Genomic DNA, 144,179 nt, shown 5'->3' with positions numbered 1-144,179 from the left:
ATAGGCCAAGTAACACCTGTGGTGAATCCAGGACACTGCTAAAATGCACACCTTCATGCAGGAATTCAGGATTTCTCCTGGCCCAGTAATGTAGCCATCACTCTGAATGGATAAGCAGAAGCAGAGCGTGTTTGCTTGGTCTGTGGTCTGAGACAGAGGACCCATCTCAGTCTGTTCTTGACTGTGGTCTATGAGTGCAAGTGACCCTATACATCTAGGTTGGGTTCAGTCTTGAACCCAGCTCAGATCAACATACTTCATTCCCTCTTCCTACTAGAAAACAGGAAAATCATGTCTCTGAATCTCAGGGGGGGGGATGATGTGATAAAAACACATCACTTTCAACATCAGCTTCTGACAAGCACTTAATCAGATAGGGATAAGTAGATTGCAAAATCAAGCAATATAAAGGCAGCAAATGTTTTGACTCTAAATAGAAGTATTTTGATAGTCAAATAGTGAATGGCAACTGTCCATCCTTCTTTAATGCAGGCAAGAAAGGTTGTTTGACAGCACTACATCATTTGTTGCCTTTTCAAAATGCTGTCATGTAAATGCCACTTGCATTACAGTCATTCACAAGAAATGTCACTTCAGCCAAGCAAGCTTATGGCTGAAGCTCTGTTATTTCCCATCCAGCTTGCACAGTGAATCAGGTGTTGTGATAAAGGGGAGCAGAAAGCAGACAAGTGAGGTAAGTAGGGAGACGGCATGCTGAGAAAGCTTGGCAAGACAATTTTCTCTCAGCTTTAACCGAACTGACAAATGCTAAGAGAATGCCATTTACATGAAAACCGTGATCAGCTTGCAAATAAAGTTTGGTGATTCACAAGCTGCCTCTGTCCTTCTGAAACAATATTTGTAAGGCTGTGAAATACTGCATTTTCAATATAGTGACATTTAGGATACAGTAACACAGGGAGCTGCTTGTGCTAAAAAATGCCTGCAATTCGCACTAGCCCAAGGACACCCAAAAATGGTTTTGTCACCACAGTTGCATCCCTATTTGATGCTGTGACCCCCATTCATCTCCTCCAACACTGTCCACAGCCCTTCCAATGGAACTGGAGCTCCCAGAAACTGCTGCACCATTTTCTGTGAGCCTGAATTCTGCTGAATGGGATAGGGATGTGTAGACATCAGCAAGATGACTTCAGCCCTGCTTTGCAGCTACTAATAGCTAGATTGAGCCTGGTTCTGGCCTTATTGGTGAGCCCAACACATAAGAGAGATTAGAGACTGTTTGCAGCTATCCAAAAGAAGTGAGAGTTGAATGAAATAAAATGCTGGCTCAGGTCCTTTCCGCCTCCCGATAGCTTGACTGGAGTCTCCGTAAGAAATCTGAGAGAAGAGTGTGTGGACAAGTTTAGCTTGCAAGACTCACCAAGCCAGCAGATTGGTTGATTGCTTAGGCTGCCTTTGGTGTCAGGAATTTATTGCCCGCATGGGTTAAGCAGACTTTCTGAGGTCATGTCAATCACATGCTATCCAGTCAAGCTTACAGAGTTCCCCTGGTCATATAGGACATCGCTACATTGGTTCCTGTATTACTGTAATTCTATAAATAAACTCTGGCTGCTGAGTGGACTTTGGGGGCACATAAAGATCCTGCCATCAGTTTTAGCAAGAACAGAAATTAAAATATATGTGACACTAAACCCCTTCTCCCACCCCACTCCTGCCTAGTTGCAACCATCACCCTAAATGGATTGGTGTCTACATGCAGATGGCTGAATCACCCTGTAGGACTGCGTCAAGGGGCACAGTGATGCCAGAGTGATGGTATCAAAAGCCGGGATAACAGTGGTCTCATCCCTGTTTGAATCATCTCTTACATGAATAGTCTGGGGGGGCAGCATCTGACTTCCAAAAGACTCAAAAATAAAAGTTAAAACTAGCAAGTTTATTTTGGCTTTTCTTCTAACTAGTAAAACCTACAAGCTGCTGCAAGAAGTTTAGAGTGGCGAATTAGATGCTGGCTTTGCCATGAGCATTCTCTGGGGAACCAGTACAGTAGCAGCTTAATACATTTTATTCATTACCTGAGCAGAATTTATCCCAAGTGTGGGCAGGATAGTATTTCACTGAATGCAGCCAGCTTTGCTGATCAGAAAATGAGAGCCCACAGTGCTTAGGAAATAGCATCTGAGAATGAAAATTATGTAGATGTTAATGATGTAGAGATAATAAGGACCATTTGGATTTTGTAAGGACTACACAGTCTATTTATCACAGTGACTTTTAGCTTGCTCTCTTAGAGGTAAAAAACTTGTTTCACAAGTGGCTTTCATTCCGAAAACTTTGTTTTATATTTCTGTAGTAACTTTTCCCAATTTAAATTTAGAATCTAGCAATATCTACAAGCTTAATTCAGTGAACTCTCCTGATCATGATATTGCCAGGGTGGATTTAGCGTATTTGGAACATATGTAATGCAGTCTGACCTTCAGGACATAGACATTGTTACACAACATCTGTACAAATTAGCAACTCATCCAAAAATATTTTTCCTAATAAAATTATGCCATTTTAACAAACGCCATTCCCTTAAGCCAACCAACACTAAGTATGGAGTTTATTATAATGTGGTATAGTTGAATTCTACCTGAAATATTTTAAAAGTAGACAAAACATCTATTTTTAATTCCCTAGAAGAAGAGGGTGGTTGCATGTGCTTTTGCATTCTCTTTAAATTACCCTTAGTTTATTGTAAAGCCTGTGTATCTTCAAGCCATGATCCAGCAAAGCTGGTTAGTAAACACATTTTGAAAGTTTTCCTGGATGTAGATCACAAAACTACTTCATCCATGGGCAAAACAAATTATCTCAACAGCATCAGGTACTGGATTGAGTTGTATTATTCAGTATGAACAGCAAAATTAATCAAGTATGATTATAAAGAAATTTACCACTTACCATCATATGTCTGTAATGCTGCATCTTCATTGGAACTGCAGCCTGTCCCCACACAAGAGAAGCATCAACACTATTTGGTATGTGGACTTCCCTTAACAAAGAGAAACTATCTCATCACTGCAGAAAGAGAGGGAAGATTAATGGATTAGCCACACAAATCTGCATTTGCCCAAGTGTACTGTCTGCACTCCATTCACCACTGCACATCTCAATTTTACTACGATGTGAGTTGATTGACAAATTTTATTGAGAAACAGAGAGACTTGGCGCTGTTCTATTAACACAGTGCTCCCGTTTTCCTCCAGGATAACAGGCAAGGAGAAGATGAATGTCCGCAAGCAAATTAGTAAGTAAATTCCTGCCTTCTTGTAGCTGACTGAAATGCTGTTACATGATGAAAACTGTGGGTCGAAACTAACTAAAAGCATATTTCATAACTCAGTAACCTCTTTCCTTGGGAGGAATGCATGGCTGGGGTCTTCATACTGTGTGTAGGAAGGGTCGTGTTCTGGTGTTGAGTGGGAGCCACGACAATGTAAGTTATCAGCAAAGCAGCTGCTCTGTGTTGGTTTGGGTGTATTTCCATAGTGCCTGCTTCCACAGCACCTCTGTGCCCAGCTGTCAGGTTCAAGATACTGCTTTCTGTCTGGGGAAACCTTGGAGCAGATCATTGCAAAGTCAGGGAAACTGAGTTTCTAGTTCCCAATAAGAGACTGAAAAAGGGCAGAGGGAAGGGGAAAATGTCTGGAATCAACTATATCAACTATCTAGCAGCAATAGCACAAATAGCTCCCCGAGATGCACAAGTAGAGTTGGTCTGACCAGTGAGAGCATAGGGGACAAGACATCAGAAAACCACCAGGCTTACTTTGTGACCATAAATATTACACATTATCTGGCAGCCAGGAGACTCGTGAAAAGGACTTGCAGTTACTCTAGGCAAATAATGTGACGATGCGGTGCATGGAGCTGGCCTGGAAGATAGCACTTGTCAGTGTAACAAAGGCACATTTGACTCACAAATTAGCCTTCTGGTCCTCAGCACAATTGAGGCAGAACAAGCTCCTATTTGCATTATAAAATAAAGTGACAGTTTCTGTGCTCTGTAAAGCCATAAATACTGTGCTTTATTTACTCCTGTTTCTCTGTTCTCTCAAACTGCTCAAACACACTTATTTTTGTTAAGGTTTCAAATTTATACTCACCAGAGAGTAAGCAAAGCGACAAGGAATCTAGACTTGTGGAGCTTCAGATAAGTTGTGTGGTACTTTCCATGGAAGTGTAGGGTTTTGAGGTAGAATTAAATGGATGTAGAATAACCTCACAGTTCTTCAGCTATAGGTCGTCTATAAGAGCTCAGGCAAAAACAACTATGTACAAAGAGATATACAAGATTTTCTTTGGGAGGCAGATATAGAAAATACCTCTGCTGACCTCAGCTCTTTCCTGCAGTCACACATTTATCATAGTACCAATTTGCACAAGTTATAAATAAAACCAGATGTGCAGTGCTTCAGAATGTTCTGATCCTCAGAGTTCAACCTCTTCAAATGTGGTAGTAGTTTTAACACGGCCTGCAATAGTCACAAAGACTGTACGGTACACCATGGTATTTCAGTTAGCTCTGCCTCTTGTGCTGCAAGCAGGTTGAGCACAACCATCCTGGAAAAATAAATACTGGGAAGACTGAACACATCCCTAAATCCAAGTGCAAGGTCCTGCACCTGGGTCGGAGCAAACCCTGGTATCAATACAGGCTGGGTGATGAAGGGATTGAGAGCAGCCCTGCGGAGAAGGACTTGGGAGTACTGGTGGATGAAAAATGGACATGAGCTGGCAATGTGCGCTCACAGCCCAGAAAGCCAATTGCATCCTGGGCTGCATAAAAAGAAGCGTGGCCAGCAGCTGATTCTGCCCCTCTACTCCGCTCTGGTGAGACCTTACCTGGAGTACTGCATCCAGATCTGGAGTCCCCAGTACAAGGCAGACATGAACCTGTTGGAGTGGGTCCAGAGGAGGGCCACAAAAATGATCAGGGGGCTGGAGCACCTCTCCTATGAGGAAAGGCTCTCTCAAGAGTTAGAGTTGTTCAGCTTGGAGAAGAGAAGGCTCCAGGGAGACCTTATTGCAGCCTTTCAGTACTTAAAGGGGGCCTATAAGAAAGATGGGGACAGACTTTTTAGTAGGGCCTGTAGCAATAGGACAAGGGGTAATGGTTTTAAACTAAAGGAAGCCAGATTCAGACTAGATATAAGGAAGAAATTTTCTATGATGACGGTGGTGAGGCACTAGAACAGGTTGACCAGAGAGGTGGTAGATGCCCCATCCCTGGAAGCATTCAAGGTCAGGTTGGACAGGGCTCTGAGCAACCTGATCGGATTGAAGATGTCCCTGCTCATTGCAGGGGGGTTGGACTAGATGACCTTTAAAGGTCCTTTCCAACCCAAACCATTCTCTGATTCTATGATAAATCCCTGAAGACTACTTTGATCCTAAAAGCAGCTGGAAAAATTAATGAGAGAAAAGTATTTAAAGTCTGTTACACATACAGGCACCACATCTTGCTCAGGATGCCCCCACGTCTCAGGTTGTTTCAGGTGGGAAACTCTTCTGGGGAGATACCCATCTGTGTGCCTTGTTCTTCTGCTCTTGACTACCTGTGGAGTAAACATCCTGCGCTTGTTGGACTTCAGTCTGAGCCATGATGGTTCCTAATCCTTCCATATTTATGCTGTATCTTTGTTGATGTTTGTGAGCAAACCAGTTCCAGTCTCCATGCTGTCTCCTCCTCAGGACAGCACATGCTGCTGTATGTGGGCATCCATTCTGCACTCCAATTCAGTGGTTTTCTACGCCAAAACTTTGTCCTCTCCTTCAGTGTCTGCCTAAGTTCCCTCAGCACAAATCAACACCAGAAATGCCACTCACATTTGCTTTGTTTGGGCAATGTAGTGAGCAGCAAGGCAGCACATTTGGCAGATGGCTGGCCAAGCAATTAGCGTTACAACCTAAGTGGGCAGCTGTTAGGCTCCCAAGTCTCCCAGCTCTGCATCCTTTGCATAAAATACATATTCTGCCCCACTGCCTTACATGCTTACTAAGTGGCTTCAAAGCACAGTTATGTACTTGGCACACATACACACTCACCAGTTTGTCTCCTGACCATGTACTTCATATGAACATCCTTGCTATATTAGGAGCTGTTCTGGCTTATAGTGACACTGTGATTGAAATTGGGGGATATCTGAGCACCTTCAGCAATGACATGGATACATGAACTGCTACACACTTCAGCCTCTTTCTGCATTTTTGGTCCTTTTCTCCACCTGACTTCTGTAAGCCTTCTATCAGCAGAGCCACCTTCATCCTTAGCACACTGTTAGCATGCCAAAATTGTCTAAACAGGAAGCCAGGGAAAGGTAATTGAACTAAAATATAGAAGCATGAGATTTCCTCAATGTTTGGTAATAATTCATCTGATATAATTCTTCATACAACATCTTAGCAACCCCCCCTCCCTTACAGCAAGGTGCTTAACAAGTATTTTGATACTAATTCATCACACCAAGGCTGCATTTCTTGAGGGGGAATTCTTTATCACTGCTCTTCTTAATAGGGGGAAGTTTACTGGGCTTGGGGTTAGGAGGTCTTTCTTTTTGGACAAGTGCCAGGATCTCTTTGGTTCTGGAAACAGCAATGGTGGAAGCCCTTCTAAATCTCTCCCACCTAATTTCTCAGTTAATACTTTGACTCCTTCACTTACATTTATGCTACACTTAAGGGACCTCAGGCATAGACTAAAGCGCACACCCCTCCCTCTTTCTCCCACACTCGCTGACTAGAGTTGCTTGAGGTTAACTAGTCCCCCAACAGACCTGGTCATGGGTAATTGCTTGGGTTACCTGCCCCTAAACCTGGCTCTCTTTCTGCCTCGATTTTTATTTTGTGCCTTCCTGTCTCTGGCTTTCCTATAGACAGTGTGTTAAAAGCAATGGCAGAAAGTGCACCAGCTGCAACTGAGCCAAAGTGTCACCTGTCATCTCCTTACCTCTTGTGGTTCCCCACTTGTCAGTGCTCCCAGGCAGCCATGGCAGCTATGAATTCAGCAATTAATGTTTCGTGTTTCAAAAACAATTACGAGCAGCTGGTGAGTAAATTCTTTATTCTCAATCCTACCTTACAAGCTACAGCAAAACCTGTCGCAGGAGCTCAGTTGAGACTTGAAATTAGATCATGGCATGTAAGCATTTCTGGCAGGAAGGAGACACCTATGAAGATATTAAATGTTCAAGGTGCTCCTGCTTTGTGATTACTCATTAAACAATGTGTATCCTCAGTGGTCACACAGTTGCAAGCAGCGTTTTTGGAAGTTATCCTGCTGTTGTCTAATTGCCACCTGTCACATCAACGTCAGGAACTATGCCCTGTGTTCCCTATTGAGAAAGGCTGATTCAGTGAGTTAGAACAAACATGCCAAGGGACACGTTTTTAGTTGGTTCGCAAGAGGCTTTGTTACTGTGGCTTTAGGCGTTTGGGGGGAGAGGCGAGCAGAGTCTTGCATTACCTGAGAGAACTAGGTGTTTTACCAAAGGAGGTGAGTAAGGGTAGGAAAACTTGTTATCTTAATGCCAAAACAACACACAATTCTTTTGGTCATGGGTACATGACCATGCAAACATGCATACAGGGATGAGGGAGTCAATTTAAATTAATATTTTCTGAAGCTTTTTGTTTAACTATTAGCTCATTCCCTAACCCTGTTTGACGTCCTCAGACTGGCTGTCTTCAAAATAAGTTTTCTGTAAGGGCACTATAAACCTCCCATTTGGCTATAGCACCAGGAGTCAGTCTTTGTCCAGCTTTTATCTAGCTCTGCAGACATAGCCAGAGTGAGCTGGGCTTTGAGGCTAATTGCTCCACATTTCTGCCAGTAACAAGCTTGGGAGGCTCAAGCTTGTGGAGATGGCGGAGAAGGAATGGAGGAAGTTGTAGATAAAAAACAGTGAGAAAGGGTACTTCACATTGCATCTTCACTTCATAAGTGAGTGGCTGGCTCTTTGCATACTCTAATGCTACAAGTAAATTGGAACAGGTCATGGACCGATTTTGCCAGCCACAGTGAGAAATGTCAGAAAAGTGTGTTTCAGTCCAATGTGGGGAATGGAGAGACCTGGAGACTTTTCGCCTTTCACAGAAGTCAGCCAGTATGAGAATATCTGATTAATCGTACACTCTCCACAGATCTTTTGGGGAAAAAAAAAATCTGTTTCCAGATTTCCAACTGTTTCTAAACCTCACAGGAAGCCATGGTTGAACCTGGAGCATAACTGAGCAAGGAGAGGTTAGGATCACAGTTACCTGAAGAAAAAAGCACAGGGGGTGAAAACTTGCTTGAAAGGAGCTCTGCAGTGCAAACTGCTGTGCTTAGCATGTCAGTGGTCCTGTGAGCCCTCAGAGAGGCACATCCACAGTGTCCGTGCTGCCCCTCCAGCTGCTTGTGAAGCTTCCTGGTAGCACTGGCCATCAGAATAGTCTGCCCCAGGCAGTCGGCTTCTGCCAGACCTGCCACAGAAACTTCTGTGGCTCTCCATGTGCTCCAGAAACCACATAGATTTATGAAAGATTTTGTTCAGTCTTGACATGCTGTGAGGAAACCAGGAGTTAGTATAGATCTATAAACATGCTCAGAGGGAGCAATTACTTCTGGCATGTGGTTGATAGGATCAATACGTACACATTCTGAACAGGCTTTGCCCCACCTGCTCAGTGCATAGGAGAGATTATTTTTAGCAGTGCAAGTTGTCTGCCAAGGTAGATTTTTCTACCTTTGCTAAAGTTACATTAGCCTGGGAAAGGCCAGGGGAGAGACATCTGGTGGAAGAGTATGGATGGAGAGCAAGCTTGCTTCTAAAAGAGAGAAAAAGTTTGGACCAAGCTGCAAAGCCAAAAGCTAGGTTAATTAAAATATTTCATCCTGTCATTCTGATGTTCATGGAAGCAAACCAAAATACTTAATAGTGCCCTTCAGGGTCAGACTGTGCTTTGCTTCACTTCACTTCTAGCTGCCTCTCCCAGTCATTGTTAAGTGTAAGCCTCCAGCTCATAGGGACATCAAGCTTATTAATCAGATTTCAGATGAGACCACATTATACAGGTCTGGGTCCCAGGATCACCAGGTGTTTTCTGCTGAGGACTGAGTCTGATACTTTAGCTTGATCATCCATTTCTGGGCATTCAGTGGAAACCCATTCTCTACAGTAATGCTGATGAGGTATCACCAAATGAAGTACATTGCAAGCTGTAAAAGATTAGCTGGATTTCATATTAACAGAAAGCATTTTGGGCTAAAGTACAAGCACAATGAATGGGGTAGCATGGAAGAGGTATCTTGAAACAAACTCTTCCAATGTCCGCAAGTGACCATCAGGGAGGCTGCAGTATGGAGTTGTGTTAGGCTTCTGCTGACTCAATAGAATCTGCGCATTAATTTCTTCAAAGTCCTTAGAAAATCTTAAATTGAATCTCCCTGAAAAGTCATGCATCAAAATGACAGAAGTTGAAGACTACATTTGTTGCGACTCAAAGCTGAAATCAGTACCATGGTCTCAAAGGCATGAGAAAAGAGCAGAAAAGAAGCAAAAAAGAGAAGATTGATGCCAAAAAAAAGAAAAAGAAAGATCTATCAGGCTTGAGGAGAAGGCAAATATTTGAGAAAAAGGCAAAAACAATTCACAAACCATTGCACATCACAGCCACAGTGACAGACTCAGGATCCCAGGTTGCTCTTCTATGTCTTCCTCCTCAGGTTCTTCAAACTGTTCTGCCTTCACTCCACCACCATGGGATAGCCCCTTCTTGGGCCAGACAGTGCTAGCAGGAGGTGGCAGACCCCAGTATACTTGCTCAGATTTAACATGACCTCCAAGCCGTTCTTGCTCTGATATTGTTGGTAATAGGAAGTGTAGTGTAGCTGGATACTCTCAAATAACTGATAGCACTGGAGAGTGGGACATAGCCACATTGGTGAGCCGAGGTAGGCATAAAAGCCAGTGTTGCACCATTTCCAAGAAACAGCCTCTAGGCAAAATCACTGGAAATGAATGTATGCCAGACAAGGTTTATGTCTCCAGGTTAAGGTGGAGATTACCTTTTTCCTGGAGCAATTTCAGGGAACACACAGGAAAAATTGCTGACCAACAACTGTCACAGGTTAAAGAAGAGGTTAAAAATACAAGGACAGATACAATCTCAAAAGGATAGATACCATCTCCTTTGTTGCCTCACTCTATTCAGACTCAGAACTCTTGTCTCATTCATGGAGGTTGACTATAACTACATTAGTCCTGAACGAATACTCTGTCCACCCTGAAATTCAAAATCTGTCTCTCCTTAGGTCTGAAAGACATAATTTCTTGCATGTTTCCAAGTTTGTGAGGCAAGCAAAGGAAGCTAGAACCTTTGCTGGGCCGCCATCTCTCCCTGGCTCATCGGTTGTCACTGTGAGCTGTGATCCTATGGCTCAGCTCTTCTCTGAGCCTCTGGTGGTGTCAGCCTCATTTATCCACTTCTTTGCCTTCTCCTACTTCAAATTCCTGTTCTCCTGTGAGTTCCTCTCAACCACCAACAACGATAGAACAGTACTTCAACAGGTGTACTTCAACAGGGCACAAGAACAGATTTTTTTAAAGAAAGAACAAGAATCCTTGTTCCTTTTGGTCTACAGCTCCTTCTGAAATGACACAATGTTATTTCCTATTGTTCTCCTCTAATTTTTTCTTTATTCGCCCCTATCATAAATTAAACTGGAAACTAATTTCTTCCTCAGAAAGTAATGGAGAAACAAGCAACAGACGGAGGAGTTACAGCTCCATTTCTTTAGGACTTCATGTGCTTCAAAGGAATGAGACCCAGCCTCTGCCCAGCTCTGCATCACCGGGAAGAACAACTGCCAGAGGCACAACAGGCTCCTCTAAGGCTTTGCAAACACCACTAGAAACAAGAAATCCAGTGTGAGCCCTTCCTCAGGTCAGATTGAGTCCTCTAGAGTTACTGTAGCTCTTCTCTTCTTAAAGCATTTCCTTTCTTCTTTTTTGTCTCAGATGGCTGGTTAGACAGTCTCCAAAACTCAGGCCAAGGGGCGAGTGAAGTGTGGGGGAAGGTCCTGCTGTCCTGTCTGCAAGGCAAGTTATTTCCTCTGGTGGAGGGGGACTGTATTTGCCAGCTTACAAAATTCTTCAGCAACATCCATTTTACTGACTATTAGTGTATTTTACTGAGTATTTTACTGAGTATTAGTGATTTTCAGAGGCCTTCAGCAATCTATGGCATTCAATGCTGCCGACCCTCATGAGTTTATCACGTTATTTGTGGGCTTGTTTTCTGAGAAAACATTATAGACTGTGGTTTTGTTACCCTTTCTCCTTAAGAAAGCACAAGCCTTAGAGCCCTCCAGGTGCACATATAAACTCAGCTGAAGTCAGTCAGGGATATTAAGACTGATGAGAAGCTGAGGTCTGAAGCCTGGGACGAGTCCCCAGAGCTGGGAGGAGGGTCTGGGGCAGAGAAGGCCAACGGCCCAGAGCAGGAGACACGGTGTCTCAGGGTGAGGAGGTGTGAAGAGGGATGGAGACCTCACAGAAATGGAGACCGATTCAGTGATGCAGTTGCTGAACGGACTGTAGCTGCTGTAGGGATGGGGAAGAGGAGGTAGAGATTAAGAGGTCAAGTGAGTAGAGAGCAGGCTTGAGGTAAAAACATGCTGATAGTTTCAGGTTTGCGGCTGACATATGGAAGGACATGGAGAATTATATCCTCAGACTTTGAGCATTGGTCTTCTCCAGCTGTCAACATACAGCTGTCAAATGCAACCACAGAGCGTGTGCCTTACGGGGTCTGGTGGAGGTCCCTGCAGGTGGGCACACAGCACCCTTGCTGCTGTGGGGGCCTCCACCAGCTCCAGGCAAAACAACTAAAAGTGCCAACCCTGTGGATTGCCCAACCGCTTGGCAACAGGATGGTACCTAAAGGAGCCTTGGGTTTCTCTTCTATTTGTGTTTTTTAAAAAGCTATGAAGACTACATGCAAAACTACTGTAAAAAAAAATATTGAAAGAATGCTGTTTGCAGACTTAATGATCTGAGATAAGCAGTGTCAGAAGCAGGTGCAAATCAGTCTTTGGTGACATATATACTAAATGTTGCCAGTGTCATATGGAAAAGTAGTGTCTGAACATGTAAAGACTCTCTCATAAGGCATACACAGTAGATGAGAGGTGTTACATTCAAACTGCACAAGCAAATTTTGAGTTTTACCAGCTCATGGGTGCTTTTTTTGGCAACATTAGTAGTGTTATTTTAGCTTCACGAGTTCCATGTAAGCCAGTGCTAAGTTAATGAGAGGCAGTATACACTGAGCTGCATGACACTTACTTTTACTGTAAGACTTTGGAGCATTAATGCCCTTTAAACAGTTTATAGATTTTGCTTTAACTAGGTGTTTATTGCTCAGTCTTTCATATGCTTGAATTTAACCTCTACAAAGTCTATATACACAGTTTGCTGTGTATGTATGTAAGCTTATGTAGACAGGTATAATGAAACATTGTTCCATCAGCTTCCTCAAGTGAATGACAAATGGAACCCTACTTACTGGTTTGTATAGGATATATGTGAATGGTGTATGTGTACCTATGCTAAAAACATGCATATGCAGACAGAGGGCATAGAAAATTTTCTCAAAAAATCTTGCTTTTGCATTCTGCTGCTTGTGTTGTTCTATACCAAGGATGCATGAATGTGGTAACATGGTTTTTGTAGCTAGGTAATCATTTATCTATTTCCACAGCATTTTGACTTCTAGGAACCCTAATTGGTGTCCCATTAGGCACAGTGCTAACTTCACTTTGAATAAATATAGCAAACTCTTCCAGTATGCATCATTAATGACTGCATAGCACACAAAATTGTTCTCCATGAAGAAAAGACAGATGGCTTCTTTACGTTTTTAATATTGCACACAGTCAAATATTGCAATTGATTTTATTCAATAAAATCTTTTTGTCTCCTCTGCAGTAAGATGTATTCTAGCCTTTATGGCCTTACACCTTATTAGATAAATAATTACAGAATTTCCATCTATCACTGAAGGCACAGATATGCTATAGATACAGATGGGACTGGAGTGTGTTTATGAAACTGATAGATCATCTTTAATCAGTAGGTTCCTGAAGTGACCTTCAGAGATATAAATAGGTATCAGGTATCTGAGTCTGAAGAAACTCTGTTTTCTTCTTCCTATGAAGAAAAGGTAAGGCATGTCCAGAGGGCAAACAAGAGGAGAGTCACTAAGGTACTCTAAATTGTTCTTTGAGAGGAAGTCTACCTCTGCAGATTAGGTACAGTGCCTAGTAAAACAGTGTGAGCACCTAAATAACATTAGAGTCCCAACAAATACTGGTTGAACCCTGCCCTCTTCCCTCCTCTCCTCCAAGGTGAGTAGGAAGTATCAGAGGAGAGACTATCTTGGCAAGTACCTTGGTTATAAAAAGTCTTCATCCCCAAGGGGATCCTGGGCATCTCCTGCCAGCTATGGTAGCTCAGGATCACCCAAGCACATGCTCAGCCTCTGTCTTGATCTCAGAGGCAGTATATTACCTGCTGATTCTTTGATATAACTGGAAATCCATTTTTTAAAGGACTGTTGGAAATGTATTTACAGGAAGCTTCTTGTGCCCGAAGATGAGGCAGAGCTGGGCTGTTTTCTGGCCGTTTTCCCACTCTGTGTCAAGCACTGGGATGACATGAGGAAGGTGAGGTGGTCACCTCTCCAGCTAGAAGTTAGTAATCTGCTCTAAGCTATTTACCTAAGCTCCTCTGTGAGTTGATGAAGGCAGAGCAGTGATTCCTTTCCCCTGTCTCAGACACTGAGATACTTTGGTGAAGAGACAGCACGTGAACTGAAACTGAGAGGGGCACGTTACGTTTTTCAAATCTTGGGTGACCTGTTGCAGTCAAGTAGCCATTCCCCAGACTGTTGAAGGGCAAAACAAAAAATAAATAAATCACCTTCTCCTAAATCTCCTGTCAATAACAGCAATAGCACGAAAATAAAGGATGACGATCATTGGTACCCTAAGTGAGCAAGGAGAAAATGAAGTAAATCACTGCCCCACTCCACAGAGAGCAGAAGACCCTCATTAGGGAAGTCTCATGCAGCCTGTCCTTTGGGCACTGGTTTTGCTGTGGAACAAAGTTATTTATTCCAGTGGGACAAATGACTGAAAGCACAAGTGTTCTGCATTGACACTTGCACCACAGATGGCCCATCTTCAAGCCTAACCAGTCCCTAGTGACATCCTTGGATGTCACTGAGAATGAGGGCATCAAATGCTCGTCTGACTGCTCTGATCCCAAATCGGAATCATTGCTTTCTTTTGCAGCAGTATCACAAAGGCATAACACAGGTGGGCAATTTTAAAATGTTGGAAAAGAGCACAAGGAAATCACACTGCTATTTTTGCAGTCGATTCATTTTTTTCTGTAATTTTTCAAATCCATATGAAGAGGAAGCTCAGGCCATCTGTACTTTAAGGATAACCTGGACAACAGCTGTTTCTCTTACATCAGTGATGAACATTTTGTTCTCTGTGATTTGTCATTTGTTTTTTGTTTGCTGTTTTTATTTTTTACTACTATATTCTTGCCCCACTATGTCTAATTTTTCTCTCAGTTACAGGAGTGTAAATCAACAGCGAGTCCAATGAAGTCAGTGGTGCTGTGCTGACATGGAGACAGCATTTTCACAGTGGAGAAGTCTTCGGGCATTGCTTCCTAATGTTGTCACACACTCTTCTGTAACCATGCATGAGCTGTGGAAGCTAGTGATTTTCTGAACCAGCAATTTTAATATCTATTTACAAAATGTAGCCATATGGTCATTTGTCTCTTGGTCCTAAGGGTCCGTATATCTTTGCATGCTTCCTCTCCAGGGCCACCACAGATGAAGAGCACTTTGGGGACAGAAAACAACAACAGCAACAGCAACACTCACTTCAGCTGGGTGGGAGCAGATTTGTACCATTCCCATGGTATTGTTGGGATCTTTCACTCGTTGGGAGGTTTATAATTTTCACGTCATGTAAGAAAAGCATGTGTGTGAAAGGGAAAGAGACATACACAGAGAGAAAATTCTGTTCAATGCCTTTGTAAAAAATACATTAACTGAAAATGTCAAAAAAATGCTATTTTGCCTCAATGGTACAAAAATTCTTCTCCATCTTCCCCTTGATCTACAAGTAGGCATTTAGGAGTCCAAAATTTATCTGAACGTGGAGCAGTGACCACCATTTTAAGCAACATCTATCTCTTTCTGTAAAAAACCCTGTTTTTCATTATCCATTCAGTCCCCCTGCTACTGGCTCTGTTTCATTAGCACAACCTGTACTTGGGTTGGAAGCCCACTCCAAAATCATTCTCCAGGTCAGTACAGGCAGGCAGTATCTCCTGACACTGTGTGGATAGGCATGATGACTGCCTGTGACCAAGAGGACTACCTCTATCCACCTTTCTCTTCCTCCTTTTCCTCTTTTAGATTTGATTTCTCTCTAATTACAGGTTGGAGTACCTCTGGATGCCAACAGGTAAAGGCAGGAGATTTGTGACCCTCCTGCTTAAATTTGAACAGTTTTGGCTTTCCATCAAATTGAAGATGAATGTGCCTAAAGAACTTAAAATTCAGGAAGGGAGATTAATGGTAGGTGGCTTTTTGTATCATGCTTCTTAAGTAGTGCTGTGTGCACCTATGATCTTTATTTGCCTTTCAATCACAAACAAAAGCTCACTACTGTACTGTTCCTATTCCTCACATCTGTTTACAAAAAAACATCTCTGGGTGATGCCTCATGGCTCTTTTCAGATACATAATTGAAGAAAGGGAACCTCTGAGGGAAAAAAGCACTTAACCGTGTTTAACTTCTTGAATTAGATGCACAGGAGTCTTTGACCCCAAGGATGATCTCCGATATATCCCAAACAAAATAAATATTCAGGAAGGCTCTTGAAAGTGGTGTTTTTCTATTCTCCAGCCTTCTTGAATTTCCCTCCTAGCTGAGACTAGTCTGTGTCACATTTCATGCAACTTGTAATCTCCACGGGGAAAAAAGCACTTAACCATGCTGTCAGGCTCTTACTTCAGGCTCTCAACAATCTTCTGCTTCCTCTGAACACTAGTGTATATGTATGAGACTTAAGAGATATTGTCTGACTAAACAAATCAAACCACCAGCTCTCTCATGGGAACTCCTGAGGTAGCTTTACTCCCCTACTCCTCAAAATGTCAGGATGTCTTTAAATATGATTGAAAGTCTGCTAGAAATGCCATCCAAGGTGTAGCAGCTTGAAAACAATCAAATGAATGTAGGTGAACTTGTTTGATAACTTTGCCCTAAGTAGATATGTTTTAGTAATAAGACGTTAGAAAGGTGTATATATACATTTGTGAAATGATATATATACAAATACATTTTTATATTGTGTATATAGTAAGTATATACATATATAGTATAGCAATGTAACATAATAGCATACATACTTTTTTCCTATTGCTATGTAAGTGTAATTTCTTGGGACCCTGAGAAATCTGGGAACTCTAAAGGAAGGATGTATGTGTGACCAAGAATATATTAAACCTATCCTGAGTCACACTTGGAAAAATACTAGGAAGTTACTATGTCTTAAAATATTGTTAATCCTCACCTGAAGTAAAATATAATTTGGTGGATGTTCCACAGACAAGCAGATTATCTGGGAAAATGATCCACAGAAGAATAGGCTGTCTGAAAAAGTATACATTGATGGAGGGTCCACAGAATGGATGGCTTATCAAATTAACAAAAACAGGAACCATCTCTGGGAAAACCAATTAACCTTGTATATGGATCACATAAGTAATCACACGAAGAATCATCAAAGTTGACCATAACAAATACCTTAGGTTGTGTGTATCAGACTCCATCACACACAGCTGAGTTGTGCAGACACTGCTTTTCTTCAGAGCTGGGTGTGCAGAATTGTTCACTCTGATATCACCTACTGTAACACCAGGTACATCAGTATTAGTTTAGTAATATTAAAGGGAAATACATTTCTGTTGCTATTGTTTGGTGTGGTATCCCACCCTTGAGATGTGTCTGTAATTTGGATGCCACAGAGGGATTTCTTCTGCATTGCTTTCTACCGTTCCACAGTATGGAACCACATACAGCCCTACAGAAATATAAAGGAATAGTCTGGACCTATTTTTCTTCCTTTCTTTTTTCACTTTCTTTTCTTCCGTGCTCAGTTTTCTAGCCGTCACTGAGACGCAGCTCACAGTTCATGAAGAAATCTCAAACAGCCTAACAAATGGCGTGAGAACAAGCTCTTGATGCAGTACTCTTGTACTCGACATCTCTGCACTGGCAAGCACTTACAATTCCCCTTGGGTGTCTCTAATTATAATGTATGGTTCATTAAAAATGACAACAGAGTTCATCGAGCCTGCATTCTTGTGATTAATTGCAATGTTCTCCTAATCAGTTGTTGTTATTTATACCTCTGCCTTTATGCAACTGATTATACTGTACATTTGCACCATTCAGAGAGTAACAGAAGGGACATGAAGGGCATGTTTACATGATGCAATGGAGCATGGTGTAGATATGCCTGAAGTAGCAGTGACCCAAGCTGTGTGCTGGCACAGCACAGAGCTGTACGGCGCTGGAGATACTAGCCTGGGTCTCTGTCTCAGAGCCATAAGGAAGCTATGCCAAGCTCATAAGCTGTGCCTCTCAGAAGGATTTGTTAGACTCTGTGAAGAGCTGTGGAGTCATGGGTTTTCTGCTTTCAGTTTCAGAGCTCATACTGTCTCCGGTTGCTGAAAAATCACAGGCAGCTCGGTGCAGGTATTTCTCAGGAACTCCCTTTGAGTGTTCCTGCCTGTATGTGTGTGTATATATCAGACATCAGGTTTCAGAAAACAGAAGCTAAATCCTTCTTTAAGCCTCCTAAAAATATCTTTAAAATATCCTAGATCCACTGACTAAGCACTGCTGTGTATTAAAGAACCCACTGAACAAAACCTTAAAAAATATATCTGAAAATCAGCTCCTGTCCATCAGGAGGAACAGAAATTTTGAGGGTGCAAGAATCCATGTTAAGTTGCTAACAACAAGGCTGTAGTTTGATTCACCTTGAGTTTATATTTGTGTGCAAATGATTTCTGGTTGTTCTTTTACGATCTCAGCTAAGGTAGTAAGCAATTTTGGGGGCCTGTTATTGGATATCCCAACCCAAAACAGACACCAGTAATCTGATTTTTGGAGAAACTGCAGAGCAGCTATCTCTGAAAATAAGTTAGTCCCTCTTGGGTACACTGGATGCACACACAAAAATTGTGGCAGTGACGTGCTAGCTTGTTTTTCAGAGTATTTTTGCAGAGAAGCTGCAAACTTCCCATGTTGTTACAGATCTTTCTTATGTCCTCCTCTTCTTTTAGTTTTCTGCTTGCTACAAATCTGCTCTGCAATTCTCCTGTTCCTCAGTTTCAGGCTTTTAGTTGCAATCTAATGCTATTTGCACAGCATTATCGCCTGGAGGCCTAAATCAACTTTGGCAAGCCTCCTACTGGCATGTTATGTTAATAACTGATTGGTTTTGTTCTCAGCGAGAGCAATTTGTTCCAACAACTGGGATTCATCCCACTTTTTTAGTGAGTACACAGCTACACTCTAGCACAAACATTAAAGGCCGAGATCTTTAAAAATAGAAAGGGAGGGACCACCAGCATCACTGCATCCAATCCAACAGCTGCAGGCAACCATGGAGTAGCTGCCTAGTCCAAACTGCACACCCACACTCAACCCCACCGTCACAGAGCCTTTCCCAGCTCCTGAGGGCAAATTTACATTTTCAGACTTCTGACTGAAGTTCTTGAGCATCCAGGCATCCCCACCAGCTTCAAATATTTAGACTTTTTAGCCAGACAGTTGTTAAAACTTTGGCCCATGTTGGTATGTTGAGGCTGCAGGAAAAATCACGTGGATAAGGACCTGCAACTTACTGCATTAATTCATATACAGCAATGGGAATTAAGGTTGCAGAGACCATGCTTATCTGTAATGTATTTGCTCTTCAACATGTGCAAAATGTGTCCCTAATATTACAAGCATTTGTTATTTGTCAATACGAGGATGTATCTCCATAGTTTGAGCTAGGCATTTCAACTGCCTGGGAAGTTTCCAAAAAAATATCCCAGACAAACAAAAAATGCTACTCATGAGCAACAAAAAATAGCACGTGAAAATTACTTTGTCATCACATGCAATTTGCATTTTTAAAATGTGTCTGTGAAATTTTACAGTCATTTGCATTTCAAGTCAGCAATTAGATTAAAAAAGCCCACAACTGCAGCTGTGACAAGTACTCCGTTATGTGAAAAAACATAAACAATCCTCTTGTCCTCCAGTAACAGCTCTGATGAGAATGAATTTTAGCGTAGCGCTCAACTTTTGCCTCTTCAAGGTTGCCTTCATCCTTGATACAGTATAACTGGAAAACCTAAAAGAATTGGAGTCCAAACAAGATACGTATTTAATAATACAAATTGCTCTTGGTATTGCACTCGACCCTTTACAGAGCATCTTTTCAGGCGCCATTAGAATCAGTTGTAGAGCAGTCCCAGAGCCACAGAGAGGCTTTTCCCAGCACACAGGGTGGGACAGCATTCTGCTGCTCCCCTCACTGCTCCCTTTGCACCAACTCCCCGCCCTGTGCTCAGTGTCCTCCTCGGAGGGAGATGAGATGAAGGGGAGATGAAGGTCTCCGGGGATGGACATCCATCAGCTTCCCCGGAGCTCAGAGCACATCCCCCTGCAGGAAGGGGAGCCGTGGCCAGACACTTTCTTCCCCATCTTCCCCACCTGTCTTGTTGATAAAGACAGAGACTTTGAGGCTTTGTTTGGCAAAAAGAGATCCAAAAGACTGCAAATAAATATCACCTCTTTTCCCCAGCTTCCTCAGCCCTCAGTACCAGAACTGGCACCTTCCTTACAGAGGTGCCTCCAGCTCATCCTGAGCATTGGTGCACTCAAACCCAGGCGTAGCAGTCAGTGCATGACACCTTTGGGGAGTAACAGATATTCAGCACAGAGAGGACTGACACTGACAATTTACTTATTCAGCTGCTCGTGAACCAGCTCTCTATATTAAATGACCTATGTCCTGAGCTTTGTCTTCAGCTTCTTTCTGTCCCATCAAACAAAGCATCTCTCCAGTTTGCACTAGAATCAGTAGGTCACGACTGGCTGCGGGATCACAGCTTCTCTTGGGGCTTGAATGGGATCTGATTTTCGGCAGGGACATTTTGGAAATCAGGTCTCTGTGCAGCCCTGCAAGTGAAGTACCAAAAAAAGAAAAGAAAAGGGCAGGCAGTTTTAGTCATTTTAGAAAATGTCAACTAGTATTCAGTGGTGGCTTTTAAAACACATCTCTGCATCAGTGGGAAAGCTCCTTTGGCTTTCTGAAACACCCCTGTTCCGGCGGGCTGCTGGCTGTGCCCACAGGGCATGACCCACGCCGGGCAGCCAGGGACACCAGCCGTGTTACAAGCGCCGTGCACTGCTCTGCTCCCTGCTCGGTTGTTGCTGTTGCTGCCGAATTACCCTGGGTGGTTATCGAGAACAACATTTGTGGGCAGTTTTTACACCTAGCTGAGCTGGTGAGAGTAAGTGCTATGGTCCACCACAGCCCTGTCCCAAGCACCTTGCTTCATGTGTGGACAGTGGCTTCAGTTTCAGACCCAGTGTTTAAAATCTCTTCCTGACAGCGTTAGTGCTCACGCCGTAACAGGGGTGTGTTAGGCCTGAGCCCCAGGACCTTGCAGAGGACCTTGGAAAATACCCATCACCTGTTGATGTCTGGATTTCTCTGCGCTTCAAAACTTGTTCTTGCCTTATTTGTCAGTGGAGCTGGGTGAAAGATACAGACTTTGGCTCTACTATTCATCGGTGAGATGGAACAGAAGCTTTCCCTTCACCTTTAATTCAGGGCTTCTTCTTCCTTGTAATATGTGTTAACACAAATTCCTTTCCTTACTTACCTCAGAAGGCAAGTGGATAGCACAGGGACAAGAGAATTAGGGACACAAAAGAAGATTGAAAATAAATGATGAGCTAAGGGCTGGGCAGGGGAAGGACTGACAGTGGTTATGAGTAGAGTGTGTCCAAACAACACGAGAGAGGATGTGATCCAGAGGAATAAAGACAGTAGGAACAGTATATAATATTTTGGCCATTTATGATCCAGAAAGAGGATTATTATTTTTTTCTGCAACAGGTGAGAGAAAGACTAAGATGGTGGTCAGGGGAGAGAAGAGCACGATGTGACTAAAAATAGCTGAACTTGTTTTAGCTCAGCAAAGTGAAGGTTGAGAAAGATGTGATTTCTCTCTAGAAATATATCAAAAGATTAAATGCCAGATGGAGAAGGGCTATTTGAGCTAAAGAGCAATTTTGGAAAAAGAACAAAAGGGGGGAAAAAATCAGCCATAAATACATTCAGCCCGGAGAGCTTTCTAACCATCTGAGCGGCGAGAGTCTGCAGCATCCTCTCAGCTGGAGCCACTGGGGCAATCTCTGGCACTGAAAGGTAGAGCCTCATCACTGCATGAAAAGGAGTGAGTGGCAGGGCTGCCTGGCTTTGACAAGGCAGGATGCTCCTAATGTTCAGGTCTTGCTCTCAAAAAAGCCAATGAAAATGGAAATGAGTGCAGGATTTGCTGGCAGCCTTTTTGTTAGCTAGCAGATATCAATAGGACTGAGTGCAATGAAAATTTCCACAGCTAGCTATCGGACCCAGTCAGTCCCCTGAAGCTCTTACCTTCATGTTTTGCAATCACTTTACAATGGATAAAGGTGTATATCCGTGAAGACGGTGCTTCAGCTGTTATCAACAGTTTTTCTTATTACAGCTGAAGCTACTAAATATGCCTTTCAAGATCATTTAACATGCCAGCCAGCATTGAACTCCAAATGGGCCACCTAAATTTTAAACAGAAATTCCTTCAAAATTGCTACATTATCGTCAGCATGATGGTAGCCCCTCTTGCCTTCCCGCCTTCGAGGTTCTCATCCTTTGCAGTTGTCGTGATTTCTCCATCTTTATTTAAACCTGTAGTTAAAGCTGCTGGGCTGGTGTCAGTGGGCAGGAAGCAGCACAAGAATCAGGCCCTCTTTTTACTTTTGTATGTCTGAAAGCAGTTTCTGGCCAAAAATTTTTCACTTCCGAAACAAGAGTTGTCTCATAGCTTTGGCTACAGTAACCTGGTTCAACACGGTCAGCTCTTAGATAAAGTTTCCTTTTCAACAAAGCATGTAATATGTCTATATTATTATTAAATAACAATAATACTATTAATATTATGATATCAGTGTTTGTATTAATAAAAATTAATGAGAATATCTATCTGTTGCAGTAGGACGTCAGCCTGCCTCTGGAGGTGGGGAGAGCCATCTGACCTGCCAGAGGTGCTCCGCTTCCATTTTTTTGGGGTGGTTTGGAGGTTTTTTATTTGGTTTGGCATTTTGCTGCTAAGGGGCAAGTCTGGGTTTTGCGGACATCCATGGACAAATGAAAATGCAATCTGGCTATTTGTCACCTTACTAGTCGCAATGTACTTGACTAAACTAAAATCACACAAATTTCTATCCCCTGTGGCTCTTGCAATTTCAGGTTTCAGTCCTCTACTGTATTTTGATCTTTCCCATAGATGCCTTAAGTTCTAGCATTTTTTTATGCCTTGAATTTTATGTCATCAATTAAGATGTAAATTTTCCATCAGTCTGTCTAATATTAACTTCAGGTGGCATGCAAAGCCTATCAAAACCTGCAAGAGCTTTTCTATTGACTATAATGGGCTTTGGATCAGGAGTCTTAATAGCAGTCATTTGTTTGAATCTATTCTAGTTTAATGAGTGATTAGCAGATGTTTTTTCCACTCTTTACCTAACAGTTGATAAACCAGAATCCATGAGGAGCTGTGTACTAAATAATGGTATGCTTTTACAACCCTCAAATTGCTTTAGAAAATAGATTTATAAATCATGCACATAAAAATAAAGGATATTGACAAATTCTCTGCTATAAAAGAGGAGGCTTGCTGTGCTTTATGTGAGTCTCTCAACACTAAAGTGTTACCTACCATGGGACACTGGGAAAAACTATCAGGTCTTTATATATCTTGGTGTCTTGGGTACCTCTCCTTACTGTTCTCTTTTATTTGAGGTAATTTACATGTCTTTGGTACTCCAGCTCAAATTCCTGCATCTTTTAGGACCAGATTCTTGTTTAAACAATGTTTAAACAACTCTTCATGCAGGAAGAGAGTTGTGCAAAGAAAAAAGCCCTTGGTTTTCCAATTACTTGTTATTATTTTTTAAGTCACCTTCCAATCCAAGCAACGTTTCTAACATTCAAAGATACGAACTATCAGGATTTGTTCTACTCGACCTTTCATGATATTTAGGCATCTGGCTTTCCAGCTCAAGTAATCAAGATGATAATTAAACCTACATCTTTGTGAATGTCAAAACTGTCATCTGCATTCAGAATGTTACAGGTCTGCAAGAAATGATGATCAAGAGAAATTTAACATCAGTGAGGTCATTAGGAAGTTGTTCCAGCATTGGCTTCACCAAAAACTGCCTTGTCAAGGCAAATGAGATACATGGAAGTATGCTATATGAACTGCCCATATAGAATACCTAATCAGTGTCATTATAAACTAAGCATACTTTGCAAATGTAATTGTTGACAGTATTTTAGATAATGCCCAAGCACTAATAGCAGGTTATGGGTATCCTTTAGATTGTTTCACTGTTAATACTTTGCACTATGTGCAGTTGCATACGCTTCCAGCTTAGAATAAGGCAAAGTCAGGAGTGTTAAGTTCATGGGAAAATGTGTCTTGAAATTGTTCCTGTTTGCAAATGAAGTCATGTCACAGTTTTGCAATCCCAATAAGCAATCAGAAGGTATTTCCCAATAGCCAACGTGGTCCTGAGTTTCCAACCAAAGTTGTAAGCTCACACTTTACTGTCACTGATACTGAAGGAGAGGCGAGTGGGACAAAGTGTTGACCGTGATATGGGATCACTCACATCGGAGGATGTCTTCTGTCATCTGCAGCTGAAACAGTTTAGTCCAAAACATTATAAATCTAGGCAAGTGTAGGAATTGTTTCCATTTCTCTGGCCTTATTTCTCTCTTGCCCTCCCTGCCATGTGCAAACTTCAAGCACGGCAACTCCGGCTGCAGAGCACCGTGCAGCAGCACTGCTGTGCACACGGTTCCCTCTGTTGTCACTCATAAGTTTCTCTGGAGGCTGGTTTTGCAGCTAGTCAAAGAATTAAAACTAAAAATATTGGCTTGGAACTCCAAATGTGGGCTTTAAATAGCCTTCAGGATGATAGTATGTATTTCCATTCGTTATAAATAGGGTCTAAATGACTGAGGGACTAACTGGGTGCCTCAGATAAATGTGCCATGTGAGATGGAATGAATTCAGGCCAGGTCCTCTGCAGTCGCAGGGGAATTAGACAGCTCTGAAGGGCAAAGCAGCACATCCAGTGTGCAACTGTCCAGGAGCAGCAGCAGGAAATACAGAGCTTAGGGAGAATCCATGCCTTGAAGGCACTCAACGATATCTGCTTGGCATCCAAAGCCTTTTCATGACAGGAGGCTCCCCTCCATCTAAGCTGCAGTGAGATACAGTGCTTTTGCCAGCTCTTTACATGAGAGGCAGATGCCCAGAGCACTTGCCCGAAGGGTGCTCTGGGTCATGCCCTGGGACTGTTCTCAGCTGAGCTGGGAACTTCCATCAAAACTCTCCAGCTGCTCAGACAAGAAGAGATCTTTGAAAGCAAGAGGAGCACAAGTGCCTGACTCCAGCCTAGCTCTTGGGCTGCCTGCCCTGGGAGATTTACTAGATTTACTGCGTGCTGGTTCCTGCTGCCACGATTGTTTGTGCCTTCACATTAAATAACCCCTGAAGAAAAAAGATGGAAAGACTTTATTGCTAGCAATTTTAAATACTTTTGCATCTACCTACATTACTGGTATTTTGGACTGCAAACTCTTAAGAGTAGCCCTAGGGAGGAAGAATTTTGTACTGAATTACTTCTGTCCCTGTGGATTAAATGTATAACCTGAAGCAAAATTTGAGCCTGGGTGTACGGAGAGAGGTTCTTAATTGCCTGACAGCCTGCAAATTCCCCTTTTTCTAGTAATTTTCAAAGGATGGGAAAATGGGGTCTCTAGTGGCAGCGCTGGCATTTTAGATGGAGGAAGTGTGAAACAGCAGTTAGTTCTTAGATTCATATGGCGTCTGATGTGTGAGACACTTTAACAAGCAGAAGATCTAATGGTACAGCTGAGCAAGTCATCACTTGGCAGCATACGTCTGCAGACTTGAGCTCTCGGTGACCTGTAGACGGGTGGTTAACCTAGTGCAGGGGTAATGTAAACTCTGACCTGTGATATGGATGAAGGACAGAGGAAATGCCCAGGGGAGTACTGCTGAATGCATTTAAAGTCTTTAGAAAACTCCCCATGCTCTATCCCAGACTCCCAAGTGCATTCATATAAAAAGCATCAGCACCTGGAGACAAGCGTGCTAACTCTTGAAGGCTAGAACATAAACTGAAATATATTTAAATACAATATTAGAATGAAGAACCTAAAGATTACGTGATGTATCGTAGCCCCGAATACACATGCTGTTTGCTGGTGTGCCTTCTGCCAGCTAGGATAACAGTTACTTTATCTCCAGGTTTTTGCAGCAGGAGCAATAACAACTGAAAGAAGCCAACTGCTGGTGGTAAGCTGGGGGATAATTCAGAGTTTAGCCTAAGGCTCCCTCTGGAGTCAAAGGAGAGAGATCGGTGCCTCCAAGGAGCGATTCAGAGCAGGGACCTGAGTGGCTCTGGGGAGCTCTATCTAGGGAAAAACCCAGGGAGGTGCTCTCCCTACGCCTCGCTGGAGGTATGCCAGTGGAGGGGCAAACTTGGCCTGAGCAGCCACTTTCTGGGTTTTCCCTTGTTTCCAGGGAAGAACAAAACCTGCTAATCTAAATTAGGCTGCAATGCTGGGACAAAGGCATACTGCATAGCACATTGCAAAGGTACGGGACATTGTCCAAACAAATATTGTGCTTGCTTAAGCATTACCTAAAGTTCACTTAATTAGGCAATTATTTAAACTCAGGCTGATTTTAGGGGCAGTGGTTTTTCTTTTTGTGCTATTACATATCCCATCCACATGGCTTTAGTTTTCAAGTATGACAAGCGATGCTGTATATTGGGTCAGCTGCCAAAGGGTTTCATTTTCAGAAGGTATATGCCCGGGTCCACAAGTCAGGCCCTCGCAAGCTATAAGAACCACATAAACACCCAAAATCTGAAGTAATTTTAGAAAAGCTCAGGCTGTTTGGAGGAGTTTGAAGGCATTTATGAGAGATTCTTTGTTCTAAAACAGTCAGAGAAGCCTTGGGATTTCCACTGCTTTTAGTTTAGTTTCCAGCTGTCTGCCATACTTCTTCTATTAGTGGGTAACCTTCACTGTTTTGACAGTCGTGACTATAAAACCAACATCTGTGGAAATAGTCTTGATACTAATAGGACCATATTTATTTGGGGAAAACAGCCAATCATTTCTAATAGAACCTGAACTCCTTTAATATAGAGCAGTACTTAAGCAATTAATTGATAATGTTTATCCATACATCAGTTCCAAAATACACAAATAAATACATCTCTTACCAGATATTCCAAATCACAAAACTAAGCTTGGTACATCATTAATTTTTCCTACTCTACAATACGGGCTGGACTGGAATACATAGATAATAGATGTTACTTATGATTTGGGACGCATTGCTGAAAGTGAGCAGAAACATGCTGAAATCAGAGGGAGCCTTTCTGTTGACTTCAAAGGCCTTGCAATCATATCTACAGTGCTGAATATTTTATCTCCTCCTAAAAGTTGTGACATGTATCATTAGCTACGATGAGATTTAAGCAAGCATGTGACAGCTTGTTCCAATGCAAAGCACGCCAATTGGGTTTAAGGAGGGTCTGCTTTCCAAATCTTCAGGGTATTTTTTGGTTTTGAGGGAAGGGGTTGGTGAACTACTGTCAAGATGACTTTCAAAACCCCTCTTGGAATCTGTCCATATTCTGACTCCTCTAAAATAACTTACTAATACTTAGCAATAAAAAGTGTAATGAACACAATTAGCATTCCTGATACAATTAGCATAGCTGGAGAAAGTTTTTTTTGTTTGGTTTTGAAATATTTATGACTTGATTAATGAAACAAATAAACAGGACACCACTGTCTTGTTTTAATATCAAAAGCTCTTTTGCCTCCTGGGCGAGTAGAGCTTTCATATAAAGCAGAGGACAAACTTTCTGCTCTTAACAGGCAATGTCCCAGCTTGAAGAGAGGTTGGTTTGCCATTAAGAATCTTGCTAAGTCAATGGATGTAGTTTTTCCCTCTTCCTTAATCTGCTATAGAAAACACTAGGAAATATAGCAGTTTAATGTTTATAGCAGTTTTTTTGCTACTTGTGTGTTGATAAGAAAATGCTTTCATGTGGTTTTTTTTCTTTAAAATTGTGTAAGACTAACCATTATATGATATTTAACATGTAATTAAACATTAAAATTTAGCCAAATACACAGTCATCATACTCCCTCCATCCCCAGAAAAAAAGTAAGCAATCAATCTTTAAATCCTCTTTAATAAATGAATATTCATTCATCAATATTTTCATAAAGCATCTCTTCATCATTCCATTTTACTATTCTTTTTTTTTTCACTGCTGAAGAATACCAAAAATACATAGATGTGCCTTAAGCAAAAAAGACTGGGTTTTAGTTTATCTTTACAATGGGATGAAATCAACTTAGAGTTAAACCACCATAATATTTCTACTGTTTATTGACCCTTTGGGCTATAACACAAGATAGTTCCAGTGTTCTTTTTTTTAATGCCTTTTACAAACAAATAATATGTAAATGTTATTTATAGTAGTGTTGAGTTAGAAAGGAGTTAATTAGCTATGAAATACATTACTCTGGTGCAATTTGGTTGAAATTACCATTTTTAGTCTTAAAGCCATCTATGGTTAAAATCATACACTGCAGCTAGCGTAAAGGGACAAGAGCCAGAAAATAGGAGGTCAAGGCAAACACTGTTCTTAACACATGGTTGTGTGTGTGTGTGTGTCTGTGTGTAAGAAGTGGTGCTGGGGCTGGAGGAAGGGAATTGGCAAAAAAAGGCACAAAAATGCGTGTTAAAAATGAAGTGTTAACCTTAAATGAGAATTTCCTGGCTTTTTTCAAGTCAAACCAAGACTTGGATTTGTTCAAGGTTCAAGCTGCTTGTGCCCCATGGAACTCAACTAGACTGGTGAATATGAAATCTCGTGAAAAAGCTGAAATGCATAACTGCCCACTTTTTGCGATGAGAGGCAAGGTGGGGAGTACGGTTTCATGAGAGGGGCTGCAGTAACACACTGCCCTCCAGTCATGCAAAGGGTAAGAGAGGGAGAGTCCTCAGAGACTCAGTTCTCTTGCCCATGCACGTCCCGAAAATGCACATTGCCTCTTTGCTCTGGCCAGACAGTAATTTTCCATCTGCTTGCCAATCTTGGCTGAAGCCACTGGAGGACTGATTTCAGTGGATTTGGAGTACACATTTCAATCACAACTAAAAAGTCTCTTCTTCTTGTTGAAGATCTCTGCCTGACCACACGATTTCTAGGAGCTGGGGCCTGAAGAAAAGAGAGAACTGTGATTAAATAATGAGGGTGGGACCACTCTTTTCTTGAATCCCATTTTTCAGGGTAGTTCTTTAGGGCACTTACTGAAAGATCATTTCATTAGGGTAATTTTTCTAAAGCAAAGCCTACCATTTTTAAGTTTTATTAAAATCAGATTTTTTTGTTAATTATATTTTGTTATTAGGATAAAAACTTGGGAGGGCTTTTCAACAGTTCTACCAAATATGTACTTTGGGAGGGTGTTAATTGTTTGGTTACTGTGATTATAATGATGACAATGTGCTCTATACTCCCTTCACAGTTTGAAGAGATATTAGCTCATAATACATTGTGGTTTACCAATGGGAGCTAATACTGAGGAGCTTTTAAAAACCAAGTTTTTCTGCTCTAGCTATACGGGTTCCTTTGAGGCTCTTCGTACTGTAGAGTTGTCTGCAGATACAGTGCTTAAAAACTGCAGTTACAGCCACTTTGCACCACTGCCAAGGATGCAGCAGGACTGCGGCGCTGATCCTGCACACGCCGGCAGCCGGGGTTACGGTGAACGCTACCAGCTGGGGGATCGCATTGCAGCTTTGCTGTAAGGCAACTGTGCGGAGCCCGTTCCTGTTCAAGGAGCAGCCCCGAGGATGGGATTACAACACAGACCTTGCAACCCACGTTCGTCTATGCTGAATTTCAGCCCAGAGCAAAGTTTCACAGTTCAGCTGCAAATAGTCAGGGGTGGGAACAGTAACGGACCACACATGGTTGTGCTGGTTTTGGCTGGGGCAGAGTTAATTTGAGGGTTAAACCACAACAATGGCAGCAACACAAGTATCGTTGCTCTACTCACAGCTAAATCAAGTACTAGCAAGAACATGGGTCATTACAGAGCCAAGGCAGCCTTTTCAGTTTCATCTCTTTTTGGTGTTTTTGACAGATGCATATCCACACATTTTTGTCCCACAGATGTCTCTAACTAGCATTCAAAGCTCTCTATCTGCCAAAAATTCCTGTCGATGTCCAGAGGAATTCTACATGCAGAGAACTGGCGGGGCCACACCTGAATTATTTTTTTTAGATCTATTTATGCTACTGTATCTGTTGTTATTTGTGAATGTACATGATAGAAACACTTTACAAAAAATATATCTTCTTTTCTTTAGAAAGGTTTAGTTCTGATAAATAACAAATTAAGTTTACAGATCTGAAATTGGCATACCTTGATGACTACAATCTACTCGACTGAAAAAAGTTGGAATCCCAGTGAGGGAATGAATTGGGATGAAAACCAAAGTGGTCACATTTGCATGAAGGATATGTTTGAACATAGTTGATGCTGCAACAAAACATACTGTTTGCTGTCTCTTGTGATCTGTGACTGCAGCACACTAGCTTGATAAGTGTACGTGCATATACTTTCAGTATATAAATAAAATATGAAAATGCTCCATTACTGAATCAAAGTATCGGAAGTGCTCTATTTGCTCAAATCTAGAGAATAAAAAGTTGTAACACCACAGAAACAAAAATATGACATAGCATGCGGTCACGATAGCAAGCACAGGGAAGAAAAATATTGAGAAAATATACTTATATGCATATTATGCAAATATATTTTACATTAACATACAATGTTATAAGAATGTTAAATAATGTGATTGCATGTTTAAAAAAGGCTACAGCTAGGTGGTTTCATGTCGAAGTAGCAAATAACCTGAGACATCTTCTATGCTTTCACTGGAATAACAATCTTTAAATCTACAGCAGATGTAGAACACATTGACAGTAGTTGAATTCTCAGCTAAATTATACTAAAAATGTGCTGTTCTCTTTCAAAATGACATGGCAGCTGGAACCAGTCCAAGGGAAGGAAAATGTGCTGAACATTTACAGTACTTACAAAAGATTCGTTTCACTGTTGATGGACACTTAAAATGCTTGTTTGAAATATTATGAACATGTGTATGTCTCCAAAGACCTAGAGCAACACTCCCATGACCAGCTTGCTTACTGCAGAAGAGAAAGCAAGAGATCATTAAAAACAATGCCCATTCAGGACTGGGAAAAAATGTATTATGATATATATAAAACGAAGAAATTTCAGCAAAGAAAAATAAATTTGGCTCGATGAAATCATAGTTGATGGATGTGCAATATAAATGACTTATTTTAAACTTACCAGTGTAACTCTACCACTTTATGATTAGTGTGTATGGCAGCATTTACAAACAATGTTACTAAATACTGACTTTATACACGATTACAGCTGTTTGTTTGAAAATTTCTATGACAATCAAAGTTTTGTAGTGATAATATACAACACTTACTTTCTCAAGGCTTGTTATTTTGACGACACCTGCCTTTTGATTTAAAAAGTTCCTCTGAAGTGCATTCTATGTTAAAGTGTCCATAACCTCAGAATGAATGTGCACATGTGTGTGTGCATACATATACTTCTGCTTTGCAGTGTGCTTTTATATACACACAGTTCTTTGCTATATGTATTCACACATACATGAGTATGGTCTACATAGTAAAAGTTCATATATATATATATTTTTATATATAAATATATATATAAACTCTGCAGGCAAGTAGTACTTCACTTGTTATAATTGAAGTCCTTTAAAAAAAGTTCAGTCACTCAGTTAACATAGTATAGCCAGTAAATTAAGTTGAAAAGAGAAAATGTGAATGGAAACACCATTCTTGACCATCTGTCGATGGCATTCACATCTGTTAGATCAGGGATTTTTATTTTCAGTTGCGAAGACCTTCTTCGTAAATGGCCCCTCTTGCTGTGGGAGCCTGTTCTTTCTGACGAACGCCTTCCAAGGCTTTCGCGATGTGAGCTTTGTTTTCTGTACTGGATTCCTGAGTTGTCAAAGGATATCATTGAATTTCTGGCTTCCGTAACGCTGGTGGTGACCTCGTTGCTTGCCACCTCATTGTGAATTTCAAGTGATGTTAGCAGAATGTTTCCATGGGTGTCCACCTAGGAGGCAAAAATAGAAATATAAATTGTTTCAAAAGACTTGACATCTATCAGCAGAATGTGGGCGTACTTACATCTCCAAACCCATACATATTCTAAGAAAGCATGTATTCATTTTAAGCATGTGATAATCTTAGAAAAAAATGGCAATACTCAGATGCTTAAAATTAGGCAAGTACTTAAATACTTTTACAAACAGGGTTATCATCATCCCACCAACATCCAGTACAAAACTGAATTCGGCAAAACCAATCATTTTCCTCTCCCTCTAAACCAGCCATGTTTTAAAGGATGGTGTAGTTCAGTGAAATCTCTACATTGAGATGGGGAGAGAGGGCAAGGGATGGACTCTCTCTCTGCTACAGTAGGAAATTAAATTAAACCGGACTAGCTTTTTTTTCTATCTGTGATTTAAAACCAGATGAAAATGCCTGTGAAGTTTGCTAAAATCACACGAATACTTCTGACCTGCTGAACTCTGCATTTTGGAATCACAGAGCTTATTTACAACTTTTATCTTAAACTTTTCCTTCCAGAGTCATTTGCACAGTTTTGCAATCATGGCAATGCTTAACTGCGGGGCTTTTCCACTTGAGTAAGTTATCTTAAAGAGCAATGAATGTAGACATGGAAGAAAGCTGCTGAACTTAGGTGGCACTCTTCCCTTCCACCTCCATATCCAAGAGGCAGTGAGGACAGTATTGAGCACAGGTGAGCAATACGATGACATTTGCAGTAATTAAGAGGAAGGTTCTTATCATTTAGAGTCTTTAACAAATTCTGGTCTACACTCTCCAGTCCCCCTGAGTACTGATAGAGTAGGAGCAGCATAGAGTTCAGTACGGTTCCTTCAATCCAGAAAACCTTCCCGTCCCCATGAGTGGCACTGACGGGCAGTCCCAAATGATGCTGTCTTAACCAGTATTTTGTAGCTTCAGTGGTGGGGCACCACATCCCCTGGTGCCCCATGCGCTGCATGCTGGAGGACGGGTAGAGAAGACAGCTGGTGCAGGGATCAGCTGCAACTTTCCTGCCAGCTTTTGGGAAAGGAAATTAATGTCTGAATGTAAAATAAATGCTCCATGCTGGGTATCTTCAGCCAGTTAATGCATGTGTGACTCCGTTCAAGTGAACTTGGTTCCCCATGTCACAAATAGTGAATCATGGCATACAGGATAATTTCCAGTTTTACATATACAACTTATTCATCCACAATTCATCCTGCAATTAATACATTTTTCTAACCTGCCACATGATCTAGCCGTGTTAACTGTGCAGCAGTTGAACACCTCATCCTAGAAGCATCTGTTTAAAAGTGGTTAAGAAAATACACTATTGTCATGGCCTCTTGAAGTTTGTACAGTCAACTGATACCACGTCCTTTGCAAGATTTGTGTGATGCATTAGAAGTATGTGTAGCTATGTGTCTGTCCACATGCATTTAGGTTTCTTAAGTCGTGTTAAAATTCTGTAAAATGGATATTTCTTTCATTAATTATTGATGCTACAGCATATCTTTTCTCAGTGAAAACAATTACAATACTATATCAGTAATGCTTTGCCAAGCTTCTTGCAAATGGAAAAAGAATATAAAATGCTATGACTGACATACAGGCGAGTAGAAAAAGAAATCCTTAAGTACCCAACAAATCCTGCTGTTGTAGGCAACAGTACATTATGCTGATGAGTGCCTATAAATAAAAATAAACACCGTGAACCAAAATAATGGGGTGGAGAAGCCTCACTGGTGATTAAGAAGAATTTATTTTCCCCATGGCAGAAACCCTTTGGGTAGAAAAGTACGAGCTTGAGGTTTCTAGAAACAAGTTCATGCTGTTGAGCAGTATCTGTAACCAGGGAATACACACAGCTGTAAAATACAGCCATGGATATCATTAGTACTTATGGTGATCTCTGAAAAGAACTGATTCAATTTTCTGTTTTTCAGAAAAAGTACAAATTATGATCAAGATTTGTAACAGCATTGTGTAAAATATCTCTATAATCTGCGTTTTCCTTATGAAGCTTAAAACTAAATCTCTCATCAAGGCCTCCATGGTGTCACATGTCATCTCCTTTCCCATCTCCTCCCGGGCTTTGAGAAGTGTCCTTCAGCTTACTAAAAATGCCCCAGCAGAGACCATTTTGCTGGGCTCCACCCTGACAGCACTGCCTTCCCCTTGCAGGTCTCTACTCCCTTTCCTTCCACCACCACAGATGTCAGCTGCTTCTTCCCTCAGGGCTTCCTGATCTCTCCTGATTCTGTCTGCCACCTACATATATAAAGACATTAGCCCATCCATGGGTGCTTTGTCCTTCTACACCAAGCCTGGATTTTTTTAAGTAAGTAAGTGAGGTGTCGGCTGAAAGCTTGTATTCTGGAGGGTAAACCTATGTATTCAGGCTTCTCCTGCCCAAGGAATTAATTTTATTCCACTTATTTAATTGCACCGCATAGCCTTCTTCACCTTATCTGCCCACCTTACATGCCACCCTAACGTGGCTTCTGCCTCTGATCTGCCAGCGATGCTGCCACTTTTCACTGCTCGTCACTGCATCTATAAATCAAACTAGAAAGGTGGTCAAGAAAGTTGCAACAATTGTGTAAATGCTTTGTCTGAAGACACTATTATGTCCTATGAAGTTGCATGACAGCATATATTTTCTCAAAATGTCAAATGAAACATATTTGGAAACATACTTCTGAAATGCATCTCTGTTAATAGAGCAACAGACTTGCACGTCAAATACAACAAAGGAGCAGATGGAAAGAAGAAGGGGTCTGCGAAAACTGAAATCAGGCTTCTGGTCCACAGATATTTTTGAGATCTATTCCTGCAAATTGTATTGATTCCTTCAGAGGTTTTGGATAAATCACCTAAGCCCTCAACAACGTTAGAGCAATATATACTAATGCTTTGTGACAATCTTAAGGTGATGTAGTGAAGTACGAATACTTAATGCATGCAACGTGTTAAAAAGTATTTGCACATAAGCATGACTTCTGAATGATTTAAGCAATGATTTAAATGACTTTGACAAATGTACACAAGCTCTCTCAATGAATAAAGAAGCAAACCAATAATGGCAGGGTATCCTGTGCAAGTTGACTCATGTTTGCCTGAATATACAGGTAAGGCAAAATCCTCCATGAGTGAACAGGAGTGTTGCTTGGTGGCTCCAGGGAAAATGTTACCCCAGGTGCAGATATAGATTAAGAAAAGTAGCTGAATGGATTACAGACAGTCATGGCTACACATGACAAACAAGGACAACATCTTTGATAAAACTTTAGTTTTACCCCTTATGAGCCTTAGAATATGATTTTATCACCTGGCTCAAAAATGTCACTGTCTGTGCACTGGAAATTCTCCCCAAAACGTTATTGCCAGGCTTTGCTCTTGAACCTTGTTATAAATCGGAGAGATGACATTGTGGATTCGGCCAATTTCCCCTCACTCCCTCCCATCCTTCTTTAACCTAAATATTTCTCTTTTCTGCCTTCTCTGACAATCTTGGGCCTTCATGCTTCTTGTAGTCTCCTTTCTGCCTGACCGTGGCTCCACCTGAAGCCATTCATTCCCGTTTCCCTGACGTGGTCTCCACTGCCAGTGCTCCCATCTCCTCCCCAACACGAGCCAGAGCTGGTTGTTTCCATGGATTGTTTCCCAGTGAGCTCATCAAAGCAGATGGAAACAGCTGAGTACCAAATCATTAATTAATTCCCTGCTGAATCAGCATGGATCCAAATATGCAAAACTGATGCTCTTATTTCAGAATCAATTTTAATCGAACCCCATCCCTCCCACCTCTGAACAACTACAGAACCTGCACCGGGGTGAAGTGATTGAATCTCACATAACTCCATTTGGAGGCTGAGAAGCATGAAATGCTGTGAGACGTTTTATACATGGAAAAACAGATTAACTTTTGAAGGTTCACCTTTTCTGAACTATACATATTACAGTACAAAGAAAAAATCCCAAGACTCTAGCAGCCTAATGTCATCACACACAAATTACCATAACTTACCTAACTGAAGCTAGAGAGAGGAGAATTAGGGTAAGGCTCACAAAGAACCTCTGCTCCTTGCTCTTGGAAGGAATACCACGTCTCCAATAGCCTCAACTTGGAACGTACATTGTAGATAAGAAACTTCAACGCCCTTTTTACACCTGGCAAGTCCTGAATCTACTTAATTCTAGACAAGATACTGGCTTGTTTAGATGTTAAGTATTACATTTTTAAAGAACCGCAAGCCAAGAGCTGCTATTGAATACCTTTCTCCAGTCAAGATTCTTGGAAAACTTCAGCTTTAATGCCAGTTTGGAAACACTTTAGTAGGGTCAGGAAACTACCATAAGGCTTGATTTACTATTAGGTAGTGTCTGATTTATTTCAGGTTCATTTAGTTCTCTGTTTTATATTCCATAAATTTTAAGGAGTGCTTTACAATGAAATCTCTTTTACCTCATAAGTCTTTCACTCTGCTACACAAAGAAAGAGAGGAAGCATTTTTCTCAAACCCCATAGGTGTGTTTAGGATTTCATCAATCCCAAATTTTTAAATACCATGTAAACACTTTCCATCATATGAAGCAATATAAATGCAAATAGCGGGTTTAAATTAACAGCATGAAAAGCTGTCTCTGTAGTTAGTCTTGCATTATTTTACATCAAAATTACTCTTCAAGTACATTATCCCACAAAATAGATGTCCCCTTAAAATTATGATAAAATGGAAATTACTTTTGGTGGAAATTGTAATTTAGACTCCAGCTACCTGATTCTCACCTGATCTGCCCTGGTGCAAGTGTCTGTGGTTATGCAAGGGGTAAGCTACCTGGTAGCAGTTTTCATCTTCTTTACTTATGTATAAATGGCTTTCCAACATGTAGAGCAGTACATGATCAGGCCCTAAGTGTTATCTGTGCTTAAAGCAGAATCTGTTGACCATAATATGCCTTTGATATTTTTAAAATAATTTAAAACCTCAAGCACAACCAAAATGATAGTGTTGACTGTTCTCCCTGAGTCTAAAAGTTGATACTTCTGTCACTACCATTTTAATATGTTTATATTTATTAATAAGCACAAAAAAATGAGAGAGAATTATGTTAATTCAGCCTTGTAGATGAGCCCAGGGTAGCCAGCAGAACTGGGAAGATAGAAAGATCTTGAAAAACAAGGAAAGTATGAAGAAGGAAAATAATTGAACTTTCATGTTAATGTCACTGTCCAACAAGTAAGACTGGAGTTTGACAGTTAACCTTGATGTATTTGAACAGAGGAAGAAAGGGAAATAAATGTATGGTCCTCCCTTGCCCTGTATTTCACTTTGTCTGGATTCTTACAATCTCTGGGCTGTACTATGGATTGCAAGTACAATCCTTCTCACTGTCTCTGGATCTGCACCATTCATACTTGTGCAAAGTAGCTGCAGAACAAAATTAGTACACACATGAGTCTCCCAGTGCACAATGAATGTCCCCATCCTAAGTGCCACAGGACTACAGTTCTTCCCACACAAACTGTGCTCATCACCCGTGACAGATATTTTTCAAAACTTGGCACCTACTCATCACACTCATGTTTCAGAAATATCCCACTGTTCAAAACAGCACCGAAAACAGTATCCAGGAAAGATGAAGATGCACAGGAGAATACTGCCAGCTTTGCTATTCTCATATTTCCCAGTTTAAACTGAGCGATAATTCTGCCACAGCAGCCAAGATATTCATTCTCAGAATAAAATCCCACTTGTGAGAAGAGTTGCTACAATTAACAATTCTTTAAAAGCGCTAAGTGGATGTAAGTGGCTCGAGCCTCTATTCTCAGCAATGCCTGGTGGGAAGCTGCCGCCTTGGCCAACAGCGGGGGTTTGAGCCAGGAATCTCCAGAGCTAAAAAAACATGCAGGAACTGCCTGATGAGAAGGGCCTTTTTATAAAGGGTTATGCATTATTTCTGTTCAAAGGAAGCTCTTCCCACATGTCTGACAGCCACAGGAGGCTGAGGCTTGAATAAGCTTGTGTGATAGTTACCCTCCTGATTGATACCCTGGGGCTGAACTTTTGGTCCCACCAAACTGAAAACGTAAATTGCCACAGCTTGAACTAAGAAGCAATATTTTTAGCAGGGGACTGTAACAAATCATGACCTCTGTGGATTGGCCCAGAAGGAGCAATGTCCAAAACACATGCTCACCAGCTGATTATGCCAGTAGCCTCTATCACAAGAGTGAACAACAAGTAAGAACAGGATTGCCTTAGAGCTCTCTCATGCTGATTTAGTTGTAAATTAGGCTGTATCTGAGCCTTATTTAAAAGAAACAACTTATGTAGCAAAACTGAAAGTGCATGGAGAGCTACAAATGAAGCCTGAATCTGCCAATGCAAACAGGAGAAGCAGAATTGATCGGTAATGGTGATCAATTTTCAAGGGAAAACATTTTTACAGGCCACCTATTCTTTTCTGACAGTTTTTCCACAAACAGAGGACTTTAATTATCTTACCCGATACCATGGGTAGAATAAATATTTTATGAAAAATCAAGATTCAGTTCTTCCTTTATCCTAGAGCTTGTCCTTATATATGAACCAGTGTACCAAAGTTTTCAAGAGTTTTCAATCCGAAACTGGTACATGTACGAAAATTGGTTTACAAAAAAGGAGCATCCTATGTTCATCTCCAGTAACTGTGGTTTACTGGGAAAAGGCTGGAAAAGTTCAGGGAGGAATACTATTTACAGCGCATTGTCTGAAATAAAATATGATGCAAAAGCAGTCAAAAGAAGAGACGGCTATGTGTGAAATTTTCTTTGTATTCAGCTGCTGACCCACAGATGAGTCATTCGTAAAGGCTCTCTCCAGATTCATCTCACCACCAGCTCTGAGTCTTGTGAAACCATTTCCAGAGATTCAGTTTAGTCAGACATGCCTCAGTCATCGTCCCACCTTCAGCAGTGCTACACAGGAGAATACAGGGGAGAGTTTTCCTCTCCTTGCTGCTTTTCTTTGTCACCTCTGCAATGTGAGGACACTGGCTGTGCTGTTTGCATGCTACGAGGGCTCTTCTCTCCCTAACGCCTGGAGCTATTGGGCTCATTGGCTTTAACACATGGGCAGAGCTGGACAGAAAGCCGTAACAGGAGCAGTGAAGCCAACCAACAGCTCAGCAGCAGCAGCTGGTGGAGCCCTCCTCAATGCAGCAAGCCTCAGTGTTCCACCCTCTGAGTGGAACAACTCAGAGAGAAGTGCCTAAAAGCTTGGCGCTGGAGAGGCACGTCCATACCAGCAGCATCAACATGGAGATGGCTGTGCCAGTTTCGGCTTTGCAAACCCGTAACCTCCGACGCAGGACAATGCAAATGCGCGCATTAGGAAGCAGAGTTACTGAGCATGAACAGTGGCTGCTTTGCAAAGCAATTATCAAATAAAACACAAACATACCCACATCTGTGGATTTTGTGGCCTAGAACATTTCTGTTATTAAAACTCTCCTGCTCTACAATCAAATAAGACTAGGAAAGCATGAAAAGCCCTTTTGCTACTGTAAGAGGAGTGTTTATAACCAAGCCTGCTAGCTTGCACACCAGAATTCAGATCTCTGAGGTGTAAAAAATGAACTAAAATATCAGCGTCCACGCTGGTTCTACTGGTTTCCACGAACTAAAACACTCCTGAGTGAAAATAACGCAGCATTTTCCCTCATCCTGCTCTTGTTCCCTTTGCCTGAGAGACAGACACTGCCTCAGCAGCACTCCCAGTCTCAGGTACCAGAAGAGCAACACTGGAACTCGGGGCCTGAACGCCAGGCAATATGTTGTGCTGCCTGCGCTCTGCTCCTGCTGCCTCCCAACACAAACGCGCGACTTCCACAGCGCCGCAGCCCCTCCTGTCTGAGCACTGACGCAGGCTGGACCTGATACAGCACAGAGCTGTTCTGTCACTACACCCACAAGTTACAGCATCTGATGTGGGCAATAAATGGACTAATGTTTATTTATTTATTTGGTTTTGGTTGGGTTTTGGTTGGTTTTTTTCTGCTACCCTGAGCTAGCACTCTAAAGCAGTGACAGGGAGCTCATGCACACAATTCGTACACAAGCAAATTCAATTACTAAAACAAAAGAGCGACACAAATCAACTCAAAATGGTAGTCTTAGAGACAAACTAAAAATAATACCTTCTTCCAGTTTTATATCTGAACCCTTTTCAGTCTTCCTTCCAGCACAGCGTACATTCTGACAGTCATCAAATAGTGGTGATAGCTGCAAAGGGGGCTGCCTGTTTTTAGGCACTCTATCACTCTTTAAAAATGTTGCTCAGCCCCTAATCATGTGAGATTTGAAGTATTTCCCAGGATTAGAAACCTTCCCTTTCTGAATGGAAATACACTCCATGGAAGCCTGAAGCCTCACCAAAATGTAAAAAACAATAAGTTCATTGAACTCGCGCAACGTTTTCTTCATCTGTGGCTCTGAGCCTCCCTTACTGTGCAGTATGCCCTCCAGTTTGTGAGCCTCTCCCAGGACATCCAGCTCCTGAGTCCCAGCTCTAAAGCAAGAAGCAAGCAAATGCCAAGCAGCTGCTATTTCCATCAGATTTAACGATCTTCAAGAGCCGTCAAAGAACAAGTTGGAAGTTAATGCATCTTTACTGCCCCTGAAGAGGTCAGAGCCAAGGTTGCAGAGCTTTCAGGTACTGTCTTCCATGGCAAGTATGTTAAAAAAGTCTGGCATGACCACCTGTCCTGCTACATCCATGATGCCTGTACAACATGGTACACAGTGGGCATGATCCAGAACCACAGAAACTATTTTCCTGCTTCAGGGCTATGGTGTCTGGAAGCCCTGGTAAACTTTGTCCAAAGTATGTCTGCTAGATGGATTTTCCCTGAGCTGCTCATCCTGAAAGCAATGGGACCTCTCACCTTCTCTGAGCAATTCCCTCTGCTTTGCATTTGCCAGTGTTTTTCAAATCAGAAATTCAGATTTGACATCCTACATCCACTGAATCTGCATTTTCCGTCTATGCTTTGTTTCAAAGGAAGACTTCTGATCAGCTCTACTTAATGTCCCTGTATTTTCCTGTTGCATGCTGGCACTGCTTCCCTGAAGGCACTGAATCCAGTGACTGCAACGAAGCTCTGTTGACTTCACCAGCTGAGGCCTGGAGACAAAATGTTTTCCACAGATAATGGGACCATACCTCATTATTTATCCTACATAATTTGAACAGCAAATATTCACAGTCAGTATGACTATATGTGTTTCTACAAAGCATACAGAGTTCCCTTTCACAGCTGGGACTACAAGAGACAAAGCAACACACTCTTCTTTCAGCTCTGGTGTGCTGAATTTGTATCCTAATTTCATTCATGCATGGCTGATATTAACCCAGCAGAAAAGTCCATGATATTTGCTTAGGATGGTCCAGAAAGAAAAGGTTGTAAGTCAAAAGTGAGAAAAAAAAGGGTTTATAAATGGTGTGATCAGATCTGGGATATAATGATGACATGATCTGGCTACAAAAACCTGTCATTTTCAGTAGTTAAGGTTGGTATGCTTCTTTTGACAATATAGACCAACTGATCTCAGGATAGAAGAACAGTCAGGCATGGGGTGCTATTGGGCCCATTAACAAGACTTGTACTGAATTATATAAATCATTTAAATGGATGAGATTCACCAGATGGTTTCCGTTGGGAGAACTGAACCTTGGTGCATACATCTGCATTACCTGCTTGCAGCTAAAATCTTCTCTACTACTTTCAATTCTGATACTGCTTTTTTTTCCGTCTGCTTTTTTTATTATTATAACTATTTATTTTTCCAGGAAAGGGAATTCATTCTTCCTGCTAGCTTAGTCCTAAGCAGTGCTGCCAACTGTGATAAGAATTTGGTTTCATAATATAGTGGACGAAAATGAGTTTATTGGTTCAAAAATTATTTCTCAGATATGAGTGTTGATAATTAGGTGTAGTTCTGCATTACATTTACGATAGCAGACAGAATCATTAGGATCAAAAAATACAGCTCGAAATTACTTTTATGATACTGGTATTTAATAAACAGACAGTAGTTTTGTCACTGTGAACTCTTCTAATTTATAGCTGATAGAAAAAACAGTCTTACTCAACAGAACTGAATGAAAAAGCCTCACTGGGAGCATTTTAGCCAAAAATGATGTTCTATTCAAACTGACATGGCTTGCTAACATCATATAGTGTTGAATACCTTGAATTTTTCTTCCAAAGGGGAAAAAAAAAGGGTATTCATTGGATGAATACTCCAGGCAAGCGAATAGGCTGGAGCGTAATCAGCACAGACCATGCCAATACAGAAATCAATCTGAAAGTTTCTCCAGGAATCCTAATTTTCTGCTGGTCTTAAACAGCAGCAGATGACAATGCCACACACAGCAGTTCAGCTATGCTGGCCAATTAATTAGCATGGCAGAACTAATCCCTTACCTGTTCTCTCCCATTCTAAATGTGTCTGCTCTAAGTGAAGTGAGAAAAAGTATGCTCAGATCCTGAATTCCCTTACGTAGGTACTTAAAGAAAATCACAATTAAATTATATTTGATTTAAACAAACAAATGCCTTTGTAGATCTGGGCCTTTATTTTCAAGCTAGCTGCACTCCCATTGTTATCATCTTCTCACAGTTACTTGTTATACAGATCATGCTCACTTCGATTTCTGTATGCCTAAATATATTCTTCTATGTAGGTTCTTGAATATAAAAATTCCAATGTTTGCCCACAAAAAGGAGATGTGGTTGGTAATGTTTTTACACATGATTTTTTGTTTATTTCATACAGTTAGTTTTTGTAATAAAAGAAAAGAGATACTATATATAGATTAAAGAATCCTACCCGGTTGCCTTCAAACTTTGAGCGATCGTTTTTTGCCTTTGCTGTCTTTTCTGCAAGTTTCTTCTGCCTTTGAGGGCCTTTTCCAAAGAAAATGTAGTTGACAAAGGCGTATTCAAGTAAGGCCAAGAAGACAAATACAAAGCAGCCCATAAGATACATGTCAATGGCTTTAACATATGGAATTTTAGGCAAAGTCTCTCGCAGATGAGTGTTGATTGTTGTCATAGTCAGCACAGTTGTAATTCCTACACAAAGAAAAAAAAGAGCACATATCTTACAACTCCAAGCAGATCATGCTTCAATTTCATTTTCCTTTCTGGCAAATTTGCCTTGTCAGTGCAAAGAAGTTTAAAAATTTGTGAAAGATATCTCGCAGGTGACATCACTGCAAATGAAAGTAAAACTAAAGCTTGATGCATTATTATTCTGTTACAATATTTCCTTCATATGATCGGGGGAACAGCTAACAAGGGGGCCCAGCACCACTGCTGTGAGTTAACACAGATTCATGGAAGCCAGTGTAGCTGCACTGAGGATCTCTTCCATGAAGACCAAACTGATCTGACAGGAAGGCAAATAGTCTGCCAAACATTAAAAGATGTGCTCTTACAGCACTGTGCTGCTCAACATGATGGAGGGAAGTTTTTAAAAAGTAACAAAACTAATTAGAGGTCTGGAGAGATAAAACCACGTGCACATATTAAGGCAGACTGTTTGTATATATGGTGAAAGATTCCTCTCACACAGTTTTAAATTTCTAAGAGTTAAGCAGCTGGTTGAAGTTAGTCCTGTAGGGCCCCTCTGTAGCAGATGGAGAGAGATGGGCACCTTTCTAGAGCAGTTCATCTCATCTATTTTAGACACCTCTTTCAGGAAAGGACAATACAGAAGAGGGATTTGAGATGACTAGTTTAGAGCAATAGTCTAATTTTTACATAGACAGAAGTGAGATGAGCAGTGAGAGGCAGACAGGTATGTGCATTTGTGGAGAGAAAAAGCCAAGGAGGAGAGCAGCATTTTTATAGTGATCGACTGGACACTAATAAAGTACCTAGAAAATCTATAAGGTATGTCAAACCCTCATTTATTTACCTAAGGATGGACATAGCACCGGAAAATATATTCCAGAGGACTGTTCTGAAAAGCTGGTAAGAAAAGCAAATTTATTGTCAGTCTGCTTGAATTCACAATAAACTGCAGGGTCTGTATCTCTGCTGGAAATTTTATGGGAATCACAAATCACAGGTGGCTGAAAACACTGGTTTGTGGAATGAGTCTACATTGGTAAAAGAGGCAAGCGATTCTAATAGCTCCCCTCCATTACTATTTTCTCTGATTCTGTAATTATACCATCAGTTTGTAAGTAGTCACTAAAATGCAGGCAGAACAAAAATAAAGAACGAAAGAAAATTGCTGCCATATTATAAAGCACAGCTTCTTTTACCTGAAGAGACAGAAATAAAGACAATGTAACTCAAAATCAAGCTGCTGGCATAAACAGTGTCACTCCAGGGAACTGTAGTAGCAGCCTATGAGGTTCTGTAACAGATATTTTGTATATTTAGTAGGTCAGCGTCACGCCGTCTTCAGTGCTTTTCCTCTAAACTGTGAAACAAGCGTGTGTTGATGTCAGATGTTTCACGGCTTGAAATACAGCGGAGACACACAGCACAAACTTATTTAAAAATTGTACTGGGTATAACTCACCCAGCTCTGCAGTAAAATAAGGACTATAACCAACACATTACTTTCAGCTAAAGAAACTTTGACAAAGTCTCTAGAAAACCTCCATGCTAGCAGAAGGAACAGTGATGAGAAGGGTGGAGGACTGCAGCAAACAGTATCACACATCTGCAGCCCAAGGGACTTCTATAGCCTGAATTAGCTTCTTTCCTTGTAGGACTACCTGCTGCTGCTTCCCATAAGGGATTCAAAGGATTACCTAAGATACAATTGATTCTTGTATCAGAAATCCCACAGATTCCTTTTAACACACCCTTGGCATCTCACTATCATCCCACAGATGCTTACCAAAGCCTAAGGCAACAAGGGACTTAGAAGCCTGCCCAGTGGGGGTTATAATGCGCAGATTTTTGGTGCCTGTTTCCAGGCTGTAATCTAGATTCCAGAGATAAGTCCTTAAACACCACATGGCGAGAGTTTGGTGGCTCTCTCGGTGATCCAGAAGATTAAGTACACTGAATAGAAAGGTGGCTATCACTAACCAAAAGGAAAGATGTCCCCTGGGAGATCCTGACACCCTGCAGGCAAATGCCCTTCTGAAGATCAATACTTTATTTTAAAGCACAGCTGGAGGAGAAGCAGCTGACACTCACTTATCATAGAAAAATAGGGTAATCTTGTGATTACAGTCCTTCCCAAGAGTGAGAACTCTTGAGATCATTTTCCTCCTCACTCAAAGGACTGAATTTAGGAACTTTAGGGCTAACTAGCAAAAACTCAGTTTTTAACAGAATTGATGGTTTTGAATATTTCTCTTGAGATCAGCCCTGTGTCAGCCTCTATCTGCAGTGTCTTAGCACATAGTCTCTGGAATGAGCTGGCCTTTGCTCCATGCCCGGGTTTCTCTGTTGAGGGAACTACTTGGTTCAGTGCAGGCTGGAGCACAGACAGTGTGTGCAGCGAGGCACCAGGGACAGGAGCAAAACATGGAAGTGAATGAACTAGAATCAGGCTCTTTCAGAGAACACAGGCTTCTTCCAGGGGTCGAGTAAAAGCTTGTCTCCATGTCTCTGAGGTCTGCACAGGGAACTCTTCCTCTAACAAATACCTAAGCCAGCAGGCCTTATCCTCCTCTGAACTGAGCTTTTCAGAGCCAGTTACATATGTCCAAAGGTGCTATATTGCCTTTAAACTTTGATACCATTTCGTATCAGCTTCAGACTCATAAGAGTGGCTATACAAAGGAACAAAGGATTAGACCCATGGTACTGAACTTCATTATACAAACATCACAGACATAATCACCAAGGCACTAATTGTTTTCTCAGAAGAACCTATTAGATGGATTTTTGTCCTCTCAAAAGGACTTTCTATCAATCGGAAATAGAACACCTGGGCTCCTCAGCTTACCTTGAATGTACTCTCCAACTTTTGTTCTAATATTTGTGTTATCACAGTATGGTACTTGATGAACTTGTGCTACACAGAAATAGGCCATATGAGACAGTCTTGTTCCTTAAACAAGGAAAAGCTGTGTGAACCCATTATAGAAGGACGTGGAATGTCACTGGGTTTGGCAACTTCTGTCTAACCACCTGTTCTCTGCAGTCCTAGCCAGCATGTAAAATCTAGATGCTGACTGATGTGTTTGAAGTGTTCCCCTCTCTCGGTCATAATGTCTCCAGGGTGGATCTTTGGTATCCAGTAGTTCATTTATGAATACATCAGAGCTGTTTGGACTCTATGTCCCACCTCCCATTAAGCTGCTACTACTTAGCTGCAACCTGCTGAACATGCACTATCTGCTGAGTGGTTAATGCCAGATTGTGTCATGCCCATATGCACCAGCTAATCCACAGTATCTGTAGAATCATTGTACAGTAAGTGCAGTTAATCTACAATATCTTCAGTTATCCAAGTTCAGATGCTAGGATGTAATATTATATTGCACAAAGGTATAGGTGTATCTAGCCAGCCTGCTTTGGTATGTGCGATCTTGGGAGGTACGCGGTACAGAGATGGGGAATCTCATGGCCATGGGTTGGAGTCACAGTTTACTGTGGTACGTATCAGAAAAATAAGGGAACTAGGGAATATGTTCCTGTTTTAAGAAGAGAAGAGAGCATAGCAGGAAGTTATACAGCATAGGCTTAGTGTCAAGTTTTGGGAAGGAAAGTATGTGCTATTGGGAAGCACAGGGTTGAAGACAGGATTTGGGATGAGATGAGAGGCAGCAGTAGTCCTAAGGATTATTTATTGATCCATTTAATAGTCCTTGTCTCTAGCTATCCCTGAGTATGTTTCTGTAATAGATGAAATCTTTCCTGTGAGATATTTTGAAGCCACCTTCCCTTATCTAAAGGATACTTTGATCTGAAAAGGTCTTGGACTGGGACCACCAATCTGTCCCAAACCCATGTTTTTCTGCCATGAGGTAGATAGCACTTTAAACTGTCATAAAAATGCACTTAGCATACCGTGCATTCTGAGGGTGAGATGGGACGTCATGGTCCATAGCTGACATGCCCCTGCGCTCTGAATGAGCACATGGTACTTGAGGTCTGTTCCTGCCACTGTCAGTTAAAGCACCCAGGACCTCAGGAGGCAGCTTGGAGCCACACTTGTCTTCCCACACTGAGCTGGACTAAAATACCACGCTCAAGCCCTTTGAGTATGATTCTGGAGCTGGTCCCCTTGCTGAAGCTACTGACAACAACATTAACTTTGATGAGAACACGGCTGGGACCCGTATGAGCAGCTCATGTCAGAGATTTAGTGGTAGCTACATTCTTGCATGCAGGGGAAAACTTATCACTTTTGAGGCAATACTGAATGACATGATTTTGACGTAAATGATTTTGGAATATCAAAACACTGACATCACATTGCAGTCTTTAACAACCTCTGAAGGCTACATTCAGTCTGACATTTTAATGTCCCACTCATTCTTAGCACATACCAAGGGCAACTCTTGCTGCTGATGCATCATAATTGATCCAGAATGACACCCATGATAAAATGGTAATCAGTATGGAGGGCATATAGGTTTGAAGAATAAAGTATCCAATATTTCTCTTCAACCTGAAGCTCAGTGAGAGTCTTGGATAGGCACCTGAGGAAAGGGATGGGAAAACAGTGTTATTTATACTGAAGAAAAGACACTTGCAGATAGTTGTCTTCAGTTTCCGTAGAAACTAAAGCATGCACATTTTATGGGGTAGTATGACATCTGTAGAACAGTAGGGAAAACGCCTTCACTGTATTACTGGTTGGTATTAAAAGAAACCTTGCAGTGAATATAGTGATATCCAAGCAATTTGTATTTGGGAAGAAAAGAGAGAGTAAATTATTCTAGATTATTGAACAGATGGGTGAGCACCGGTTAGTTTTTAAAAACAGATGCTTAGGTCTCCAAGTAAAATGCTTATCCAAATACACAGTTTTATGTATAATATTTATATTGAGAGGATTAGTAATGTGCATAGTTTTGTGTTTACATGGAAGAGTTGTTCGTGAGATGGCACTTCTTAGTTACATCTGAACTACGAGAAACATACTACCTGTGGTGTCAAAAATAAATTGTTATGAATCCCAGTGAGGAAAAGCCTTCAGACCAGATCCAAAGGCCTCTAACATCAATTAGAGCTGGACGGAATTTTTCTTCCAAAAATATTTTAGGCAAATAAATGATGATGTTATATGTGTGTGTATATATATATATACAGTATATATATAGGACTCACGAATTGTTAGAATTGGAGCAAATAAATAATGGAAAAAAATGAATAACCTCAATGTCAATGTTTCAAACAAAACGTTTTCTTATTTAACTTCAAACTGGTATATTTCAAAATTGGTGTTAATCTTACTGAATATATTTTATATATTTAGAAATCTCAAACAGTTAAAAAAATTTACTTCTTTCACCAAATGCAAAGAGGATTAAATCTGAGTACAGCTGTACAAGAAAAAGGTAGTCATTCACACAACATTAGCTCCATGATTTCAGTGTTTGCATTACTAGTCTTAGATATGATACTTCTAATAGCTCATCTAAAAGCTCTTGTTACAGTCAACATCCTAAAAAACATTTCTGAACATACCGAGGGCCCAACTAGATATTAGATCACATCCCACCTATTCTAATGCAAATATGTGCAAGATATGAAAGATTACATCTAGAAACAAATAAAAAATTACAAAGTTCCCTTTAAATTATGTTCATGTTTGCATACAAGCATAAGAAATTACATTTGCCCATATACACAAGAATGATGGATTTCCTGAGAGAGAAAGCGAAAGAAGGGATAGAAAACTGCAGATTTCTCTTCATCACATTCCTGATAGTTAGGTATACTTTGAGTCATATGACAGTAAAAATGCTACACTGTTTCCAGGCAGCAGAAGCATCCAGGGAGTATCAAACTTTATGCAACTATCCTTAACTGTTTTATCAAACAATCTCAGAAGAACTATCACTGGAAAAAAGAAATTATCCCGTAGATGTATTTGGTTGCTGTGATTACTTCAATCAGTAGTAATTCTTTCCAGGATGAAATGCCTTCTAGTTTCACCAATAGAAGAATATTGATAGAGTCAGAACAATTTATTTCATCATGAAAATCAGACCAAGGTTTTCTGCTGTCTAAAGCAGTCAACATAATTTTCAGCAAAGAATCATTTAGACTTTAGCTTGCTTAACACCTTCATTTTCCAATGAACAATGTTTCATTTCAAAAGACAAATTCATTCTTTGAAACAATGCTTGGGTTTTTTGCCAACAAAGCTTAACTTTTTCTTTGAGCTTCTTATGAAACAGTTTCCATGGCCTTGTGTCTGCAGACTGTGTAAATATAACAGGAGCATACCCTGCCATCATGAAATACATTAAAAATGTAGCAGACCTGATCACCTTTCTGCAATAAGAGTAGTGCATCAGACAGAAATCTTTATAAAGCTCTGTTGAGCAAAATTATTTCATATAATATACCACCCATGTAAAGGTTTCTGTATAAATCTCTTCCTTTCCAAAAAGTCCTGTCCAGGTCTGGGTGTCTGTGGAATATGATTGATAGAGGTGATGACTGGAAAATCTTCCATAAAATACTGATTCTTTGATAAATAGTCTGAAGGATTCATTCAAGAAGGTTCAGTGGCACTGAATCACTGAATCAAAGCCTCTTCTTGGGCTGCTCCAGTGCCAAGGACCCTAGACACATTGGGGAACCCCAGAGAAAGAAGAAAGAGAGCACTTTGCTATTGATAAAGCAGGGAAAATGGTGTGGATGGAGGAGACGTGTCAACAGTGGAGAGAAGTAATGTGTCATGTATGTCAGTGATGTTCAGTAATGAAACACTGAACTGAGAAACAGTATAACAGAGCAAACTTTAGACATTTATCTTGAATGCTTCACCTGTGACCATCATCTATTACATCATCATCATCTCCATCTAATGAGATAAGGTAATTACGGAAACTAGTGGGACCTGGCCTTAGAGGTGGACTCTCCAGACAGATTGTCTCAAGGCCAGGGATGTCAACAGAAATTTCAAGCACCAGGTTCTTTGTCCTGAAGCTAGAGGATAGAACCCTAAGAACCATACCTAGGGCCAGGGCTGTCCATGCTGTCTGTCTGTCCTGCTCTAGAGTTGGAGGTGGACTGTAACAGAGAGACTCAGTTGTGAATCTGAAGGTGCACTGTTCCTTTTGAGATGCCCTATGACATCTCAGACACCAGCATGCAGCTGGTGGATAGGACATAGGCCCTACATCTTTTTGATCAGCAGCTGGAGACTAAGAAGGCTGCCCTATGCCATCTCAAATAGCAGTTGATAAAGCAACTCACTTGAACTGCATACACGAGCTAGGTGTCTAAGCTCCGATTACATTTACAGGAGAGTCAGTTCATCTAGTCAATCTAGTAAATGAAACCTAGAGAATTATCCATCTCCTCCTACAATAGACTCCTGTTGGTGGACTGAATTTGTCTCTAGACTTCACAGACTGTATTGAGTAGATTCCCATCAACTAAGACACCTAGTTCATATGTAGACACTGAAATTGTATTTACCTTAAATCAGAGCAAGATTAATTCCAGCCCTGCAAGTCTCAGGGTAGGTTTTGAAGGTCTGTTGCTCCTGAGCAATCTAACAAAAAGTCTTGCTGGCATCATGGCTACTTACTGGAGTTGACACATTGCTCAGTTTCATAGAGGTAAAGAGAATGTCATCCTGTTTTGTTGTGATTTTCCAAGCTCAAATTTTATTGGGAGGTTTGGATCTCAGGAAATTTCAGAATAATTTGGTCTTTATACAGTTCAGGTTGAAATTGAAACATGAACTGGTAGCCTTGTTTTTTCATACTATGCAGCTGGATTTCTCCTTTAGGTAGCTCTCCCTGAGACTACAAAAGTTTGTATTACTTTCACCTGTATTGCTTTTATGCCTTCACAGATGATCTGTTGGCCCTGCCTCCAGCCTGCCATCTCTGCTATAATATCTCACCTCCAGCAAACAGACCACAGGAATCTGTGGAAAAAAAGAATCAAAAGAAGGAACATTCCTTACTTCCCTACTTATTTCCCCCTCTGTCTGGATGGCTAAAGCTCAGTGAAAAGGATGGGTCCTAACCTGCATGGAAAAAAGACTGTAAGCCCAGATCTTTATTTATCTAAGAAGGAACCATCTTGTGTAATTTATTTAATAAAAATTGATTTCTTGGTGAGCTCAACAATTACACTGTTACTTGCCTGATTATGCTTGGATAATGATTTGTCAGTTAAGGCTCAGCACATTTAGAGATTAATTACCAGGAAATTCTAGTTGTTAACATTCCATCAAAATTTGTTTTTTGCCTAAAGAATAGTGTTGCTGTTCAGGGACCAGATTTGTTACCCTTCCTCCCGTCTCATATAACATGTTGATGTCTGTGGGCTAATTTAAATAGTACAGGAATAACAGAATTTGTCCCAAAGTATGTAAATCTAACAACAGTACTGAGAATGCAGGCATGAAAACAAATACTTAATCAATAACTGAGCTTAAAATATTCCTTTTTCATATATTTGGGGACTTGGTGAAAAGTAATTACTTGTTTCTGTTTCAATTTCATTAAAAGCTAGCAAGCTGAAATATCTAGCTCCAAGGCTAAATTAGTCTCTTGCTGTTTTATCCAAGTATGAACCAAGATAACAGAGTTGGTCAGTTACAGAATTCTTATTTTAATCTGTCCTTCTGGGAAGGTTCTTCGGCTAATTGGAAATGTACTTTACAGATTGATATTTCAGAATACAGCAAATAATTAATTTTCAAATATTCTAAGACTACCCTCCTCTTACCAACAGGTTGCTAATCTGGCTCTGACTGCTATGTGTGTTGAAGCTTTTAGGTGGTGTTTTACATATTCCCCATTCCTGTTCAGTTTCTTAGCATTTCTGGATAACAAACATTTAGGAAGCAGACCCAGCTCACAGGTCTAGGCACTAAATTTCAGGTGTTTGCATGCAGATATTTACACATGGATGGCACATAAGCTCTCAGTGTAAACCATGGAGATCTAGACTTACAGCCAGCTGATTCTAAGGGTGTGATTTAGTTGCCTATACAGAGGTGTCTAATGCCATTTGAGATGCCTTAGGCTACTGAAGAGTAGAACTTAATACTCTTTAAGTAATTAATGCTGAAGCACTAGAGTGGCACATAGGACAAAAGACTGTAAGACTCCCGAACAGCAGCCTAACTGCTAAGCAGGATGCTCTACAGCATCTCAAGAGGCACCAGATACCAGACACCTATGTTTAGGCAACTGAATAGTGTCCTAAGAGCTATCCACTTGACAGAATAGAGGTGTTCAAGAGCTGAATAGCTCTTTAGGCTCCACTGACAGCACTGATTTGATATCATTTGACTATGGGCTTAATTCAGTTACTGACACAAAGGCATCCAGTGCCATTTTAGATGTCTTATGGTAGCCTGTATGGCCTTCAGCTGGTGATAGAAGGGTAGTCAAACCAGGTTTTTCTTCTTCACAGCAATTGAAATACTCCTTTCTCTTCTTTCCATCATGGATAAAGAGAACAGGCTATTCCCAATTTCTTTGCAGATGCCTTCTAGACACTCGAAGACTATTTCCCACCAAGTGTTCTCCTTTTTTAAACTATACAATCATACTCATGTACTCCATTTTCTAGATGTCCTACTTGCTAACTTTCCCTAGACCTTCTTCTATTGCTCCACAACTGTCTTGAAGAGTGCTACCCATGACCACAAATACGCAGCTCAGGCCTTAGCAATGAAAATCAGACTCCTTGTAGGATGTGTTGGGTTGGTTCCCCCCCCCCAAAAAAAAAAAAAGATGTTATTGGCTCATGTTTAGTCTGAGATCAATAGTAACCCCTAGATTTCTACACACAGAACTCTGGCCTAACCTGGTATTCCCTGTCCTGAATTTGGATAGGAATTATTAGTTGTATAAATGTTGTATTTTGCACTTGTCCATACTGACTTTTATACTTTTTTTCAGACCCATTTTGCTAATTTGGCAAGATCATTTTTAACACCAATGCTATGCTTCAACACGCACGCAGTACCTCCAGTACTCTTGCAGCCCTGCAGAGCTTTATGTCATTATCTATGGGGTTTTTCTCATGCTTACTGTTGCTTCTCAGTAGTAACTATGGGAACAGATTTTTCCATTTGCATACAAGATTATACAGCACTGTTCTTCATGGAGGATAGGAGAAATAACTACTCCAAAAGCTGTTTATGGCATGACTCTGAAGTCTTCTTTTAGTTTTATACAATCAAAGCACACGAGTACTGAAATCTCTGAAATGTTCACTGAGATACTGTGCTCAAAGAACTAATATCTTCCCTTGAGACTTCAATAAGCTCAAAGCCCAAAAAAAAAGCATGCCTGACTTACTTACTTACTTTCCACAAAAATGTAGAAACTGGCCCTAATTACTAGGACCATAAAAAAGTAGGGTCTTGAGAAGAAATTTGAAAAGAGTGTGCTGACTTTATCCATCAGATTCACTAGCATGCTTTGGATTTACAATTAAATATGTGGTTTTGAGAAACAAATGTGATGTTTCCCCTGCATGGAAATACTTGTCATAAAATTTCATAACCAAACAAGCATTTTCATAATGTCCTGTCCAAAATAATAGTAAATGCAGTATCGTGTCTTCATCAGTGACACAAATTATATGCTTCAGAAAATGGTACAAGAAACATGGAGTAATCTGTTCTCTGTGACTGTCTCATCCTACTCCCTAATGTCAATCTGTCTTAAACCCTGAAGTATGAGACTTTTTTACTCCTTCCACAAGTTTTTTTGGAAAGAACTGTTATGATTCTGAATATTTGGTCAGTCATATAAACATCTACTCCTAGTTTTCATTCTCTCTCATATTTGCCTCACCGCTCTTTGGATTTCTCTTTTTCCCGAATTTAACAAACCTCTCTCATCTCTAAATTACTAAATCATGTCTTTACTGAAGTATTTCATACGGAACTAAAAGGTGGCCTTGGACTGTCATAAAAACTTCCCAAATAAGTTCTCTGTATTCTCATTGTTGTCCAAAGAGCCACTACACAAAAGTACATCCAGTCTTGTGGAGGGGCAGGTAAGCCCTGGCTGCCAAAGGTGACACTGGCTGCAGAATGGAGTGATACAGGATTAGAGTACTGATTTCTCTTTTAAAAAAACCCAACACCCTTCCATTCACAATGATAAACAGGAGCAGCAGCAGTTGGCAAACCCCCTCATATTAATTTCAATCCTAGCAATATTTACATTTTGTTCTGAAATACAACTTGTGTTTCTGTGTACTTTGAAACAGATGCTGTGTCCAAAGAGTGGGTGAAGTGATGCTTACAGACATAATAGAACTGTGCTTCATTTGTTCTAGTGTGCTGGGACAGACGGAACAGCACACTCCTGTGGTCTGAAGAGTACTGAAAATCTGGAGGTCCCAAATAGTGGCCCCACACTTGCTGATGGCTTTCTGTGTTGCTTCGGTCTTGTCACACTTAACAACATTTTCCTATGCTGGTGTCTAACATTAAACATGTAAATCAACATTGTGCTTTGTCACCTGAAGACATCCAATGCTGTGAGCTACCAGTAACTTTTATTACATCTTCAAGGAAACAAGGAGGAAACCCAGGGATTTAATTTTAGCACCTTAACAATGATGACAAAAGCCCTGGCTATGTATACAGTACTATATACCCACCAGTGCAAATCAGGATATAAAAGACATTACATTCACTATACAACAACAAAACAAACATGCACTGAAAAGTTGCAGGGAGGTGTTCATAAAAATGGTGGCTTTTTGACTTAGTATGCCAAAACATACTTATGTATTATCAGTAATCCTGTAGGCTACATTTAAACTGATGATTCAGAGGTGAATGACTTCATATTTATTTAGATCATAGATATTCAGGTGTCTGGTTAAGTATCACATACACACACACACACACACACAAAGGAAAGATAAACAAGAAATGCTATTTCATGGACTCCTGCCTCCAGGCTTTATCAAGTAAGTAATTTCTTTAGCCAAACACACAACACAGACTATCTATAATTATGATTAATAATGATTAATTATGATTAATAAAACAGTAACTGTCATACACAAGGAAATTAAACACTAAATGGACAAACGACAATACTTGCCTGTGGCAAAGACAACATTCTTTGACACCAGTCTATATTCCACGATGGAGAACTGAGGAAGCTCAATCCTTTCCACACCAGTGACCGCGTTATCTCCTCCTCTCCAGTAGAACTCTATGTCGTCGGTTGTGTAGCCATCTGCAGGCGAAGCAGGAGAGTAAGTCAGAAATAACAGCAGACTCAAATGTAGCTTCAGACACAGTACATGTGGTTTGTCATTTGAGACAATGAAAAGAATCAGAACAACCGGAGTGGTGTATTGTATTTTGTTCTGTATGCCTGTGGGAAGGTCTCCCAAAGAGCTGTAAGAGCTGTGCCATTACAGTTTGCACAGGAATTTGAGGCAAAATACTCTGTTTTCTTTTTTTTTTTTTTTTTATCACTCTCATGAAATTCACATAAGGATTAATGGCCCCAACGAGACAGAAAATGCTACCCAGTAATCTGCAAAATTGCAGATTAGCATGATTTAAGACATCATATGCATTTAGCACTGAAACCAAGTGTATATTTATGCTGCTAAGCACCAGAAGGTGGATTATTCAATGAATACAGACAAACGTAATTGGGGCAGATCTTTTCCACTCACACTAAAGAGCGTGAGTCGCACCATTTCCATTAGCTTCTGTAGTGGAGGACTACAGCTGAATATAGAATATATACTAGTATTTTTTGTGTATGGCCCACAATCTCCAGCCAGTAGCAAAAATGGAGCAGGAACGCTTGAAGCGCAAATATGCATCTGAATATTGCAATCCTAGGACGTGACTAGGTGGAAGAGAGAATCTGGTTCTCTTTGGAACACAATTGCAAATCATAAATGGGGCCGATCTGAAAGCCCAGGGGGGGTCCTGCAGCAAGACCATCCATGCATAATAAAGCATACTGAAAGAAAATGGTATCACAGTGTTTGCTCTCTTGAAAATGAATCTGATTAAAATATGAACATTCATTCTCTTGTGTTGAAGATAAGCATCCAGTCACTGTCTCTGCCAAGTCAGGCTGGAGCAATAAATTACTTCATTCTGTCCTAAACCCATTTTTCTAGGATGTATCCATCCATCTAGAAATGGATGATCCCTCATATTTTTAAAAAAGTCAACTAAACAAACAAACAAACAAAAAATCCGAAGGGTTATAATTACATGATTCACATAGTGTTTATAGACACCAGTGTAAATATTACACAGTTCTATAAAAGGAAAACTGCCCTGCATCTGAACTAGGTTTTACATGCATTTTCTTATGTACATACAGCTTTCTATTTCCAGAGTACAGTTTTGTTCATCTAATGGGTATCTTCTCAAGTCCATCATACAAGCTGCAGTGGTTGTGATTCTGAAATACAAACATCAAATAGAATTACTGTACAGCCAGTAATCCAGGTTTTGTTGTTGTTGTTTATTTTTCAAAGTGAGGACTCTCTGAAGAATAGCTTACAGTAATTGAGAATCTGGCCCATAATTTTACATGGAGCAGCAGCTTAATACAACAGCGGTCACACTGACTGCAATGGAACAACTCACCGTGACTTACCCTTATGCAACCAGTCCCTTTGGGGTTCAATGGACCTATCCGCATATGCAAATATTACACAAACAGTTGCTGAGATTAAAACATATGACTTTGTATCAGAAAATGTGAAGCGAAAAAAGTCTGCTACAAATGTCAAAATGATTAGAGCTGTGTGAATAACTGATTCCTTGGTTTTGTGGCAGCTCTAGAAAAAACCTGAAATGTTGAAACAATGTCCTAAATTCAGCAAAATGCTTAATTTCAAAGTTGAGTATATTTCTCTAGTTTTCAAAAGTAAATTAAAGAGGATTTTGTAATGAAGCGCCATATTGAATTTTAAATTTTCTCCCCAAATAACAATATATTTTTGCTCCTCTACTTCCAATGCAGGCAATTTAGCACACTAAGGATTAATTTGCAAAACATTTCACTATTGATGAATCTGAATTTTTCATCAAGCTCTTGCATATCAGGAGTGTCAACAATACACATGCACAACCAAAACAATTGTATTAACAGCTTCACACAGCATTGGCACTTTATTTTTAAATTAATGGATTCATATATTTGTACTAACTTTTAGACAGATATAACCATATGCTCACGATTAATCTTCAGCGTATTTCAGTGTTTTGCTGAATCACAGCCTTCATCAAGAGTATGTACATTATTACGCATCATTTTCTTTATAATGGCTTCATATAAATTTCACATTTAAATTATCTTCTGAGCCTGACTAGGTCCATTCCTTACTGATCCTTTTCTGATATAAAGAAGAGATGGACCTTATACACAGTTAGTTCCTAAACAAATAATATTCTGGTGATAATTTATGCTAATAATACAAGAGGGGAAGTGCCTTAAATGTACCTCTAAAAGCTGGAACCCTCAATGTTAACATTTTGTCCATGTGTTTTCTCCATTTTGAAGCTTTCTCTTTAATCCCTTAACCTTCTGAAATTACAGTCTTCTAATCTGGTAAAACCACTTTAAAATTCAGGGGCAGCTTTTCAAGAGGAGAAAAGTAGTTAGGCGCCTTTCTTCAACTCTTTCACACTAAAAAAAACCCATGTTGTTATTATGAATGCCCTATCCAATCTCCCAGAAAAGGAATGAAAGAATGCTTATCCTTAGCATATAGGTTATTTCAGATGGATAACCACATAATATCCAATGGAAGGGATTAAGACAATTACAACTACCTCATAGGACAACAGAGGCCACTCTTCTCTGACTGAGAAGGTGCTTTTGCAAGAAATTATTATAATTTCTTTGCACAGGGAGAGACAGTTGTGTGAGCACAAAGGCAGTGGATGAGCTAGGAGAGGAAAAAGCTCAAGGATCTGTTACTCAGCATATCTTCTCACTTGTGTTCCTACCAGTACCCAGTGAGAAAAGCACAGAGCTGATCTTTGTCCTTCCCAGCCTTATCTATGGCATGATCGTCTCTGCCACTGCTGTTCACTCTGGGTGTCCTCTGAATACCCTTACGTTAGTCCCACAGGCTTTCAGGTACCAAGTATTGTATCACAGGAGGATACTTAGCTCAATCTTCCTCCAGCTGCCTGCTGGGAGATGCTCTGGTTCCTTTGTTAAGACATGTCCCAGTGGGCAGGAATAGCTTACAAACAGCAATTCCTCAGCTACTCTGCAGTTTAGGGGGATGTCTTCTCTGCAGTCAACATTTGCAAGTGCCCTTCTGGACCCTCAAGCAAGGTGCTAGACACAGGGCTATTAATTATGGAGATGAATGTCTCCTCAATATGACGACCACTAGCAGCTCTAGCTAAGCATAGAAAACTAGGACTAGCCTAGGGTCTTAGAGGAGAAAACTTAGTCTTAAATCTGTGATAATTGATGAACTTTTTAAATGACAAGGTCTCAGCAGTGATCAGCTTTACAAAGCCATACTGATTGTGCAATCAAATGATCTTGCTCCTGAGTCAACTGGTAACTGCAATCAAAGTAAAACAAGCAGGCACACTTGGGCATTGCTGCTATGAGGTTTCTATCCCATGCTTCAGTACATTCACCTACGCTAACCTAGGGCTCATTTAAGATCCTGCAGCAGAATCCACATGAGCTAAATTGATACAAGAGGGAGTGTGGTACCAGGATCTTAACTATTATGTTGTATAACTAGTTTTAAATGCCAGCCATACAGAAAACATGCTCTTACAAATGATTAATTTGACAGAATTATTAAAAATTATGCAGCTGGCAAACTTGCGTTCAACTTAGCAATTGCCTTATGACTTTTTAAGGAATGCATTTTTATTTTGGCCTGTTCACATACCATAGTGGTTCTGCGTCACAAGTTTCCATACGAGAAACTGCACATTCTTGCTCAAGTAACTTTTTACGCTACAGCAAAATATATGTTTTTAATTTCATAAATATCTACTAGAAAAGAAGATACAGCTAGATATAGATAGAAACATATTTACCCCATTTACTCAACGTAGGTTGAGTGCTCAGAGGTCCCTCCTGAATGAACGTTCAGGCAACCAAATTTAACTTGCACAAATGCTCAGTAAAAGCAAATTTTAATTGCTCACACTTGTGCACGCTCTCAAGAAGAGCAGGTTTATTTTTTACGGGATGGGATGCTGTGTGACACAGCAGGACAACAAGGCTTCAAGAACTCATCATCACAGCAGTTACAGAGAAACAATTACGAGCCAAACAAAGATAAAGCGGTACATAGATACACAAATTTTGGGTGAAAGCAATACACAAAGGAAATATTTTTAATTGTTTAAAATTCCCTACTCCAGTTATCTGTCCTCTTGTGAGAGACTGAAAGAGTTAATGTCTCGCGACGGCAAGTCATGGGATGGGGAGAGCTTTTCGGAGGAGAGACTAAAAGAGGTATTGTCTTGTGAGACACTGAAAGAGGTACTGTCTCAAACATTGTATCGAGATAAGGTGCAGCAAGTTGGCTAGCACGGGATGAGAAGAGCGCGTTGGAGGATGCAGTTACCATCTATAGCCAGAGGTCACACAGAGTTTTATCTAAGGAATGGGCCTACAACCACCCAAAACTTGGAATGAAACTCCTCACAAACCACCACCCCCCCTCCCCCCAGCGCCTGCAACCCTTTGAGGACCAGAACAACATAAGTCCTCCAGGGGTGTGACCTGAGGCAGGGATTAGAGTATAAAGAGACACCTTCCCCAGGGAACGGAGCGCGCCCATCACCGGAGGATTGCCACTTCCGTCACCGTCATCGCGGGATCCAAGGGTGGTGATAACTTTCCTTTTCTTTATCTTCCTCTCTTCTCTTTTCCTTTTCTCACTTCTCTTTTCCTTTACTCTTCCACTATACATATATCTGGGCATATGAGTTTTGGATGAATTGTGACGGGTTGCCCGGAAAATAGCTCCATTGCCAAATTGCCTCTGTTCGTTCTCTGAGCTTGCTACTTCGTTAAGTTTGTAGTTTGCTAGTTAATAAAGTTGCTAGTCTGACCGTTCCTCTGAGTCATTGTCGTGACTCTACCAGTCTGCGGCTCTGCCGAGTAGAGATCGGCCTTTGTCGGTACACAAATCCATGGGGAATCAAAAAGATTCACCCATCTCGCAACCTACCGAGTGGGACGAGACACCTCTGGATATAGCTTCTCTTACCCTTCTCTGCTGCTTTACTACCGGGCTGATTGCCTTTGATTATATTGCTATATTGTATAGGAACCACACCTGTGATGTGCTGGGAGGTGCTGCACAAACTGACAGAACGATATATTCTGTCCCCCAGAAGTTTACAATATAAATCAGTCTAAGCAATATGAATACTTCTTATGTGACTAGGTCACAGTCCTGATGGCTAATTTGATCCTCTTTTCATCTTGATACAGAAATACCTTAATCCAAAAAAGAACAGAAATAAGTGTGGTTGCCTTGTCTGACCGATCATAACTAACCTTTTCACCTTGCAAACATCTATCATGTTTTATATATGTGTGATAACTAGGTGAGTCCTTTCAGACAAAATACGGATATTCCTCCATTCTATTTATGTATAATATTTAACATTGTACTGCCTGATAACAAGAGGTCTATATACGGCAAACACACAAGCAGTTGGAAAGACTCTATTTTTGATCCCCAGTCTATAATGTCATTATTTCTTTTTTGGTGTATTATGAAAAAAAGCTGTTGTACCATCATATGTCTTGTATATTGTCCTGAACAAGGTGGAACAAAGTCAGTATCATGCCCAAAGAAAAAAATTCCCCAGAAATGGGTTGAATTTCAAAAAGCTACTGTCCCGTTCCCCCAACCTCACAGACTTTTGCTGCAGCAGCAAACTGCTTTCTCTGAAGTAGAGAGAAACCTTGGATAATGGAAGGTCAAGCCTTTCAAAACTATGATAAATTCTACATTGTTCAGAGCCACACAGAGCCAGTGTGGCCTCAGGATCACTTTTGTTATATATTTTTTGAGGAACTGCTTTGCTCTGTGGATATTCTATAATCGGTTGCAACCCTCCAAAATTTCCTCTATTATTCTCAGTGACCCTGTGTTTTGTGGCACATAAAACTCCAGGTTCTGGTCTCAGCCCACAGGATGAATCATTGTCTCCAGACTGCGGCTTGAGGCCAATGCCATCAGGATGCTCTGAAGCCACAACACAAGAAGATAGGCCAGCGGTAGAGCCACACAAAGCTCAAGTCTTTAAATCAATGGAGCTAAGGCTCAGATATTTTCTTCCTTCTGATCACAATGATGTCCTATATTTTGCAAAGATTTAATTTCAGACAGTTATCCTTCATCAAGTAACTCAGTTGCTTCACCCCATGGATACCTGACTCTGGATATTGCATGCTTTCAGAGGAAAGGGAATGGAAAGAAGCGTGCCACACATGAGCCACTGGTGAAATCCCTGCTAAGCAAATACTACCAACTGAAATGCTCTCTGCTTGTAGACATTTATGTTTTGCAGAAGAGGAAGCTAACTTATTCAAATACACTACTTTATGACAGATAATCCTCACCTGAATGACTCCAAATGTTTTTAGAGTGTGACAGAAAGACTTCTACACATTATTACGATCACAAGAGTTCTAACCTCCATCACTTTTTTATTACATTGCTTGTGGGGATGGTTCTTGAGATAAAGGAAACAAAAATATCCTGCACCATTTTTTGACATTTAACTACTTGTGGAAAGAATCCGAAACCTCCAGTGTTCCATATTGGCTCAATAGCATGCGAGATGAAAGCCTCCTTTTGCGAAAAATGGCTAATTATAGAGACAACATTTCCTGAACATCCTAAACTTCTTTCAAGTTTCATAATAGGCTGAGTCTGTTTTTATTTTGTCTAGAAAGATTCATCCAATTATAGTCCATATGTGATATGTAATAGGAGTTAAAGAGGTGAGAGGCCAAGACCCAAGTCAGGTAAAAAGTTCAACTGTTGATAAACAAAAAAGCAGGTAAACTAGTCACATAATCTGTCTGCACCACTTTTCAGATCTCATTCATTTTTATACTAGGGACTCTTTATCCTGCACTATGTATGTGCAGCAATCTTGAATATTATCTATGCTTAAAAATACAAGAAACTTCTGATGATGGAAATGGAACTTTCACTGGCAAAGACTTGTTTTGCTGGTACAGTTTAAACCACTGGAGCAAATGGAGTAACCTGTCCAAAGAAAGCAACTTTTTGATACTACTGAGTCTTCCGTTAAGATTTTTGCTCATGTAATTATGTTTAATAAGGGAAGGATTTTTCAGCATTCCTAACCATAAAAGCTATGACAGAAAACAAAGAAAACACAGGTCCAGCCTAAAATACGTAGAAAGTAGGATAATGTAAGGTTACTTTGTACCTCTCGTTTGAAATATAACACATTGCAGTGCTGGTCCCTGTTTGAAGAAATCACTGAAGGTACCCATAGTCATGGTCTTGACTGTGGCTGACTCCATTCAACCAGAGCTGCTTGTGGCTTTTTCTTTATAGACTACAGACACATCAAGAGACAACATAAGCACCCACGTTCAATCTTACCGCCTGCATTTTTTACTACATTTTCAGGTTTACAATTAATGCTTGCCTTTCTGCGTCCTATAGCCACTGGGCTTTCCAGATATGGTGACTCTACAGAAACAGATAAAACCTGACTGAAGATGCTTCTGGCAAAATTAAGAAACATTGAGTGTGTCATTTGTTTTCTACAGGCATCTTTCAGAGTTACAGGGAAGGTTACATAATACACCACCCAATGTTTGTAATAACCTTGTACCAGGAAGGAAATATCAACAATACATAACGACAGTGATTAAGTCTTCATCATGGAAGTACAGACCTGAGGCCGTAAAGCACCGTTCCGTCTGGGTGAAGGCGAATCATTCGATTCTTCACGGTAACGCCATGCACAAATGATTTCTTGTCATTTAAGAAGTAAGTGTCAGGCACCCAGAGTTGATCTGCCACTCGGTTATCAAGCGTGAGGTTGAGAGGTATACCAGCATAAGCCAGCCTCTTATCCCTCCAGTACTGTTGAAAATACATAGTCAAAGTGTAATCCTGGTGAAGAAAAAAAGAGAAGTACAACAGTCAATCATACTTGGCATAATTAGAAAAATATTTTTTTCCCTGTCACTAGCTTATTTTGCTCTTGCTCTAATTTAATTTTAAAATTTTTTGGGGAAAAAATGCTTAATAAAAACATTAAATATTCCTATAACTTATTAAATAATGCTAATAATTTAAGTATCACTCTAGTCTAAGGGAGAATTTCCAATCTTAAGAAATTCAGTTATTAGTGGTATGTTTTGTCCTGCTCCTCCATTTATTTCATTTAATCCCCCTGACAACTATCCAAAATTATCATGTTTGTGGAATGATAAACGAGGCAATAGGTAAATGCTGCAATCTTCCCCATTTTTAAAACTGATAGATGAATGGAAAAACATTCACAGTATTTTGAAGTAGTATGCAAAATTGTATCTGAAAAATAACTGCAAAGATGTTGTCTATACATGTGCCTTTGTGTGAGACTGCATCTTGCAGTGACATAAAGATTTTCTCATCAACAGGCTACATAGGTACTTAGAAGAACAGTAAATTGCAGTAAAATCCTACTAATGTCGATGTTTGGTTTTCATAACTTTTGTCAGTTAAGGTTCATGGTGCCTGCTAAGAGCTGTGATCACTAACATAAGAGCCTAAACATGGATACCGAAGCCTAAACCAACCATTTTAAAATTCTTTATTTCATTTCAGAATTTGCTAACTTGACTTGGTCATGTCGTAATAATGCTATATTGAAACACTTTGAAAGTCTGAGACAATAGGCCTCATTCAGTAGATTCATGGTATTATTAAAAACAAATAAAATATAGGAACATTTTAAAGTTAAGTGACAACAAAATTGAAAAACAAAAAATCACACGAAATAGCAAAATTTCCTGTTAGGAAAGAAAAACCTTTGTCTTTTCTTTCCCTCACAACTTTCAAAGCGTGGAAGGATGTTTTCATTTTTAGAAAGCCTGTTTTTATGCATGAAATGAAAAAGGTGAACATCTGAAAATAATACTTTCTTATATATGGAAATTAATGCTTATAATTAAAGAAAACACTGGTTTTAGGTCTGATAATATTGCCATATTTAACAATGAAAAAAATGAGATGGTAAGTACAGGCCATTAAAATTCTGATTTTCAAATTACAGCAGTGCTCTAAACGATAAAACTCGTCATGAAACTCTTCACAAAACACTGAGAAATTTATGCGATCTTCAAACACATTTAAATATTTAGCAGCAGGTGTGCAAGCCACAGGATACCTGCATTTGCATCTGGGTCTACAAGCTGGTGATGCAAAACCCCTCAGGCTTGCTGCTTGTTTGGGAAAAGGATGCTCAGGCTTTCTAAGTCCAGCTGTTGGGAACAGTCCGTTCTTGTAATGGGTTTCATGTGGACACAGCCCAATTTCAGGCACTGATCCTGCCCTGCTTCCCTCAAGCCCTTCAGCCTTTCCATGAAATCAAATGAAACTTGAGCACGCCTTTCACAGTCAGAACCTTTGCATTTTTTATTCAGTGATTCGTTCTCTTTAATGAGGGAGCTGCTATCGCTTTAAGAAATCAATTCTAATTGCTTAGAAAAATAAATCATTATAGATATCAAGGACAAGCTGTTCCTATTTTAGGAAACTAATAGGAAACCTTTGAAAACAAAAGGGCCTGGTGATGGGAGAAAGGAGCCCGTGTGGAACTGCCTGGAAGGAAGCTCATCCTTCAAAACTCAAATCTGACACGACTGCTCAGGAGAACGTGCTCTGACCTTTGTTGGAAGCTTTCTTCAGTGGGACTAATAGTCCCTGCTCATCGCTGAACGAGGTACATGCTACACTGGGTGCACCTGCCTCGCTCCCATTAGCACGTCAGGAAGACCACATCTCTCCTCATGTTCTCTACAACCAATTTTCTGACACTGATGCATTAGAACAAATATCCTCTACCAGCTCCATTGCATCTTAATTACAGCTTGTTTCTATTAACATTCAAAATTTGCTGTGTGCTTGGATTCTATAATGGTTTGCACATCAATGTCAAGAAATCAGGGGTTATAAAAGCTATGGACACACGTGCACTACACCAAAAGCTCTCGATGTATAAATGCACAATATATGTGCAAAATAACGCAAAACAGAAATAAAGAGACGGGGTGGCACTGCACAGCATTGAAAGAAGTGAACTGGCTAGCCCTAAAATATAAGAGAACCAGTACATTTAAGCAGAAGAGAGCTTTAGGCTAGGCTCCTTCTTCCTTTGGCTTGAGATAAAATACATGTTAACAGCTAACGAATGGAGTAATTAAGTAGCTAAGTAAAGCATATGTAACAACACAAGCAGTAATTGTCATTTTATTTGTTTATTTGACTAAAATTTACTATGGCAGGGAAGAACTGAGACAAAAGTTTGCAAATTGCACACAGAAACAGCAACATCCAGCAAACATCAAGATCTTTCAGTGTCTTGACTGAAAGACAAACTTCCAAAATACATCCTCTAAGGTACACATTTCATTAGTGCTTTCTCAATTAACCTTCACTTTTTATTTCATTTTAATGTTAAATAAAAAAACCCCTATCTATATGTCTGCTAATGTATATGACTGTATTTGCATGTATTGAAAGCAATGATACCCCAAAAAGTTATTTTAAAAAAAAAGTACATTACTGCATGCAAAATATCAGCTCATTCCCAGTTCTTCGCTTGGTATCTACTAAGGAAAATGCTCACGCAGCATCTTCTGCAATGGCAGTATACTATCCAGATGCACTGACACATCTGCCTAACCCCACTCTCTGCACTTTGAACAACAGACGTGGCAGAAATAGAGTGCCCAAGAAAGCATGTGTGCTACCACACACCTTGAAGGATCACTGTACATTTGTGCTCTATCAGCCTGACCTGCTCTGAAGACGACGGGATAGAGAGAATGAATATGAACCATGCTTGTTCATCATCACGCTTTTTCTGATAAGCTCAAAGCAAAAAGCAGCAGCAAACTCACATTATAACTGCACTGAAATGGCTTGGTTGTGCAAGGAGCGATAAAATTAGCAGGAAAGGCCAGCTCCTTAGGGCAGCTCCACCAAAGTCACCACCAGCAGAAACTAAGCTTATTAAAACCCACGAGGATGTCAGCTCTCATTCTTTGATTAGCTACTTTGCTAGGCTTTATACCCATAAAGAAAGTTTTCCCCTTTTCTATACTCCAGAGGAAAATGCAAAAATGGTTTGAGTGTGGACTAGAAAAATGCACTAGGTATTTGTCAGGTAAAATGAGGAAATGGACTCCTACCCCCAGGTAAGTAGCCTACAAAGTTGATTAAGGGCCACCTTCCTCCAGGGGAGCTTATGATGACTAGCTCTGATACAGAGGTCAAGAGGGTAAATGTCTAAAGCTAGAAGAGATTAATCTCACTACAGCTACTGTATTGGGGTGCTATTTTATGTCAAAGATGACACAGAGCTGCCAGCTTTAGGAAATTCTAACTACTGCACAGAGCAGTGGACAATTTCCTCAGCAGCAAAGGCCTCCATAAATCATATTTTTTTCTCATACAATACCATGCCACATCCAAGGTCCCCCTTTCCCTTCTCCAGTTCCTCACAGTAACAGACGCTTCAGGTCGAGAATGGTAACAAAATCACTCAGAGACCTGACAGAAAGACAAACACGGTGCTTCTGAAGCACAGGAGAAATGTCCTCAAAACAGGAAAAGCTGGACTGCACAGGCAACATGAGCTTTCTTTTGTGTATTCAAAGACCATGGAACATCCTACAAGGATAAAGAATGGTGATGAGCATCCTTGACTTTCTAGCACTGCAACGATGCCACTAATGTAAGGAAAGGCACACAGAAAGGTGTGCTGGTGTTTTTTCAACATAGTTTTCCATGGGGGGAAAAAAAAAGAAAAAACTCGAAGAGTAGATAGTACTTGGGAAGGAATTTAGACACAATGGTAAAGAGGCCTATATCGCAACCTAAATAGAACATAATATAACTGTATGCTTCGTGTGTATTATCTGTGATTTCAAAACATCTTAAGCAAGAATTACAGAGACTCACAAATACTATATGGTGCTAACCACATACAAACAAATTTTTAAGTGTTTTCTACATGATATTTGTCTCTTCAGAGACTGAACATACCATGTAGGAAGCACAACTATGATTTAACTACAAAGCCACTTCAGACAGGCAGAATGTATTGGAGTATGCTACTGTACAGTACCTAGTGCACTGACTATAGGACTAATGAACCATAAATACTAATATGCTGTAATCTTAAAAGCAAACAATAATTTGTTTTCTCTTACAGGGTTTGTTATCTTTAGCTTTCCTCTCCTACACTCAATAAAAAGGAAAGAAAAATTTTAAAATATAGTTTGTTCATCAAAATAACAGCCTTATAGCAGCAATAATGCTCTAAAATTGACTATGACTGTTTACAGTCTTAGTGTATTATGTATCAATGATGTTAAAGTTTTCCATTAGCCGTAAAAATGTTGTGTTTCTTCAAAATTACTGCTAGATAGAACACTATAATTAATAATTATGATGGCATTCTGATAACATGGCAGTCAATAAAAAGGAATTTTTCATGCAAAATAAATAAATATATTGAAAATTACCGGAAATATTGGAAAAAGTTATGCAAAACCTAACTATTTCACTGCTTGGGAGGACAGCCTTGTATCTACTTGAAACGCAGATTCCTGTCTTAGATTTGCACCTGGATGTAAATTCACGTCCTGGTTTTCTTGACCAACAGACAAATGTGATTATTACAATCAGCTTTTGGATTATTTATTTTTGATGAGTTAATAAAGTAAATACTCATTCAGTGGATAAACAGATGTGTTGAAAATCCATGCCTTAGTCTCCATATAGTTTCAAGGTCCCTTCCCCCACCTTCCACATAATTTCAAAAATTAGATATGGCTGCTGTAGTATAAGGAGCTATTTCTGAAGCATTGATGATTGAGTTGCATTCTTCCCAATAAGCCCAACGTGAGTTGCAAAGCCAAACTCATGAATCCTACGCTTTGACAGCATAGCTGTAAATCTGTCCCCCTACTATACACAAAAGAGACCTGAGAAATAGATTCATGCACACATTAATTCACATAGTTAAATATGAATGTAATAAAGACATATTCAGAAAGGCTAACCTTAGAAAGTCAGAATTTACCAGCAATACTAGTCAGTTGTGTGAGATGATCACTTAAACGGTTTTCTCAGCATTCAAAATTTTCTTAAAGCTTCAGCAACTTTCATATGGAAAAAAGTTTTATTAAAGATTTATTAAAGAAAAATTTACATTACATTTTACCTGTTGACATTTTGATTTTCCCAATGTCTAAACTATACATTACTTATTTAATAGTCAGTGAATGGAGAAAATCACCAAAGTCTATTCTTCTGCAAAGTCTTGTCTGCAAAGACAGACAAAAAAACTGCCTGATTAGAACTGCTCTGGTGTTAGAGGTAGTTCATGAGCAGCCTGAGTGAAGGAGATTTGTGCATGCACACAGACACACACACATCCACCCTACCTCACCAAAGCACCTTCCTCTAATGTTTCTTGGTCTACCTGCTGTTATACTCAAGACTCATCTCGCCTATAAGCTCCTGATCCACGCTTCTCTCTGGCACCACTCAAAAACCCTATAATAATGACCAGTTGAAAACATGGCACGTATTTTCCCAAGCATGTGGCTAAAATACTCTTCCGTTAAGAAAATGCAATGCTAAAGCAGCTCAGTTACACTGATTTCACTGTGACCCGCCATATATTCATGTTGTCTTGGTATCCTTTGTACCAAATTACCATGATTTTTTTCCTCTTCTACTGAAACACACGAGGATGGTGTTATAAATAGATATAAGGAAATATTTAGCCTCCAAGAAACCATTTGATGCTACAAAATAAAGTTTTTGAAATGAATGTATGATTGCATGGGTCTTTCCTGCCCTCTCATACCCTTTGGCACAAGATTTTCCGTCTCCACCGCAACCACGGTGCCTTCTCCAAAGAGCCTGTCCCCCACCAAGCATCTCTGGGTGCTCTGAGGAGGGTTGCCATACCAACCAGCGCTCTGCTTTCTGCAGGCACAGGGAGCACAGTTGACATAGCAACCGGCCAAAGCAGATTCTCCCCAGTTTTTTTGGGACAGGTGGTGGTCACTGCAACAGAAGAGAAGTTTCTCAACAGGAGTGAAGGGAGCAGCTGGGCACCCTCGGTGGGTGCTGCCCCACGGCACCTTCCTGCCACGGCCACGGGAGCTTACTCTTCAAAAGCTGAGTATTGGCTTTGCTCTTTATGTGATCCTCTGCCCCCAACAAACTGATGGGGATGCCTTCCCACTCTTGGGGTGTTCTCTCACCCAAACATCAGAGGACACCAGCTGACAAGGAAGCACATGCTTGGGCTGAGCTTTGGTAGGCGCACACGGAGAGAGACAGAAGAAAGTTCTGCAAATATTTCAGTTCAGGGACATAAGTCAGAACAATAAGAAGTCAGTCTGGGCTATTTAATCCCGGACAGATGGGGGTAGGGGGAGAATACTTAAATATTCCTTCTCTGATTCAGAGTATCACAGGTATTACAACACCATAGGCTTCTCAGTAATCAGGAGTTTCTATTCCCAAAGGACTGATCAAACTAAAACTAACATACACCTTTACACATCAAGGGTATCATACTCTCTGATCTGGTGGCAGAAAGCTAGCTAAAAGAAGTATGGTCTTTCACTACACCCCTGAAGGTCTGTCCAAAGATTTTGTGGCAAATTGCAATCAAAATCCACTTGATGATGGACAGATACAACATAAAATTCAACATCTGATGGAGCCTTCCTAAAAAAAAAGGAGTAGAAATAGAAATGTCAAATGTTTAGATGCTATACTTGAAAACTCTCAAAGACATCAAGTCAGAAAAAAAACAAATATCCTTTAAAAAAGACTTATAAGAAAGAAAAATAATGCTAGGCTCAGTGAGGCACTGAACTTGCTTCATGAAGCACAAATTTATTTATTCTAGAGCTGACAGGACCTCAAGAAAACAGGTACATTTAATTGCACTAATTGAAATCCTGCTAACAACCTACAGGGAAGAAAAAAATCAACCTTTATCAGCTGTCAGCTGGTTCCCACGATTGAGGCAGCTGACCTTAGAGAGATGGGAACCGACAACTAATGGATTGTGCCTCCTACACAGTAGCGGGATGTGCCACCAGTGAATTGGAGAAACAAGCTAGTGCCCTAAAATGTTAAAGCTATGGGATTTTTTTTTCAGTTATGAGATATGAACAGAAGCTAAAAATTTGGGATCTACCAGGTACCCATTTTAGAGAATGAAGGACTTCTCATACATCTACTTTGGTCTTTCTATAAATATATCAACTGATATCACTCTTTGGTATTACTTGAATTATCAATAAAAATCTGGAAGGAAAAACAAAACTCAAAGGAAGCCCTGTAGGTTGATATTATTTGTCATATTTTTTCAGGTTTTCCTATTTCTTAGACTAACGCATGCATAATTCTTCTGGCGTCTGCAAGGTGTTCTAGGACAGCAGTGATGGAGGTAGTTAAGAGCCTCCATAGCTGGGCATACACAGATGTGTTTTAAATACTGTGACCATAAATATATAACTCTATGCCCCTCTTATTTGCTATGACTGAACATGAAAACTATCCAAAACAATTTTCAGTAAACCTGTATTTCAGATTGAAAAGACTACAGTCTTTTTGTCACCATAGAATTGTAAAAAGACCTTTCTAAAGGCACTCCAGAACTTGTATGATATTTTTTTAATCACTCCAGAGTTAACAAATAAAACTATATTTAGGAACAGAGTGCTAAGGGAAACATGCCCTTGAATGAAAACTGAAATACGTATCTGTTCCCATCCACACTTTTTGGTTAAAAAAAGGAATATTTACTCCACTGTGGGGAGAATTTTTTAAATTTTCTCACCTCCAAACCTATTCATTTGCTGACTCTGGGAGCCAGCCAGCCTCACTGGCAGTAGAGCAGCAAGGCTGACGCCCAAATTTCTGCTTGCTGTCTGTGATTGTCTGAACCACCAGATATTCTTATAGAAAATCCCAATCAAGACAGACACCATGAACAAAATGCCCTTTGAGAAATACAGGGAGAACACATTGGCCATCAAATGCTTTTAAAATACATCACTTGAAACACAATCCGTGTATTTTTCAATATCGTGGCGCATGCCATTTGGATGCGCCAGGCCTTGAAGGGCCCCCCCAGACCTCGCTGGCCCTGCCGGACCCCAGGGCTCCCCCCACCCTGCCCAGGGCCCAGGACCCCATGTCAGCCCCCCAGGCTCCCCCCATCTGCCCAGGGCCCAGGACACCATGTCAGCCCCCCAGGCTCCCCCCATCTGCCCAGGGCCCAGGACACCATGTCAGCCCACTGGGGCTGTCAGCCCCTGCCCCAGCAATGCCACAGCAGGGCTGGTCTTCAGCTCCCCACAGCCCTGCCCTGCCTGGCCATGGGCCCTGCCTGGCCATGGGCCCCACCAAACCCAGCCCACCCACAGGCCCACGTCCTGGCCAGCCTCGGCCCGGCCCCATCCCCAGGGAGGTGCCTGATGCCCGGGGCTGGGGCTGCCCCGGTGCCCCCCAGTGCCTTGCGCCTGGCTGGGGCTGGGCTGGGCCCTCGGTGCCAGGCCTGCCCTGCTGCCCTCCATGGGGAGCCTCCGCCACTACAGACACCACGACAGGGTGACCTGGCAACCGTGGCTTTTTATATGTAAATAGGCAGTTCATTGGGACCAGGACGTCATGTGTTCATTTTTGAGTAGAGGAAATAAACTAGAAGAGATTTCTCTGCAATGGCAGAGAGTTGGAAAGGTGATCAGTGAACTGCCCTGCGCAGCCTATTCCCTTCCCTCCAGACACGTTACTTACGCTGCCAGCTTCCCTCACCTCGCCCTTTCACTCGACCAGTAACACTAAAATCCACTTTACATCTTGCAGTTACAAAACTGGGATGCATGCTAAGTCAAAAGGAAAACAATGCATTTGCTAAAAACTCATTACTGCGGTAGGATAAACTCATCACGTGCCACAACTATGCTCATAAAACTTGGGAAAGTGCACAATAAATGGGTAAAAAAAGCCAAATGCTGCACCCAAGAGGAAATATTACAAGCATACGTGATATTCAACCCCACACAAACCTCTTGCTGTATAGAGACTTAGGAAAGAAGTGGAAAAGAGCGTGCCCCCTGCCAATGCCATTTAAAAATTAGGTTGTGAGTGATTTTAAAGGGAAATGTCTTGCTAAGGGAGCATCTCCCCTCCTGCATGTGATCTGAACACCCTGCAAAGATCTGCTAATAGCTTTTGGAACCAGGGAATCAAAATGTGTCACTGCATAAAGAAAGATGAGGAGGGTTTCAAACTGCAATGCTGCCCGACTCCTGAAGCTGCAAACAGGACGGTCTAAACAACTGACATGAAACACGTATTTAGTCACAAATCCTCAAAACTTCCAGTTTCAGTAGCCAGATTTTTTACAGCAGAGTTCTCTGATGACAACAGGCACTCCAAGGGGTTTGTAACTACTTAGGATACTTAGAGCAAAACTGATCCTGTAGTGTGGATAATGTGTCAGCTACTTTCCCCTTCGTGCAAACCTCATGAAGTTCAACAAGGCCAAGTGCAAGGTCCTGCACCTGGGTCGGGGCAATCCCAAACATGGATACAGGCTGGGTGATGAAGGGATTGAGAGCAGCCCTGCGGAGAAGGACTTGGGGCTACTGGTGGATGAAAAGCTGGACCTGAGCCGGCAATGTGCGCTCGCAGCCCCAGAAAGCCAACCGTGTCCTGGACTGCACCAAAAGCAGTGTGGCCAGCAGGTCGAGGGAGGTGATTCTCCCCCTCTGCTCTGCTCTGGTGAGACCCCACCTGGAGTACTGCATCCAGCCCTGGGGTCCTCAGCACAGGAAAGACATAGATCTGCTCAAGTGGATCCAGAGGAGGACCACGAACATGATCCGAGGGCTGGAGCACCTTTCCTATGAAGAAAGGCTGAGAGAGCTGGGGTTGTTCAGCCTGGAGAAGAGAAGGCTCCGAGGAGACCTTATAGCAGCCTTCCAGTACTTAAAGGGGGCCTACAGGAAAGGTGGGGACAGACTCTTTACCAGAGAGTGTAGTGATAGGACAAGGCATCACAGTTTTAAACGGAAAGAGGGTAGATTTGGGTTAGATATTAGGAAGAAATTCTTCACTATGAGGGTGGTGAGGCACTGGAACAGGTTGCCCAGAGAAGTTGTGGATGTCCCCTCCCTGGAAGTGTTCAAGGCCAGGTTGGATGGGGCTTTCAGCAACCTGATCTAGTGGAAGGTGTCCCTGCCCATGGCAGGGGGGTTGGAACTAGACGATCTTTAAGGTCCCTTCCAACCCAAACCATTCTGTGATTCTATGGTTCTGTGATCTACGTACAGTAACAATACTTTCCTCAAGGCTATTGTAGGCTATTTTCCAACATCAACACGCATGTGCAATAAAAGATACCTGCAAAGACAAAAAACTGTGAATGTATTTTGCCGTATGTTTGCTTCAAGTAACTGAAAGCAGAAGGGGCTACTTCTGTATTGCGACATTCCTCCTAGTGTGGTACCAACTGGAAGGACAGAAGGGAAATACTTTAATTTCCTTGGAAATTTGGTGAAAACATTGAGAACTTAAAACTCAGTTTATATACCTCCCTCACACAAAGTGTTTTTCCCTCACTAGACAGTTACTCTGATGTATGTAATGCTTCTCCTGCAGCAAAATTACTTCTATAAATCTGTGCTAGGTGGACACACTGATTTCAAAGGTGCTCCTCGAATTCATAAGTAAAGACACAGACCAGTTATTTAAAGAACTGGAGTCTTCCTCACCACAGGTACAACCTATAACCACTGCTCAATTACTTACCTAATTCATCTACTATTGTCAAATACCTCAGAAGCAGCAAAGTGCATTTAAGAGGCAAGAAATCATTTTCCCCACGAGGCCTCTGGGTGAACAAAATGTGGCTGAGTAAAAGAGCACAAGCAAGCTACACTATATAGCATTGCTTTCAGCCAGAAATTAGTATTCTGCAGAGCACCTCAGTTATGATAATCAGATGGCCTCCTCAAATATGAAAATTATATCCTTGATCATCTACCTCGGCTCTTGGTCCGGCAGTGCTTTTTCATGCTGGCTGGAGAATCAGTCCTTCAGACAATGGTGTAGGGATGAAGGGTTTAGATTCATCAGGAACTGGACAAACTTTGTACAAAGTCTGTACAACAAAAATAGGATTCCGGTAAAGCTGCTAGAACTAAAAACCAAGAAGGTTACCAGAGAAGGGGACTGAATTAAAGACTATAGGAAAGCCAACAGGTGCAGAAGAAAATCTGGCTTGGGGGATGAATCATAGAGGGGTGCAATTAAAAAAGCTTTATATCCTTGAGAAAAAAATAAGACAGAAGCTGGTAAAACTCATTTAGGACACAAGTTAAGCTCATTCTGCACCCAAAAATACCATTTAAAGATAGCATAGAAAAATAAACAACCAGATCATATGCATACATGCTACTATTGAAATGCCAGAAGTTTTTTAATAAGACAAAGGAACTAAGAGACCTAATTTTAAGTGAGAATATTGACCTAATAGGAGCATCAGAGACTCGATGGAAGGAAAGCAGTCAGTGGAAACCTGTAACATAAAACAAACTACACAGGCAAGAAAAAGAAGGACATAGTGTACGTTAAATAAAGCTTTGCATCAGATAGTTAACTGTACTGAATGTTACACATTATCTCTATGGATTACAACGCCAGGCCTACATAAGTATTAGAAATAAGTTGTCACTGCCTAATCAGGATGACAATGGTGTCAGTGAGGTGCCAAGAGAGATTTAAGAGGTAGCAAAAAAACAAATTAGTAATCAGAAACTTCAATCACCCCCACATAGACTGGGTAAATGTCAGGTTGGGGTGTGATGCAGAGACTAAATGACACCACAAATGACTGATTCATGGAGGAGCTTTTGGTGAAAGCTGAAACAAGGCAAGACACTCTTGACTTGGTTCTGAGCAATGTGCAAGTCATGGGTCAAAATGCTGTGACAGAACAAGTGCTTCATAACCCTGATGGAATTGGCAAATCATCTTTTACAACCGAGAAAAGTCTAAAATGACATAAAAAGAGTCTTTAATTTCAAAAAGTAAATTGTATAAAAATGAGGCAGCTCGTTTTCAAGTTGGAGAAAAGATTGCTTATAGTCATCATAATATGAACTTCTGTATATCAAAAATAACTGTTGAGTAACAAACAAACAACCCATAATGTTTAAAATTTCAGGTAAACAATTTTATTAAAAGTAAAAACATGTACTTCCAAAATAAGAAGTCACATCCAAAGGAGAAAAAATAGAGAAGATAAACATAGAAAAGCAAGCCAAACCCACATAAGCAATAATTTGCTAAAGGCATAAACACTTATCATAAATCATCAAATGGTCTTAAAGAAAGCCTCGTAGAACAAGAAAGTAGTCCTTTCATGCATTAATGACCAGGTAAAAGACAAGAAACAAACAACAAAGCCTAGCAGCCAGTTTCCACAACAGCAGAGGTCACTTGCAGACCTGAACGGGAATCTGTGCAGGACTCCATTCTGGTCATCATCCTCATAAACGGCATAGACAGGGGATGCACATTAAGGTGCTTATATTTGCTACAGCATTTCCCAGAATAGTAAAAATGAAAGATGTGAGTGTGAGGAGGTGCAGAAGGACAGCAGCATTCTGAATGCCTGAGTGATAAAACAGATACCATTCAATGCCGATGCAAAGTAATGCATATGGGTGAAACCCAGTCCTAACCATGGGCCAAGCAGTAGGTTCTGAGCTATGACCACTCAGGAAAAAAAATGTTGTGATATTAATTAGCAGTTTTATGAAGAGATCAGTTCAATATTCTGTAAAGTCAAAATAAGCAAACAGAATGTCAAGACTGTTTGGAAAACATATAGAAAAAAGGAAAAATCATTGCACTGCATCATTTTAGTCTACTTACATATTGAATACAGTGTGCAGTTCTGGTCCCCGTCCCCAACAGGACAGAGTATAACAAGGCACCAGGAACTGCAGCAAGGGAATGAAAGGCACAGAACATCTCCCATATAAAGACAGACTAAACATGCAAGGACTTTTCTGCGTAGAAAAGATGCAACTAAGTGATATATTGCAGATATCTGTAATAAAGTTGTGGAGGAGGCCAACAGCTATTCAGAGCTCCTCACTTGTAAGAAACAGAAAGCAGCAAAAGCAATTACCAGATGTTGGGCTCCAAACAAATGAAAGGATACTCTGTTTTCATGCATATGTGTATGGATGCGCGTGTTTAAACTGGGCAGTTCTTACCCACTGCTTGACACCAAAACTATGCAGAGGTCCCAGGAAGCCCCTGAGCAGTTTCATAGTTTGATGCTGGGAGAGTATCAAATACATACCACAATTTAATCTCATCCTACTTTTATACTCTTCTTGAGCCTTCACCATTGCCCACAGTTGCAAACACGAGACCGAGAAAGATGGACTTCTGGTCCAACTTCATAACGCCATTCTCATGTCCTTATCTTCTTGGAGTGTGCTATTAAGTCATTTAGGACTCTGCTGCATTGTTCGTGAGCTGATGTGGTTGTCCTGTGGTGTTAATAAGCATTGCTGTCGGGGCTGACAACTTACTTGTTCCATAGGGAAAGGAAGTAAGAAGCTGGGACCTGGAACACTTATACAATTCATTTGTTATTCAACTGCATATGAAGATAATTTTGTACATGAGATTTTTGCAAATAGCATAAATACGCCAATGTAGAATATCTAACTGCCTGTCGAAGTTCAGAAATTATTATAGAGTTGCTTCTTTAATGATGTTGAGTGATAGTTATGTTCACTTTAATTTGTCTAACATCTGCTCCTGGCAAATGTAAGCAGATGCATCTAATTATTACCTTTTGATACTTGTATATGCATAGCATGAATAAGAACACGAAAAAAGCAGATTTTTGTGAAGTAGAGGTAAAATGCCTTTGAAGCAAACGACGCAGCAATGAATTGATAGCTAAGATGTCTATTTTACAGTTGGGAAGTTAGCAAATAAACACAAGAGATACATTATTCCAAGTGAAAATATTGTTTGAAAATAATACATATATTTAGTCTATGTGAAATTTAAATTAGTTTGGAGCTCGAAGTCAGAACTGTGTTATTTCCAATTTATGTTGATTGATAGGGGTAATATTCTTGACCTTATTTTCCAACTGCAACACTATTCATATTTTATTTCAGTGTTTTTTACATGTTGAAAGATTTGTAAATTGGTTAAAAACCCAATTAAAGTGGTGCATTTACCCATTTCAACACAACACAACAATTACATATATTTCTGGTCTATGTCAGGAGACAGTTGTTTAACTATAAATCCCCTGCAGAACGATTCTCCACTCAGTTATGTCTGTCTCCTCAAATTGGGACCTCCAATCCCATAGCCCCTCGTGCAGCCTCTCCGCTGCTCTCATCTCCATCTGTAGCCCTGGATTTTGGGTCAGTTGTTGACAGCACAGCTTTTGGACTTGCTGCTGTGCCCAGGGACAAATTGCTGCCACCCAGCTGCCTGCCGCTACCACGCAACAGCCATGCAAGCCTCCAGGCAGCCAACGCCACTCGCCTGCCATGCAGGGTCTTGCTGCAGTGCAAGGAAGTAGCTGCTGGCTTTACGTCCGTATTTCTGACAGATTGCTGTCTGCCTATGCTGGCGAGGCTGCTGCTCCACACCGTAGCACGCTGGAGAGTCTCTGGACTCTCTGGTGTGATAAAATGTATTGCAGAAAGAGGGTGCAATGGGTTTCTAGGGTGATTTGATCAGGAGAAGCTGAACTCTGACAACTGTTGCAAGAGCAACATAGTCTCAAACAAATCAAGAAGTCGCACTATTCACACCAAGTGCAAAGTTGGTTAGGTTATCACCTCTCATACACAGAGCACAGATCATGCCAGTAAAGAAGGAAATATTTGACTTCAAAGTATCTATTCAACCCACAGATAAATTCTTTTAGTAGTTTAAATTTTAAGAATGTTTGTTTCACTATTAAACGATCTGATTTTATTTACAGTATGTAGACAAAATGGCTCTGCTAATAACCAAATATCAAATTTTCTACATGGTACAAAACCTGTAAATAGTTCAAACTCTGCTAGATGAGAAAGATGTACCTAAAACCATATTGCATGCCAATATAGATCAGTGGACAAGCCAAAAATAATTATTCATCCACCTTAGAGTGCTATAGTGAATTTTGATTCTGTTCCTATTTTTGCAAACAGACACTTTTTCTACACAATTAGCTAGTTTCTGTGACGACCATAATAAGTTTGTATCTTTTTCCAATTAGAACTGCAATTATCAGTTACTAGTGGAAACAGAATTACCAAATCATTAATTATATAAAACAACAAAAAGTAGACCATATCTCAAACTCAGAAATGAAACGTATGTGGAATTTGTACTTCAGGATATAACCTAGTCTTTCATTATCTCTTTCACATTTGTCCAAGTTCATCTCACAAAGAATTAATTCCTATATGGCCAGCTTTTCGACATGGTCCCAAATCCAGCAGCTCGCCTTCAGAGTAAAAGCTGCTGGATGCTGAGCACATTAAAACATCTGATGCTATACTGGGCAAAAAGCTCTTAGAAATGTGGTCATAATGATGGAAATTGATGCATTGGAAAAACATGGTTGATTGGTTATCTTTTACAACTAACTGTAACAAATGCATTTACACTAATAAAAGAATTGACTTTCTTTGAATTCAGACCCTGTTCCCCAGTGGAGTGATTTATTTTATGTTTAGAAAAGGCCTTTGCTAGCATTATTGATGTACGTGTTGTTATTAGAATAACACGACATGGTAGAAATATTCCAAATGGATTCATAAAGTGGGTCCCTAGTAATGTAACTAAATACAAAGGATTTACCTTTCCTACCAGATACACAGATTATACATGCATTTGTATGTGCAGGCATGCAGGTTTTAAATCCTGGTTCTGTACTAGTGTACATGAGAGAAACATCCAGTGTCTTCCTGTCACACTAACTCATATTTTCAGTAACATGGCTCCCCTACCTAGGCTTTAAAAAGCTAGTGTTTTCTGGTTAACATTATCATTTCAAAAAAGTAATTTCCTGATCATTCACAAGCCATCTGAAATATATGAAGAGTCACTGCTTGGAGCTATTGTTTCAAAACCTTTACCTGAGGTCATGAATTCTAGAAGGTTAATTTAATTAAAATTGATTTTAAAAATATCAGTAGGTGAAACTGCTTTTTTGGAGTACAAGAATTTATTTTACATACTTTGTGTTTTCAGAATTGGTTGACCTTCCTTTGCAGGAATATTCTTCAAATGACTACTCATTTGGGTGTTTCCAGTAATGACAAATACAAATTATATTGAAAAATGTAGGAAATTAGCCCCTGCCTTTCATAAGGCTAGAATTTCTTTGACTGTCATACGTTCGGGACACACTCCAGTTACTCCTACTTAGTTAAGGTCTCCTTTCAAAGAGGATGAAGTGGTTTGAAATTGGGGAACACAGAAGTGGAAAGTCATGCGCCTAGAGACTAAGAATGACAACAATGTCAGCTGATCAGTTGGTAGGAAGCATGGAAGATGAAGGTGGGTATTTTGGGTGGTGCAAGAGTACTATGAGTTACTAGTGAAGTGCATATGTGAAAGATACCATTGTAATTCTAGCATGCAGCAGGTGATGGAAGTAGCAGTGCCACTGCACAAGATACCAGTTATAATTTCACCTAAAATGCTCTGTGAAGTTCTGGACACCTTTTCTCAAAAACTTAAACTGGCAAAGATGTAGAGAAGGGCTAATAAAAGTCCAAGGGAAGAGAGAACCTGTCTTATGAATAAAACACTGGCTTGTTTAGCTCAGTGACATGAAAAATGGAGTATATTATGACTCTTTCCCTGCACCACATACGCTGATTTCTTTCAAACTGAATAGTAGAAGATGAAGGGAATGTATGCACCTATGTCTTAGCACAACATGTAGGGATGCATACGCATTACCTTGATCCCAGGGAAGGAAACATTCCATGTTCAGATGTAATCTAGGACAGTTTACCATTGATTGCCTCAAGAACCACCCAGCCACACTTCATCATGTGGCATTAACCTTTCAGAGAAAGTCCTAAAATAAACTCCAATTTATATAAAAAAATAGGCAACAGATCTTTTTTTCAAAGGTGCCTAGGTGCAGTTAGGATGTAGGCTCCTAAATTACTTACGATCTTAAACTCCTTACCAAAGCTCTCATCAAATAAATTGTTCAAATTTTCATGGGAATTAATCAGTATAAATTAATCAGATTTTTTCAAATTTATTAGAAAAAAAGCATTAATTATATTTAGAAGCATCAGTTGTCTACTTAATGTTGATCTGATTCGTTGGTTGCTGTCATTGATTGTCACTAATGAAAGATTCCAAGTGTTTATTTCAGATGATTTATAGTGTTAAAACAGAAAATCTGAACTAAACCTGAAGTTGTGGGACTTGTCCCAGAACACTTAGAGCTAAAGCCACAAAGCTATTTACATATCTTAATCCTATTCAAGTGCGTACTTCACACTGCACACACACATCAGTGTGCACTGGGAAACCAAAACATGGACCTCGGGAGCATGTGAAACCATATGCATGGGGTCTAATGATAGTGGAGGGATGACAGTGACAAGCTGCACCTCCGCAACGTGTGGAGATGCCTGATGCCATCTGCTGACGGGCTGCCTCACCAAAAAGTGATGCAAAGGCCCAGGAGTATGGGAAAGGGAGACAACACCCCGCTTTGAGGGCGTAGTTTGAGTGGCGTGATGGGTCGGTAAATAGGAGTTGGAGACCTCTGTGCTTTTGTGACCTGGTCTTTGGAGCTTCCCAGGAGCAGCCTGATGCCCCAGTATCAGGATCCAAGTGTGACTGATGCACAGGGAAGAGCTCACGAGACAGGCTGATGAAGAAAGAAGACACAAAGCAGAGGTAAAGCTCTGCTTTGGCACCCTGACACTTGGCAAAACCAGGGTGTAAGTTACAGCCCAGGTATAAGCAGTTGCTGCTTTCAGACTGTTTCTACATCATCATGTTAGCATTATCACAGTCTTATTTTAAATATGCCTGTTCTTGCATTCAAGGATTATGTTCAATTTTGATGGAAAGAAAGCATTAAAAGGAGAGGATACTGATGAAAACCTGCAACAGTGATAGTGTGCAGTTTACATGTAACTACAGTTACTATTGTACCTAGGATGAGAGCATATTCATTGCTTTAAAGCACCAGACCTATGGCATGTCCATGCCCCGATAAGCATTCTCTAGAACAGAGTCATAGCAGAAGAGCTGCACATTTTAAAATACTTCTGTTGTGTGATTCAGATTCTGGACTGAGCTCAGACAGACAATTTCCAAGTAACGGGCCAGATTCAGCTAATGTGATGCTATTAGAACTCCACAGGTTCTGATGGGGTTGTACTCCTATAAAGCAGATGTACATTTCTCCCAGTAAAAAATAAAATAATGATTCGTGTAGAATGCTATGATGCAAGACTAAATACAACCCAGAATTAAACATGTATGTTTCCCTCCTTTCAGGGCAAACACCGACTTTTTCTGTTGGTTTCTGCCTGCTAGATATTTCTTTCTCCTATAAACTGAGTTTGTACTCAGGCAAATTCTTCATTTATTGATTTTTTTAGTATTCCACCCACAGTCATCCATTATATGGTCTATGCCACTGGAGCTTTATCCTCTTTGCCATATTTTTGTTTCTGAGTATATCTGATTTGGTCTGTGCTTTTAAATGCATTCCTCCTTCCATGGAAATCATATTTCTTCCTCTAAATGTATTCCCCCAGACTTGTTTCTGCCACTATGTGCTTTTCAGATTACACTTGTTGTTACAATATTATCAGACCAGAGCAACAGATTCCTCCTTATTTCTCTGCTGTGGATTTAGTCTGAATTCACACAGATGTAACAGTGCAGAAACTGAAACAGAGCATTTTAAGGTGTTAAAATCAATCGTTTTCCACAAGCCAGCACTTGTATTTACGTGAATGTGTTTTAATAAGTATGTCTCCTCCTTATAAAAGTGCTGTGAATACCAAACAGTCATGCAATTCTGCAGGGGTGGTCTTGGGAACTTTGCTGGTTGCTGTGTGTTGGCTCTTGCCATATTCTGTGCATCAACTGTGTTTATTCACTGTTAGATGCAACCAGGTTAAACTTCACTAATCTAAACCTCTCCAAACCCCACAGGTAGTAAATATAACTCCCTGCCTTGGAAAAAATACAGATTGTTGAAGCCACCTAAAAACCAACTACTTTATCAATATGCTCAGGTTTTTACATATGATCTGAGCCACCTGGGCTCAAATTTACCAGGCCCATAAATTCAACAGACAGAAGGAAGAGGAAAGCTGAAAGACTTCCAAAGTTCAGCCAAAAGCATTCTGCATTTTATTCTAAGATTTAGATGTAGGTAAAAAAGGTAACTTTGGCTACTGATCCCTCTCTTTCTGGCAGCTTCCACGGGCTGGTATTGCTGTGTGTTTTAATGTTGCGTTACAGAACGAAAGGTATTTACAGGAGAGACAGTTCATTCAGATCTAACTACCTGGATAGTTATACATACAGCATTAAGGAAATGGCACTTAGTCATTTAGAGACTTTTCTTTGAATTATATAGATTTCAAATAAGTTCCTCAAAAGGACCTGAGGATAACTGTTGAGAGTAATTAAAATATTCATTACCAAGGAGTGAATCACAATAGATTGCAACCAAACTAATCTGATGCAGTCATTGTATTTTCTTATTTGTTTCCCTCATAAACAATACATATCACAACTTTCCCAGGATGCTCAAACATCCATCGGATGGATTAGCCAAACTATTTCTAAGCAATTTTTAAAACTCCCTTCTAAAAATAATTTTTAGAAGTTTCTGTTCTGAATATTGCATCTTTACTGAACATTTTATTCTTTTACTCTTCATATGTTGTGTCTTTACTGAACATTTTATTCTTTTACTCTTTATATGCAGAAAAAAAAGTTGGTACCCTTTACTCAAAACATGCTCTTTAAACACAACACTTAAAAAAATATTCTGGAGTGTACACATTTTCCCTTCACTGATCACTTTAACTGTGAAGTTGTAATCAGAAAATTTTAATCAGAAAATCCTCAGCAATCTTGGTCCACCAATATTGTTCTTATTCTTTAAGTTTTTAAACTACTAAGTAACTTCCAAAGTTCTTTGCTGTTTTCTGTCTCAGAAGCAAACTGGAACAACCGTAAAACCATTCAACTTCAGCCCTAATGTTTGTTTAAAGATGCAGTGCAGTTGTTACAAGGGCCTCCAACCATAATGACGAAACCCCATTCATTTTGTGTAGCTATCACTCCACAAGAAGAAACAGCTTTGCAGAAAATGCTACGACTGAGTTTTACCCTTTTGTACGTTTACGATTTAGGTAGAGCGTAGAAATAATCCATACAGCAGAGATGGAAATGATTCGGAAATACAAATACTCTGTTGCAATGAAGTCAGACTGGCTTGAGGGGTTGTGCTCTCCCTCGTTTGGCAATAAAAGAAGTAAATATTTTGATTAGCTATTACCATCACATGATACAGTGTCACTAGCTGATACATTTTAAACCAGCATAAATAAAAGGAACACAGAATGACACCCATATGCAACAGAGATTGACACTAAAAATATTTATCTGTCATATGCCTTACTGAAGACAGAGGAAAAAAACACCCAAACCCTAATGCACCATCCTTAAGAAGCCTGGCAAGCACTTCAGTCCAAAGGAGATACAATATTTGCACAGGTATGCTTTTACCAGAGAACCCAGACTTCCAGTGAAAGAATGGACATAGCCAAAATACTAGGAGGACAGCACCTTACACATGATTCAGCTCAGCAAGAAAAGGTATGTATCATACCAGTGTCTGAGGACAGTTTGAAAATGCAGATGCTGAAAGTTTAGTTTCATTATAAAGATATATATGAAAGGAAGAAAGGACCAGAGTAAAAATGCACCATCCACGAGGAGAATGCTGCCTGTGCAGCCCTGGGAGAAAGCCAAGACCCAGAGGGGTTTTTCTGGGGTAGAGTACTTGTGTGGCAGCGACCACCTTATTTCTGAACACAAGGAAGATTCCTCTTGTTTATGCACAGTGTGACCAGGAAAACAGGACTTTGCACATATTCTTGCTTTTGTGTGTTTCCTTTGTAAATAAACACCACGACTGGACCAAATAACACCAAAAGCATTCATTTCCCTTTCTCACCAAAAAGGTAACAAGACCCTGTATGTTATCAAACTGCATGAACCTCAGCACGGTAATATCCACGTGTGCTGTTACAGTTTTAATGATTAATTAATTAATAGTCACAAAAACAATTTCATTATTTAGTATTTACAAAATTGATTCTGTCTGGAATGCACATTATGAAGCACCAGATGAATGGAAAGATGAAAAGAAACACACTCAAAGGCTGTTTATATATTAATGTATTTTAATATGCCTGAAATATGTTTTAGTAAAACCTTTATTTTTCACTTCAACTTTCGAGATTTAAGCCACTGTTGAAGTAAAAGTAATTGACACCCTGTGGATGCAGAACAAAGAAAGATAGTGTTACTTTATACTTACGATATTAAAAAAAAGGGTAAACAAATGAGTTCCCAATTGCCTGTGTATTGAACTCAAGGCTGAATCAGCTTATTTCTAGAGCTGCGCTACCCTTTCAGGGTTTCCAATTCAGGAAAACGTCAGCCCGTAACTAACTAGAGTATGTGGTTACAATCCAAGATTTGCTCATTGCTTGCTGTTGCATAATTTTATTATTATTATCTTTAGAAACAAAATTAATTTTAAAAAGAAGTTATCATCTGCTTAGAAATAGCAAGCCTCTTCAGCTTAATATTTGCTGGGGCTAACAGGTGAAAACACCTCTTTCTTTCAGAATCAGTGACTGTCATTTCAGGCTGCAAAAAATAGAAAGCAGTAAAATGTCAGCTGACACAATGAATATCTGTACAAAAACAATGACACAACTCGGCTAAAGCTAGGGAGATGTATGTGATAGTTGAGGACAGTAGAGCTGTCAGCCTGCTATGCAGATTTTATTGCATTTCTTGTACAAAAAATAGTAATGCAGTTTATACTGTGCACTACAGATACAATATTTTTGCATTTGTTAGCGCTCACCTTCCTATCAGCACTTTTCTTTTGTCACCAACACAAATCTGCAGTATTAGCAGCCACAGAATAAAGGTGTGCAACAGGATGTAATGGCTTTGTTAACCGGTAGCTGTTTGTCTGTTTGTTCAATTGAATCAGCTCAATGAAAATATTAAAGCAAACTTGATTAAAAAGTAACCTTATTTAGATAAAAAAAATAATTACATTAATCAAACTAGAGCGTCTGCCAAATTTCCATGATGTCAGTTTTAGTGAAGAAGCAACCCCAAACTCCACGGGCAGCCACTTAGAAGCTTCTGAGGATATTTGACGTACACAAATGCACATCATTTGCATCCCCATAAACATGAGATAAACACATTTCTTTCTTGCATCTGTCCTCTTTTGGTAGCTTTGGACTATTATGTGATCTCTGTCTACCAATATAATCTGGCTGGCACTAATTCACAGAGTGTGCTCCTGCCAAATAGTTTTCCCTATAACAAAAATGCTTCATATTTTTCCCTTCTGTACTCCCACACGTATTTGCATCCATCTTTGATTGCCTGTGGACTGTTGGGCCTTAGAAAACACTCGGAAAGTTTGCAGAAAAGGAACTATTTTAGCTGCAGAAAAACTTTCAGAACATTTTTATTGTCTTAGAAAACATCTTAATATTCATTAATATTCACACTGTCCTCAGCAGTTGGTTTGCTGATGTTGTTCTCATTGGCAGTACATAAAGCCCAAGGGCTCACCAAAAAGAGGACAAGGATAAAGAGAGTACCCAAATGTCAACTTTGGTAAATTGGGGTCACCAATAAACACCATGGTGAAACCAGGATACATTTCCCTGGTACACAATGCTGATCTGACAACAGATACGAATAGTGAGACTACAGGTAAATTATGTAAATCACTTACTACTAATGCCAGTACAAGGTCTCCCTTTGTCTTTCATAAAACAAATGACAACATATATAAACAGGATAGAAAATCAGTGGCAATGATTAGTAGGAGATAGTATTTCCTTTTTGACTCTTAATGAAGAGACAGAACAACAAATTACAAATGAAAATAAAAAGAAAATTTTATCCTACACTGTTTACTTATAGTCTGTAAAAATTTAACATAGTTTCAGCTAGATCTATAATCCTTGCATTGTTGCTTTGATGTTTGTTTGTATACAACACTCGAAAGAATATATACATAAAAACAAAATAGTTTTTTTCCTCAAATCTATAAAGTAGGCATGGAAGCACATTTGTTCTGAAATACAAATATTATAAATATGAGAAAGCCTGCTCAAATCTAGGAATGTAAATATTGATTATGAGATAAATTAACTTAGAAAGTGGCTAAGTTTTTTTTTTTCTTGCCGAAACAAAATGAACAGTACTTGTTTTACAAGGATTTCTTAAGATTTTTTTCAGTGGCTCTTTACTAAATAATTCTAGACCACAATATAGTGCCTTTCAGTGTGTTACTTATAGCTCATTTAGTGCTCAAGGTTTTGTTTTTTCAGAGCTCTCAGAATCTGGCACCCAAACACCAGCTTGTGACCTTGCAATACAGTAACCCGTCTCACATCTTTCAAGAAAAAGAACATTTTCACTCTGCTGGATACTTGACACAAGATGACTCATGAACTGAACACTTGGCAACTTTAGGCAACCAGATTAAAACACCATTTTCTGAACCTTCTAGTAGCTTGCTGACTACTTAATAATAATTAAAATTTTCCCACTCCAAACCATTGCTTCTTTTTCCTTTACACTTGCCTTACTCCTCTCCCCTCTCCTTCCCCTCCCTTTCCCTAACCTCCCCTTTCCTTACTCCACCTCCCCCTTTCCCTCTTTTTTCTTTTCTTATCAAAAATAACAAGTTCATCGTTTGAGCCATTATGCAGTGAAGGCAATGAAAAGAAACTCAAGTGGATGTTGGATGACAACAGGAATGGCACCCCGTGAGAAGCTCCCCCAGGATACTCTTGCTGTAGTTTAGCGCTAGTGTATCGCATTCTTAATTCCCCAGCCCTGGACCCCTCCCGACCACAGACGCGCGATCATTTCTCAGCAGAAAGATGTGATTGCATATTTCAGTTACAGCTTCCATACTCCAAACGCTTCTGATCATTGAAAAACTCCTTCACAGCCCATAATACCAAATATTGCTGGGCATTAAAAAGGCAAAAGCTTCCAAGGAAAGAAATACTACACGCTATAATAAACATCTGAAATGAAGCCAATCTTGTATTTTGTTGTATGGACAGTGATTCTAGATGCAGGCTATATGATGACCACATTTTCTTTTTCGTGAATGACAGGACAAAGAAAAAGAAAACATCTATTACTTCTTCAGAGAACATAAGTCCTCAGGCCCAGGCTCATCCCGCTGAATTTTAAGCACTTACATGAGTGAGATGCGTAATTGCCCCAGGCCAGTGGAGAAAGATAAGCTACTCTAGAGGGCCATTTAGATCTTAGGCAAGCTGAAGCCTCTGGAGGTGCACTTCTCTTTCCATTGACTGCATACGCAACCTAGGACAAATGCACTCAGAATTTAGGCACCTCATATGAACCCCAATTCAGTTTTCACAGGCAAGTTACTCAACTTGGGCTAATTAGAATTGAAACAAAGCCGCCTCTGAACTAAATACCCCAGAATCTGAATCAAATGTCTATCGCAAATGCAGTTTTAGTCTTGCTGTTCCAATTTTCACCACATAACTGCAAGCAACTCTTGTCCATTTCAGCCCCTCGTTATATTTCTAGAGCTGAAGAGTTGATATTAGTTTATAATAGGTTTAGAAAAACCTTTATATTTCACTTTCCTGCTGCCTCCGAATGTTCTGTAAATAGGAAGGATCATCCATTGTCTACCTACCACTCAAGATAGTAAACAGATAACCAACCTCTTCTAGTACACCATATGCCTCTATAAAATTTTCACGACACATTTGCTTGTAGAAATAAAGCAAGAAACAATACACCTACTTCATCTAGAATTGTTTCTGGCAGTTACACTTGCCAGACAGACTCACAGACTACTGGGCAATTACTGGTGTGCTGCTGTCATCTTACAAATACACTCTAAATTTTCATCCCAAGGTGGTAAATAAATTGTTTGCACACACAATCATTAGTTTAATTTTGTTAGACTATCTAAAGCTGTAATTTCATATTTATTAGAAACCCTTTTTTATTTACTGCAGGGAAAAAGAGGGTAAGTGAACAAACAATAATAAAATAACTAACATTACAGAACAAATTTAGACTCGCAATCAGACCCTAAGCCCAACCTAGGTTTCTTTTTATTTCCAGAGAGAAATAAACTATTTGCCTGAAGGACTTAATAATCATAATGTCAAGCAAGTATTTCCATACTAGAGGTATAATGTGGAGAAAAAAACTGCCTGCCAGGAAATTAATTAAAACAGGTGTAAATATATAGAGGTGAATGGATCTCTGACACTAAAACGCATTCTCCTGGAGCCCAGTGCATTTCTGCACCCTGGTGGCTCTGGCAGATCTCAGTCTATCTAATCCTGTGCTTCACAACACCTTGTAGTAGTGCCTTCGGCTGGCCTGGAAGCTGATTCACATGTCCCTTTGGTACTTGTGGGCAGGGTTCAGTTACCAAGACACACAAACCTACTCCTCTTGGGTATCTCAGACTTCTGCACAAGACTGCAGAGAGGGCACACGACCATCAGACGACCCACTCCCTTCCTGGGACTGTACCTGGAGGCCAGATGGAATACCTGCAGCACCTAAAAGGCCACTAGATACCTGTAATTGAGCAAAGGACTCCAACCCTCTCTACTAGAAAATTAATTTACAAAATAAACAGATTTTTAAAAATTTAAAAAAAAAAGATGAGCAAAAATTGCAGAGACATTAGACTGAAATAGCCGACTGAGTCACAAGTAGCAGGCAAAAGCATAGGCCACAAATTCTGATGTCAAACAAATTTCATGCCTCCTGTGTAACTTCTCCCACTTTCTGTTCTATTTTGCTAACTTAGCCATAGAAGAAGCCCCTGCTGTTTCTCTATCAGGGTTTCATTTTTTCTTTATAAATGAGTCAAAAGAGAAATGAAATAAAAGATGACAAGAAATACTTAGCTGATTCAGCTCCTTCTCAGTCCATGTCTCTGATGTTCATTTGCAAGTTTTCCACCCAGACATCCTCAAAATAAGTTACCAGAATGGGAATTTCAACTCCCAAAGCTGTAAACACGTCCAGATAAACAATGCTTGACAGTATATACACTGATAGGGTAAACACTCCCTTTCCTGAATGGCTCATTGCCAAAGTCTTCAGAGAGGGCAGGATTTTACCTTGAATAGGTAGACATATCAGTTCCTAATATCTCTATATGTACAGCAAATGACCAGCTAGAAATAGTACCTTCAAGAAGGATGAATCTTGCTGGTGCAGAATTTGTCTTTTAGAATTACATGCCTGGCATCTGTGCTTGTGCAACTGTGGTCTTCCGGTTCAAGCACTCCAGCTTTTTCCAAGTATGAAGAGGGATCAAAATATAACTTAATTATACCGATAATACAGTTGCTACCTATTTTATGATCTAAAGCAGATACAAGGTATAAGTTTAAGTATTCAGGCGTATGTATATCTGGAGAATACAGGAGTCTTCATCCCTTGTGTACAGAAATCTTTGAAAACTCACAAAGCAGAGCCAACAAGAGCAGCAGGAAAAGATTCAGACATTCTCATTAATTCTACATCGAGTTAATTAAGCAAATTAATAGCAGAAATGTATCTGTCAGACATCACTCATTTTATAGTCATTAAAATTTGATGTAAGAAATATTGGATGGATAGCAGAAGAGCTGTATGATACAAGCTTTTAAACAGAAACGCAAAATTATACTCTATGCAAATTGTTGTCCAACTAAGGCAATTTTACATACTATTAATTTCTTGACAATAATTACTGAAGAGCTGTTGAACGAACTTTTGGGATTTGAAAAAGGCAATATGATTTGGTTCTGGGAACAAAGTATGACCAATACTGTATCAACTGTGTGCATGCTCATGAAGAAATCTAGTGAAGAGAAATAAAAAGAAGCCCATCCTGTGGGAGTGACCTTTAGAAACTTGGAAAAGACATTCCAGCCATTCCTGAGTACGTTAGCTGGGGAATTTGCTCAGGATAAATGTACTGGAAGGATATGTCTGTGTTACAGAAGACAAGCATGAAAGCACCCCTCTATAGGCAAAGCTGCAGTACAGATTTTGCAAAAGATTCTGGCTTGCAACAGGTTCAGCAGAGCTTATTTCTGCTGGTGGCTGCCAAGAGATTGAGAGAAAGAGAGGGAAGGAGGGAAGGAACTTCAGTAAGATTCAGGCCATCGTAGCCAAGGAAATCAGAAGCTCCACATAGAGTATTCCAGTGGGAGAGCTTAGAAGACTGTTAGTAATCCATCTCCTGTGGATGTAGGCTGATTTGGGTGACAAGCTGAAAATAATGGTGCCTGGTTTGGTGCTGTCTCACACTACAGCCACAGTATAACTGCCGCTCTACAACACTACATATGCTTGACACAGGTAAGGGGAGCTTTCACTGGTTCTCTGGAGAGAAGGGCTTAAAGCAAGTTGCTCCATCTGAAAACAAACTGTGAACGAGCATGCACCGAATCTATACGTCAGAGTACAGGGCAGCTCTGGAAGAGCCCCCAGAGATAAGTCATACATCCCTCTGATGTATGCTTCTGCCCCCTTGCACAGGGTTCCCAGGCTGTCTGCAGTGAACAGAGCGGGCTAGCAGACACTGCAAATCTGGAACGTTACTGTAAAACATGCAGATGCATGGGTTGCATCAGAGTACCTATGGACAGGAACAGCAACTGGCAGGACTGAATCTGAATTGCACCTTCGTTTTCAAACACACAAGGAAAACCAAGACCAGCCTAAATACCAGTAGATGACATTAGAAGCTAGGACACAATTTTACCTCCCCAGGAAAACAGGTTAACATCAGAAGGCTTGCTGTACTGATGCCAGATGGGCTTTTTCAAGCATCTGTAGATCAAACTGAAGGCTTCAGGCAAACCAGAGACAAATACACGGCAGTGTTCATCACCCACTCATAAACAGTACCAGGGAAAATCAAACCAACTAAACAAGCAGATGCAAACAAACCTGCAGGCAGGATTCCTATGTTTTAGGCATTAACTGAGAAGTGTATTGCCGCAATTTCTTTGTGGTCAGCTACCCCAGCAGGGACGTAAGGCTAAATTAATACAGCTAAGCAGAACTTAGAACAATCTTGATAGAAGTGTGCAAAGTATATGATCAGAAACAATCTGCTTTTAAGTAAAAACATAAATTTGTTTACACAGGCTTGATTTATAGACATGATCAGAGAACTGTTTGTAAAATTATAAGTGAACATTTTTCTGCTCAGATTAGCCATGCTAGACGGGCGATAGTTCTGCCCTTTCTCCCTACTTCCTCTTTCTTCAAAACTCAGAAGTTAACACTACCTCTTAATTCAGAAAAATGTGTGAGAAAACGTAGGTCACTTGTGCTGAGAGACAAAAAAAAAACAGCAACGGCATTAACTATTTTTATTAACAATGCAGCAAGAGAACCAAGAAATACTAACACTTTGAAAATGCCAAGACGGTACTTCAGAGCCCCACTCTGCCTTTTTCCATAGTCTACATATAAGGTAGTTATTTCAGGCTCAGGAAACATCCCTACGTATCACCTCCAAGTGAGGAGACCAGCGATTCCCAGCCGCCGGTGCTCTGCTGCAGACAGCTGCTTCTTGCTGCTCCTCCTGTGCTCTGTCAGCCAGATGCCTGGGAAGGCTGGAACCAAACTTCCATCCACATCCTCTTCCCCACCCAAACTTGGGTGGGAGAGCGAGAGCCACACAGGTCTTGCTCTGCCTCTTTCTCTGCTCCAGTACCAAAATGTATGGGAGACTGCCCATGCCAGCATCCAGGCCAACAAGTTACAGCTCTTGAATCTCCCACGGGGATTAATCAAACCAACTACAAAATGACCGTAAGAAAGGATGCTAATGAGACACTAGTTAATATCACCAGCCATTTCAAACATTTTAAATACAAAGTAACAGAAGCAGAAAGCTAGACTTTTAACTACCCCCAGTACAAGAAAGAAGGAAAGCAAAAAAGGGAGGTCTTACTTTTTTTATCCAGTAGGACATCTAACAGGGATGATAGCTGGCTTTAGTTGTAGAGATTTCAATTCAGATCTCTTGGACAAGTGTCCCTGCCAGGGGTATTCTGAAGGGTATTCTGAAATGCCTTTAAGCCACTCTTATCTTTAAGGCTTCTTGTTCTTCCACTAGGTTTAAAATACTCAAATACTAAGGGAGTCATTAGAAAGCAAATGTGAAGTTAAGTCTGTCACCAGACAGCCAGGACATTGACCTATACAATGAGCTCCTCTTCCTGCTCCAGTGAACAGCGATGTGTTACGCACCAAGCACAACGGGAGAGACTTGCAGGACCCCACATGCGAGTAAGCTATGCTCGTGGTTATGTCTTCCAAATGGTAAATGAGTCAAATCCCACTTCATCAAAGAAAGGAATTGATCCTCAGATGTCCATGCGTAAGAGTGCCACTGAAGGCCTATAAAGTAAAATGAAACCTCTTCTATTTAATTATTCTGACTTGAGTAGTCTTTTTTTTTCCTTTGGAAACTAATGAGTGCCTTCTGAATCAATCTCACTTTTTCCACACACACACACAAAAAAGACAACTCTAATTTCAATACACTTAAAGAAGGAAAAAATCACCACTCCAAAAGAAACCTATAGAGACCAAACAGAAAATTAGAAAGAAAACTAATCCAACTGGTTTACAAGTCAAAGGATATATTGAGAAAGACCATGATCTTCAATGGCCTTTCTTTCAAATCCCATAAAGAGCAGTGTTCCATATCTATTGGAAAACAATGACTCTGAAGAAGGGAAATGGCTGGAGAAGGCTCACTGTGGCATCTTCCTCTTTAACTGGAAGGTCCTCTGAGTTTATCTGTGTATTTCCCCATATGAGCTAGAACTAATTCATGGTCTGCATTTGTTTCTCCCTGGTGCTGGGGGAGGGAAGAGAATTTCTGCCCAGCCAAACTGAGACCCTCTGTGGAAAGGAAAGTAACAGGCCAACTCTCTTACTTGGGGGCTGCTACATCATTTTCTGTAATTCTGAAAAGCTAAGTCCTCTCCATCTCTGAGCTGCTGCAGTAAAATGTAGTACTTCTGGAATCTGAAATAGATTCTCCAAGGAAAAAGATGTACCAGTTTCATGCCAGCCATAGAAATGCTACTTCACCGGTTGTTTTCCAATGACACAGTCATAGTAAGTCCCAAACATGAGTCTTGCATAATCCTGCAGCTCATTCTCCCTTGTTTGTGGATTTAATTATAGCTGGATAAGCTATTGCCCAGACAACTTAAGATACAGGAGAAAAAAAATAATCCAATTTACACAATAATGTAATTAAATTTCACAGTGCAAATGTATGCCGTTTGTTTCATTTATTTAAAATCATATGCCAAACACTAACCTTCCCTCCAATAACCATCAACTAGCAACACAGAAAAGCTGCGAAGGATGTACAGATATGCTGAGTGCTACCTGGTTGAAACTTTAATTTGCCTGGAGGCCCATGTGAATCCTTGGCGTACGTTACATAAAACTGTTGTTGAAAGGATACACAGGGCACAGTGAAAGGGAGTGAACTGAGGCTCCATGGTCGGGATTAGCTGTTTCTGTTTGGTACTCTGATGATGCTATCAAGTTGTTACAGCAACGGGCCAGAAACCTCTTGGGAGAAAAAAGAAAAAAGAAAAAAACCCAAACAGAAAGCGTTTACATGACATGTGGGTCACTGTGAATCTCTTTTGATTGAACAGGGATGGGGAACAGGCACTGCCCCATTCCAATACCTCTGTACAGGCTTGAATTTCTCTGTTTGTTTAGCTTGTGACTTTATCGTCCATTAGACTCCACAACCAAATGTGTACATCCTCCTTTAACCTAAATAAAATCCTAGCTGGTCCAGTCAAGTAAAGGAAAACAGATGGTGATATTACAGAAAACAGACAGGGATATTCACCTTTTCCTGACTGTTTCCCAACAGCTCTGAAATTCCTTAACTTTTCCTCTCCTGCTATTCATGCCTTCACCTTGCTTTCCTGCTTTTCTGACCAACAACAGCAGCAACCTCTAACGTAAGCGGTTTGAAAGGATTAGTGAGGTAAGGGAGTTGATCTGACTTATATTGAGCTTGGAAGCATGGAAACTATTGAACTGCAAACAAGAATGTCAGACTTTTCATGATTGTTTGCTGCTATGCTTGTCTGCCTCCTTCTGACTTACCTTTGCTGGATTTTGAACACCCAGCAAAACCTGACCATTCACAAAAATTTTCTCTTTCCCAAGAAGAATAATTAGTGTCTGGAAATTTCAAGCAAATGTTTTTCTTTTTATTACTTAATATAAAACACTGATAAGGGAGAATTCCTCATTATAGACCTGTTTTTAATATTTAAATGATCTACACTTGTTATCCTTACTTTTTTTTCTAATTTGGTAAGCAAATGGAAAAATAAAGTTATTTAGCAATGCACCACAGGAAAAAAGCATCAAAAATCTGAATTTTAATAACTTCAGCACCTTGAAAATAATAGGGAATTAAAAGGATAATTCAGAAATGCATTCATTCTAACCATTCATTGCAGCATTGGTGAGGGGAAAGTTGCACATCACCTTGATGTAGTATAGAAGTCTGGCTTATAAAGAACCAAAGCAACCTGGATAAATGTTCACATCTTGGTGCATGGCATGCAGCATATGGCAATCTTTCGTTTATACCGTCAAATGTAGATAAAGGAAGGGTAACATCAATTTATGACAACTACATTATTCAGATACAGCAAATCTAAGTTTCTAAAGCCTTCAGGGCTCTACAGTATGTCAAACATAGTTACATTCTCATGTTTAGTGGCCCTTAAATGTATATCCTAATTATGTAAATACCTACATTTTACATAAAACTCCTCAAGGACTACTGGCAGGAAAGGGGACACACCTTTTGTATACGCAAACATACACCAGAAAGTGGGGTCCCCAGTCTTTCAGCTCTTTTTAACCCAGGACTAGCAAAGGGCTGGAGGAAGAGATGAAGTGCTTGAGCTGCCATGAGCAAAGCAATGACTTTCCACTGATGCTTTTCACCCACTTACCAAATTCAAATAGGACATAAATATAACTTCTTGCACTACTCAGGAAACTAGGATATTTTTAAAAACGTAACCAGTTCAGTCCAGAAATAAATTAGCCGCTGTATATTCAGCTACATGGGAACGTGCCGAGGATGACTCGCCAGCTGAGGATTATTCATGGCTGTGAAACCTGCTCTCAGCATTCACAGCTGATAAGCATACAGTGCATGGCCTTTTGGCTGTCTATATTTGTACCACTCTGCTTAGAGGGCTTTGCATTCACTTAGCATTGGTCAGGTCATTACATCAGGCATCAGCGCTTCCCTGTAAAACAGAACGATTGCCTGAAGCAGTTTTAATCAGTTTGAACTGGAAATGTTCCATACAGGTCAATGGCTATCAGTTGTTGGAGTGTGCATAATGTAATTAGCATGGGCTACAATTGCTATTTTTTACTTAAATAAGAGCCTTTTTGCTAAAGTCCACAGCGTTATCTGAAAAGATACTGAACTGTCTCTTTCTTGTAGTAGTGGCACAGTCCACGGAGGCTTCATTCTCCGAACCATGAAATTTAGACTGTTTAAAGAAATCCATTATGCATAAATACTACTGGAGGGGGCGGAGGAGAGGGCTGTGTGGTTTTCTTCAAGTCAGTACTCTGCTGCCCTTGCTCTGCAGAATTTAGGAGTTGCCTTTCTCTTATTAATCAATATAGAACATGCCTTGATTAATACATGTTGGAGGTCATGAAAGATGTTATACTGTTAGCACATACCTTGTAAAGCCCTCCACAGACTGTTCCCTATTATGCCACACGTTATTCACATGATAGCAATTTTGTCTTCTGAATCTTTTGGACTCAGTTGTCTTCTTTCAGCAGAATCTTGGAACAGTAGTTTCTGGGCTCCGAGGTGTCTACAGCCCTAAAAACGTTCATGAACTAAAAGGACACTACCTTTCCTTCAAGCTCCCTCCAAGCTTCAGGAGTTCCTGCAGCTCCTCCTCAGCTGAACCACTGGCTGGTTTTTGCAGCGCTCGCCTGTGTTTCTAGGTAGTTTGGTAATTAAACAGACCTGGCTTTGAGAGGCAGGTCACACAATTAGTCCGAGGTAAACAAGACAACTTCACCAGGCTACTGATAGTGGCTGTTGCCCTCTCATTGTGTTTTACATATTTAAAGCCTAACTTCCATCACAAGGTAAAATCAGCACTGAAGCAGATAATTTTTTAAAGCATCAGTTCATAATGTTAAACAGAGCAAGTGATTTTCCCTTTGAATTTGCATGTTAACATCCATCCCCACAGTCTGTGTGTTCTTTGTTTTAAATGGCAATAGGTGGAAAAAAAAGCCAGGGAGGTAAAACAGCAGCAAGCAGTAATGGTGAACTGAAATAGCATTTAGTGACACAAAAAGTCTCCTTTTATTAGTTTCAAAAAGCAACGTTAAAGCAGCACCTGAATGTATTTGTTTAGATTAGGCTGTATTTGGTAGCTACTGTACAGAATAGACATGAATACAGTCTTCATTCTGTACAGTTTACACTCTAAAAGACATACTGGGATGCAAAAGGATGTTTGGGAAGAAATACAAATACAACCAATTCTACTGTTACGCTAACTTCTTTGTGTATGAAAATAATAGTCAATTATTCTTATGCCATCATCCCCTCAGTGCAGTTGAAAGCACTAAAACTTAGAGGTCTCTCATTGGCATTCCAGCAGAAACGGGTCATGAGCAGTCTGAAACCTTAACCATGATGGAGAACCACATCAAAAAACGTGTGGGCATTTTTGCTTGAGTAGCAGAAGGGTGAGGAAGATGAGGATAGCTCCCTTTGTGGAGGGGTAGAGAGCAATCTGATAAAATACAAAAACAAACCAGCCACGAAAGATACAGCCGTTTCCAGAAGACGAAATGCACAAAGTGAATGTGATGGAAGAGGAAGAAGGGGCAGTGGCAGGATTCCCAATGTGAGAGTTCTGAATTCAAACTTATTGGCAGAAAAAAATTGCTCGAGTTTCTGTACTTAAAAAAAGAAGAAGGAAAAATGAGAAAGATGTGAGGAAAAACAGAAAAGGAAAGGCAACGTCACTAAAGGACACTGAAGTAAGCTTGGATCACACAAGGACATGTTTTAGAAACTTACTGTAGAGATGTATTAGCAATTACAAGCAGAAAGAGAAGAAATAAAATGAGTTGTAACCTTAAACAAACATGGAGTATGAATGGAAAGGCAAGCCTGGGGCTATGTATTTATCTAAGTATTGCTGAGTCTTGATCAAGGTAACCAAAACCTTTGGATCCAAATGACACCAAAGATCAAATAAAAATATATTGACAATAGCTGGTGCTGGTTCAGACCTAGGCTAGAGAACTCATGAGAGGGTTTAACTATCACATATGTACAAAGGGAATTATTTGGTAATAATTATGGGAAGAAAGAAATTCAAGCATGGTAGCTTGTCTTAATAATAGCCAATGCTGAAGAAATCTTTCCAATCACATTCAGCACAATCAGAACTCGGGCAGAGGTAGGGGGTGTGGTGTGTGTTTGCTTTTGTTTGTGGTTTGGTTTTTTTAACTGCTGTGTCTCTGACATAATTATTAATTATTCAATGCAGGGCTCTGTTGGAGAGCAATGCCAGGCTGTTTCAGATGACCAACCACTGGAATTACAGCCCATTGCTAATCATTTGTGCATCCTGCTCCTTTGCAGCCTCAATCTATTCCCTCTCCGTGATCTTCGCACACTCTTTTTGCTGTTCCCCTCCTCCCATCCTTGGCAGAGAGGTGGACATTTTGAAGGCCAAGCATGAAAGGAAGCAAGAGGAGACTACTTTGAAGTCTGTCTTTCTCCCCATGCTAAGCTCAGCAGACAGTTTTAAGGCTTCTAACGTAAGTTCTCTACTTGCAACTTGGGGTATGCTTCCCTCTTTCTGAAGGGAAGAGGAGAGGAAGGGAGCCACTGGTATCTTGTGCCTGTTCTCCTTATTGTAGACAAGGGTACCAGCACAACAAACTTTAGAAATGTTTGCTGTTCACTAGCTCTAATGTCTGGAAGGGGAAAAAAGGGGGTCTGAATAGCATTGCTACCCAAATATGCCTATAGATATTTTGTATTGGCTTAAATCTATTTGTAAACTTTAAAAAAATCTAAACAAGCAAAACTTCACTCCCTCTTCACAGTAGGGAGGCTTCACAGGAGTAACGAGTGTACTCTCAGATATCCTTGTTTATAATCAAGACCAAAATGCTAAGCTTCATAGGCAAGGTCTATTATATAAATTAACTTAAATAGTTCAAGCTGGCTTAATTTGTATCAAAAAGATCCCATTAGTATGTATATTCTTCAAACAAAAAGAAATCTGTCTACAAGTGCAGGGTGTATTTATGTGTATAATTAGTGTAATTGTAATAGCTGCAAAATGAAAATCTGTAGAAACACTCTAGAAAACATGGAGTAACCAATAATAATTACCATGCCTATTGATATAATGTGCTAACTGGCTGAAGAGCTCCCTTCTAAAGACTTTTAAATGTGTTTAGTTTTAGAAAGAGCATGAAAAAATAGACAGCTAAGATCCTTTGCACTGCAGGTCATTCTTCTAAATCCAGTACAGGTTACAAGAGCTAGACAGTCAGTCCCGTATCAAGTGTGGTTCACAGCTTATAGGAACTGTTTCATTCTCCTTAATGATGTCTTAAAGAGCACACCACAAACATGGTTAGGGCACCAATGCTGAGAGCCAATTAAGAACTTTTTTTTTAAGCTTGGCTAAATAAATTCACGCTGTCCAGAACATTTTAGTACATTCCTAACTTTATGCCTGGGCAGAGGTCACACGGAAGCAAAGGGGACAACATATATGCTCCAGGTTGAAGACACATCTAAGTGAGCTGCTGAATAAGACCTAAATGACACCCTTGTGAGGAAGCTCAGCTGGGAGACCAAAGTCATAGAGAACAAATTACCACTTTGCCCTCAGACATGCCTTCCTCCAGACACAAATAGAATTATATCAGCAGAGGCTGGGGAGAATTTTGCATTGGTGACAAGATAGGTGCGATTTTCTATCCAGCCCAGGGAGAGCGACAATACAGCAACCCCCTCCAATATTGCTGCTGGCACCCCAGGAGACCTGGGCTTCTGAAATGAGCTCCTGAGCAGATCTTAGCCTGGCTCTCCACCTCCTGTGTAATTATGCTGCTTTTCAGGAAGCTAATGTCATGGTCTTTAATCAAATTGAAACTTGAAAATCCACAGACAAAATGCTGAATGTGAATTTTATTCTGGATTTGAAGCGTTGTTTGCTGGAATTGGAGTAATGTAGGAGGATAAAAACTCTCTCAGAAGAGTAGGAAAACCTCTGCTAGTAAGATCTTTGGAAAGCACGTACCATTCAGCCAAGTATCTAAGAGATAAGGATAAAATTCTCACACAGAAATGATTGAATTGTACCTTGAGGTGGGAGTGCCACTCGCTAACTACTGTTTTCAATCTATCTGTTTGTTATGACATACTTATTCAAATGATATGGTGATCAATACACTAATGGAGGTCTTCTTTAAATAAACTGGGTTTGGCCATAAGGTCTTTTCAGCTAACAGTGTTCCATCACATCGGCAGCTGCAAAAGAATAAACCAAAGTATTTCCTCAGATATGACTCTGGCTTCAGTTTGGCTCCTAGCTGAGAAGCTGCCAGTTCCCAGGAGAGCACGGTCCAGCAGCAGATGGGTGACGCAGAACCGCTCTCGCGCTGCTGCGGCCAAGCTGGCACCGGCGGGTCACACCCTTCCTTGCTGTGGGGTGGTGGGCTTGGCTTCCAGGAGGAGGATCTTGCTGTGCCTAGGAATCAGGCCCCGTCGGCTGCCTCCCATCCTGGCACAGGACTGACGGATGCTACCTGTCCTGTGCATCAACGGGAGACTGCAACCCTCAGGGCTACCAGTCTGGTTCTGCTCCCTTCACAAACAATGAAAATTGTATTTTAAAACTATATAGATACATACCTATATATCCAAAGAAAAGATGACTTTTTACGCTGATGAGTAGCTCATAGGTCAGCCCACATCTTTGACATCTAAGATGACAATATTAATATTTCTATTAGCTTTGAGAACCAGGGTACAGAGCTAAAACTCAAGGAGTTTTACACATTATTTTCTGCACATTGTATTACTGGATTTATATTCTAGTAGAAAACAAGTCATTCTTTTTCTGGCATACTCCAGCTTGCAAGAGGAGATCAAGCACATTGTGTGAACAGGAATTCAGAGAAAAAAAAGAAGGCTAGCTGTTTGATATGATAATTAATTTACCATAACAAATAGAAAGAAAAAACATTTGGCAGGTGGTGATGGACTTAGTGTTGCTGCTAGCAAATTTTAGTTTACTTTCAGTAAGAGCACATTCACTGCATGGTAACCTTGAGTTCACTTTGCCAAAATCAATGGAGAAACAGCCCATCAACTGCAATAGACGTAGCTGGCTATAGGTAGCTGGCACTTTCGAAGTGGTGAGTTGGCAAGCCTTGTCTTCCAGCTGGGGGCACAGGACAGGGCACCACCATTCATACTTGTCTTTGCTTCCACTCTGTGGGTTGTCCTCTATTCTTTACACAGGGCATATAAAATGCTAAACAGTAATCATCTACTTTTATCTGAGCATTTATGCTTAATGAGGTCCACACTGTTCCTTCCTGTACATCAAAATGTACCATTTGCCCCGCCAAAAAAATTCTTAAATGAAAAAAAGAAACAGGAAATGAGGACTGAAGAGGGGAAAGACTACATAGTTAAAAGAAAAAGCACACAAATACATCTTGACCATCTAAAACAATTCCCCAGCTGAGAACTCTTAGCTTCCCTACAAATAGAGTTGCTCCCTTGTATTTTATAAATCACTATTCTGCTGGCAAACAGTATGTAACCCGTTAAGCTCCTAGAGATGTTACATCTACATCAGAAAAGAATAGCTCTATTTTTAGCCACAAACATGTTCTGGTTAAAGAAAAGCAAAGAAAAGCCATGGCAATTAAACCTAATAGCTGTGCACAGCAGTCCTGTCAGGCTGTCTCTCCATAGGTGAATGGAAAATGCAGGGGGACTAAAAGCTCTGTAGCTGAAGGAAATTGCACAATTAAGATGCTTTTCTGATTTGGTATTTTTAATCTGTTTTTCAGGGGAAAGAAGCTATGCCTTTGAGATTTTCTTCTAATAATAGGGAAAACATTTCAGTGAGATTTATTTGTTCGATCCTATACCTTATTCCTTCCAAGAATCAGAAATACAGTGAGTTTCAATTTCTTAGAGCATGTTCTGCTATAGAAGAGAGGAATGAGAGGAAGATGTAATCATTCACCATTTGGCTCTTTGCTTTCCTTCTAGGGTTCTCAACTCCACCTCTAGTCTTTAGATCCTCAAAAAAAAAACCCCCAAGCAGACAAAAAAAAACCCAAAAAACCAAAACACAAAACCGAAAGAAACCCCTAACACAGGAAAACGCTCATTTCTTTTTCAGATATTGCAGACATTTCTCATTAGCAGATCTTTCTTTGGCCCAAATTTGAGAGTGCTTGGTAAAGCCACTTGTAAGATACAAGACTCAGGATAAATAGGTGTTAATTATGTTTTGAAGAGTCTCTTAGCACTTTTTGCCATGTTGCATCTCCAAAAATTGTCTGTTCTGGAAACTTCAAATAAACCTCATCTGAAGTGAGATGTAGCTGAAAAGGGCCACTAGAAGAAGCAATAAGGCATTCTGGGATATTATTTGTTGGTAATTAGGAAAGCAAGAAGAATCTTAAGAGCTTTGAAAAATTTTTAAAGGATGCAAAATGACTAAATAAGATTTGGAGTCCTAATCCTTATGCTTAACTACAGGCAAATGCAGCTTTGGAGGAAACAAGGGAGTAACAAGATGATTGGTAAAATGGTGGAACTGAGTTCTCTTCCACCCTGTTGAGAGACATCCATTTTTCAAGGCAACTGGGAAGGAAGTTTTACAGCCAGCAGTGCCTTAAGATGACATTTTCAGGATGACACTAGTGCCTGAATCAGAGAAGCTTCCTTTCTTCAGGTTTGCAGTGGAAAAACGTAATCCCACTGAACTGGAAGAGATTTAGCATGTCGAGGCTTGCACCCTTTGCTGCACAGGGTATAGCACATCTGGCCCTTTGTGTCTTATGTCTAAAGAGATGGATGCAAGAGCTCTTCCAGGTGATGCTACAAAGGCCAGAAAATAATCACGGCACTTACCAGCCAGGCCCCTGAAGAGGACGCTGGGGACCACCATTCAAGGCATGTCCTGGAGTCTTTTCTCTGAGGATGAGGTATTGCAGTGCTTCTGCTCACAGGCTGTGATAAGGGTCAGCTTTATGTGGAAAAAAATGGCTGAAAACTGGCACATCTAACTTAGCTTATGGCACCTGTGCAGGTTTTTCCTTTTTGGGAAACTATGATCAGTAGCAGAAGGCTTCCCAATGTATGTTTACAGGGATGCTGGAACCAGATACTTAAAAAGAGGGGAAAAAAGGATTTCAAAGCACAGCTAACACAAATATATAATCTCAAGACTTGCACATTATTGTTCACTCTTAAAATAAAGGGGTAGAACCCATTTATGATCTCTGAGCAAACCTAGGCTCTCTTTGAGAGTCTCCGTGCAGTCTTTTCTTTATACAACCACCCTGTTCTTACACTCCAGCCAAGGTGAGCTTCACGGAGAGAAGCACCATTTCATGACACTCTGTCTTAGTCAAACGGTTCGCTTCCAAATCACTATCACAAAAATTTCATTTTTCTTTTCTTCAGAGGGAATACACTCCTACCCAGTCAAATCCCAAGTCTGAAATATCTCTTCATCTATAATAAAGGCATATCACAGCAGTTACAGATACGGATGCTGTGTTAATAAACACCAAGGACCACAGCCTTATTTGGTAAGCTTTGTATCTCTGAAGGTCTGCAAGGAGGGAAAGCAGAAATCAATACATGCAGACAGCGGGAACACTGAGTAACTGCCAAGGTGGACATACGCAGCTCTCCAAAGGCTGGGGGAAAGGCAGGGGAAATGGAAAATCATGAAGCAGTACAGAGAACCCCCGGACCCATGAAAACACCTCTTCAAATGTTTTGTCCTGGAGTCTTGCAGAGAAAATATACAGAAAAGGAATTCCAAGAGGAAAAAGTCTTTATTAAGCTAAAATCATAGTTCAGAACAGATTTCAGTAACTAAAGGTAATACAAAAGCATTTCACTTGCAGTGAAATAATCATTAACAGAGGAGGAAATTGGGTGTTAAATACAACCAAAAATCAAAGATTCAAAAGCACTGAAAAGTGTTATCCAAACAGCTCTGGGTCTGTCCAAAAGCTATTCATGTGGAACAACAACACAAAAACCAACAACAAAATAAAACCCAGTTCAGTAACTCTGAGATATCCTTTTTTCGCCAGAACAAAATGGGTTCATTTTCATCAGCGATACAACAAAATAGAATTATTTAAATTCAACTTTTAAATTTTTATACTAATACCATCCTCTGAGATCCACAGAGAGCTCACAACAGAAGCTGTAACTTACATCAACTTGACTAAGGGCAGAAGTTGGAAGTCAACCTTCCACGTTTTACTGTGAACCCTTCCATTATGGTATAGAAGCTCAGTATGTCACACAAAGGCACAGAGGTTACGTAAAATAACACTTGCACATATCTATAAAGCAGCAGAGGAAGAAAGAACATGACCTTAAACCGTTAATTTAACAAAAATACAATTGTGCTTTTCAGCCTGAAGCCAGTGTTACGTAAGTACAGTAATAGAGAAAAATGGTTTCCATGCAACATAGCTAGATAATCTATCTGAATAAGAAGCTATTTTTAGTTTTCAAGAAAAATGACTTCTTCAGATGAAAGCATCACTTTCACTATACTCAAAAATCACTTCTCATCAAACAGTCATAAGATAACATGTATCATCTATTTATGTTTTGCATAGATTTGATATTTTACCTGAGACATTTCTTAAATGCTAAATTCTATTAAAATACATATAATTTGTCCTTGATAGTAGAATATTTTATTCCAGTAGGTTCTATTTATTAAAATGAATAAATACAAGGTTTTCCTTGAAGACAACTGCATTGTTATGTGCTGTGAATAGAAGTCAGTGATGTTTCTGTGATACTAACTGTAGTTTTTAAAGACACTGGTGTAATTTCCTTGTAAACCAATTTCTCACAACAGTACTGTACAATAGCATAATAAAGATTTTTTTTTTTCCAGTGTATCCTTTAAGGACCTCTCTTTGCCCATTTAAAAATTATTTCGCTATGCTGAACGCATGACACTTACACGCAATGCTCTTCACAACAGAATTCAGAGGACGCTATTAATTATGTCACTGATTTGTATTAAGACTGCACTACAGGATTAATTTAAAACAGGGCCCCACACCAGAAGTCTCTGAGCCAGTCCCTAAGCCAAAGTACTTACCACACCAAGAAAAGTTAAAGAAAAAAAACAAGCAGAGAGGAGAGCACGACAGTGACAGATGTCATATTAGTGTCACAGAGTGCCATGCTTTCTGCATATAGATACATAAGGCACGATGACAAAAGAAGTGGGAAGGCAAAAACGGCAGAGGAGAGGGAGCACAACAGGAGAGGGAATGGTGGAAAAGAATAACATATTAAAAGCAATTGGTGACTCAAGTCCTGTGACTCCAGTTGTAACTCAGCAACTCGACAGTGATTACCCTCTGCCCAGCCCTCTCGTGAAGTAAAACCATCTAGGACACTAGGCAAGTGGCTTTAACCAATACAGTCTATTTCATGAACAGGAATGCAGGATTGTGAGTATGGTCACTTGATGCTGAGGTACCATCCAGCTTCTCATTTAGTGAGAGCAGCTCCATGTCCTCAGCAAGAGCAGCTGTTGGTTGTTTGAGCTAAGGGCACAATCACCCCAGGTTTGTTCCTGTACGCTTGTGTCTCGCCTTTACCAAGAGCTAGTGATGGCCACCATGACTTTTCAGATTTATGTTTTTCCGTGATGATCAGTTGTGCATGTGTATGTTAGGAACATCATGGGCTTAGTTCATATATATTCAGAGATAATAATGCAATTCAGCACTACCAACTTCTTCTCCTGGGAAAAGGAACAGTTATTTAGTGTAAACACTTTGTTTACAGCCCAAACTGAAAAATAATGCTGGCTAGCCAGCTGACATATGCCCAAAGCATCTTTATGTGACAAAGGAAAACTCCCTCAAACAAGGACAACACCATGGTAACAAACAAGCAAATGAGATCTATTGTCCTCATAACACTGTAATTAGGATAGGATTTAAAAATGGAAATACCTTTAAGGGAAAGTTTGAGGGAAAACTTAAACCCAAGCATTGACTATTTCTAGAAGGGAAAGCCAGAAACCAGAATTCCTAAAGATGGTGGATCCCAATTCCAGGAAACTTTCAGAAGGTTTTGCAAAGTCAGCACATTGTTCTCTCATGCTAACTAAAACCCACCAAAAAAATGAAAATTGAAATCACACTCCCATACACCTATAAAAGCTTGTTTCAACTTTCTGTATCCGTACTTCTCTATTATTGCATGCTGTCCCTCAGTTGTGCCAATGCAATGGATACAGAGCTTCTTTGTGAAGCACATTAGTTGAAAATATAATTGACACAGCTGGACAAAGCACTGCACTGCCACGACCATCAGCCTTGCACAGATGTGGCAAAGGTGAGAGAAGTACTTGGGGCCACAGGAAGGAGAAAGCAGCAAAGCCACCTCTGCCAGTAGAGAAAATACTGATGATACGGCATCTTCAGCTCCCGCAGCAGTGAGTCCACCTTTCCCTGAAACAAGATGTCAATGTGTTGTCCTTAATTTTTAAATCTTTTGTGAATTCTGGTATTGCTTCACTAACTCTACATTCAGAAAGGCAGTATATGTTAAGCAATCAGGCCTTGGCTTCTATTGAATGGACTACTAAGATAAATTACTATTTTCAACAGGTTTGATATCAAACACACAATGGAAGATTTTTTTTATCTTCCTTTATGTTGTTTCGTATGTGTTTCATAATAAAAATTCCTACCAAAGAAAATATCATTGATGCACCAAAGCATCACAACACTTGTAATAGCAACATAATAAAATATCCGAGATAGATAAACCTTGAAGAAAAAATAAGAATCAAAATGAACAAAAATACAAGTCTATTCATGAACAAGTAGAGAAGAAAAGAATAAAGCTTAAGGCTTTGGGGGTTGGGTTTTTTTTGTCATTTCAGAAAATAGCATTTAGAAGAATATGTAAGATACAGATGAAATATGTAGAATGCATACATTATCTCATCTGAAAAGTATTGCTTCCAGAGCCTTATTTTTAGGCTTCAGTCTGGGATGAAGGATGAGCTTGATAAAGGATACATAGCTCTGCAACACAGAGGAGTCTGACTGTCACCTGACACAGCAAGAGCCGGAAAACACTGAATAACCATTTTGTGCATGTATGGGGAAATCCGTTTTTATGAGTAATGGGGCATTCAGGCATAACCTTTTAGTGCCCTAACACCCCTGACTGTGTAGTAGGGGAACTAGTAGATGGGTAATGTGCTGGTGGCTGGGGAACCTGGAAAAATATGGTGCACCTTTGTGGATCTTTCCCTGAAAGTCTTTTCCAGAATTCATAGTGAGACACTCCACTAAGAAGCGTGTGTCCTTATGATATACACAAACAAAACTTCAGTTAGTAGCTGTAAATTCTTTTTTTGATTGCTAGTATTATTCACCAGGTCTTTATTCAAGGGGTTGCTGTTTGGTTTAATTCTATTTTTTAAAATTCAAACAGTACATTTTAGCTGTGTTTCAGTTGGGGTCAGCCTGAACACTGCTACAGCAATTGCTGGCACATTTTTTGACCAAATGTGTTTGGACTGAGACAACTTGGTCATTTAATTTAATTAAATTTCTCTACTCTTCTCTCTTTTCCATCATGTATAATTTAAGCCCTGTGTAGAATCTTAGATTAATGCAGCAGTGAGAAAGCAAATCTTTCTACTGGCAATTTCTTCAAGCAAATCTTATAGTTAGTGTTAATAAAGCGAGTCAGGGACTGAATGAGAACAATCTTATGTTTAATAGCTTTTAAACCATTGTACATTTAAGGAATACTAAAATTTCTTACTGTTAGTATGTCAGTGGTGTTACTTTATACTATATACTCTTCAGCTGGCACAGTTCCCAAGCATATTGCTGATAAAGCACAATAGCTGAAATCATTATGCTGCTAACACCCTTAGGATGTTGGACTAAGCAAGCTGATTGCTATTATTAGCATTTGCCTTTTGATGCAAAATAATAACTCAGAATATAACGCAGTGCTAGAGAAAAAAAAAAGAGCCAATTTCATCTGTGGCACGATTCCAGTGAATATACACAAGGAAGACTTTGGACCAATCCATCAACTAAATCTGTTGTATTACATATGTTCACTTAAGTGACAATGACTTTATTTTGAAAAGTGCTGAAGCAGCACAAAATAAGCAAAGAATCTGTATGCAGCAGAAATTGCAATTACCTGAGGTGCTCCTTGAAGCTCCTCAGCTTCTAAAGAAGAAGTCAATCTTCTTTAGCTGTCACAGAGACATTATCATGCAGGATTTTCTTAGTAAACGATAAAGGCACACTGTGGGGTTTTGGTTTTGTTTCCACCCTGGTTTTGAAGACTCGTATGTTCTTAAACATTATCATTCTATTGTGATGTAGAAACCTTGCCTGTTGCTATTCTGCTATGCTTTGAGTCCCCTAGTTCAGTCTTGGAGCAAATTAGTCTCCCTGCAAGTACCTAGCTGGACTACACCTTTCTGTTGAATACTGAGAAGTTAGGGCACGCATACACACTCCCGCATCACAATAATCATGACAGCAGCCATTTTTGCCCACACCAAATCTTCTAGGGTCAAAGTCGCCTCCTTCTCTCCCATTTTTAAAGGTGGGAGTAATCTGTAAGCAGCATTCTGCATTCTGGCACAATTTCATTGGAAACCTATTGGCTTCCCCTGCAACCTGTGATTCGGCAACAAGACAGGCAGGTAGCAGAGCCAAGGCTGAAAGGCTGTTCTTACAATCCACTTAACTCCCTTGTGCACACATGTAGCCAATCCCAATCTACCCTTTAAAACTAAAAAAGAAGAAAAGGATTAGTCAAATACACACACATGCTTGTATTAGGAAAATAGAGAATGAATGTTACAGCCAGTAGAAACAAATTCCATGAATATCACTGAATATTTCTTAAAGTGTATAAAATTTACTATTCCATGTGTTAAACAACCAAAAAGGTGTTTAAAAAGAAGAGGAAAATTAGGCACTGTGCATTTATAGCATTAAACAGCATTAAATGCACTGAGGACATTCCAGCTCCGAAAGCAGGGAAAAGCCGAAAACCAAAAAAGAAAAATCTGATCACCCATGATCTGACAGGCCCAGAAAATTTCATAGCAATATACGAATCTCTGTTGATTTCAACACAGATTTAGAAGAACTTCTATCTACCAGAATGAACAGAACAATAATTAAACTTATTACTGTATCAAAAGTTTTCTACTTTTCATGCTATTGATTAACTGCTGGCAAAAATTAGTTTACATGTCTTGCAATTTTAAGAGCAATCTATGTCTACTGCCCTCTGGACAGTCTGGGTCTCTTAAATTACATCTACTGACTAAGAATTTTAATAACTGTTTCAGTGATTGATACTTTCTGGATCATTAGGAGCTGAATGCAAAGAAAGCAGAACTTCAGTGTTTACTGTCAAACACTGGTTTTAAGTAAATATCCAAAAAGAGAAAGAAGTCGTCTTCAGCATGAATGAATCTATCTGGGCAAAAATTATCTCACCTTTTTTTTTTTTTTTTTTACAAAACAGAAGTTTCCTAATGGGATTTGGAAAAACTCTTCACAGAGCATGACAGTCAGGACACTCTTTATGTTCTGAACAGGAAAGTAACCAAAGGTATGTGTGTGAGTGGGAATGGGTGGGGGGAATCTTTTAATGCCAATTGTATGACATAAGGATTATATTATATTGCACAAACTTGCTAAAGTTATGTAAGAAAATTGTAGGCAAGGCTAGACTCCAGTATCTTCATTCTGCTACAGTAATCCTACCACAATCCACTAGAACCTCAAATGTTAAAGGACTGCTCAGTCAGGGTAGGAATATCAGAATCAGATCCTACTCTCTCTCTTTCCAAAGTGTTTTTCATACTGTTTTTCATACTGTTTTTCACTAAAACATGGATTTGACTCACAAAAAATTGGAAGAAAATTTAAGAAAATCCCAGAAAATGTTGTTTTTTGAAAAATATATCTTCACCTTTTTTCTCTTGGGTAAATTATTTTTGTGTAAATTTTTGTGAAAGGTCCTGGTAAAGTAATAGAGAGAAGCACTGTATTGTAATTTACTGGCTACTGGCCTGATTTCTTGATCCCTAAGAAGTTCGGTGTTTGGTTGTGAAGAAAGTTACAGTAGACAGTTGATATCAGAAGAGAAATTAGACCACTTTTAACCACACTATGCGGAGTCAAGGAAAGGGAAATAAGAAAAGACAGAAAAGTTGTAATAGAGACTCCAGTCAATGCAGAGAGAAGGTGATGGCAATGGCTATGTCTAATCACACTCCTGAATACTTAAAACATGCACTGGATGACACAGAGAACTGGGATTTGCACAGCATAACAAAGTTTGAGAGACCGAAATCTCCGATACAATAGTTTTGCTACCTGCCGTATACATTAGAAGGTCCTATAGAACTTGAGCCACCATAAATATCAAAATCACAAAGTGATAATGCTGAGGTAACAGAAAGAGCAGAAAGATGGGTTAGAGTGATCCATCAACATCACGAGCACTGATCAGCAAAATACCCTACACAAATTCCAACACCTACGAAGGAACACAGCCTTGTTAAAACTCGTGTTTCTAATTTGAAAATCTGTCTTCATTTGTGCAACTGCTGAGCTGGCATTAACCTCACCACTCCAGCTGGAATGGGATGCCTGAATCACAGAAGAGTATGATTTACACATTTTACCTCTTTGCTGGGTAACCAGAGAAGTTCCCCAGCTACGAGCATGTTCTTGAGCAGGAACGGTGTGCAAGATGAAGGATGCAGCAGCCCACATTGGCTCATGCACCATGAAATGTTCTGCAAAAACCATTCATTACACATAAACTTGTACAGGTGTCTGTGCATCTCATCAGCTTGACTCATTTACTGCCACGTGGGCACTCTCAACAGCGAGCAGTCATTAAACAAACATCATTCCTTACAGTTCACCCAGTGTTTTTCCATCTGTGGATTGGCTGAGAACAACTAATGGAAGCATTTGCTACCGAGGATTCATTTCCCAAGTTGTACAGATCAGACTGATAAGCCAAACAAGCTTAGGAGAATTATTTCTGGAACGGAAAACCATTATTTGTATCAGAAGAATGCTTTAAAAACCTTGGGGTTTCCCTATGTGGCACAATGTAATGTGTGAGGACAAACAATATACAAACAACCTGTAATGAAACCCTAGCCTGGTTATTTGAAGATTACTTCAAGGCTATAGCTGAAGTTATAGGACTGTCTGTCTAGGCTAATTTAGCCTGCTGACATTTTGCTATGAAGATATTTTCAGCATTTTGGAGTTCTGAGTCTCATGGGGGAAGGGAACACTTTTCGTGAGACACAGCAATTAAGCAAGATTAGGAAATATTCAAATAATTTCAGCCTGAATGCTGTTCTGTGCAGCCCTAGCCCTGAAGGTTAAAATTATTATTTAACTCTTTACTGACCACATTCTCCTAACTTTAATCATGTTGCACACAGGGCATGGTGAAGTCCTTTACCCTCTAAATGGGTGAAATACTGGCTGCATTTAAATAAATCCACTGCAGATTTACAAGCGTAGGAACAGAGAATGGGAAAGTACCATCAAAGTTACAGAATGCCATCCCTTGCAATGGCAGATTTAGATGGAGTCACAATTCCATCCACTAAGAGAACCAAGAGTAAGTTACTAACCAGTGGCATTAGAAGGGCAGAAGCAGGCTCTTAAATTAAGGTTCATCAGCCAAAGACTGGTAGAGACATTGTTTTTCCTACTGTACTACTAATTTTTATGTAAAAAGCATGACTTCCAGTTTGCAAGCTTAATGTTCTTATGCCCAGAGCATTTCTATGGGCAAAACTTAAATTGCTTCAGTGCTTGTAGAAGGCACACACAGCAGCAGTAGAAATATAAGCAATACCTGCTCAGGTAAACAGTGCAGTGCAGTAAACAGTGCCCTCTCCAAAAGCTCAGGAACCTCACTTCTGATTTTTTTACCACGGGATGGAATCATCAGCCTTTGAGAGTTACTTTACATGCCTGTTAAAATGCATCTGATATGGGCATGCAAATAGACAAAAATCCACTGTCATTTCCAGAATCAAAGGTCTCGCATACAGTGCAAACTGTTTGACATATTTTGGGCAGGCACCTCCTCATCAGCTTCAGGATTAAAATGATCACAGGTTCATCTCCTGATTGTGTGCCAGGGGTGTGTCTTTAACATCCAGGTAGACAGTCAGTGAAAGCTGACAGATAAAATTTGGCAAATCAAGTTCTGCTTCATTAGGTCATTTTACTGTTCATATGCAATGTACTGCATTCCTATGTATTCAAGTTATCAGCGACATTTAAGTAAGTCTGCCTCCAAAAGTAATCTGATGGACTGCAAGAGAGAAATTGTTTAGACATGACAGGTTTTTCTGTGTGGTAGGTGACACCAAGGGGGATTCAGTAAATCCAGCAAATACACCATACAAATGAGAACAGAGAGTTAAAAGGTCCCACAGACAGCTCTCATGCCCATGGTGCTGCATCATGGCACAGCGGTGCTAGCTGAGTCCTGAAAACACAACAGCTGTATTGGGACGGCGACACCATCACTCTAATGAGCTCAGCCACTGCGTGCTTTGTTACACCCTTGGAAGCACCAGTCCCACTGAGATTAAACTTCACGGAGGAATATAGCCTCCTCCAACCAGTTTTGGTTTGGATGACTTGAGGAAGTTCACCATGTTGAAGTGGATGGCTGCAAACGTAGCACAAGCTATTTGCCTCCCAATTTTGTTTTCGAATGTGGGGTATTTGCAGGAAAGGGACACTAACACTCTATCATTGCCTTGTTCAGAACAGTGAAGTCTGAAAATTTCTAGCAGAAAAACACTCTGGCATTTTACCAATAGGGACGAAACTGAAGAAACAAAAAAGCAGAAAAACTGCGCTCCAGAAATGTCAGAGAAGTATTCTGGTGAAAGAAAGTGGATGAGTTGAGAAGGCAGAGGTGGCAAAGAAGATGAAGACAAAGATGAAAAAAAAGGGCAAGGGGCCCTAGGATCATTTTTTAACCCAGTTTTTGTTCATTGCAGCAGAAATACAGGAGATTTCTCTTGAAACTTATCTTCTGTATCTATACTACTACTGCACCATTCATTTGCAGTGTCCTCTATGCCAAAAGCTATTACAAGTGCAAACCAAGAAACTATATCCTAAGGAGCTAGGTAGCCGTATTTCAGCCTTGGAGGAAACTACTGGACCTTTTAATAATTACATAAAGTTTAAAAAGGGGTTTGAGATGTCTAGTACTGTAAGATAATGGCTTGCACATAGTATTGACAGTGAAGAACTTCCAAGTTTTACCACAATTTTTTCATCATTCACTCCATTTCGGCAAGCATATAACCTCAGCCAACATCTTCCTAAACTGCATAGAGCTAGGCACTTAGATATATTTTAAGAACACAGGTAAGTGGTTTGATGCCTCTCCCCTGCAGTATGCAGCAAAGTAAATAAGACCTATTAACTAAACATTAAAACATTACTAAACATTTCAGGAAGAAAATACTGTGGGATGCGATGCAGCAGGAGAACTGAGTATGCTCCACTTCACAGACCACTGCCAGCCTTCTCAAAAGAAGGCAGCTCAGGCTGAACATGTTTGAAGGCAAATATTCAACACCTAATTACATTTTATGAGGATACAAATGATGGCACCATATCCCAACATTACTAAGAGGAGTACAACATTGTAGAATCATCTGTACAGCTCGAAGCACTCAATCCTTATTTTACACGCTCTTTTACAAAGGCAAAGTAGGCAAAGAAGACATTTTCAACTTAACTAATTGAAACTCCAGCCTGGCATAAGCAGGGTAAGTCAAAGCATTATTTCCATGCAGTCATTCAATAAAACTATACTATACATCTCAGCAGGATAATGGAGGGCAGAAGAAGGAGTTCTGTACTTAAGACCCAGGTGAAATATTTGCCACATTTAATCCAACTACAAAATTACTAAAATCATAAGTTGTGACAGGTATTATCATTATCACGAGTAATTCAGGTTGGTGTTCGCTAAAGTGGGCTTGTTCACCTCAGCATGTGAAAATCTGAAGTGGAATTTGTGATCCATCCCTTGAAAGTGCACAGTAGCACTGATAGGATCAGTAAAAGTAAAGAAGGTTCATTTTACTTTAAAACCGGAGCATCAGTAATTGAGGTCTATGTTCAAGTTCTCTTCCCAAAACTGCAAAAGCAGCCTTAGTCCTGTACTCTGATCACTGAGATAAATTTTCAGTCTGATCAGCTTAATATGTAGAAACTCACAAAGTTTAAAATAGTTTTTTTCTACATTCTCCAAATCAAAGAATTTGTCCCAAATACAATCAATTACCTTAATTAAATATGCTAGAATCTATCAGGCTGTGAAGTGGTTTGGCAGCAGCTTTCCATATAGACTGAAACCTGCAAGCGCCAAGCACAATCTTTTCCAATTTTCCAGCAGCTATCATCCCATCCCTTATTTTTCAAAGAAATGGGGACAGACATCAAATAAATGGTTTGAAGTAGTCCTGGTAAAACTATACTCAAGCTCAAAGTGGCAGACAACCCAGATCACATTTGTTCTCCCTTCCCTTAAGCTTTTCATTATACAGCCAAGTTTTTCCTAAACATGCCTTGCAACCCTGATGCAATCTAATGATGCTTTAGCTGTTATCCAAATAACTTAAAATGAGTAATTTTTGTGATTAACATATACAGTAGGATTGCAACTTCCCACCCAGTTTCACTGCATATTGTATCATTTCAAATCTGTTCAATAAATACACAATTAGTTATTTAAATGACTGGCAGTTCAGTGCGTGGACAAACACTGGAGCGCCCACTGAAGGGTAAACACTGACTCTAAATATGTATGCCACAGGCATTTATCAGTTCTTACTCTGGTTTCATTGTCTGAAAAAAAGGGAGCCTACTGCACATATGCAAATAAAATTCTCAATTATAACAAAAGATGTCTTCAAACTAAAGTATGCCATGTTGTAGCCAGGTTTCAGGTAATAATTACACTAAACTACTCTGCCTATACTCCTGATAAACACCATGTAGACCTTACAACTCCCTATAAAAATACCAAACAGTGGGAGAAATATTTATTGTGTTTTCTCAATAATATATGGGTCGAGGGACTTCAATGCAACCTGTCTTGTTGCCATTCTCTGTGAAGTGTCTGAAAATTTAAATTAAATGAATTAAATGAAATGTAGAGCTGTCTGGCCTGAGACATCTCACTGGGAGGAGGAATAAATGAATCATGGTATCTTTCAGATAATTTGGACCCCTTCCTTCTCCAACATTTTCAGATATGCTTATTGTAGATATACAGCTAGAAATACCTCTAAGAGCTCTGGGCACATAGCTGGTAAGTAAAACAGCAACAAAATTAAGGACTACCTACTTCTATAATCAAATGTTTCCACCCCCTACCAGAAAGGAAAAATGAACTTTGCATTATATACAAAGGCCTAATGGTAGACTGAAGAAACTTAGCTACTACTTACTTTACAGAGCCTATATAACATGCTTCTTTCAGTCACTTACGACTTACATTATTCCAAATTCACGTCAAGAAGGACTTTGTAGGGCCCTGCACAAAGATTTTTTAAAGGACCAACCTCATGAGAGAAGAATCAAAAATAATGTCTGCTTCACTAAAAATTCAGGGAAAAATAAATCCTATCAAACTCTTGTGATTTTTAGAAAACACATTTTTTTTTCTTTCCTTTGTTATGTATGATGAACTATTCCAAGTTCACCCCTGCAATTCTGCTTCTCAGTCCTGACTACCTCCCTCTGATTTCTTACGCCATCTATGTACTTATGGGCATATAGTCTTCTGGACTAGAGAAGTTCTGTTCAGAGGTACATACCTTTACACAGGAGCTCAGCATAAAAAGGAAAGGTACAGGAAACGAACTCTGGGTTTGGAGTCATATAAACTACAGAAGATCTCCAGGTTTTTTAGAAGTTTCTAGCCCTTACAGTTGCAGAAAAAAAACATAAAAAAGTGAATTCTCACTGCTCAAACCCCATAAAACAACAAAATGCCTTACACGTTGGTTTTATATCTGACAAGCACTAATACAATTCAGCTTTGTAATCAGTTTCAAGCTGCGATAGCCATCATTAGACTTCGCATCTGGCATGTGGCCATAAGACAGAGCACTGCCGCCCTCCCGCTCAGCACCGCGCCTTCTGCCAGATGATCCCTGCCCAGCCCAGCCCTCCGCTCCAGCGCTGGCTCTCTCATTTAGCATTGAATATAGATTCCACATTGCCCCAGTTCCACACTAATTCTTGGAGGTTAAGATCATGTCACCAATATGATTTAGACCCCGATTCAAAAATTTATTGAAGACGGCAAGTGTTGGATCAGTTCCTCAAAGGCAAATATTAGAGGTCTAACACTTCTACATTCTCAGTCATTTGGCAGTGCTAAGGATCACAATGGTGTTGAAGAAATATGTTTTACTCAAATGAGGTATGTACACCCAAAATTATTCAAACTTAAAAGGCGAGCTTAGAAAACTAAAAGATCTGAATGCTATCCAGTTTTGCCATCCATTGGTACTGACAGGGATCAACAAAAACCCTGTGCAAATCATCTCCCCCAGAGCTTCTGCTGACCTGGGCTCTCCGGTCTTGACATTCAGACACAGCCCTGAACTGACCACCCTAAAGCTTCAGATCCCGCCTGAAGTGTTTTTTTAAGGCGTCTGCTGCTCTTCGTTTGATTTCACTCCCGATTTTCATAAACGGGCGAAACTGACTGATGCCTCAACCTTGGAGCCAAAGCCAGTCAGAAGTGCAGACCACACTCTGCTTCACCTGCAACCCGCACACACAAACCAGTCGAAACGGAATGAAGGTGCACAGGAAAAGAGGATGAGGCAGACTATCTTATAAGGGCTGAAAGAACAAAAAACAAATATGAAAAATCCTGCTGAATGAAGTGAGACTTTTTTTTTTGGTTTATATACATATCTTGGAGATGGCAAAAGATACTGACTGATCCCACTAATCCTGTCACTTAATGATTTGAAATTGCTTCTTCCTAAGCATGTTGGTATGCAGTTTACAAACAGATATTTCCACTAGTTAACCGTAAATCTCTTCCACAGCCTAACATATCCCACTGACCACCTCTCCCTCACATTTGGTCTAAACCACCGCCATATAGATAATTTGTATGGTATGTGAATATTATGTCTCCTCTAATGACTCTGAATTGCTCTTTATCTTTTCAATATCTGTACACTACAAGCAGAGATTATCTCAGGATTAGGGTGTTAATTTAGAGTGTATCAGGTGGTCAGAGAAACTCTTCTTGTGCTTGATCTGATGTCACCTAAGCCTTAAGTCAATTTGCCATTCCTTCACTGAGAAGTAAACAATTTCTAATTAATTATTAGCAATTATTTTGACTTTCTTTTCTGATCTTCCTACAGAATGTTCATTCGGGTTTTAAAATTTAAAATGTAAGAAAGATGATGTGGCATAAAACAAAATGCCCGTTAATACTGTGTATAAGAATGATGTTGCACTTGAACTAGCCAAGTATGAGAACGATGTAAGGGAAATATAAGGCTTTACTCATATTTTACTCTTTACCTTAAAGTATAAGGTCATTTATCAAATTGTATTTTTAAATGGACCACGAATCTTGAAACTGTATCTATTAAACTTTTCCACAAATAAATCCTTTAAAAAGCATTTCTTCCTCAATTACAACACCAAGTCAGAAAAGCACGTTTATCCGCTTTTATTTAGCAAATCATTTAACATCAGGAGTGCCTTCAACTCTGCTGATCAGAGCGTGCCTCGCAGCGGTGCTGAACCTAGCCTTAAAACAGCACTGCCAGTCTGAACAACCCTGGCAAGGCTCTCCCCTTGCTCTCCATCCTTTCTGCACTGCTCTGCCATAATGCCACTATAAACCAAGTAGAAAGGACTCCCGCGACAGCACGACTGGAATAGCCAGGATGCTGTCATTTCCGAGGTGGTTTTCAATAGATGAACCGAAAGGAAATTCCGGCAGCCAGATTACAACTTGTGGGCCTTCGGGCTGCATTCCTTCAGAGGCTAAGCGTGTTTCAACAGAGCGGAGAATACTGACAACGCTGACCCAGAGCATACGCGATGTTACTTTGATTTTCTCCTTCCCTTTGCAGTTGGCAATCTCTCTTTGAAGCGGGTACAGGGGTCAGTGCTGTCAGCAAGGGGGAAAAGGGGTTAAAAGACCACGGCCGCTGCAACATCCCACAGCCTGCGGTGAGTGGCACTGGTCCCCTAGGGCCAGTCCTCAGGGAAGGCTGCGGGCGGGAGCGGTCCTTCATCGCCCCACCTCTGCCGCCCACACCTCCGGAGTGACCCGCTCCTCCTGCCATTTCTCACATGCATTAACTAGGAGAGTTAAGTAATCCCAATTTGATTTAATCTAGTGGCTCTGGGGGGACAGCAAGTATTTCAAGCTCTATCGAATTTCTGGTGGAAGCAGTAGATTTAGGATTGAAGGAAGAATATATATTTTTTTTTCCCTGACTCTTCATTTCTCTGCTTCTTCATGATACAGTAAAATAAAATGATACAATAAAAATAGCGAGACAACTTTCTCTTTTAAAGTAGCTTCTATTCCCAAAAGGTGAAGCTGCATTTGCTCATACTTCCACTCAGGAACACGATAAAAATATTTAAGCCAAAATGAAGAATTCTAGTCAGAAATCATCCACCCCTCTAACAGATGACAACAAAGGGATTAGGAATTTATGACTATAATCAAGGTAGGTTCTCTACATTAAAGAAATTGGTTTTAATTAGCAGAGCAGAAAACCTACCCAGAGCCTCCAGAGACTCTTTGGGTTGCTCTGGGAGTTTGGAAGTCACTCACAGCTTACGTAGAGGGTTTTTCCTCCAGTGGCCACTCCGCTGCATTACGATATGCACTACGTGTCACTGCAGTACAAGAACCTCTAACAAACTTCAATGGCACTAGCATTAGAAATTTATGATGAGCTCTCCAAGTATAAAAGACCATTTAAAATAACCGACAGAAGGGAGGTTAGAATTGCTATTACTTTTATCAGGCTCTGCAGTAAAAACAATGAAAAAGTGTACCTTAGAGTTTTAACCGCAACATGTTACTAAGTAAAAGTCTACAGCTGGTTTTGAAAACTTCAAATATAATAGTGAAATTGCATGAAAGAAAGGAAGAAGTAATTTTTTTTTCAGTGCTACTTCTCTACATGTTGCTTGCAGTCATCCAATTTATTATTAAAAAATACCCAGCAACTCTGGTAAAAGGAAATAGATATCAAAATAAGCACTTTTTTTATCCTATAATCTTATCAGAGTAAGTACTTGGAAAAAAAAAATGCTCACAGTGGGAATGGAAACAGGAGTTAGCTTTACTAGCACTACAGGTCTGAAAGAAGGATAATCTTTAAAACAGTATTTTTTAATGCATAGGAACAAAAACCAGTGTTGAGTGAAACAATACAACACTTAGTGTTGGTTCATCTTACTTACTCCTCGAGAACACAGAATTATCCATGATTTTACCTTTGTGAAATGTTAACTGGATTTACAGAAGACTGAGTGCAACACGGGACTGTACCTTGGAGGCAAATGCCTACCTTACGAGGAGAAGCAGTTCCGACACTACAAAAATGCATATGAACTGTTCAAGCAGAAACACGATCTGTACAAAAAGCAAAATGTCATTTTGAAAAATTAAATGACAACAGGCCAGGACACATTTATGTAAAATGTTCAAAGTCTGTCTTTGTTTATTTCTAAAATTATGAGATATCTTGAGGGAAAATAAAATGAAAACTCAGATGACTAATATTCTATTAAGTAATCAACAAGTTATAAATAATTACAAGCTTGTCTATGCACTATTACATGAATAATTTTTACATGTATTTTTATCCTAACATGCACACAATACTGGAATTCTAATGCATTGGTTAAGATACAGTCAAAATTATAAGATATCACTTTTTATGTTAATGTATTTTTAGTAGCCACTACAGAGACATTTCTAAAGCTGGGATTTTTGCCTGGCTATTTTGTTGTATTCCTCTGTGAAGTGATTCCAAAATTACCATGTTTCTAAAATATTGATCCTAAGCTGTGTTTTGCAATCGCCATTCCAGTCAATTTAAACAGATTAGTTTCCCCATATATATAACTAATAAAGGTTAAGTGATGCCACCCTGACACTAAATTATTTCACATGCAAAGGAAGAAAATGCAACACTTGCCAAAAAAGAATAACCTGAACAAAACCTGGGTGTTCTACAGAGAGGTGATTAAATAGATCCATAACTTTGTTCTACTGCATTGAATCTAAACTGAACTAGTGAAATGTAGCATAGTAGAATACCACCTTATTTTCATACAGGAGATGACATACAGCATCTTAAAAAACAACCTAATTCCCAACTGATATAAAATATCACAGTATCACTAACTTCAGAAGTGAGGTATTGCGGATAGAGGCACATATGTAGGGTCATGGGATGATTTCAGCAAAGAAACGAGTTTGTCACCTGTATCAGTCAGGTGCATGACGGAGGAAGCAGGCCAGTGCCCGAGACGCGTGTCATGTGTCAGCACTGCAGAGAGGAAAAAAACTTTCTGCAGCAATTCAGGAGGTTCTTGCAAGAAGGCAGCTCATTGCTTGCTACAAGCAGTCTCACTGGAAGACAGCACTGAAAATGCTGCAACTTCAAGAAAGGCTTTCAGTTTCAACTGGAATATTTACTTTCCTCCTCACTATAATTCACTATTATATATAGCTACATATGTTGCTGAGGATATAAAATATATACTTTCTGTGATGGTGAAAGTGTAAAAAAACGTATTAAATAAATCTATCGCAAAAATAAATGGGCAAATTATGCATCAAACAGGAGATTCAGTCTCTATTTTAGAGTAATTTCTAAAGCTGACTTGCTGCTCCCGCAGCAATCGCTCTAATGCAATGACATGGTCTTTACAAATGCCACATCACTGCATGCACCTGGAGCTACTTTTCTGAGCTTGGACTGTAAGTATGACAGCAGGATCTTGAGGAGTATGAAATTATCCCAGTATGGCCCCAGTAATAAGTCTATCCTGAGAGTCTAGGGCTTTCTGTGATTTTTGTGATAGCCATGGTCTTACCTAGGAATTAACAGCCCAATCTAAGCATGCATCAGTTAATGACTTTCACAATCCCAGTGTAGAAAAACACACTTAGTCAGGCTCCGCTTCAGTTCAACCAGCTCACTGTGTGTTTAAGGATACACTGTTGTATCTGTACACACACCGCTGGCTGGTATAACCACTCCTAATGCTACACCTCTCATCCTAGACTTCATCAGGCAAAATATATTAACATCCCTTTGCATCTGCTCTTGTCCAGAGTGGGAAGGACCAAATACTGACCCACGTACTCTTCATATACTCGTTCACCTAACTTAATAGAGCAAATAATACTCTAAAAGCAGTAGACCTTTGTTGAGTGGATGCAACTTTACAAAGGATCATAAAGGTCTGCCTGATATGGTATATTCATACTCTGTCTTTTGAGATTAGTCAGTCAGAAGGGATTGTAACTATAAGTCCTCAGAGAAATATTTAATAGGTATGTAATGTTTACTTCTCTGAAAGTATCTGATGCAACTAGATCCCACTGTGAAGGACTAAACTGTTCCATGGAAGCCTCTCTGGAAAAAAAATTAACAAATAAATGAATAAATAAATAAACAAATAAATGACTAAGCATATCTATGCAATAAATTGATTTCAAGCAGAGATTTGCTAGAGCATGACATGGAATATAGTTACAAAGCAAAGGTGTGATCATCGTGTGCTAAAACACTGGTGTTACCTCTGCTGTCTAAAATAACAGTGAAAATGAGAACTTGAAAGCTCAGGCTTCAATGCACTTCTGGATTTCTGGAGTTAGCTCTGCCATTGCTCCTATGTGGTAGTAAGTAAATAAAGGCTATTTTAAGTCTTTATTTTCCCACTTGTACTAAAGAGATTCAGCAGGCACACAGACGCCAGTTTTGTTACACATGCACTTTTACTTTGCTAGGAGTGCTTAACACCATAATGAGTAGATTCCAATAGCACTGTAGCTGTTTCCACATCGCTTAAAAGTACTATGGCATCAAAATTATACTTTGTCTGCCAGAATATATTAATTTTGACAAAATGTCATTTAGTAAAAAACTGTTTGAAGAAAATCAATGTTTTGTTGCAATATTTCAGTAAATATTTCAGTAAATATTTCAGTAGTTTCATATTAAATTAGCACTACATTGAGAAAAAAAGCAGCGTTACGATAAAAAACATTTTGACTGCTCCCAAGAAATATTTTTTAAAATATGTTCTATTGAAAATGTTTAAATATTAATTTTTTGTTGATTCTAGGCCAAAACAAATGTGTAAATTTAGGTCTGGTTCCCACACAGCTCAATTAATGGTTTGGATCTGGAAGTGGCCTCAAGAGAAGACTTCACATCACAGCAAGTCTACTACTTGGTGTCCTCCTCCCCTACACTCCAGACTTCTTTTGGAAGGCTTCTACAGGGATTCTTCATAGCCTGCAAGAATAAGAGCTCTAATTCCTCGAAAGGCACCTTGAGTATGTTGTCTGCCTATCTGATCGTAGCAGGAATCCACACTGGAGTCTGACAACTCATGGCTGTGGTTAAGGAGGGGTGGAGAACGTACAGGCACTTGTGACTTCTCTTGCACCATCTGGGCATTCTGCCAGAATAGTCTTGGAAGACCTTGAAATAACCCACTAGAGAAGAATTTGAGTGGTTTGCAGCATCACAACAGACTGAGAAAACTATTGTGAGGATTAGCTTCTCCCTTTGTCTGCCCACTCTCCGTTCTCCTCTTGCTCTTCAGCATACCTGAGGCTACAATGATTGACTTACCTGGAAAACTCTGTATCAGTTCCAGGGCAGGTAACAGTGAAGCAGATGCTGAGGCGAAGAACGTGAGGAAGTACATACTGAGAAGTTAAGACTGTGTGTCAGTGAAAGGTCTGTGTGTGTAGTGGGAACCACAGATTATGTCCAATCTGAGACACCTGGGAAAGAATCACCAACTCCTGAATAAGGGTGTGTGTCTCCAGGCGCCATACCTCAGGCATGCCCTGACCACATGAAAAATATCCTGTTTTCCACCTTTTTATGATGCAAATAAAAATTATATTATCCATTTCAAGAGATGCAATACTTAATCCTGATCTCTATTCGATTTTCTGTCCTAGATTTCATAATGACTTAGTTCTGAAGTTTTATCTTTTTGCAAAGGGAGGAGTCACAAGTTCTTGAAAGAACACTGCATCTGCTCTCAATTCCTATTCTGCATTCAAAAATACAGGTTTTAGCAGCTTTCAAAATACATTACAGTTTCTTTTTTTAAAGTTCATTGAAGTCATCAGAAATTCTCATCTCGGGGATTACACACTCCTATACCTTATACTGTAGAACTCAGTATTGTAGGCAAAAGGAGCTTGAGGAAAAGCAGTCTCAGACATAAATTAATCCATGACTGAATATCCAAAGACATTCGGATTTTCTCTTCTTGAATTCCCAATAGCATAATTCAAACATTACTTCAGAAAGATGTTTGAGGACTAAAGCAATTTAAAGCAAACAAACTGCTGCTTTGAGATTTCTGGACTCTAAAAGTCCAGAAATTTAGGGCAGAGTTTACAGTTTTTCTCCTTCACAGTTGCAGACAGACACACACTGCTTTATACCGTTTGTACATTGAAGTTTTCTGGCATTCAGAGGAAACAGTTGGTGAAAGCAAGCAACTTCCAGAAATCTGCATGAGTGCACAGAGGTAGATTTCACTGCAATGTCAGTGATTAACACTGGACAGCTTTGGGGATTTAACGAGCGCAACTAACAATGATGGTGACGTGCGTTATAACAATATGTTGTAGCAAGTATGATCTACAAGGAAAAATGTGTCCAAAAACTATATATAGAGATATCCTTTATCTAGGTGCACATTAGCTAAATCAGCGCAATCATTTATTTTAATCTCCCTTAGCTTAAGCATTAAGAAACCAACTGCAACCACAGATACTCCTGAACGGAAAATCATGGAGGCTGGGAGATTTTTCCAGGGAAGTATCACTTTTTTGTGCTATTCATGAAACATTTTATACTAGCCCCAGTCAGAGATATGATGCTGGGCTAAGAGACATTTGGTATGAGCTGATACAGCAATTCTTACACCTGTTTACCACTGCATCTCGTAAACAGCAGAGAAATTAGAATAAAGATGAAGATATCACTTAACAACTAGTTGCTAATTAAGTGATGAATAAATAACACATCAGATGGGGATGTGCTTCAGTGTCCCAAAATGAAACGACAATTCATTCTAAAAATGGGAGTCAGTATGGCTTTGAGTTATCTATATTAGCACTGTAGTTCAAATCAGGAACGTGCTTTTGAAGTGAATCTGCCCACGGCTCTCCGTTACTGTACCTTGGTTCACACTGCAAAGATGTTTGGGAGCATATCGACTTTACTCCTTTTGGACAGACCCAAACCAGAGGTGCTCTCCATAAGCTCACCTAAAGCTACAACTATAACTTGTTATGCAGCCCACTAAACCAAACCAGAACACTTCTACAAAGCAAACTCCCAGCAGAAGCATTTAATGTGGACATTGGCCACCCAGCTGCATTCTGCAGATCTGTACCTACTGGGCTGCACGGTACCTGCCTTTGTCACCAAAAACTGGACCCGATCTCAGGAAAGCAGGGTCTGTCACTGGTCTGCTGAAGGATGTGGGACACGCTTCCATTCTTGTCTGTGGCCCCGCACCATAAGACTAGTTAACTCCTTTAGATGGAACTTTGAGAACTATCAATGAAAAGCAATTTCCAGTTATTTCAAATGCATGGTTAACATGACATTCTGGTAATCAACTCCCTTACAGATATACGGTATCATACCTTGGTTTTGTAAACTATCTATCCCCTGCCCACGTCTCACTTGTCAGCTCTTCACTAGAGAACAGACGCATTTGGGCAGAATCAGACTCTCTGGACCCCATGAGCGGCTCGAAGGTCAGCCTGGAGAGCACACAGGTAGGTCTCATCGGCTCAGTGCGGAGAAGGCATTTTTTAATGGAAATCTCACAGATTGCTGCTATAAACGGAGATGTCAGTCAGCTTCATTCTCCACTGATGTGTTTCCAAAACAGACAGTTTCCCACTTTTGTTAACATAAAGCCTGCAAAATAATTCTACATAGCATTAAAAAAAAAATATTACCTGGTTTGATCAGTACACATCAAACAAATTTTTATCTGTGTTAACTTTATTGACATTTTCTCCCTCATCTCTCACGCACACTGAACATCAAATATTTCTTTGGAGTGCTACAAGGGAAAGTGGAAGGAAAGTATGCATCACAGGAAGGCTCTAATGGTGCCAAGGATGAAAAGCGTAGGGTGGTGGCATCCACACAGCTGGCCATTGCACCCAACAGGGACAACCTGCCAGTGCACCATCACCTATGGGTCTGAGGCTTGTTGAGTCTGGAGTCATGCATTTCCTTCAGAAAAAAAATCTTTGGGAAAAGCTGAACTGCAACCATCACTGGAGCCTTCTGTCACAGAAAACTGTGGGGAATTTTCACCAGCTCTGAATCCCTGCTGAGAATTCACCTTCGTTTAAAAGTTCAACAGGTATGGCTTAGTGAGGATGTTTAATAAGGCTTAATGCAGTACAGCCAGTACATCTGGTACAAAAAAAAAGCTGAATTCATTAGGCCTACAGGTCAGTATATAAATTTCTCAAAGAGACTCTATGGCTATGTCTCTACCAGTGAATTAAACATGACTAGAATATTAAACATATACTCTGGCGCTGAGGCCATCTGGCAAGAACATCTCACGTCCTTACTATCAGACTTTCTCACCCTCCAACGAGGGGTGGCTGTAGGCTAGCTGGATATCAGAAGCGTCTCTGGCCTGTGAGGACTCCTGAGCAACTCCTGGGAAGCCTTTGAGGGAGCACCAGCTGGCAGGGGCCAAAACCACCCCGTGAAGCACTCCAGAATTTATTGGTAGGGTTGGTTGGACTTCCAATACTCAGGAACATTTCCCAACACTGCTGTGAAGTAGTCTGTTGGCAGCGGTGTCTGTATGTGTGTCCTTTTTTGTGTAAATCGGGAGAAGAAGGCGAGAGTCGTGGTGGGATGGCAGAAGAAACACAGGCACACACACGTACGCATGTCAGGGAAATTCAGTTCCTGAGGATATTTCTTCATGGTCCAGCAGTAACTGTTCAACTGTAAAGTCTTTAATAATTTCTTTGGGATGTACACTAACTCTAAATGACACTGAGCCTCTGGAGATTATTGAATAATTAATAAAACATTTCTTCTCCCGTTTTATCAGTGTCTAATGTTCTACTATGTTTATTCCCATGAAGGGAAACCAAGAAAAAAAAGGCGTTGGACCTGCTGGTAGATAACAGACACTGAGTCAAACAAAACTTTTTATTCAGTTTCTGTATTTTTCACCAGGAGTTTTGCTTTAAAAGTATTAAGAAAACAATGTTTTGAAAATGTACTGATTGGATCTCCATCAGGTAGAGCTTACAGTCAGAACAGCTGAAGGGAAAAATAGGAAAAGTTGTGTTAAATCAGCTTCTTGTTCCTCTGATCCCGAAGTGGCCAGACTGAGTCAGCTCCCAGCACAAACCACAGCAGAGCAAGGACTACAGAAATAGGACGCTGCCGAGTCATCTAACTGTCAAACAGACCCTGTTGCACACAAATTCTGCCCTCTGCTCATCCTGACAAGCTTCTCTCCATATCCTACCTAGATGGAAAGGGGGTATTAGCTCCAGGAAAGTACTTCCAACAGCGTTTTTCTCCCCCTCTGCCTGAAGGGAATCCTCAGCTTCTTATTTACTCTCTTGCACTGAGACAACAACCAACAGCTAGACTCCAGAAAAGGATCTGGCTACTTCCTAGACCTCTGGGTTAAAAAAGCCCCTTTTCATACATAAAACTTGCAGGACAACGCTAGACAATATATCAGCATGAATCATGACTGGCATTACAGTTGGTGGCCACTAAGGAGAACACTTGATTAACAACAACAAAGATAAGCCGGAGAGTGATTAATGCAAAAGGGCAAGTTTTAGAAACACATCAGCATTTCAGAACTCCAGCCAATATTCTTGCAAAGCTAAAGAGTAAGTAATACCGTTCGCATCTGTATGAAGATGTTGAACTGAATACCAGCCACAGTTCTGCTACGTGTTTTGCTGCTTTTAGAAACAAGGAGAGGGCAGAACAAGACCTAAAATTCGTACAGATCATGGGACGATCAACAGAGGTAACTCTGAAAGAAGTTTTTTCAAAGAAATGAAGATTCAAAGTATTTTTGGAATTTAGTCTTGTAATTATATATAATTCTTCTGCTGCTTTTAACACACTCTCCAATACTCACAATGCTGTGGTCCTAGTTTTTTCAGGAATACACATAGGATGGAAGGTGTGGCCACTTCTCCCCCTTTGAAGCACCTAAAAATTCAGGCTATGATACCTAACTGCTTAAAAATTCCAGTCTTGGCGTGAAGATTTGCATGTCTTTAGCTTTTGTGCCATCCTATGAAGACACAATGGGATAAGCTGATGGTCAGTATATCAGCATTAGTACTGGTTTGCTTTGCTTCTGCCAGTCTGCGTGACAGCCAACAGAAGATGGGCCAAAACCCCTTCTCTTTGACACCACTGAAACTGCACAACTACACCACTGAAATTGCACAACTACACATTACATGCACAACAACTGCATGTGATAGCCAAGTTTGACACTGTATGTTCCCTGGAAAGGAAAGAAAAATGTGTTCCTCAGAAGTCTGATAAGACATACTATGCTAAAATAGTCTCCTCTAGAGTTTTTTCAGTCAGTCAATAAAATAAGTGTCTTGGAAGAATACTGAATACATCTTTTTGATCACATGGAGACTACAGCTCCTTCTGAGCAACTGCCTATTTACCAATGGTTTTTGTGAAAAACAATAAACATACCCTGTCCCTGATGAGCAATGATAACCAAATAAAATTGAACTTTCACTCCACTACGATCTTATAGGAATCTAAAAATTGAATAGTTCCCCTCTGCCTTCCTTCCCTGTGTTCTCTAACTCCATTAGAAACAGTCACGGTTTATAGTATGACTCATGACAGCAAAAGCACAGATAGAAGTAAACTGGAGGATTTTTTTGCAAAGATCTGGTCCCTCAAGACTTCTCAAGATTTGACCCTACTTACATTTATTTATACAGCACAAATGTCTGCTATTCAAGTGAAAATAAATAAACAAATAAGACATAGCATAACAATATCATTAAAAACAAGCACTTTCTGTTTTCAAAGAAATGAACATGCCTGTACTGACAGCCATGCCACACTAGTAGAAAAGACACAGAAAAGGATCTGAAGCTGCACGTTGAGCGACGGGGCAGGGCAGCCAGCTGTAGGCAAGGGCGTCTTGAAGAATACGAAAAAGCCTAAGTGGGTTGGTTGTGCTGCAAGAACGGATGAAAAAATATTGCACTTCTGACAAAAAGATGACCAGAGAGTAATCGACATGAAGATTCAGCAAGTGACAACAGGGAGAAAAAGATGGAAATATACTAGTAGTCTTGGTAGAAGCTAGGACAAAAACTGGTTGCAGTGATAGATGACCACAATTCAATGACAGATTGAAAAGTAACCCTGACACTTTTATCCTTTGATTGCCTTCATCAACATTACATCTAGTCAATTCTTCACACCCATTATTTCCATATATCTGAAGATTTATCACTCATCTTTGAAAGGTAGTATTTCATGTTGTGTCCTCTAGAAGCAATTAACTAAATCCATCTTCTGAATCTTCAGCATTGTTACTGCATTATTGCTGTGTTTAAATCGAATTCCTCAGAAGTGATCTGCCATTAAGTATAGATTCATCATAACATTTTATTTCAGGTTTGCTTTGATTTTATTATCATGAAGGAGGTCACAATAACATATCAATGTATAAACAGACATAGGGGATTCAACAATGCACACGTAGTAGGGTGCAGGTGACGTTCAATATTGCTCTGTAAATGTTATAATCTAACAGCATATAGTGTTGCAAAGAATTTTAGAACTCATTTATTACCATGCTATGCAGTACCAAGCATCAGCTACACTCCAGCTCAGAAGGACTAGCTAATTGTGTGCCAGAAAATAGCAAGCTACATTTGTATTTAGCGTAATTCAGCAGTGTTTTCAGGGAGAGGAATGGATCTGGTTTTCTCACAACAGATTTTTTTTTTTTTTGGTAGACGGCACACCTTAGGAAAAGGACTAGAAAAATAACAATCAGAAAATGCAGCCTCCTGCTTCACAGATGTCGATAATCAAGAGTCAAGAGGGAAGAGAAAGAAAAATTGCAAAAGATTCATACAGGAGTCTCATGAGATTTGGTCACTTTCTTGAGCCATTAAAAAAAAAATCATTCAGGGACTTTTAGAGAAAAGTAGTAACAAATGACTATGACTTCCCTCTTAAAGACAGCTGTTCAGTGAGCACCAGCAGTCAAATTAATAGGTATACTTATCTGAGTGGAATAATTCTTTTTTTCAGTTAAACCACTTTGCACATATAGACGCCTTTGTGACAGCAGGTTACTAAATGTCATTATACATGTGTCTCTGTGGGTAAATTAGAGGAATATAAGGCAAGATTATAAATTAGGTCCTTTTAGATGTGACTAATGAAGGAGAGGGATAACATCACGAGTGTTAGGGCTAGATTATTTCTTGGAAGGCTAAGCAAAAGGGATCTTCTTCAGAGGTCGAAATTTTTTTTTAATGTAAAGATAAAGAAATACTTCACTAATGGATAACAAGATAACTTTATGCAAACTTCTGGCTTCCCTTTCCAAATTACAGCATCAGCATCCCACTCAAAAGGCACCTGACACCACATAAATGGGTATGCCAGGAAAGACGTACAGTATCAACATTGATGCAGTACTTTACAATCAGGTTAATAATTTATGAGCATGCGACTAAAGTGGGTCTACTGGAAAGATAAGCTGATCAACTATCTTAAATGCATTTTCTAATTCACTGCCCATTTTTTTCTTCCTCTTTTTTTTCCTGTCCATTTAAGGGGGAGGGTTTATAAAAAGAATTGTAGGCAGATAATCAACGTTTTTAAAATAGCTAATCTATTCTGAAGCTAGCTCAACTATTTTTCTGGAAAAAAATGGAAGAAATGCCAAAGGAGACACCATTTTTTGATTAAAAGGAAATGAAACATTTCCTCCTTAAAATTGATTTCTCTTAATCACCTCTCGTTCATCACACAAATACCCAAATACTGCTAACTACTTCTCTTCACATTCCATAATCCCTTACTGCTCAAGGACAACCTGCTTCCTCTGTCACACAATGTAAAGGTGAAGTCCAGTCCACCTCATCTAGGCAATTAACTTGCACCTATATTCTAGGTGCCTAACGAAGGCTGCGTAGGGGACTCTGGTACTTTCTTTAGTTTGTTTTCATGAAGAGAGGTAAGTACTCTGGAAATCCTTCACAGAAAGACCATTATCTACCTAAACTGAGGTGAACAATGTCTCCATCTGAATTTAAGTGCATGTTAACTGCCCAGTGTAGCTGGCTGGGATGCCACCTCAAGCTCATTCTTCTCTTCATCAGTAGCTGACACTCATCTACCAGAGCTTTCCACTCTGTGATGCAGCTCAACACGCGGCCTTCAAACTGTATGGGAAGTCACTGTCGATGGGTATGAAGCAAAGAAAGACCAAGAGACAGAGCTCGTCCCTGAGAAACAAGTTTGCAACAGCAGTTTCCCAATGTGCAGAGAATATTTGTCCACCTATTTTCTCTAGAAAACACATTCTCAAAGAGAAACAAAGAGCAGGGCAGAGTAAAGAGGACATGCAGGTGGCATTCACTTCACCTATGTCCAGAATCGTAACAGACGGGCATTTGGCCCAAGCCACGCTCCCTGTACAGAGAATGGAAAGAAACAAGCTCTCTACAATGAGTTATCTTCTAATATAGGTTCTGCCAGTCAGATAGGATGTATCACCCTCTGGAGAGTCACAGCTCTCCCACTAGAAAGGGTGACTACATAACTTCACGTGGATGCAATGAATTGCATTTTTTGGATATAACTAGCCTAGCAAATAAAGCGAGCCAGGGAGTTTTCTGGTCTGAAGGACAAGTGGCATGGCATGGCACAGCTTGTTTCTATCTAGACTAACTTATTTCACAGCACAAGTAGCTGCATCCAAGCTGCCTACTGGGAATGAACCTGGCATGTGCTAACCTCCAGAGAGTACCCAAGCACCACCTGGGAAAATGCTGGGTCAAATCCATGCTAATGATTAACATACAATGGGTGCATGCTTGAACTCAGGCACCGTGCTCAAACACAGAAGTCTTGATATTCTACAGATTATCAGGAGTGTCACAACTCTTGAATCTAGCAGATCCATAGCTTAGGGGGTCCTTTTGAAAACAAAATCAAGGGTCATATCTATTCTGCAAGTCCTGTAAATATTTTCCTACACAAAGTTCCGGTTGGTTCGGGAGATGTTTTTGTTATCCAAATAGAATGCCTATTTTACATGATTGGAAAAATGCTTAGAAAGGCCAAGTGTTGTTATCTGAATAGCCTAGGAGGTCAGAAGCTAAAGCAAATCACTGCTGGTGCAGAGAAACACAGACATGTCATTATGTTCTATTACAAAAAAGGCCTAAGTTGATCTTTTGTATCTTTAATGAATAACAAGACTTACTGCATTACTCTGTACTCCCATCTTGAGTTGGTGTATTTTAAAATTCAGAATTTAAATGCATTTTTGTATTGTCTATTACTTTAAACTTCAAAATTTAAGTGCATTTTAAAAGGCAGAGTAGCATCAGAAACCACCAAGAAAAACAGCTATCTGCTTAAAAAATAACTTTTGATTAAGCAGAAAAATGGTTTCCACTAGTTTACATATTAGCATTCTAAGTCTGGCAGATTCCATTTCTTACTCCTCCAAACTTATTTCCCCACTGAAAAATGTGAGAGGGGCTCAGCTTCCCTGCATAGCCAAGCTCAGGTCTTGGAAGGGGAAGCCTTCAGCTCTTTGATTCTGCACCAGCCCAGTCCCAAAGAGTAGAGGGCCCTGCCCAACCAAGCTCATGTGGCGGGTGAACTGGATTACACCTCAACATTTGACGTTGTAACTAAGCAATGAGCTCACATGCTAAGCCTAGAACGGCTAAGTAACCACCTGAATGGGAGATGTTAAAATATCCCTCACGTGATCAGGAAATAGCCATGTGTGACTCAAGGGAATGAAGCTCTTCCTTTGAAGTAACTTTAGGGTTAACAGACCAGCAGAGTACGATAGTGGGGCTATCTTACATCTCAATTAAAAGAGCAAGGGATGAGGTGTTTTTAATCACATGGATTTGAGCTTGCTTTTAAAGGTTATCTTCTCTGTCCCACACGTATTTCGATTCAAGGCTCACAAAAAGTCTACCTGAAAACCCTCCATAGTTCAAACTGTATACAGAATTTTACATGCATTAACCTGCTGGGTATATTACTTAGTGCTGCTAAAGATCAACTGTGTACCAGTTCAGCACAGTCTTCTACTTACCTTCAAAAAGGCAGGTTAAGGAGGAACAATAGGTGGAATTCATCCCAACATTAACTAAAAACTGAGCATCTATCCTAGGACAGTCAACTCCTCTCATTGTCTTCTCTGTCCCATTACCCTGTTAGCACTTCCAGACAGGCACTTCTGGCAGGCCAGTCATCCTTACTGTCTTAAATACCTGTCTTAGAACAAAAAATACTGCCTCATGGAAGTGCTTCTCTCTGTTAAAGGGAGCTCTGATGATCAGCTCTGGCTGGATGCTGGTCATACGCTGGGTAACCTATTTAAAGCTTGTGAAACAAGCGGTATTCAAAGACCTAACTCCCACTGATACAACCATCCTGTACAGAGCTCTGTATTGACATAACTTCACAGCTTCCAGAAACTGTACTAGCTGCACCAGAGGTACCTCTGGCATCTCTGCAGAGTGCTGTATTGTGCCATGGAGACAAACCCATGAACTAATGAAAATTCAACATTCATATTAGTATAAAGAAAAAAGTCATTAACTGCTATTGAACTGCCAATTACCCAGTGTAACTGCAGACCTCCCAGCACAGCTGTTTTACCTTCCCTTTCTGCTGTATGCAATATTACATTCATATTGCAGGTTACATTACCACAGCAACCTGTAACCAGTTCCTAACTGCTGAGAGAACAAATTATTTTGCCAAAATTATTGGTTCAAATCCATAATAGTGAATAATGAATTAGACATGCCTAGACTTGGGGATTTTTTCCTTGCAATCTCTGTAGTTATACGGAACTGTGAAACTCAATTACAAATATTAAATGAACTCTCCTTTTGAAATGATTCTTCTTCCAGCTACTTTTTATGACTCTGGGGAGAAAAAAGAAAGTTTGTCCTGGATAAGCTAAAAACCCCTAATGGTAACTAAATATTACTCAACCTCTTCCACTGAAAGTTTTTATTATCCTTCAGTATTGATGGATTGCATTTGATACTACCCAAGTTTAAATTCTTTATATAATCAAATCTTTATTAAAATCAAAATCGTGGGGAGAAGTGTATCATTACTAAATGATCCTAATGCTCTGGTGACACTTAAACAAAAAGTACTCTCTCTCAGAGTCTTGAGACTCAGGAAGTCTCAGGTTACAAATCATGGGAGATTGCAAGAGTACACTGGAGAAGTATTAACACGTGTTTATTTTATTCTTCCCTAAGCATCCACTACCAGCCAGTATCAGAGTCAGGACACTTGGCTGTGTGGACCTTTAGTCAGATGTGTCATGGATGTTCCTGCGTTTGTATGTTGCCTTCTGCCGAGCATGAGATTGTCTGCTGTGCCTTTATCAAATTGCTAAGCTTTCCGTACGACTACAGACATTAAATTATCTGAATAAGCATTCAGTGCATGAATAAAAATCATCATATAAATAACACTCTTTCCTTTCTCTCTTTTATTCTCTCTTCAAAGGAATGGGAAAAATTGCTAGGCATAGAGTAGGTACAAATCCATAAAGTTTCTGTGAATTTTCTACTCCTGTGTAACTTAAACAAGTGCACTCCTTCATTACTCGGGCATGATGAAAGGCTGTCAACAGAAGTAAAAATTTCCTCATGGTTACCTGCACAGAAGTCCTGACCTTGTGCTTTACGACTCATTTTTTTATGACCAGTATATTTGAAAGAACATACATGTGACACCTGTTGCACTCAATGCAAAGATACCGAGAACACGATGAAGATGCATACACAACGTTGGTAACTAATGCCATCTCAGATGGTGTGGCATATCCTTATGACACCAGCATATATTACAAACGACCTATGGGAGACTCCTGATCTTCTGCAGCATCAGCACGAGACCAGCAGGGGCATCTGAAACCACACCAAGACACACTTGTGTGTTCAACTCAGGGGAGCACTGACAGAAATTATTATTAAATCAGAGCACAGATTCACAGAAATACAGTACTGGAAAAGATCTCAAAGCATCAGCTAGCCCAGTCTCTCCAGAGGCAAGAGCAACACCATTGGAAGAGCTATTTTCTAGTCTCTTCTTGAAAACCTGCAACAAAGGAGATGCTACAACAAATGTAGTTAGCTGAAAACTAATCTGAAATCAATGAATTAATTTCTTCAGGTCTTACTTCAATTGGTTCTAAACAGCAGCTCATCATCCTCCTCCCACCACCAGCTTCCTACATATTGGGAAATTTATGTCCTCTCTCCATCCTATTTTTCAGTGCTAAACAAACCCATTTACTTCAACATTGCTGCATACGCCCTGTTTTCTAATTATTTTAATTAGAAACATTTGTTTCCCTTCCTTACACCTCCTGTTCGTTTCCATCTCCCTGCAAGCCAGTGCAAAAACATGGGACACAGCATTCTTGCTCAGGTTTCACTAATGGTAGATAGAGAAATCCCTGTGTCTCGTGAATGACACTTCTATTTATGTACCTGAGAGTAAGATGCATCTTTTTTCAATTGTATTGCACTTGTGACTTGGATTAACTTTTTCACTTGCTTTAGACTCTGGTCCAGTAAAACCTCCACATCCTTTTTTTCTGTGCTGCTGCTTAGCCAGTTCTTTCTCATTTTAAGTACTGGATTCTTCCTTCCTTACAAAATGTAGCAATTTGTGCTTGCCCCTTCTTTATTTAGGGCCATTTCTCTAATTTGTAAACATCATTTCGAATGCCCTTTTTGTCCCCTGAAATATTTGCACTTATTGCAGATTGAAGTCATCACAGACCGTATTTATTTCATCATCCAAGTCAGGACAATTCAACGTTGGCAGCTGGAGCTGGCTTTTAAAAAGCCTATTGCCACCTCCCAGCGACATTAACTACCTCCTTGTCTCCGCATAAGCAGGTATTTCTTCCCCTTCACAGCAGCCGCTTTCCTGTGCAGCTAAGCAGAAGCCTGCCATCAATTCCCTTGGCCAAACAGGAGTCATTCTCCTATCACACCGGCTGCTACAAGCACTTCTCTCTCTGTCGGCAGGAACTACAAAACATGACAGGAGTGGAGAGGCAGAGTGAGGCAGGCTGGGGGAGCTCACGGGTACTGTCCTGAGGAAGAAAACGGATGGGGCCAAGACAGAGGATTACAAGGAAGGATGCTCTTCCTGCCAGCTGGCAACTAGAGGGTAGGTAACCTGCTAAGACAGACTGTCCTCCAGGGGCAGTACCCATTGCTGCCATCTTCTAGTGGATGGCTGCTGGCTCATCACCAGCACAGTGATACCACTCTTTGCAGGGCTATGCTGGCCTCAGGAGATGCTTCCCTGCTTGGGCAGTATTTCTTTCTTCCTCTTCCTTTTTTTTTTTCCTATATTATCTGTCAAACACATACATACATACATATATACACACACACACAAAATTATTTATATGGCCTATCTGCTATATCTATTTAGTGTGATCTACTAGTCTCCCTACGTACATTAAATTATAAAATATATAAAAGCAAAAATCAGTATATAAAGTTACATATTCTATTTTATACTCTTGTGATTTGTGATCAAGTTATAAGCACTGCACACATGAATCTTCTTCTAGCTAGAAAACTTGTGTTTGCAACAAAAATTATTATGTAATCACTCTATTAGTACAATTCATTTAATTTCCCCATCTGAATCTTCAAAGCAAAATATGTCACAACTCAGTTATGATTTCCTGCATGAGGTAACTTTGAGATTCTGTTTGCAAAGTATTTAGAAAGTAGCTGTTTATGGCAGGAAATACAAGCTACATTTATAATAGGAAACATAGGTTACATTTCACCATGCCCAGCTGCAGCCACCCAAAGACTAACCAAGTTGCCTTCGCTTTCTCCATAGCCATTCAGGAAAGATGGACACCTCCCAGAAAGACGAATCCTTTCATCTTAAAAAAAACCAAACCACACGGATGTCTAAGATACCTCTTACAAATTAGTGTCTATCTCCTCTTGATTCCAGAGGGAGCGTGGAGGATGAGCTTTGGCTGGACACCTAGGGAACAATTCACTGACCTAAGCAAGGGTGTCTGGTGCCATTTTGGATGCCCTGGATTATGCAGGACCCCTGCATACGGCTGGTAGGTACAGCACAGCATCTATGGGAGTCCCCTATACTTCTGGAGAGGCAGCTGGAGTCCACACGGGATACACTGAGGCACCTAAAATATCTAAGAAGCAACATTAAAGTGTCTTCTTTATTTTAAGATAAATAGCTCTCTAGACTCCATCACCCATATTGACAAGGATAAGACTCCGTTGTTTAAACTTCAGGAGCTGGTGTCACATCTAACACATGTACACAGAGCACACAGATGTGGGAGATGGCTTGCAAGAGATCTGCACCAACCTGGACTGGAAATTGGAGGGCAATTATGATACCACGAAACCGAAATGACAGTACACACCTTTGCCTAAGCAGCCACGTTCTGTTCTTGTTCCCCATTAACTACGGTTATAGAGCTTAGCAACCCAGCTCACATTTAGACATCTAATTGTATACATCTCAATTAACAAGAACTGAATCCCACCCCATTTTTTAGACATCTAAAGAAAGATGTGACAAATCTCATCAACAGAAGTATGAAGGTTCTACACCTTCAGTACTTCACGTGAAGTACGAATTAATTCACCTAAAAATAATCATTTATGCATCAAGATCTAAGGGAGGTAGACAGTATTTGACCTCGGTGAGTAAGAACTTTAGTTGACCTTAAAGCAGCAACTAAAACACCGTTTGTCAGAAAGATGTCAAAATTGCTTTGAAAATCAGCAGGCACCCCATGAAGTCCATATGCATACTTGCAGTTTTATAATGGAACATATGTAAAAATAAAAAATTACACTGTTAGCATAGAACAGATTACATCTTTTTCAGAAACAACAACTCGTAAGTTTTATGGTCTGACTTTATGTCAAACTAATTTTCTGAGTACAGTATTCTCAAAACAGCAGGATGACTATATAGCCAATGATGCCTCCTGGGTTTTGCTGGTTTGAGTTTAATTTTATCGAAATTAGAGCCTTTGAAAAACCCTGGATGAACAGCTCTGAAGTCCCCTCTATACACAAAGAGAATGCAGACAGCACTAGCACACGTTTCCTTCCTTACAGGAGATCATACTATTCTCTGCAAAACATTATCTCTAAGGAGAAAGGTTCATTTTTGCACTGATCCCCTTGTTTTCTCTACCCACTTTATAGCTTTACCTCCCATAAAACACATCCTAAAATAATGGGAAAATGAAAGCACAGCACTTTAGTCTTCCAGCTATAATGATGAGTTTAAAGAGGGGGTTATTTGGAGACTCAATGTATTGATTATTTAACTTCCTAAGGATAAAAAGCTACGGGAGTATTTGGGTGCTTGAAAATTATATGCCTGGAACTAAGGCATTTGATTCACAGATCAAATGTTGAACAAGAATCGGACTATACAAATTCACAAATTGTGGATACTGTCTGATCAGAAATAGGCTGACAGACTAGTAAAAAGCATGAGAACTATTTCTTTTTCAATTCACATCATCTAAGCAAAACATACCTCTAAAACACAGAAAGGACAGAACACAATCAATGCAAATCATGTAAAATGATAAATTGTAACGTATTGCAATCTGACAACAGTAATCTTCCATACTCTTTATTTGTAAAATGACTTACAGTATTTTCTCAGTATTACGTCTGTTATTATTGATTAGTATTCTGTTTGGAGATGTGCATTACTGTACATTTTACAGGCATTTACCGCAGTTTTAAATGCAATTATTGGAGGTATGCACAAAAATAGGTAGGTGGTTAAGTACCCAATTACAGGTATAATAGGCAAATAATAGGCAAATATTAATGGGAAAGCATGCGCAGGTAAAGCAGGGAAATAAAGCACGTATGGAGATACACATATATATGCACATATATATGGGCAGTTCATTAACAGACTGCAGCCCTTCCTTGAAAAATGCACTTCTTACATTCAACTTCATTAATTCATTCTTGCTACCATATATATAACTCAAAGTATAAATATCAAAGCATATTATTTTTACTTCATAAATGTTTAGCATTTTAGTATGATGTAAACAGTATAGCAGAGTAACACTTTCAATAATGCTACTCAATATTTTCCAGATGTTATGAGATCAGATAGAAATTGCTTATTGAAAATTTTTCAGTAAAACAATTTGATGCTGTGCAGTCCTGATACTTGCATCAGTCCTCCTGATCCAGCTTAGCATTTCAGCATCAAAAGTAAAGAAAAATGTTAACCGTTCCATGTAATTTGAGGAAGATGCACATTACTATTAAATAAGTCTATTCTAAAAAAAAGCTACAGGTAGTCTGGATGTACAGAGGGCAAAGGATTTTTAATAATTTTCAACAGAAAGACTAAAAATACACAAATAAATTTTTAAAATGCTGGAAAGCCAAATGAATAACTAGTAACTGAAGATTCACAGAGGAATATATTATATATAAGCCTAGAGTTTGATTAAGAATAGAAAAGAGTATGATACAAGCTGTAATTCTTGTTACAAGGAATTGCCATCATATCACTAAAAGCTACATTACAGGCTGCCTAGAAAGCAGTATAATAAAACATACTGTAATAACTTTTTATTTATATTCATAAAACTGAAGAATGTTAATTCTCTGGTTATTTTATTCTTAATATAAAGATGAATTTTAACAAGCTAATTTATAAAAGGTTACACCAATGTCTAGATTTAAATCAAAGGAATTAATGTCCATACTACCACAGTTCGTAGAGAGAAATTCTTGTAAGACATTTCAATAGTTGATGAGGCTAAAGGTCAATGCTCACAATATCTGCTTGGGATTAAATGAAAGAATATGTCAAAGATTAAAAGTTTAGTTGGTAACCAGCATGAAGTTCAACAGCTATGCCTCAGGTCTTCAAACTCACTGCGACTTTTTTTCCCCCTCTAAACTACTACCTTAGAATGTATACTTCAGTAATCTTGAAAAGTTCCTTCTTTTCATCCTTATTCATTGTTTCTTGATATTTACTCAAGAATCTTTGCAGATAAGTATAAAGTTACCTAAAATAAGTGGAAGTAATCAACTCAGGCAGTACTTGAATATAGCTGTGCTTTGTCAAAGATGACTTCTTTCACAGGGAAAAGAGACAAGCTCAGCTGAAACTCTGGTTGTAGTAAGGTGTTCACCAACCAGAAGCCCTTTCTGCTCATTTTTCCTGAAGTAAATTAATACAGTTTTTGTAACAATAGTACTACAGCAATTCCCTTCAGAAACGCGTATGTTTCTTTTGCAAGATCTGTATTGATATTTTTCAGACTTCGCATTGCCCCATGAGAGGGCACGGAAAAAACTTCTTCACTTCTTTAGATCTCTGGCAAGTGATGGGAAACAGTGGGCACTGACTTGTGGGGCAGCTAGAAACCAAAGTAACTGTTACGCTGGCTCACTGTCTGGGAGAAATGGAGGGCACCCATCCTTTTGAGGCGCTCCTGTCTTATTCAAGATCTAATTACCCAGTCTAGCAGCACAACAGGCAGTGTAATTACTTACTTTTCCTTATAACCCTGCTACTGTAGGTTGGTAAAGTTGTTATTTAAACCTAACAGGCTTTCCCACAGCTGGGGGAAAAAAAAAAAAAGGCACAAAAAGCACCATACATACCCTCATTTTCTTTCCAGTCTCAGTCTGCCTTTCTCTGATATTTATTGCCTATGTGGCACTTCACATACACAAAGTGTTACGTATTAACTTAATGCATAATGTAGTGCTTCCCTAAATGTGGAGCATAGCCAAAGGTGGGGAAGGTGGCAGTGGGGATAGTGAAGTCAGACTTTTCAATTACTCTTCAAAGACTCAGCTTCCTTTTTTTTTTGTGAAGCAATCCTACAGGCACAGAAAAGCCTGTGGAATATATGAGGTGTCTCTGCAGCTGCCTGAGTTTGCACAAAGCCTAAAATAAACTCTTGCAAGTAAGAACTGTCTCCTTTGTCCCTCCTGAATGAGCAGAAGGGCAGACATTGGTGGCACTTTTAACTGCAAACAGGTAACTGTTTCTCTGTTGAAATCATTTTTTAAAAGATCAGAAGCAAAGCAAGAAGGTTCTATCTCAGAATTTTGGGTAGAGCAGGTGAAAGAAGGGGCAGGGTTAACGAAAATACACAGATCATGTATAAAGCCAAGCTATGCCAGCTTGTAACACTGCAACAGTGCACTGAAGGAGGGGTAGTGCTGGTGTTAGTGCCATATTTACTGAAAGAGAGCTCAGCTTCCAAACGTGCAGAATTATTTTTAATGCCATAAATGTAACTACAGCATTGCAGAGTAGGCTGGTCTTTTACCTCAGGTTTGCGAAAGGAATAATAGAAGGAAAAAAATCTGAGATACAGGGGGAACGAGTAGCGTGCTCAGAAACACGAAAAATCCACCTCAGGTTTAGCATTAGGACAAGAAACGGCAATTCTACCTTCCAGCCCCAAACTACCGAACTGCATAGACCGGGGGACCGAACGGCGGAAACACACTAAACACCTCCCTTTCCCTCAGTGAACCCGACAGCCCCCGAACAGTATCACTTTGCGAAGCAAAATTACGATTCCTCCAAAGTCCCTACGCAATCGCGCCTGCTCTCGATGTTCAGCAATAATTAACACACTCGCACATGTCAGAGTTTATCCACCGACAAGCTGGGTTGGTTTTTTGCCCTGAGCCGCGCAAGAAGAGGGGAGATGCCGCCAGCCGCGGCCCTCCGCCACCGCCACCGTCCGCAGGAACCCCGTCGACCGCCGCCGCCAGCCCGCTCCGCTCCGCATGCCGCCGGTTGCGGGGCCGCGGCAGGTGCCGGTGCCCGGCGGAGCCCCGGCGAGCTCCGGCGCCACGGGAGCGGGGGGGGGACGGGAGGAAGAGGAGGGGGTCAGGCGGCCCGGCACCCCCGGGCTCTGCCGGGCCACGCACGCCCGCGGAGGCGGCCGCCGGCAGCGAGAAGGGAAAGGGGGAACGGGGAAAGCGCGTCTCCGGGGAAATAAAGTTTTCAGGCGGCGAGGGCAGCGCTCGGCGCCCCGCGCAGCTCGGCCGCCGCCCGCCCAGGCAGCAGCGACTTCGTGCGAAGGGAGGGAGGGGGAACGGGAGGCTGCGACCCGCCGGGCGGCAGCCCCGGCGCCGGCCCCGGCCGGCCCCCCCGCTACTCACCATGTTGACTTCGGAAACCATGTCGATGCTGGCGATGTCGATGTTCATCCCCACGCAGACGGGCGGACCTGCGGGCAGAGGAGAGCGTTACCCGCCGCCGCTCCGCGACCTGGCGGCGAGCGGGGCCGCGGCAGCGGGGGCGCGGGAGCCGGCTCCGCCATGGGGGAGCGGCGGCAGCCCTGGGGCGGGGCGGGGGAGAGCTCCGGGCGGCGAGCCCGGCCAGGGCGACTCACCTCCGAAATCCGGCCGGAGGCGGATGTCGTAGCCCTTCAACAGTTTATCCACAGTTTCTTTCACGAAGGACATGTTGCCGGGATCGTTCACACTGTGGGGGCGAGAGACGGGGGGTGTTGGGCGGGGAGGCAGAGGACGGGGTGCGGGGGCCGGGGGCGACGGCGGGAGAGGGGAGCGGGGGGGGGGGAGCGCATCAGCTTGGTCCCCTGGCGAAACGCATCCCGCCCCGCCGCCGCCGCCGCCGCCGCCGGGGCACGCTGGCTCCTACCTCTGGGCGCAGCAGACCACGGCCACCAGGACGGGAGCGGAGAAGATCCCGAAGATCCTGCCTCCCCCAAAGCCCCACATCCCTCCGCTCCGCGCTCCCTCCGCGCAGCAGCAGCAGCAGCAGCAGCAGCCGCCGCCGCCACCGCCGCGATCCGGCTGCCCCGGCTGCCGCTGAGGAAGAGGCGGAGGCGACAGTCCCCGTCGTGTCCCCCCCCGCCCCCACCCCCCAAAAAAAATCCCCCACCCCCTGCCGCAACACCGCTGCCCGGCCCGCGGGAGCCGCCCGCGCACCCGGCTGCGCCCACCCCGCGGCCGGACGCCGCCGAGCCCCGGAGGAAGCCGCCCTCCGCCGGAGCCCGGCCGCCTGCCTCCCCTCCGCCCGCCCTGCCGCCTTCCCGCCAGCCGGGAGGGGAGGGAGCGGAGGGGAGGGAGCGGAGGGCGCCGCCGTCCCTCCCGGCGGAGAGCCCGAGGAGGGGCCCGCGGGGAGCGGGGCTCGCCGGGGCCGGCAGCAGGGGGCGGTGGCTCCCCCGGCGCCGCCTCGGGGCGCGCCCGCCCCGCCGGCCACGGCTCCGGCCCCGCGGCACCCGCCCTGAGGCGGGGGTGTCCCCCCGCAGCCGGCTCCTTCCCTTCGGGAGGGCGAGGGGACCCCCGGGGTGGGAGCGGGGCTGCGGGGCCTGGGCAGCCCGCCGGGACCCCCTGGGGCCGGGTGAGAGGGGGCTGCCCGACGCCGGGCTGGGCTGAGGGGCTGCGGGCCTGGCCTCAGCCCTGCGGCAGGCTGCCCTCCCCTGCCCCTCCGCCTGCCCCAGGCGGGGCCACTGCGCCCAGCCGCCCCTTGGCGTGTCCCGGGAGCGGTGCCAGGTGGGGGGCCGCTGGGCCGGGAGCCCGGCCCTGACCCGCACAGGGCCGGAGGGGGTCCCTGCCACGGCCAGGGCTGCGGTGTGCCTGTCCGGGTACCGGGCCTGAGGCTCCCTTCAGCCATGCCCGTGAGGATGCCATCCGCACAGATCTAGATCGTCACGTTTTGCCAGGCAAAACCTCCGCTGGCTTCAAAGCGTGTGTAGCCGGGCTTTTTACACAGGACAGTAATGAAGGGAAACTGCACTGGTGCCAAAGGAATGTACGGGGAGAGCTGTCGGCTCTCTGTTGTGTTGCCTGTGAGCTTCTGGGTGCTCTTAACTTTGTATAAAACATTGGTTCGGGTGGAGGCAGCACGGCTGTTATTATTGTTAACCTCCTTCCAGGTTAATTAGTCCTTTCAGCAGGACTAATTGGCATGGAAGCAGAAGCACGCTGACTTGGCTATATTGCCTTTGGTTCCAGAGCCGGCTCCTCGATGCCAGACCTCTTCACCACGCTCTACCAATGGTGTAAACATGCCCTTAGCCAGCTCCTGATTCTGGTTCCGTTGCGATCGGTGGCTGCTGGTCCATGACAGAGCACAACATCTAGCTAGTCAAGGGAGAAAAGCAATGTCTTTTTTCGCACTTTTTCTCTTACCACCTGTTTTTCCTTCTACATATCCCCTTCCTAAGAGAAACTGCTAGGAAAAGGATGGACACTTGAGGAATGCTGTGGTGTTGTGTACAGGTGAGAAAGCAGGGGTGGCTTTTCGTCTTTCCTCAACAAATTCTTGAGAAGAAAGACAAGTGCAAGCCATGGCATATGTCCTGACTTTGTTGCTGTTGCAGTTAATAATCAAGCTCCAAGGAA

At 40.5% G+C, this 144,179-nt stretch overlaps 1 protein-coding gene across 6 annotated transcripts; it reads right to left on the bottom strand.

Annotated features, from left to right (window-relative positions):
- Positions 1 to 27,730: 27,730 nt before the first annotated feature.
- GABRB3 (gamma-aminobutyric acid type A receptor subunit beta3) lies at positions 27,731 to 142,975 on the bottom strand. Of its 6 annotated transcripts, none has more exons than XR_012040345.1 (11): positions 142,471 to 142,975; positions 142,202 to 142,293; positions 141,969 to 142,036; positions 62,862 to 63,082; positions 56,285 to 56,367; positions 55,030 to 55,167; positions 47,296 to 47,448; positions 42,654 to 42,898; positions 31,105 to 31,772; positions 30,678 to 30,787; positions 27,731 to 28,783 (listed from the first exon to the last, which is right to left on the bottom strand). XR_012040345.1 is itself a non-coding variant. In XM_072849633.1 (11 exons), exons 1-10 carry the CDS (start codon positions 142,548 to 142,550, stop codon positions 31,146 to 31,148), a joined length of 1,200 nt encoding a protein of 399 aa, XP_072705734.1. In that variant the 5' UTR covers positions 142,551 to 142,975; the 3' UTR covers positions 27,731 to 30,787; positions 31,105 to 31,145. The 6 variants fall into 6 exon arrangements, 3 of the variants coding, with proteins under 3 accessions (XP_072705734.1, XP_072705733.1, XP_072705732.1); XM_072849633.1 differs by having other exon boundaries at positions 27,731 to 30,787; positions 31,105 to 31,163; positions 31,671 to 31,772; XR_012040343.1 differs by having other exon boundaries at positions 30,678 to 31,772.
- Between the last annotated feature and the right edge of the window lie 1,204 nt (positions 142,976 to 144,179).

Source organism: Ciconia boyciana, chromosome 1 (assembly GCF_034638445.1).
Source record: "Ciconia boyciana chromosome 1, ASM3463844v1, whole genome shotgun sequence".
Taxonomy (NCBI): domain Eukaryota; kingdom Metazoa; phylum Chordata; class Aves; order Ciconiiformes; family Ciconiidae; genus Ciconia; species Ciconia boyciana.
Note: the sequence above shows the minus strand (reverse complement) of the source record. Positions and strands in the feature narration are given on the sequence as shown.

Excerpts from the sequence above, each read along its gene's own strand:
- GABRB3 (XM_072849631.1), bottom strand. The coding sequence starts at position 142,550 with ATGTGGGGCTTTGGGGGAGGCAGGATCTTCGGGATCTTCTCCGCTCCC. Across the intron at positions 55,168-56,284 it reads TACTCTGGAAATAGAAAGCT|ATGGCTACACAACCGACGAC; the intron begins GTATGTACATAA and ends CTTCGCCTGCAG. Across the intron at positions 31,773-42,653 it reads CAAAGTTTGAAGGCAACCGG|GTGGACACCCATGGAAACAT; the intron begins GTAGGATTCTTT and ends TTTGCCTCCTAG.